General features: G+C 46.0%; 4 protein-coding genes, 1 non-coding gene and 1 pseudogene across 6 annotated transcripts in view; 3 read left to right on the top strand and 3 right to left on the bottom strand.

Moving 5' to 3' along the window:
* The first annotated feature begins 8,732 nt into the window (after positions 1 to 8,732).
* On the top strand, positions 8,733 to 15,535 carry TAL1 (TAL bHLH transcription factor 1, erythroid differentiation factor). The gene is made up of 3 exons (XM_075539733.1): positions 8,733 to 9,175; positions 10,110 to 10,204; positions 15,087 to 15,535. The coding sequence occupies exons 1-3, from the start codon at positions 8,733 to 8,735 to the stop codon at positions 15,533 to 15,535; spliced, it is 987 nt and encodes a 328-aa protein (XP_075395848.1).
* A 23,625-nt stretch (positions 15,536 to 39,160) lies between these two features.
* Positions 39,161 to 44,582, top strand: PDZK1IP1 (PDZK1 interacting protein 1). Its single transcript, XM_075539732.1, has 4 exons — positions 39,161 to 39,355; positions 41,565 to 41,673; positions 43,753 to 43,851; positions 44,401 to 44,582. Exons 1-4 carry the CDS (start codon positions 39,289 to 39,291, stop codon positions 44,471 to 44,473), a joined length of 348 nt encoding a protein of 115 aa, XP_075395847.1. The 5' UTR covers positions 39,161 to 39,288; the 3' UTR covers positions 44,474 to 44,582.
* A 10,642-nt stretch (positions 44,583 to 55,224) lies between these two features.
* Positions 55,225 to 55,896, bottom strand: LOC142435330 (cofilin-1 pseudogene; annotated as a pseudogene).
* A 4,809-nt stretch (positions 55,897 to 60,705) lies between these two features.
* CYP4X1 (cytochrome P450 family 4 subfamily X member 1) lies at positions 60,706 to 117,054 on the bottom strand. Its single transcript, XM_075555781.1, has 12 exons — positions 116,739 to 117,054; positions 95,453 to 95,594; positions 93,631 to 93,663; positions 91,234 to 91,361; positions 83,896 to 84,023; positions 83,656 to 83,810; positions 77,318 to 77,424; positions 76,412 to 76,602; positions 70,578 to 70,711; positions 69,509 to 69,573; positions 62,175 to 62,257; positions 60,706 to 61,656 (listed from the first exon to the last, which is right to left on the bottom strand). Exons 1-12 carry the CDS (start codon positions 116,913 to 116,915, stop codon positions 61,488 to 61,490), a joined length of 1,512 nt encoding a protein of 503 aa, XP_075411896.1. The 5' UTR covers positions 116,916 to 117,054; the 3' UTR covers positions 60,706 to 61,487.
* LOC142438167 (U6 spliceosomal RNA) lies at positions 78,431 to 78,537 on the bottom strand. The gene has a single exon (XR_012782595.1). It is a non-coding gene; the product is annotated as a U6 spliceosomal RNA (small nuclear RNA).
* A 22,012-nt stretch (positions 117,055 to 139,066) lies between the features above and the next one.
* Positions 139,067 to 143,437, top strand: part of LOC142435304 (cytochrome P450 4A6-like) — a 24,378-nt gene continuing 20,007 nt past the window's right edge. For both annotated transcript variants that reach the window (XM_075539730.1, XM_075539729.1), the window contains exon 1: positions 139,067 to 139,261. In XM_075539730.1, the coding sequence (XP_075395845.1) occupies positions 139,067 to 139,261 (195 nt within the window). The remainder of the gene's footprint in view (positions 139,262 to 143,437) is intronic.

Below are 143,437 nucleotides of genomic sequence, written 5' to 3'. Positions count from 1 at the left end.
GAGCTCCTTCCAGGCACCACGTTCTCCTGGACTTACATGTTCCCCACCTGCGCTCTCTGACAGAGGCATGGTTAGCCCATGTTACAGGGATTCAGAGATGAGACATGACTTGCCCAGTGGTTCTACAGACCAAGGGTGACAGACCTGGACTTCAAACTGAGAATCCTGTGACTCTCACTCTGTCTATTAGGTGATGCACTCAAGCCGAGACAATGGGGACCAGGGCAGCGGTACAACCAAGTCAACTGGGGAGATACCTGAGGGCTTCAGGTCCAGAGGCCTGGCGGGAGGCCTGCTGGGTTCTGCTGGGGGAGAAGGGAAGTGTGGTGGGAGGAGCAACACAAGCCTGGCAGAATGGAAGGAGAGTGCAAGTTGGTTTGAAAGCTGTCATGCAGACTGGGCTGGCGAAGGGGCAGGGAGAGAGTGGGAAACGTGCCAAACAGGCCATAAAACCTTGTCCTCAGGGTCCCTGTTGAGTAGTTGGTGTGATTGGGCCAAATGGGGGCTCCTGGCAAGGCCAAGCATTCGGTTCTTTTTCTGAGAACATGGATGGTTCTTCTTTTGTGGAGTTCGGTGATAGTTAGCCATCTCCACGTGGCATCCTGACTTCCCTCAGAGAGAACACAGGCACCAAGGGGACCAACCATAGCTCTGGTTGAGTCCTGGCTAGGACTCAATCTGTGTGAGACTCGGGCTTTTCCTGTTCACAAACTCCCATTGGAGCTTAAAGCTGGAGATGCTGGAAGACCAAAACAGCCTGGCAAGATATGTAGCGTTTGAGGGTGGGATTGAGACACATGGGCCCAGGACCTGGATTTTCCTCTGGGTCATTGTAGGACTTGCCCCGGGAGTGTGATCCCCACATTGGGCTGTGATCCACAAGGTCAGAAGCGACACGGGGCTTTCGACTCCAGAGACAGTTATAGTCTCAAAAACTCGTAGGGTACTGAGTTCTACTCTGTCCTTTTGGGCCACAATGAGTTAGCCTCTACCCAATGACACTGAGTTTTCAGAGTACTGTAGGACTTGGGCCAAACCACTGCTTTCTTTACCTAACTTCTTTCCCATACAAGAATCAATGATGTCACCTTCGTCCTTGGAAGGGACACCATAGATGATCACCTCCCACTACCACCACCCTGCTGGTGTTGTGGTTATGCATTAGGCAGTTCAAGGTCAGCAGTTTGAAACCACCAGCTGCTTCTCGGGAGAAAAAGGGGCCTTTCTATCTCCATAAAGTGTTACAAGCTCGGAAACTCACAGGGGCAATTCCACCCTGTCCTGTAGGGTCAACTCCATGGCAGGGAGGTTTTGTGGACCACCACCTTTGAAGGGTCATTTTATTTAACCTACACAGTGCTGTGGAAATAGGTATTCGCTCCCCATTTGTCATATGGAAAATGTGAAGTTCAGAGCTAAGTGACATAAAATTTAAACCTATGCCCCCCCATATTCCACATGAAAGTGACCCCAGATACACAACTCGGCCTGAGCCCCAGGCACCCACCCTTCACTGAACTCAGATTCTTAGGCCCACAGTTCAGATTTTGGTCTCTGCCATGAATTGAGCCAGATCCTTTACCCAGCTGCACCACTAGAGAGGACCCTGGAGGCAGACTTGCTACCACTGGGTAGCTGTGAAGCATTGGGCACCTTGCTTATACCACTGGCTTCAGTGTTCTCATCTGTAAATAATTGCTTCAATAGCCTCAACCTGTGGATGTGTACAGCAATTATATGAGTTAATATCTGTAGAGCGCTTAAGCAGCTTCAGGAGCAAGATGAAAATGTTTGTTACAAACATTGTGGAAAAGGTTCAGCCTGAAACATCCTCCCCACCAAAAGACATTTTAATTTCCCCCTTAACACATCTTTTGTCCCCAGAGAGTCCCCCTTCGATTTCAGCTCAGTGTAGCAGATGAGGGCCGAGCAGGCTCCACTGCAGGGCTGAATAGGGCCAAGGCTGTGGGCAACTCGGGAGAGGAGGCTGGAAGCTTCTGGGATACGGGGCAGTGCCCGGCGGAATCTGGCTGTCTCTAACACTGGAGAAAGAATGGTTGACTGCTACGGAGAGGTTGAGGCGGGCCTGGTTTAGGGACCTTATATTGGGGCGAGGCCCGCTGAAGGAAACTGTCTAGAAGGCCAAGGGAACGATTCCTTCAGAATCAGACGTGGGGGCTGGACTGGTCCAGTCCTAGACAATGCGCCCCTCTCTCGGTGGCGCATTCCGGAGCCGGCCCCAGCGCCGCGCAACGAGTCCCGGCTCCCTCCGGTGAAATTGCCAAATTAAAATGAATCATTTGGCCCATAATGGCCGAGGCGCTTATCAGGGGCGGGCGGACCCGCGGCAGAGCCTTATCTCCGCGGCGCACGCGGGCCCGGCGCGCCTCCGCCCATGCTAACGAGGCCTCGAACGTGAGCGGGATTAGAGCGCGGCGCTGCAGGAGCCGGGTGCGGTGCGGCGCCGGGCGGGGAGGGAGGGCCAGGGGGCCGGGCCTCGGCGGCTCGGACCGGGCCTCAAAATGGCCACGCGCGTCCCCCCTTGGCGGCAAAACGTGAGCATTCCGGCCTTTTCCTACGGCCAAGGCCACGAGCGGCCCCCCAAGGACCTCCTCATCCGATTTCCCACCCCCACGCCCGCAGAAGAGGTCTTCGGCCCTTCGCCCTCGTTTTGTTTCGATTGAGGCGGGGGGGGGGGGGCATTTTCCACGACGCCCGGGCCCTGGCCGCCGCCGCCCCTCCCGCCTCGAAGACTCTCTTCCTTCCTTCCCCTTTTCCTTACGCAATATACAGAAATGCGCGAGCCGGGGGTTGGTTTTCATTTCTCCTCCGCGGTTGTGTGCATGCGGTGGGGTGGTGCGAGCGAATGCGTGGCGGCGAGCGGTGGCGCCGCGGACGGGAGCTGAGTGCGGGGCTGCGTGGCCATCGGTTGTGTGTCCCACCCAGTGTGATGGCGCCTTAGGCTGGCTGGGTCCCTTGGGCGAGTTCTGTGCTTTTTCTTCGTTGCGTAAAATGACCCCCCTCCCCTGGCCCTTTCTGGCGGCGTCCGGCTCCGTGTGCTCTCCGCCGTGGCTGACTGTGGCCTCGTCCCTTGTGCTTGGACGGTGTGGGTGTTTTGTCGGGCGTGTGCCGTTGGGTTGGGTGGCTGAGCGACTGCGTTGGTCCGCTTTCGTTGTGTCCTCTTGGACAGCGTGTGGGCCTGGCCGGGTTGGCTTGGGGGGCAATGTTGGGTCGTGTTTCCTCGGCTTGCCTTCCTCGGGGGCTGGATGGCGTGCGCTCCTGGCCGCCTTGGCCAGGGTGCCCGTGAGCTCGCCTCGCGTCCTTAAGAAGCGCTTTTGCAAATCTCTGGAGTGCGGGGAGGGAGGGAGAGCGAGCGCGGGATCCAGGAGCTGGTGGGACGGCGGCGTGGGGGCGGGGATCGGGATTTCACATTTTATTCCAATTTATGATGTATTCGGGAGCCAGTGGTGGCGTGGATGGGCGGACGGAGGCTGGTTGGCGGCTGCTCTGTCCAGAGGCCAGTTTGTACCTGGGGGTTGAGGGCCTCGTTGGAGAGGCTCCTCCAGGCTGGAAGCTGAGCAGCGCTGGCCGACGCCGGCGCCTTCCAGCCCGCAGCCTGCGGCTTCGGCTCCCGGCGCGTGCAGGCTTCGTCCGTTTCGGGTCAGTTTCGCGGGAGCGGCCGCGGGGGTCTGGGGAAAAACATGTCTGAAGCAGGACAATAGGTGGCTTCTTCAGGCCTTGCGTCTCGGGTGGGGGTCCTCAGAATCGCCTCGGGATCATTTTTCTGCCCTCTCCCCAGGTGAGCGACCTTCCTGCGCGGGTTCGGGTGCCCAGTGCGTCGGCGACGCGGCACTGCCGTGCGGAGGCCCACGCTGCTCTTGTCGGGAAGAAAGGATTTTGTCTTGCCAGCTATTATAGTGACTAACGTTGTCTTTGTCCATCAGCATCCTCCTTAACATCCCATTTAATTAAAATAATCATCTTGGAGCGAAGTGGCTGGTCCTTTTTCTTTGCGTTTCTTTGGAGGGAGAACGAACAAAGCGGCAAGGGCCCCCGCCCCCACCCCGATTGCCACCTGGATTTAGGGACCAACTAGGCTCAACCATAAATTTAAATTTGACCCCCCATTAACACACCAGGGAGGGACGGACTCCCCTCCCCCACCCCACCCAATTTGGCTTGGAAAGGCAATCTCCCGCAATGGATTGGAATCGGAGGGAAGAATTAGTCCTATATTTCCACCAATCCCAGGCAAAAAGGAAGGGGATCCCGCAAATAATCCGAGACTTGGATCTATAATCAGAAACTGGGCAATGGAGTCAAAATACATTAAACAAAACTCTGATGGTGGGGGGAGGCGAACTAAATCCCATTACACCCTCGGATTCGGTGTTGGGGTTGCCAGATTGCTGCAACGAATGATCGGAATTCTCATACGCTGCCTTTCCACTCACCAAAAAAAAAAAAATCGAAAATCATTTCGTAGGGAAGATGGAGGGGAAGGTGTTCCTCTCCCCGTTTTCGTCTGTCTCCCCCCCTTCTTTGTAGGAAGAAGGGAGCTGAATAGATTATATACCTTGTCCTCGCTCCCTCCCCCCACCCGCCTTTCCGCCTTTGCCTTTCCGACTCCATTCCTGCGGGGAAAGTACCGCCCCTGGAGTTGGGTTCTGGTTTCGCTTTGGGCTGGAAGTGGAAGGTGGGGGTCCTGGTGAGAATGTCGGGTTTTTGAGGTTTTGCCCCACGGTCCAGTGTCTGAACACTCGATTCTCGTTTTCTGACTCAAGTTCGCCCACCCACCTGCTAGGTTCCACTCCCGAGGCCGGGTGCTGGAGCCAGCCTGGTATAGATATGTTCTGCTTAGAAAACAAACTGCTTTCCAGAACGGGACAGATACTGTTGGAGGGTCTGAAATGCTCCAGGAAGCCTCTCGGGAGGGGTGGTTTTTGGTGGGCGAAATGGTTATTTCTGATTGGTTAGGTATAGTGTTCTCTGGGAGGGGGATAGGTACCCACTCCCACTGGGTTGCTCCGAACACCTGCTAGTTGGAGGGAGGAAAACGGGTGGCAATTCCCTGGGCTGGTGGGGTGTGCGGTCATTCCCAGCCATTGACCCCCGTTTTTTTCTCCCCCCATTCTCTCGCGCACGCTCTCTCTCCACCCCCATCTTTCCTGGAAACTCACTTTGGGCGCGGCAGACCGCACTGGACTACACCACGGCCTAACTGCTGGTCTTTCCAGGAGAGAGGGAGAAAACAGAGACCCGGATCCACAGCCTCCACTTGGGCGCCGCCCCCCCTGCGAGGGAGGAGGGGGAGATCCCATTCCAGAGGGCTGGTCTTTCTAAATAATGCCCCAGGTGAGTTTCGGTGCGGAGAGGGTGCTTGGGAGTTGGGTCCAGAGACCCCTTGAGTTCGGGCCTGGCAGTGGGGGTGGCGGGCGGGTAGGGGGCTCAGAAAGGAAAAGTCAGTCTCATATTTGACTGAGGGGAGCACGGGGGTGGCCCCCCCCCCGCGCGTTGGGCTGGGAATGGGGAGACTGCTTGGGGCCTCAGCAGGGTCCTTGCGTTTCTCTGTCCCGGATTTAGTTAGCTGTTGGGCTTGGTACCCCTGGCTGCTCCCTTTGGCCCCAGGTTCTTTGGACGTTTCTCAAAACCCGTAACTTTGAGGCGATTATATCCGGGTGGTGCAGGATGCGCCTGGGGCTTGGCAGGAAGAAGGCCTCAGCCATCCGGCTAGCGAGTAAGGACTCTGGTCTGACCTGGGGCCTGAGGCCTAGGGCAGCGCCGCACTGGGACACCCCCCCCCCCTCTACCCTTTGTCGGCAGGGAAAGTGGTTCTTTTCACCGGAGGGTGATAAGGTTTCGGGTTCGCCCAGGGGATCGCTTGTGTATGGGTGCGGTGCCAGGGACCTGAGCAGGTCTAAGGCACAAATTAACCTCGCTCGGGACATTCGAAAGGGTATTTTTGCCTGCCCCTGTTGCCGACTTTCAAGAGCTCCTGGGGACCGCGGGTCTTGTGTTGGGCTCACGGCCACACGGTGAAGATCCGGAGTTGAGGCTTGCAGTGCTGGATCTCAGCTGCACAAAGACCGAGGAGCCTTACTGGTCAAATAGTCAAATGCTCTAATCTTGTGCAATGCGTTCCGAAACCTCCCCTTCCACCTCCTCAAATAGAAACCAGGTAAAATCTTTCAGACTTTCCTTTCAGTAATTTTAACCAACTCCCTGTCGCGGAGTTAGTCCTGGACAGCTGTAGGCGCTTGTGAGCCCTGCAGAGGCTATCTCCGGGAGCTGGGTGTATGGCCTCCTTAGCAGGGTGGGGTTTACGGGAGGTCAGAGTAGTGTGGGGAGGGGTCGGTCACACACCCTGGGGGCCAGTCGTATGTTTTTCACCGGGTCCCTCAGAGATACAGAGATCTGGGCATCTGGGCTGGACCTTTGGGACCAGGGTGAACTCATCTGATTTACCGCGCCCCTCGCCCCTCAGAGACCATTCCTATAGCTAGAACCATCGCAAATTAATCAGAACCATCGCAAATTAATTAAAATGTGTCGTGAGGCGAGCCGAAGCTCAGACTGTGTCACCCCGTTAGAAGCTGGGGCAGAAAGCACGTGCCACGGGGGTGCACCAGTACTGAGAGGTAGGGAGCCGGCATCTTGGGATTTGTACCTTTCTCTGCCGTGGGAGGCATATTTCGGCTGGATTTCACCGCCGAGAGGGGCCAGAAGGACCCGGGGTCTTGGCGGAGGAACGCTCCTCTTGGACCGTTAGCTTTCTGTGCAAATAGACCTATTGTCTCCGCCATAATCGTAAACTGGATTTGAATGAAGCCTGTCTGACCCCACTGCCTTTGTAGTTTCTGCTCACCAGCACTCGACCATCCGCTTTTGTCGTTTCTGGGCGGGGCCGCGGGGCTGGCAGATCCAGGCTGGGGGCGCGATCTGAATCAGGATCCGGAGTGTCTGGAACCAATTGGGCTGCGCTCCTGAAGAGCCTGCCTAAGGTCCAGTCTCTCTTCTGCAGTGCAGGGCTGATGATTCCTTTCCGACTCTGGCTCAGAGCGGGCAGTGGCAGCATGGAAGCTCGGTGGCTTTCCATTAGTTGGACTCCGTTTAGGATTAAAATGGAGCCCCCTTTAACGGAGCCCCCCTTTTATGGCTTTCAGAGGGGAAAAAAAGTAGCATCTTATGAAGCCTGTCGAGTTGGAGATATATATATATGCAGAGCTTTAAAAAGTTCGTGGGAAAATGGAATGAAAAACGAATGGAAAATTTCCACTGGCGTGTTGACGTCCTCTCGTGTATTATACAAGAGGATATAGCTGAGAGGGTTTTCAAAAGCCTCTCTCTCTACTCCTCCTTCTCTCCCTTAAATTTATGTAGATGTGCAAAATGAAAGACTTGCAAATACCCCCCAAACGTGGCTCCAAAGCCGCCTGCTTTTTCTGCTTGGGTTCTCTCTGAGGTTCAGCTCTGCAGCCCTGGGAGCTGAGTAAGGAAGGAACCGAGGAACCCGAGCGGCCTGGTGGGCAGTGGACCTGCAGCCATTCTGGAATGCGGTTGATCGGGAGAGAGAGTAACCCTGACTCCCAGAGAAAGATGTAGAATGAGCGCGGAGTTCTGTTTTGTCTCTAGCCCCTGTGGGCTCCGTGTGACCTTAAGTGAGGTCCTCTCTCTGGCCAAGTCCTGCCATAAATAATTATTTGATCAGTTTGCACGGCACTTTGAAATACATAAACGAAACATTCTCCACATATCTCAGAGGGGAACACCGAGGTGGTAGCACGGGAAGAGGGCGGGCTGGAAGAGTCCAAGGCCCCTTAGGACACGCCGCCGGCTTGGGAAACGCGGCACAGAGCCCAGGAGCACCCATTGGACCTGCGGGCTCCTCACCACCGCAGCCAGGCTGCCCTTCCCTACTCGCAGGGCTTCCGAGTCCAGCAGAGTGGACCCTGGGGGAGGTGGGGTCCAGATCCTCTCGCTACCATGCTAAGAGTTTTGTCTGGGTGAGAATGCGCACCCAGGACACGTGATTGGCTTCGTAGAGACCCACTCCTGGCCCAGAGGCGAGGGTGTTTGTGGGGGTGGGTGGGAGGGAGCGGGGAAACAGTGGTTCCTCTGGATATTACCCTGTTAGCTCGGTCAAACTAGATCCCAGCCCCTATAAGCCCATTCCCCACTATCCTGCTTTCACCTCCCTCAGGGTTTCAGGGTGACCGCGTGGTCCCAGTAGGGGGGCTTTGTTGGGAAGGGGTGATAGGTTCCAAAGCATTCACCTCCCCAGGACACATTCCCCGCCCGAAACCAAACCGGGGCGGGGCGGGAAGAGCGCGACGCGGGGTTCTGTTCCCTCCTCTTCCCCTGCGGCCTGAGAAGGGGGCCCGGGGCGATCGTTCTTTCTCTTTCTCTGGGCATTTCCTTCCTCCTTTTTTTGTTTTCTTCCACTGCTCCATTTTCCCCCGATCCAATGCCTCCGACTTTCTCCCCCCCTCTAGTCTTGCTCTCGGTCCCCCGGGCACACCACCCGCCCGCCCCCTTCTCCCAGACCCGAGACCCCGGGCCCCTCCCGCCCTGTTAGCCCCCTAGGACGGGCGAGTGGCCGCACGCGCGGTCCGCCGGGTCCCACGCTTCGGTGCGTGAGTTACCCTCTCTGCCCTTCACGCCTTTGTCTGTCCCACGACCCGGGCGCCCTGCGGTTGTAAGAGCGGGGGTCCGCTTGTCTGTCTGCCCGCAGGATGACGGAGCGGCCGCCGAGCGAGGCGGCTCGCAGTGACCCCCCGCTCGAGGGCCGGGACGCGGCCGAAGCCCGCATGGCCCCCCCGCACCTTGTCTTGCTGAACGGCGTCGCCAAGGAGACGAGCCGCGCGGCCCCCGCGGAACCGCCGGTCATAGAGCTGGGCGCGCGCGGCGGCCCGGGGGGCGGCCCCGCCGGTGGGGGCGGCGCCGCGCGAGACTTAAAGGGCCGCGACGCGGCGGCGGCGGCCGAAGCGCGCCATCGGGTGCCCACCACCGAGCTGTGCAGACCCCCGGGGCCCGCACCCGCGCCCGCGCCCGCCCCCGCGGAGCTGCCCGCAGACGGCCACATGGTGCAGCTGAGCCCGCCCGCGCTCGCCGCCCCCGGCGGCCCGGGCCGCGCGCTGCTCTACAGCCTCGGCCAGCCGCTCGCCTCGCTCGGCAGGTGAGGGGCGCGGGCGCCCGGGGCTGCGGGGCAGCGGGGCGGGGGCTGCTTTTAAAGCCCGGGGCTTCGTGGGGCTCAGAAGCGGGAGACCCGTGTGTGTGTGTGTGTGTGTGTGTGTGTGTGTGTGTGTGTATGGAGGGCGTGCGGTGGTGTGTTGGAGGCAGGGCGCGAGGGAGCCGCAGATAAGAGCGTGAGAGAAGGTGGGTCACGGTGAGTAGACATGGGCCTTTGCTGCTGAGGGCGACAGTGTTCTAGAAGCTGCAGCCCTCTGTGGACAGGTAAGCGAGAAGGGCCAGAGGGGTGGGGTGGAAAGTACCGGAGGACGTCCTCCTTTGATCGCCTGGAGACCCCTGTCCTGCAGAGGGAGATGGGGTTGACGGTCGGGTGGGCAGGAGACACCCTGAGAAGGAAGCTCTCGGGAGCGGGGCGTGGGTGATAGCAGAGTGGCTGTGGGGAGTCAGGGTTCCTGCCTGTTGTCTGACTGTGGGACCTGTGGGGCCTGGGTGAAGGGGCGTGGGCAGTGTGCTCTTTGTGGCGTTGGAGTGGCACGCTCAGGATAGGAAGGCACATGTACTTGTGTGTGCCTTTGAGGGTGGAGGTATCTGTGAGGCCTGGAGGAGGGAGCTTTTTTGTCTGGTGTGTGTGTGCTTATTTTTGCATTGACTCAATTTCGGGTTGTGTTTCTGTTTGTAGAGGGTGTGGGCATGTGGCCCTTTTGTCTGCCTCACCATGGGCATCGGGTGGGAAAGCGGAGCATGCACATGCTCTCCAATGTGTGTGTGTGCTCTACTACCCCCCAATTCAAGCATTAAGGGTCTAGGGTGGCCCAGGTTTTCCTGGGGACGGTCATTCACCTGGGGAAGATCATTAAAAAGCCCCTTTCTCTCCTCCACGGTGGCACCTGATCTTGTGACCTGACTGGCCCCACCCACAGCGGGTTCTTTGGGGAGCCTGATGCCTTCCCTATGTTCACCACCAACAACCGCATGAAGAGGAGACCCTCACCCTATGAGATGGAGATTACTGATGGTGAGTCTGCCCCCCTCACCTGGTACCCACGCCCCGTGTGCTGGACAGAACCCCCTGGGGAAGGACTGTTCCCCAGGTGAGGCCCCTGGGGAGGCATGCCTGAAGCCCAAGCTGAAAAGCCTGTCACTTGGCAACTGAGTTGGGTTCAGGGAGTGTCACAGGTACACCTACAGCCCTGGGAAGAGGGGACATGAGGGTACTTAACCTAAACCTCTAGCCTCAGTTGGAGTCTCAGCTCTGGACTCCAGCCCTGCGGTTCCACAAGGATCCAGGAGGCAGCAGGCAGGGCAAAAACACTGGTGTCTCCTGGCTACTCAGTGCCACTCAAGGAATTTCTGTCCCTCAACTTAGGAGTCTGAGGTCTGCTCTCTGCCTGAAACTGTACCTTCAAAGGTCCTTGCCTATATCCCTCCATCAAGGGATCCTCTTGTTCTCTGTCCCACACTCTGGACAGAGACCTAGAGTTCAAGCCCTGGCACCACAGATCCTACCCTTCCCCTAGCTTCCCTGGGGTGTAGAGGTGGGGGGGGCTCAGCTATTGTGAATTGCTTGGATACTCTTTGACCCTGAACTTGTGGTGAGAGGTTGGATAAACAGAGACATATGGAGATGCTCTCCCCTTTTCTGTGCTTGGTGTAGTCGATAGGTCCTACCACTGGGGGGCAGGAGCACAATCTCCTCATAGGTGAGGGACTAGGAACAACAAATCCTTGAAAGGACAGGACAGTATTTCAGCCTGGCTGGGGCTTGGGGTACCGCAGGAAGGGCACCTTGAGCCCTTGCCCCAGACTGGAGGTTGGCAAGGGATATAGTAGGTAGCATAGTGGTGAACCTCGAAGTCAGCAGCTGCTCCGCAGGGGAAAGATCAAGCCTTCTACTCAGTACTTCATCTCAGAAACTCACAGGGGCAGTTCTACCCGGTCCTATAGGGTCGTCTTGAGTCAGAATTGACTAGATAGCAGTTAGCAACTTTGGGACGGAGGGGAGCTCTCTGGTGTCTTGGAGAAGAGGGGGCCAGAGTGCGGACAATGGAACAGATTTCTGAAAAGCCCTGGCCAGCATGGTCAGGGGGTGTAAAGTCAAGAGGGAAGGAGGATGGAAGTATTAATGCTGTTAGGTTAGAGAGAGGTCCGCCGGTCTAGCAGTGATGGAAATGGGCAGGAGCAGCTCTGACGGTCCCCAGGGAAGAGACATTTCCTACAAGGGCAGAGGTGTTGGAAAATCAATCTCTCTCTATCTCTCTCTTTAGGGAAGTAGTGAGGGGGTTGGGAGAATACTGGGGAATCAAATTACCTATAAATGTTATAAGTATTTACTGAGCATCTCCTTAGTGCATTGCAAGGGAGAGAGGGGATGGTCCCTGGATGGGCAGACTTAGGGAGGACCAAGGTGCTGGGAGATGGGCAGTCCCTGGGAGGCAGCCAGAGTGGACTAAGCTTGAGTGTCATGTGGGCAGAGGGAGAGTGTGTGGGAGCAGGATGTGTCCACTGGGTGTTGAAGTGAGAGACTGACTGGGAAAGAATTTGTGGAAGTGGCACTGATGTAAGATGCGCAGTCGGGGTTTGATGTGGACTCATTCCCTCATCTGTAAAATTGGGAGATTAGCAACTTCCTCCCACATTGTTGAGAGGATACAAGGGCGGTAAAGAGTCTTTAGTGCCTGTCTCAGGGAAGGCGCCGAGGGAGTGCTCACCCCTGCCTGTCCCCTTCCCTTGCTTGTCAGGATGCTGTGAAAAGGGGTAGGAGACAGTAAGCCTCTTTCCCCCAGAGACTGGGACCTACCGGACACTAGGATCTTGTTTGTCTTATTCACCCCTCTACTGTCAGCCCCCAGCCCAGAACTGGCAGGTGGGGCAAGGGCAAGGAAGCAGTTGATTACAGTCCTTTCTGCTGATGGACGTTGTGTCCTCGAGTTTTCGTTGGTCCACCACAAGCCCAGGAGGTAAATAATATTATTTCCATTTTACAGATGAGGAGATTGAGGCTCAGAGAGGTTAAGCAGCCTGCTCAAGACCACTCAGCTGAGTCTTGGACCATCTCCATAGCACTGCTCTGAATCCTGACCTGCTGTTCTCGACCCCCTCCCCTGGCCTCCTTATGGAGTTGTCTAGCTTTAACTGTTTAACTGTGACAGCAGCCACGGCACCCCTGACCGCCACCCACCCAGAGGCTCCCTCAAGACCAATGAGCAGTAGCTGGGCCAGGGTATGGGCTGGTCCTCCCTATCTCCTAGCTAAGGGTTCCCCTCCATCTGGCCTGGAAGCCAGAGAACATCAAGTTGTTTCCTGTGAGGCAGGACTGGCCGCCAGGTGTGCCACGTGTGCCCTGCCTGGGTCTGACCTCTGGCCTCTGTCTACTGGGCTGGGACCCGGTGGGATTTGGAAAAGACAGAATTGACAGCACCACGGGTATGGGAAAAGTGACATTCCCTGGGAGAAAGATAGTGTTCAATCCGTGCGACAGAGGAGAACATAGAGAGCAAGCGAGACAAGGGAGACGTGTTAGCCCGGCTCTGTAGGGCCACAGGACTGACCCCTGAGGCAAAGTCAGCCTCTGTCCTGGCCCCAGACTGCACAATAAGCAGGGACCCTTAAGGCCCTCCCTCCCCTTCTCCTCTACCAGTTTCTGCCATCTGAGGCCTGGTGTCGGGTAAATTGGCAGTGCCCTCATGTGTGGAGCTTCCTGAGAACTGTGTGAGCTTGGCTTGGGGCCTCTGTGTTGGGGAGGGAAGCATCCCGTTGGCCAGAAAGCTCCGGAGCACTACAGGGTGCTCCTCCAAGACACCATCCCCGACAGGCCCAGGGTCTCTGCACACTGTCAACATTGAGACCTGTGCTGGCTCTGCCACTGCTCTAAGACCGCAGTCCCTGTCCCACATCCATTGCCGAAAGGACCTTGCTGAGGCAGACCTAGGACGCCTGCCTAGGGCTTCAGACCCCGAATGTGCGTGTCTGTACTTCTCTCCTTGAGGAACGAGTCCATGGGCAGGCCCACTTCACCCTGGTCTCTGTCCTCCCCTCCAGGCCCCACTTGCCGCCGCACGAAGTCCATCTGCACACCCAGACTGCGTTTCGCCCCTGAGCTTTCCATCACTCTTAGAGTAAAATGCCTACATCTTATGGCAGGGCCCCGTGGGATCTGAATCCTGCCTGCTAGATCTTGTGGTGCTGGTCTAGCTAGTGATCTCCCTGGAAAAGTGTGTGTGTGTGTGTGTGTGTGTGTGTGTGTGTGTGTGTGTGTAGGAGAGAGAAAGCCTGGCCTCGTTGCCATCAGTCGCTGTCCAACTTTGAGCCTGCCCTCTGCGTACATGCCCTGCTCTTTCTCTTCCCCTGCACGCCTGGCTCTTCTTCAGTCCTTTTGTTGTCAGGCGCCATCCAGACAGCGCTAACCCCGGCAGCCTCATGTGCACTAGAAGAAAATGGCCTGAGTTGACGCCATCCTCCCCATCCCCGTTACACTGGAGCCTAACTTCATGCCCATCGGCTCATAGAGGATCTCTCTCTGTTTCACTGACCCTTGACATAACCCAGGGGCTGGTATTTCCTGATCACATGTCTGAAGCGTGTGTGGTGAAGTGTTGCCGTCCTTGTTCCAAGGAGCCTCTGGCTGTACTTCTTCCCGGAGATGTTTGCTCTGCTGGCGGTTCTCAGCACTTTGATTGTCCTGCACCAGCGCCATAATTCATAAGCACGGATTCTAACCTGCTTTTGCTTACTCGGCACACGAGGCGCTGGACAAACCCCGTGGTTTGGCCCAGGCCCCCTTTGTTCTCTAGCACTTTCAACAGCAGTGCGCCCCTTTCTTTCCCGACACCCGTTCCCATGCGTGTCGACCGTAGGTCCAAGCGCCACGGCATCCTTGGCGGCAGGCATCAGTCCTCTCTCCGTTGACCACGACGGTTCCTCTGGGTTTCGTGTGAGGACTTGTGCTTTCTTCACATGGCGTTGTCATCTATACGAAGGCTGTGGGCAACCCCAAGTGCTTGTGAGGGCTGCCGCCTCTCCAACCGTCTTAGCTAAATGCAGTGGCTCTGGTCTGTCAACTATCTACCCAATTTGCTCCATTCTGGTTCATCCCATTAGAGAGATTCTGCACCCCTCTCGCATTAGCCCACTAAGCTGCAGCCTCCCTGAGGGGAGGGCCCGTGTCTGTTTGTTCACCGGCATTCTTCTGTAGTGCTCGCCATGCTGGAGTGTTGTTAGTAAACACCTGCTGATGAAGAATGCGAGCTGATAATCGTTGTTGAGAGATGCCACATGGTGACCCTATGCAGAACAGAGCGAAACACTTCCCGGCCCTGTGCCATCCTCACCTTTGTCTCCGTTAATAAGAGTTCCTTAGCGTTTAATCTGAGGCAGGAATCTCCTTAACCACTGTACTTCTTAGTTGCTGGATCCATTTACCAATCTTGCTGCTTGAGTTCCTCATATTATTTTCATTTTACAGGTGCTCAGCCTCAGGTACAGGGGCTTTCAGTAGCTTACCCAAAGTCGCTCGGCTTAGTCGTAGGCATTGAACTCAAGGAGTCCGGCTCCCGGCTTTGTCATCCAGACGAGTGTGCTGTGTGGCCACTGGGTGCAGTAATGAATGATGACATGTCCCCGAGCCAGTGAATGCGTGAATCCCATGCCCCTGTCCTCGAGTGTCCTCCAGTCCAGAGGGAGAAAACACAAAGTCCTAATCCAGAGCGATGGAGCTGCAGGGACTGTAGGGCCGTGGCAGTTGGTTAGCTCTGCGTAGGAAGCGTAGGAACTGGCTTCTGAAGGGCAACGAGGCATTCCTTCCCAAGTTTCCAAAGGCTGGTTTTCCTCGTTTTCCGCAGATTCCCCTGGAGGGCCCCAGCCCGTGCTCCTAACCCTTCTCCTCCCTGTCACCCGCACAGGTCCTCACACCAAAGTAGTGCGACGCATCTTCACCAACAGCCGGGAGCGGTGGCGGCAGCAGAACGTGAACGGGGCCTTTGCCGAGCTCCGCAAGCTGATCCCTACACATCCCCCGGACAAGAAGCTCAGCAAGAACGAGATCCTCCGCCTAGCCATGAAGTACATCAACTTCCTGGCCAAGCTGCTGAATGACCAGGAGGAGGAGGGAACCCAGCGGGGCAAGCCTGGCAAAGACCCGGTTGTTGGGGCAGGTGGGGGTGGGGGAGGGGGCGGCGCACCCCCGGATGACCTCCTGCAGGACGTGCTCTCCCCCAACTCCAGCTGTGGCAGCTCCCTAGATGGGGCAGCCAGCCCAGACAGCTACACTGAGGAGCCCCCACCCAAGCACCCAGCTCGTGGCCTCCACCCTGCCATGTTGCCCGCCGCTGATGGAGCTGGCCCTCGGTGATGAGTCTGGGCCCACCCGGGACCAGCCAGGAGGGGCGTCCATAGGCCACTGAGATGGTGGATTCAGGGCAAGGTGGGGCAAGCCTTGGGCAATGAACTCGATGAGCTTTCCTTGATGTCTGAACTTTGGGAAGCCCCAGCGGATCCTGGGGCTGGCCTTTCTGTTTCCTACCCCAAGAGGAGAACAGAAACATGGAGCAAAGTGGTAGGTACTTTTTCATGAAGACGGCACGGCCTTCCCCTTCCCACCCCCTCCCCACAACCTCTAAGACTTCCCAAGTATGAGGCTCCAGGGCCACTGTTTTGGGGCCTGGAGTTTGGGATCCCTGTCTTTGCTGAGACCAGGGACTGTCAGCTCTCCCCTGAGGCATCCACCAGACTCTGCCTGGCCTTCAGTCCACCCCCCATGCTGGCTGCAGTAGTTTATGTGGCCGCTTCAGTCCAAATACACAGGTACCCAGTAGTTGTCCATTTCTTAAGCCCCATCTTCACCTAGGCCCACGCAGATCCAGCCAGCTCACCAGCTGCTGCAGATTCCCAAGACTTGAGGTGCCTTCTTCAGGGCCTGGTTGATGAAGACGACCAGTGGACAGCCTGCTCCTGGTTAGCTGGGCCAGAGGGGCACAGAGCCCAGTAGCCCTTACTCCTTGCCCTGGGGATCCAAGCTCTGCTCCCGTAACTGGATCCCCGCGACTGTGGGACTAAGTCTGCGTGTTCCCTGTTGGGCTTTGTGCGAAGGCAGAGCAAGGGGTTCTGGGAAAAGGATACGGAGTGAAATGGAGCGACAGCTCTTCTGGGCACGTGGGCTTCACATCCAGCTGCTGTCTCAGAGTGACCCACCTGATCCTCAGTTGCACGTTGCGGTTCATGCTATTGGGCACATGCCAGATGACAATGCTGGCGCTGAGACGCTGCAGCCCCGCCTGGGCCTTCTCCGAGCTGCTTACAGGGCCCTCCCCGCCCGCCCGCCCGCCGCAGGATGCCCGCTTGCTGAGGGGCTGGCTGCTTTGTGTCCTGAATTGAGTGCAGCCTTTGTCCTCAGCATGCCTTGCATTTGGGGCTTTTGTTTCACTTCAGTTATTGCTGAGATCTTTAGGTCTTGATGGGAACTAGGGGATGGGCTTAGGGAGTCCAATCCGATACCAGCCCCTGGCTGAGACCCAAACACAGGCATGGTCACTTGGCAGAATCAGAACCGTCCTTCAATCGTGACTGGCTCAGTCGTCAAGAGTGTATATGGGAGGCCGGCTTCTTGAAATAGGAGTTGTCTACCTGTCTCCCCCCTCCTTCCCACCCAAATGTTGTACATGCAAGTTTTTATAAATCAAATTTTACCCTTCACCTTTTAAAGAAATACAGCAAGTCCTTTTGTAAAATGACACATCCTTTTGTAGAGTGGATCACTGCCCCCTTGTCTCTCTCCCATGGGGATCTGAGGGTAGGAAGTGGCTTTTGTGGGTTCAGCCTGCTGGTAGGCTGTATTCCAAGGCCATGGAACCAACTAAACAGAGTCTTCGAGCCTCTCATTGTACCTTCCGGCCATCCCCGGCCTGCCTGTGAGGTCAGAGGAGGATCATTGTATGGCCCACCCCTGGCTGTCAGGAAAGTCCCTGGCGGACCTTGCGTTTCAGCACAGTGGCTTGTCCGGGCAGCAGTGAGGCCTCCCTCCGAGTGCGGCCACATGCAGTCAGAGAAATGATCCCTGCCCCTCCTCCTGCTTGTAAGCCCCACTCCTGGGGATGGGGGCACTCTGACTCCCCACCCCACTTCAGGCCTCTCACACCATGTTTTGATGAACAGAGGCACTGATTCCTTTCCAGCGTTTGGAAGGGCCTTTGAGAAATCCCATCTACCTAAAGACGGGGTACTGTCTGAGGTCCTGACACTGTGCTTGTTTCCTGATGGGTTGATTCGATTCGGAAGTGAAAAGTTGCCACACTGTGCGTGGGGGAGTGGTTCTACCACATAGATTCCACATTCTATCAGGAGGTCCAGTTTCCTCCTCCCCCGGACTGGCAGTGTGTCCTGAATAAGTTCTCTGAGCACCAGCCTCTCATCTGACCCTGGCCTGGCCTGCCTCTGCTAGACCGTGGATTGAGCAGCATCAAGAAAGTGGAAGGGATCTGAAACAGAAAGAGGGGTGTTGCCCTCAGTATCAGCCCTGCAGGGGGTTTCCCAAGCTGTGGCCAGGCCTTCTTGATGGCACAGCTTTCGGGCAGTGGAGGTTTGACCCGAGTTATCTTGACCTTGTTTCTGCAGATTGTCCCCATTTCTGTCTCATTCCAAGGCAAGGGACAGGTGCATATGGACGAGGTATGGAATGTAAAATGAGCTCCAATGACCCAAAATGCTGCTGAGCTAGAAAGGGGCCAAGCTCAGGCCTGGGTACGGACGCAAGAAGATCCACCATCTTAATGTTCCTTTCTGCTCGCCACCCAGACCCTTCTCTGCCCTCGATGCCCTCCTTACCACGCCCCTGCCTGCTCCCCCCAAATGGCAGCAGTCCAAGAATCCTATCTATATAAAAGAAAATTTGAGGCGAAAAGAACGACGCTCTCTGGAATATTCTGAGAACAAAATTGAATGTAATGATAGGAAAGAATCACACCTTAAGAAAAGAAAAATTAGTATTATTTTATTTGTAGTTGAAAATTACAAGATGGTACAACCTTTACCTGTTTCCAAAAATAAAGCCAAAGGCACAGCATCGATAGTCAGCCGACAACTCTTTGGGCCTTTTGGGGGTGGGTCTAGTCGTACTTGTGATTGCAATGGTACGTGGCCCCCGGCCAAAGGCTTGCCCCTGCCCGTGTACATCGTGCAGCGTGTCTGTGGGCGGGTCGAGCACCCTCCGTCCGTGTTGTACTGTATGTGATGAGTCGGTGGTCTCTGCATTTTTCTGCAGAAGAGGAGTCACCGCTCAAGGTACCTTGACCTTTGTACGGCCCAGAGGCCAATGCTGTGGCCGTGTGACTCTTTGGCAAACCAACCCAAGTGGTGGTGGTGATGATGATGTGTGTATATATATATACATATATATATATATATATGAGGATATATTGGGAAGATTTCTAAATAAACATTTTACAAAGGGTCCTGGACTCTGCTTACCTTTTGCATCCCTAGGCCTGAGATTGGGGAGATTGAAAGACAAGGTGACAATAAGCTGCCTCCCCTCAAGATACAGGGCACAGGGTGATGCTGAACCCTGGCCTTCCCGGACCCGCTCAGTTCCTCCACCTCGTGGCCCAAGTGCACTTGTGTCAGTGGAGTGTGGGCTGCCGTCATGCTGCTGAACACATTTCAATGGCGCTCCGAGACGAAGAAATACAGGAAGGTCTGGCAGTTGACTTCCAAGACAATCTAAGGAACCCCCTACGAATCACAATGGTCTGTTCCACAGCCGCTCACGGTAGGACGGTGTAGGACTAGGTAGTGTTTGGTTCTAGTTTGGCGCACAGAGTCGCCAGGAGATAAAGGCGACTTAATGAGATCTAGCAATAATAGATAGCAGCCCCGGTGGTGTAGTGGGTCACACAGCAGGCTCCTAACTGCAAGGTCAGCAGTTCAAAGCTACAAGCTCCTCCAAAGGAAAAGAATGAGACTTTTTACTCCTATAAAGATGGACAATATCAGAATCCCACAGGGGCACTCCGACTGTGCCTCTCGGGGCACTGAGTCAGAGCAACTTGAAGGCAGTGAGTTGGTTCACAACAATAGGAGCCCCTGAGCTGTGCAAACGATCACTACGCTTTTCTGCTCATTGAAAGGGAAAGACTCGGAAGAAGGACTTGGCAAACTTACTTCCAAAGCCGTTAATATTTCAAACCCCCATCGGAGCCCACGGAGTTACTGCGAGCTGGGCTGGAATGGACTGATGGAGGCACACTCTCCTTGCTGCTTCACCTCGAGCCTGGCGCGGGTTGAGCAGGAGAGGCTGTCTGGCTCACAAATGGGCCTTTCCTCAGCAGCAGCCCCGGTGAACTCTCCTCCTTTGTGTTGGGCTCGGCTCCCGGAGCTGAGACAGCTGCTTTTATCAGAGGTTTGGCCAGACTCAAGTCACACCACAAGAGGACCCCAGGCTTGCCCACCCCTCAGTGGAGGCAGCAGCTCTTATGTCTGCATCTTGATGAGTGAGGGACCCACAGGTTTCTCGTGGGGCTCAATTGGAGATAAGGCTGAATGAAGCCTTTGAAAATAAGGAGTGGAGGCTCTGGGGCATCTTCTAAGATTTCTTCCCTTGAGGCTCAGTGCTTGGGAAGCTACTCAGAGGAGGGCTCAGGGTTCTGGGGAGCTCACTGAGGCTGGACTGTTGGGTAGGTCCGGCAGGCACTTCTGATAGAAGGCCAATTCTTTCTTCTTTTTTTCACTCATTTAACAAATATCAATCAGCTAGGAGGAGCTGGGTAATTAAGTGTGTTCAAATTATGGTGCAAACGATTACTATGCTCTGCTGCGAATCGAAAAATGAGCAGCTTGAGTCCACCCAGCAGTGAATCGGAAGAAAGATTTGCCAACCTGCTTCCCAAACACAACCTCTGAAAGCCCGTGGAGCCCATGGCACCACTGCGAGATGGACTGGACTTGACCGGGGGCAACTGTTTTGCTTCCTAACCTTCAGCCCGAGCCTGGGATGTGTGGGGTCTCAACCTTTAGAAACAAGGACGTTGGGATATTCCCCTCCGACAGTATCGCCAGTTAAGATCCGCAACTAGAAGAGTGGAGGGTAAATGAGAAAGCCAACAAAAATGAGGAAATCCTCAAGGAGATGGATCCACAGAACAGCCACAGTAATGCCCTCAAACAGGAAGCCGGTGCAAGGCTGGACAGCTTTTCTTTGCGCTGTCAGGTCGCTGGGAGTTGGAGCTGGCGTAGGACAGTTAGCAACAGCGTGACGCTAGGTTCCCAGGGATCTAACCGTTCACCAAGCAGGTATGTTCTTGTGGAACTTAAATCTAGCAGGGGATACAGTAAACACACACGCACACACACACTGACATACTCAATAAATAGATTGGTTATATGGTGAGTGATGGTGGACTGGTGTTTTTAGAGGCACCAAGGCACGGGGAAGTGGATAGCCAAATACGTAGGCTGGTTATAGGGTGAGTGAGAATGTGAATGGTATTTACAGAAGGAGCTGTGCTTGCAGGAACTCAAAGGACCCACAGAAAGTTCCTTCACCCTAAAAGGCTCAGAGGGGTAAGGTGATCTGATCCTGGTTGCCCACTGTGGCTAGCGGGACAAAGGCAGGCCAGAGCTTGAGGATTATGCTCCGGCTTGTAAGGAAGCTGCTTGGGGGTTGGAAAATGCTAGAGTATTCTTTCTAGCCCAGGGCAAGGAGGGTCATGGGAAGCAAGGAGGGTGATAGCCAGGTCCGGAGTGAAGAGGGCTGCGACATTGCTGTGGCTTTGAGGTGGTGGCCTCTGGACATCGAGCCTGGGCAGAGAGCCCAGACATAGGGCCCAAGGAGCACACGATGAAGGCACTTGCCATTAAGGGCTTGAGAGAGAAAGAAAAGAAAGGGAGAGACTAAGCCTGGGGAGGTAGGAGACCCTGGGCGCATGGTGTTTTCAGAGGCTTCGGGGCACAAGGAAGTGGATAACCAAGTGCAGTGCAGCTGAGAGTTCAAGCAAGAGTGTTCTGAGGCATTGACTGGCACCAGCAACATGGAAGCCAGGACGACTTTGGTGGATCAGTGTTGGGAGAGAGATGGAGGCAGCAGGCTGGATGTGATGGACCGAGCAGGAGAGGAGTAACCTGCTCCCAGACTTTTCTCAGGAGTGAGGTGGGCATGCCATGTCCAGAGTGGTCAGGAAGAGCCAGCGACCAACTGTCTTCACCAAGGCCAAGACTAAGGCTAAAGAAGGTTCTGACTGGCCAGGACCTTAGCGACTGTCTGGGCTAGTGTGCCCATCTTCATGTGGGGAAGTTGAGGCCCAGAGAGGAAAGGGGATCCCACATCCCACAAACAGGCAGTGACAGGTAGGGTAGGACAAGGCCTCTAGCCTCCCAGTGCAGTGCTACCCCATGGGGCACTGGGTGTATCTGCCAGCTACCATGGGGAAAGGGCTACACCCTGGAGCCTTTTCTGAAATAGCCCCGCTGATCTCTCCAGCCTCACTGCATCACCCACCCTTCATTCCCTTTGCAATTGTATCATCCTTCTTCCTGTTGGCCACCCATCCACCCCACCCCCCTTTAAAAATAACCTTGAAGTGTGTGCCCTAGCTCTTTCTTTTGCGTGAGACTGTCTACCCATCCTCTACCTTCTTTTCACTTGGTGAGTTTGTCTTCACCTCCAGGAAACTTCCTGACTCTCTTGGGGTCAGTGTCACCTCTCTATCACTGCAGGTCCCCTGTGCTTTACTGTGGCCCTTCCACTCTGTGCTGTCTGGTACCGTCTCCTTGTCAGCTTCCCTACCCAAACCATGAGCTCCTGGAGGTCGAGACTATGTCTGGTTTGTCTCTTCACCCCGACACCCCGCCTGCATTAGAGGTGACCTGGCTCTCCTTGAATATTTGTGGAAAGACGAGGTCCCCTGTATAAACTCCCTAAGCTCAGTTTTGAAGTTCAAGATGCAAGGGGAAGATGGAGGAAGGGGGCTGGCTGAGAGGCGGCGCCATGCCTTTAAAGGTGCCAACTCCAGGGTCCCCTTCCTCCTCCCCTGAAAACCAAGGTCTGCAGCTGGCCAGGAGCAGAGGGCTACCTCTGCCTGGTGGACAGGCAAAGGCCTTTGAGCTGCCTTTCTTGGTCCAGGGAGTGGCGAGGAGGTATGAGCTTTCCTGGGGTGGCCTGCACAGCCTGGTGATCACGCTGGGCCGGAGTTGAGGCATCAGGCAGACCAGAGGCTGTTTATCTGGTCTGCTCACAGCACTCTTGCCTCCCCAACTCAGTTTCCTACCCACTCTCCATTTACAGCACAAGCAACTATCCCCCGGCCATCAGAACGCCCCCTCTGTTCAGCCTGCCCATGTGAGACCGCTGACCAGTCTGCTGGGGACACAAGTATGGCACTGGGTCATGTGCAGCAGCGGAGGCTGGGTGCTCATGGCTCAGAGTAAGCAGAGGAGTAGATCGGGGGTCCACCAGGGCCCCGCTTCATTGTCCAGCAGAGGAATTGAGGCCAAGAGAGGGCCAGGGGCCTGGTCACAGTTACCCAGGGTTTGAATTCAGTCTGAGTCTAGAACTAGTGTTCCCTGCCGCCTAGGAAAGGAAGAAGTTGGTAACAGCCACTAGGTAGTTGATGCTTAGAGAAGCTGGGCTTGGACTCTGCTGTGGGCCAGAGAGAAGGTCCGCTCATCCAGCAGTCTGCCCAGGACCATGAGCAGTCTGCCCAGGACCATGAGCAGCAAGGACAGCACGCGCACTGTTGGCTCAGGGAAGGAGAGCCAGAGGGTAGGCAGGCTGGGCCACAGACAGGGTCTGGCCTTTCTGGTCAGACTCACCTGGGCTCGCGGGGCAGCTGGGTGTCTTTGCAGAAACCGCTTCTCTGAGCTCCAGTGTCCACATCTGATAAATGAAGATCGGAATGCTCATCTCACTGTTGTGGGATTTCACAATCATACGTGTCAAGCAGCCATCATTCTTCTTGGAAATAGGGTGGAGCGAGGACAGAAGAGAGACAGAGGGGCAAAGAGGGACGCAGCCACATTAATCATTCAGAGCAGCAGGAATTCCTCTGGGCCTGTCACACGCTGGAGAGCCAGCAAGGGACCACCCGGTCCCTGTGCATTGAGAGCTGCCGGGCGGGGTGAAGGTGGGTATAAGAGAAGATCCGCAGCCATGACGACGCCAGAGCCTTGCGCTGTGAGAGGGAGGGGCCCAGTGTCTGCGGAGGACCAGGCTCTAGAGCTGGAGGCCCTGAGCAGATGCATGCTGAATCAAAGGAACCCAAGGTGGAGCCCTGGTGGCATCATGGTTACAAGGTAGCCTGCTAACCAGAAGGTCAGCAGTTTAAAACCACCAGCTGCACTGTGGGAGAAAGATGGGGCTTTCTACTCTCGTTAACAGTTACTGTTTCAGAAAGCCGCAGGGGCCTTCCTTCCCTGTCCTCAGGGGTCACTATGAGTCAGAATGGACTCCAAGGCAGGGAGTCTTGTTTGCTTTTGGAGATGGGGCCGGGAGCAGGTTTCTTGGAGGAGGTGCAAGAAGCTTCTCTTCCAGGTGGCTGGCAGGGAGGCTCAACAGTACCTGACCTCCAGCACCTTCTCCCAGAGGCAGATGCAAGCACCTCAGCGGGTGCTGGTGTTTCTCGGATGGACCCTAGACTCACACCCAGGCCACCTGGGGTCTGGTTTCAATGGGTTCTACAGCTACCTCCTGCCCTCCCCACCCTCCACACTTGCCTGGGCCGAGCCCTGCCTCCCTCCTCAGGTCCCAGCCCTCTCTGTCCACACAATAACAGGATGTGATCCGTTCGAACAGAGGAAGCGGGGAGGACAGGCAGTGCTGATAGCGCGGTTCTGACTCCCCACGCCGCACTCTTCCCCTCCCCTCTGGGCTGGCCCTGGAGCAGCTGCCTCACCAAAGCCCGGCCTTGGTCTCTCTCTGGGTTCAGGAGGGATGAGTTTGAGTTTGGCCTGTTGAATCCTCTAGAGAGCTACATGTGGGGTTTACAGGGGCGCAAAGGAGACAGCTGGCCCCATAGCGTCAGGGCCTGTCTCTGCAGGGCCTGTCTCCCTGACTCATTTTCTTGACCTGGGGAACACATGGCTGGAAGACAGAGACACAAGGAGGCCTATTGAACAAACTGTTGACTCAGGGCTAATTTCTGGGGTGTCTAGAGCCGAGGATGGGCAGGTGGGTCCCTAGGGTGGCAGACGGATCCCTGAGCTTCCACTTCGGCAGGGCTCCATCGGGCCCCTGCTACCTTAGGTCCTCGGGAGCCCGAGGAAAGCACATCAGGAGAAGTACAGCAGAAAGTCCAAACAACCTATCCACGCTCTTCATCCAGCATGGACTGTCTGATGCAGTGTGCCCAGGAGGGAGGCCGAGACTCAGGGGGCAAAGGGGCCTGTCGAAGCTCAGGGAGTAGGAGACAAGGTGCAGCTGCTAGGATCCAGGCTTCCTGGCTTCCAAACCACTGCTCTCACCATCCCTTCAGGCTTACACGGTTTGATACATCTTCTGGTGATGACGGACGTGTTCTATAGCTGTGCAATCCAATAGGGCCACTACCAGGCAGTGGACTGCTGACAAACAGATCAGTGGTTCAAACCTACCAGCCTCTCTCCAGGAGAAACACGAGGCTGTTGGCTCTGGTTAAGATTTACAGCCTCGGGAGCCCTGTACAGGGTCTCTCTGAGTCAGAATCAACTCCATAGTAATGGGCTTGGTTTTTTATTTTTCATTTAGTCACCGGTGACTACAGAGCTCTTGAAATGTGGCTAGTGCAACCAAGCGAAAGAATTAAAAAATAAGTATTCTGTTTTAATTGAGACTATACACAGGAAAAAAATACACAAATTCAACTTTCTACATGTATACTTCAGTGACATATATGTGTGTGAGTAGCGGCTGTTACATTGGGCAGCGCAACTCTCTTCCATTCGGTCACTTTACACTTACTGTTTATGCGTAAGGTCTTCAGCGGCTCTTTCCCCTGAAGTGGGCAGCCAATTCCTCCTTTGGCTTGTGGGGCTGGAGGAGAGTATTAAGTACCATGGACCGCCCATAGGATAGACGAGTCTGTCTTGGAAGAAGTACAGTCAGAGTGCTCCGCAGAGGCCAGGATGACAGACTTCCTCTTCGATACTTTGGACATACTATCAGAGAAGGACAGCATGCTCAGTAAGTAGAGGGGCAGGGAAAAAGAAGAAGGATGAATTGACACAGCGGCCGCAATGAGAGACTCTAGCCTCTAGCACAGGAGCCGTTGTGAGGATGGTGCAGGACCGGGCAGTGTTCATTCTGTTGTGCACAGGGTTGCTATGGGTCAGAACTGACACAATGGATGATACCTAACAACAACGCACTTAATGTCTCCTTTGCTGGTCTAGGCAGCACAGAGGACCCAGATGGATCAGGCAATTGCAGCCTTGTGCTAAGTGCTACTCTCAAGGTCAACCCGGGGAGGAATCTGACTGAGCCTAGGGGTCATGTCACAAAAGCCTTCCCAGAGGGAGCTGGCTCTAGAAGGACAAGTAGGGCTTTATCAAGAGAGCTAAAGGAGGAATGGCGGTCCAGGGAGCAAGAGTGGCATGGACCGAGGGGTAGTGAAGTTGCAGAATGTGTGTGTGTGTGTGTGTGTGTGTGTGTGTGTGTGTGTGTGTGTAAACAGGTACAGGACCAGTCCCTCGGGGCCTTAAGTGTAGGTAGGCCAATCAGGAGGCACCGAGTGGTGTGAGCCAGGTAGAAGTAAGGTCCGATAAGGGTTTTGGGGAAACATTTGGTAGCTGATGTGGAGGGGCCCAAGGGGAGCAAGGAGAACTGGACAGACTCAGTCTTGCTCCCCCCAGCATTGCACCTGCTTGGAGAGATGTGGAAAAGTTGGTTTCTTGTTTCTGTAGAGTCAGAGGAAGACTTGGCTATCTTTGAGAGGAACAAGACTAGATTCCAAGACTTTAGGACATGAAGGCGGGGGAGCCCAGAATCTCTGAACCCCAAGGCCCAAACTGCTCTCATGTTTTCCCAGCCTCTCCGCCAGTCATTGCACCATCAGTTGGTCTGCCTTTGGCCGAAAGCTTTGGCCCTTTAAAATGCCAGCCCTCGGGAAGAGATGAGACTCTGAGAGTTCATCATAAAGGAATTTTGTCCAGATTTTTTTGGCGAAGAGCAGCTTTCGGTGAATTGAGGCTGAGGGCCCCCAGATCCCAGACCTAAGAAGGCCAGAAAGAGGATGCGAAGGCCACCAGAGCGGAGCCTGTCCTGTGTTCAGTCTGCGGTGTCTTAAAGAAGGGGCTGTGCTTTCTCTCGGCTACTCCTCCAACAAGCCCTGTGCACCAGAGTCGGCTACGCCCATGTTACAGATGCAGAAACGCCGAGATCAGAGAGGTAAATCACCTGCTCAATGCCATGTGGGCAGGAAAGGAGCCGAGCTGTGGTCCTAACCCTGGCTGTTTAGAGAGCCAGTTCCCTCATCCCATAACAGGCAAGTCCTTTGAACACTGCTGTGATCGTTCCAGACAGCACCACGCAGTCCCAGGACCGTAAGATCTGGTCTTTCTAAAGAGATCTCAGGGATGGACTCCCTGGCCTATAAGGTATTTTGTGAGTTCTCTGCTTACCGATGGGGTGGGAGGGTAGGGGGGACCCTGTCACCTTCAGTTATGCAGATGGTGATCTGAAATTTCACCCATACACAAGGTTAACACTAGCTGCCCCTTGGGAGAAAGATGAGACTTTCTACTACCGTAAAGTTACAATTTGGGAAACTCACAGGGGCCAATGCTACCCTGTCCTATAGGGTCACTATAGAGTTGGCATGAACTTGATGGCGGTGATTTGAGGTTTGAGTTTTGGGACGGACATACAGATTTACAGATATGAAAATGTATGGGGCAGTTCGACTGTGTCTACAGGGTCACTGTGATTCGGAATTGACTGTACGGCAGCCGATTGGGGGTGTGTGACTTCAAAGCTATGGGATCAGAGGGGAAACCTCTTTCCCACCCTGTGCATGGCAACAGCTCAGCCAGCTGAGACCCGAGAGCCGGGGTCCTCAGCCCCTCTCAGCCTGGGACCTGTGCCGGTGGTGGATCCCAGGCTCGGAGGGGTCTCCCCCAGGGGGCTGGGCCTTCTGCCCCTTGGTGGTTCCCACACAGGCTGGCCAGGCTCCTTCTCAGCTGGTGAGCCCCTCCCTCTCCTGATCTCCCCAGGGAGCTGCTGTGCTCAATGGGCTATCAGACTTCCCATCACTCTCACGCCCCCCTCTGAATAGGTGGGATCCAGGCTCACACAGGCACTCCCAGCCCCAAGCCCCCAACCAATTTTTCCTCAGGACCACTGGGACCTGAGAGCTACCTGCTAGAGATTCAAAGTCTGTGATTCTGGGAGCCTGCAGTGCTCTGGTTGGGCCATGTCATGTTCTAATATGATTCATTAAGGAGATGGCCGTGCTCAGGTTGCCGGCTCTGAGATGCTCAGATTCTACTCTGAGAGTCTGGTCAGATGTAAAGGTTGAGGCTTCGAGGGGTGCTGGGGGTATCCATTTCAGTGCTTCGATGGTTCTGTGAGTGTCTGAGATTTGCAGGCTGCTTTGATTCGGTGGGACGACTCAAGGAGAGGCCAACGGGGCGCCCCGCTCAGGGTGGTGGCCGCCTGACTTGCTTTGGGGGTGAGTGGAGTTTGGCCATGGTCCCCTCTAGGACCCACAGCTGTTCGGTTGGGGCTGCGCCAAAGCTGGGCTAAGTCCAGTTGCCCAGCGGCCGAGGGGGGAGCCCGCGGCAGTCGCCTGTGTGATGCTAATGAGGGCGGTACTGGCGAGGAGGAGGGGCCGGCGCTGCTTTTGTCCTGCCCTTGTCCTGGCTGGAGGGTCCTGGGAGAGTGACAAGGGGCCCTCCTCAGAATCAAGTGGCTGTGATTAGCCTGCTGTCACATACCGTAAGCTTCCAGGGCGCGGAGGGCCATGGCAGAGATTTCGGCAGGGAAGTGGGGAAGCACGGGGCTACTGCCATCCCTGAGCCTTTTAAGGCATGCTGGTCCAAGAGCTGAGTGAAAAACCAAACCCAACAATCCACGATGCTCTTCTTTCTCCTCCACCCGCCGTCCTCTCCGAAGTGTCCGTGGACACCTACCCCCCCTTTCCAGGGCTTCCACATGCCAACTGTAGTCTACCCCCTGCTAAAGGCCGCTACCAGTTAGAATTGACTCTCTAGCTGTGTTGGAGTTTGTTGTTTGTTTGTTTTAAGCCCGGAGGAACCCACCCATTCACCTCAGAAACACACACACACACACACACACACACACACACACACACACACACACCATGATACAGGACTGGGCAACTTTTCTGTTGTATGTAAAGTCTCCATGACTTGAACTTAGCCGCTGTCTGTCTATTTGTCTGCTTTCCCACCCATCCATCCAACACTTATTAATTTCACTGACGACTTCCCTCATTTTTTTTGACTCTACCAAACATGGTATCCCTTTCTAAAGATCAGTCTTTGCTGACGATGAGTCTAAAGAGAATGTGTTGAACTTGATCTCAGGTGCTGCCTCTGTTGGTTCCTCCTGATCTGAGGTCACTCCGATTGTTGAATTCCTATAGCCCTTTGAACATTTTGGATACAGCTTACTATCTGCCCATATTTCTGTCCCAGCCTTGTCTCCCTGTTTCTATGAGCTGGTCAGTGTTTGTATTCGTTCGGATTGACTAGAGAAACAAATTCATTGACACTCATATATGTGTAAAAGAGAACTTTATATTAAGAAATAATTTTGCTCTTTGATACCTGATAACTGATCCCTTCAACACCTTGTGATCCCACAGGCTGCTGTGCTTCTTCCATGTGGGCTTTATTGCTTCTCAGCTAGATGGCCGCTTGTTTACCTTCAAGCCTTTAAGACCCCAGACGCTCTATCTTTTGAAAGTTGGGCACCATCAGCTCTCTTCACCACATTTGCTTATTTACCCGCTTTGTCTTCAGTGATTGTGTTGGGAATGTGAGCATCATAGAATGCCAATTTAATAGAAGAAAGTATTCTTGCACCAACGGAGTACTTGAGTGGAGGCCCAAAGAACAAAAAATCATATCATTATGTGCTCACCTCCATGATACAATCGCTGAAGACAAATGGGTGCATAGCAAATGTGGCGAAGAAAGCTGATGGTGCCCAGTTATCAAAAGATATAGTGTCTGGGGTCTTAAAGGCTTGAAGGTAAACAAGCTGCTATCTAGCTCAGAAGCAACAAAGCCCACATGGAGGAAGCACACCAGCCTGTACGATCACGGGGTGTCAAAGGGATCAAGTATCAGATATCATCAGAACAAAAAAAAAATCTTACCATAGTAAATGAGGTGGGGAATGCAGAGTGGAGACCCAAAGCCCATTTGTCTGCCACTGGAGAGCCCCTTGTAGGGGGTTTCGGGGAGGAGATGAGCCAGTCAGGGTGCGATGTAGCAACGATGAAAAATACAGCTTTCCTAAATGCTTCCTCAACACCCCCCCCCACTATCATGATCCCAATTCTACCTTGCAAGTCTGGCTAGACCAGAGGATGTACACTGGTACAGATAGGAACTGGAAATACAGGGAATCCAGGGTGGATGATCCCTTCAGGACCAGTGGTTTGAGTGGTGATACTGGGAGGGTAAAAGGAGGGTGGGTTGGAAAGGGGGAACCAATTACAAGGATCTGCATGTGACCTCCTCTCTGGGAAAAGTGGGTGAAGGGAGACGTCGGACAGGGAAAGATATGACAAAATAATAATTTATAAATTATCAAGGGTTCATGAAGCAGGGGGGAGAGGGAAGGGAGGGGAAAAATGAGGAGCTGATGCCAGGGCTTAAGCAGAGAGCAAAGGTTTTGAGAATGATGAGGGCAATGAATGTACAACTGTGCTTTACACAATTGATATATGTATGGATTTTGACAAGAGTTGCATGAACCCCTAATAAAATGATTAAAAAAAAAGAAAGAAAATTTTTTTGCAGCAATAAAACATCCCATCTCAGTCCAGATCAAGTCCATTCCTCTTCAGACTCACACAGCATATTTGATGATGCCGAATACAGGATAATCACAGGCTGGTGCGTGGAAAGTCCTGTGGATCCAATGGCAGTGGACGCATCTCCAGGGCTCTGGGTGCCATCAGCTGGGCTCCATGTGGCTTGTCAACAGGAAGATGAAGCAGAGAGTGTGTCCCTCAAGGGAGTTCCCAGGAGCCTCATGATTAGGCCACACCCATAAGGACACATCTTCAGGCTGTGACCTGACTGACAGGCTAGACTCCACCCTTCATTCTTTTATCAAGTTGATGTGAAGTTGCGCAACTACCACAGTGCTGTGGGAGTCCTATGGATGTAATGGCTATTTGTTTATTGGGCTGCTAACCGCAAAGTCAGCAATTCAAAACCACTAGCCACTCAGAGGGAGAAAGAGTTACAGTTTTGTAAACCCACAGGGGCCAGTTCTACTTTGTCCTATAGAGTCACTCTGAGTAAGTATCTACTTGATGGTAATGAATTTAAAAAAAAAATTTAATTTGGTCAGTACTGGAACAGTGTCGCACCAGGCATTGGTGCCCAGCCATGCCCGGTGTGGGTGAGGGAGAACACAGAGGAGGTGCGTGGTAAATTTGTACTGAATGATTTTATCAGACCCTCAGGGTAGGCAGGTTCAAATTCGTTGTGACTTTCATTTTAGGGATTGGGAAGGATTTGTGACTTGTGTAAGATCACAGAGGACAGTAAGCAGGACATCAGTAACAGGGTCCATGGTCTGAACAAGGTCCATGAAATCTGTGGAGCGATTTCAGGCAGAACATGAGTGAGAAAAATACTACCCCTACACCCTCCCCACCTCTCCACCCCCAATCTTAGACTGAACATTTGTCTCCATTGTTCATGTAGGAAATAAATATATCACAGCATTATTCGTGGTACCTGTGGTTTTGACATCAATAGAAATCACACTCTTTTTCTGGGAGATCTCTTGAAGTATCACTTAAAATTATTACCACTTTGGAATTGTGACAAGTAGCAGAGTAGCTGCTGGATCTTGTTATTTAATCCATCAATAAAGAGGCACATATATTATTGTATCATAGACCTTTTAAAATCTTGGCAATTGTATTTCAATATCATTGGTTTCCCTTTTAATTTTATGTATTTTATCTTATATATTTAAAGGCATTATCCTGAGGAGTCCATGAGTCTCATCAGACTGTCCTAGAGGTCCATGGCATATAAGAAGTTAAGAACCCTTGTTCGAAGGCATTTCCCTGATTGACCCTCAGTAGATGTTATGTCCTAAAGGCTTGCATAATGTACTTACATTTGATACCTGTATGTGGTTAACTGTGGCCTCCCTCCCTTGAGCCCTGCCCAGGGATATTGGAAGAGAGGTAAGCACCTGCTTGTGTGGTTGAAAGGGGTTTTGGGTTGGACTACTTGCTCTAATATCAAACTAGGAAGAAAGGGCAATCAATCTAGTGCTGAAAATTTGCCACAGCACACTTTAATGATCACAAGAGAATTTTGTCTGACTCACTTGGTTTGGACTAATCATTAGGAGGGTGAAGACAGGGAGAGGATGTGAGGGACCAACCTCGCCACAGCTGGATGGGTCCAAGGTGTGGTTGTGTAATCGAGGAGTAAATAAAAGAGACATCAGACAAGTTAAAGTTAAAGCAGATGCAGAATGAGACCGTTCTTTATTGGTGCACCGACATATCATCTCGGGCAAGCAAGCCATGGTAAGCACATAGGATGGGGTTGTACTAGAAGCATGTGTGTGACAGGAGGGGGACAAACTAAGGGTGGACGCATAAAAGGAAGGGGTGGTCCTGGAGGCACACATATAGGAAAGCACATTCGTAACATGATGAGCAGGATTTAGAGTCAAGATGGCAGCCTGATCTTGGTTGTCTCTGAGCTGCCTGACCTTCGGTGTCTTTGAGCTCTTCTCCAGGGGAACAATCTATGGTCCTTATCAGAAGGGAGTGGGCCCTACTTAAGGTGGAACAGACAGTAGGGTCTGATTGCTTTTGATGGCAGCTAACATTTAGGTAGATAGCTTTTATTCAGTTGACCTTCAAAAACATATAGTAGCAACCATGTGCTTGCAAGTAGCACCTTAAAATTGACATTATTATGGGGGACATCGTGGGGAATAACTTTATTTAGGAGAATGTGAGTGGGCCGCATCTCCAACCCACAAATGTGAAGACTTTCTCCATGGGAGCCTTGGCCTGCCGGACTCCTTAACGTATGGATGTTGTCAGTTTGCCTGCATACACTATCCTCCCAGTTCTGTTTCCCACTGGAGGACATCATGTTTAGTGAAATAAAGGGCCAACAGGAGCAAGAGAAACCTTCAGTGAGATGGACGGGCACGATAGCTGTGACAATGGGCCAGCATACTGGCCACGTTTGAGTCTGTTGTCCACAGGGTCTCCGTGAGCCAGAGTCCACTCAGTGGCAGCTGTCTACCTATCTAGCCATCTGTTCAGGTAACATTTATTCATCTTATTGAGAATTTCCCTCATGTGTTGCTGACCTTTCATTTTACCAAACATGATACCCTTTCTGAAACAGACTGGTCTTTCCTGATGACAGTCCTAAGTAAGTAAGCCAACCCCACCATCATTGCCCCTAAGGAGCATTCTGGTTGTATTAAGGATGACAGTCTAAGATTGACTTGTGTCTTTTTCCGCAAGGCTGACAGCTCCAAACCACCAGCTATTCTGTGGGCTATCTACTCTCCTAAAGAGTTGGTTAGCATCTCAGAAATTCACAGGGACAGTTCTACCCTGTCCTATAGCATCAGTTTTTTTGTTGTTTTTCTGAAAATTCTTGGTGCACATACAATATTCTCTCTCTCTCTCTCTGACATTCAGTATTTGTTGCTGACATCACAATTTAAATGCACTAATTCTTTTTGATTAATCCTCTTACCATATTTATTCAATCTGTATGCTGAGCAAATGATTAGAGACTCTGGATTATATAAAGAAGAATGTAGTATCAGGATTGGAGGAACAACCTTCAATATGCAGATGACACAGCCTTGCTTGCTGCAAGTGAGGACTTGAAGCACTTGCTGGTGAAGATCAAGGATTTCTGCCTTTGGTATGGATTACAACTCAAAGTAAAGATGGTCAGAATGTTTACAACCAATAGGTAACATCATGATAAACAAGAGAAGAGGACTTTGCCTTGCTTGGATCCACAGTCAATGCTCAAGGAAGCAGCAGTCAAGAGATCAAAGGACCCTGTGGGAAACTGAGACCTGAAAAGAGAGTGTATGTGGGCAAATTCCCTGTGCTCATAACTTAAGGAGCCTGGGAGGCAGATTCTGGTGAAGGAGGCCTTCGCACTCATGAGTTGGAGATGTTTGCTAGTCACATTCTCCTAAGTAAAAGTTATTCCCACGATGTTCCCCCGTACTAATGCCAACCTTTAAGGTGCTGCCTCCAAGCACCTGGTCGCTACTATCATGCTCGAAGGTCATCTGCTTGAAGGCCATTTGCCTGAAGGTTGTCTGCCATTAACAGTGATCAGACCACCTCACGCTAAGTATAACCCACTATGCCACCGGTGCACCTCTTCCCAAACAGGCAGGACATAGGTGCTGAGCGAGTGGCTGAAAAGCTAGAACACCATTTGGGAAACAGATGAACGTGTCGGTGCTTGACCGAGATATTGGGATGCCTTCTCTTTCCTACAAACTTGCTGTGTGACCTTCCGTGAGTGACTGCCCCTTGATGGGTCAGTTTCCCCAGCTAGAAAACACATAAGAAACACACCCCGGTCATTTGCATGACCTTTTAGGTGAGGAGAGGCTGGAGATTCTAGAAACTAGCACTGCTGGCTTGGTTCTACCGCCAGCCTGAGGTCCGGGTAGGGACCAGGGCTGTGGTGGAACCACTGGACAAAGACTTGGCCTTGGAACCTCTGCTGGCAGACTGGACTCCTGGCCCTTGGCCAGCCCTTAGTTTTCTCGGCGGGGTGAGTGAGCCACAGGAGGGAGGGATTTATCTCCCCCCACTGGGGGTCTGGCCATAAATCACACCAGTCCAGTGAGGTCTCCTAGGACCCAGGAGTCACAGCCAACACATCCTCTGGCTTGGCTGCTGCAGGCTGGTGCCTCCCCACACAGGCACTGGGGCCACCTAGGGGAGGGGTTAGCCATCCAATCTGACCACAGCTCCAGAGTCTGCATGGCGTGGCTCTGACCTCTTGCAGGCTCCCGCTGAGCTAGGACATCTTTAGCCTTCTTACATGTCATGGGACCCTTGGGCAGTCTGGTGAAGCCTATCTTCTTATAAGGATGACTTAAATGCATCAAATGAAATGCACAGCATTGCAAAGAAATTAATTATGTCAAAATACAGTTACCAAAATACTAAGCATATCAGTTGCCCCATCATGACGTGAGTGCATCTTTGTCATGTGTGAAACAGCAAGATCTAGTCCAGTGAGTATGATCACTTCATAAATGATATGTTCAGAAATATTTTAAAATAATATCTTCAGGTATCTGTAATAACATCCAGATACCTCTGATAGGAAAATATCACAGTGGGTTCATTGCCTTCGTTTTTAGTGGGGAAAAAATGGTACATTTAGTGAGACATGGATGCAAAATTTCTCCACCCAAGTTGATGAACCCCTGAGTCTTCTCTATGGGCCAGACTATATGAAGGGAAACCAGGTTAATAAGATCCTCAAGTCCAAAAGGGATGTGGCTCACCCATCATAACAGAACCCCAGCCTCTTGAAAATCATTCTGTTCCTGGGTCATAGAATCACGTGTTCCAGAACTGGAAGGACTCTGGGCTCTTTCACGGACTCTTCTGTTGGGTGAGCTGGTCCTGGCAATCCTGCTTGCACATCTTTAGGGAGAGGGAGCTCACTACTTAATCACATTCTCTCGAATGGATGCAAGAAGGTGCCCAAGAGTTCCCGAGCTTTCAGCAAAGATGCCAACCAGGTGACATGTTATGAGAAGAGAGTGTGTGATCACCAGGGCCGAAGGGATCAGTTATCAGGTGTCAAAGAACAAAAAATCGTATCATTGTGTGCTCACCTTCCTGATACGACCACTAAAGACAAATGGGTGCATAAGCAAATGTGGTAAGAAAAAGAAAGGGAGTGAAAGCCCCCCGTGTGTATTTCTGTGCTATCACTAGCTTGTAGATCTCTCCTGAATGTGTCTCTCTGCCTTTTTCCAGGCTGAGCTTTCTGCCTGGAACACTTTTCCCGAGCTGTGTTCATGCTCAGCCCTACAGGCCAGCTAGCTCTCTGCCTACCGTTATCCGCTCCAGGGAACCTCTCACACTCGAATTGGCCGTGCTCCCTTGCCTCACAGCCTTGGCATGCCAATGTACTGCTTTTATTGACTGTCCACCTCCTCTCCCTCCATATCACCGCTTGGAGGTATGTGTGTATGTGTGTGTGTGTGTTTGCACCCCCAAGGTCCCAATGCCTTTGAGACAATTCTGACTCCTGCAGAGAGGGGGAAATTTTAGATTCTTAGTGGTTGTGCATTGGGCTGAGATCTGCAAGGTCAGCAGTTCGAAACCACCCAGAGGCTCCCTGGAAGAAAGCTGGTGGGCTTTCTACTCCTCTAAAAAAGCTGGTCTCAGGAAATCACAGGAGGAAGTTCTACCCTGTGCAGTAGAGCTGCTACGAGTCAGTATTGGCTCAATGGCAGTGAATTTGAGTTTTATTTTAATTTTCAGTTTCAGCATAAAGTTGGACTCCACCCTCTCCAGTCTGGGAGGAGAGTTGGACACTGCCACCTGCTGGCGGCAAGTGAATGGCAGGCAGAGCAGGGTGGAGGGGAAGGAGACCCCTGGAAGTCCTCCAGGAGGGCTTTGTTGTTCTCTGAGGGGGAAATCACCCAGGGTCAAGTTGGATGGAGAGCCTGGCCAAAGGGGTCTGGTGTGCTGGGTGACAGACAGGGCTGGGGCTGGGAACCGGAGGGAAGGCTGGAGTGCTGATGGGACTGTTGCTCAGAAATGAGGACACAGCGTCCAACCCTGTGAGGCTGCTGAGCCCTGAGTCCAGAGCCTGGGCCCAGGCCAGGCCAGCAGGGGGTCCCGGGGTGTGTCTGTACAGCTGGGAGATGAACCCCCTCAGCTGGGTCAGGGCTTCCAGGGGGACCAGCCTCAAAGCCAAGTGTTCACCCTCATGTTCTTTTCCGGAATAACTTGTTTTGCTCTAAAGCTTGGGACTTTGACCCTGGAGATGTGTTTTCTCCTGTTGGTCACCTGATGTCCTTCCTGCTCACCCCCTCCTCCCTTCCTCCTCCTCCCCAGAAACCTCGCTCCGGGAGCTCTTGCTCTTCGCCAGGTTCTTTGGCTTTAGATCAGCGGATCTCAACCTGTGGGCCAAGACCCCTTTGGGGACCGAACGACCCTTTCACAGGGGTCGCCTGATTCACAACAGTAGCAACATGACAGCTATGAAGTAGCAACGAAAATAATTTTATGGTTGGGGGGTCACCGCCACATGGGGAACTGTATTAAAGGGTCGCGGCATTAGGAAGGTTGAGAACCACGGCTTTAGGGACTATGGGGAGGCTTCAGTGAGGGAGGCCAGGTGGCATGGGGCTGCTAATTGAGAGGTCAGTGATTCTAACCTACAAGCTGCCCCACGAGAGAAAGATGGAGCCGTCTGCTCTTATAAAGATTTACAGCTTCAGAAACCCAAGAGGGGGGGGTCACTCTGAGTCAGCACCCATTCGATGGCTGTGGGGTTAGTGAGGGAGGCAGGGTGTAGGACTGATGAGTGAGGCTGGGATACCTCTGGGGCACTGAATGGCATGTTCAGGGGTGGGGTGGGAGGGGGAGAGTCATGGCAGTGACTTCCTTACCTGCTTCTTCTTGGGTCCCTTCTTCCTGGGCTTCTGGGATGGCCCACTCATCTCTCCAGTTCTTCTTGCTTCCTCTCCCTTGGGAAGGCTTTACCTGTTGGGGTTGAGTCCTGGTCTCTCTGCTCCCCCCTTTGCCCTGCATTCCGCCCACCATGCAATCCTTCTTGGGGAGGCCGGGCACTCTCATGCCCGTCACTGCCCATATGTCATCGAGGACGCCCAGTCCTGGGCTCCACTCTGGTCATCCGCTGAGTTCCAGATGCAGGGATCTGATGGCCTTCTGGATGTCTTTCTCAGGAGGCCCCTCTAAGCCTGCACTCACCCATCCTCCCCAGCCCCAGACTTGCTGCAGTCTCTTCTGAGCCACCATACCCACCCAGGTGATTGAGCAGAAATTGGGGAGTCCCCTTCAGTTCCTCCTTCTTGCTCACCCTCCTTGTCCAGTTACCCACGTCCTGCCCATTCTACCTCCCAAATACAGCCCAAGTTCCTCCCCATGCTTCTCAGGTGCAGGCCATGCTATTGGGGGGAGGGAAGCCCCTCTTCTTTCCCCACCCTCTCCCTCCTCCTCCCTCCTCCATGCCGGGGTGTTTTCTCAAATGGAGACCTGGCCAGGTGACTCCCTTGCTTAAAACCCTTGAAAAAGACATCAGTGGGTGTTCGTGATATTAAATATCACAACCCCGTTTAATACCACTGTGCATTCCAGGCTGAGAGCCCATGGCTGTTCATGAAGGTGCACTGTGCCTACTCTAGCCAGTCTTTGTGCTAGAAGATTCTGGGGACAGCAGGTAGAGATGGGGGCGAGCAGGATCTACTCTGAGCAAAGTTCATCTGGATACACCCTATTTTGGATGGGAATGGGTCCCCTTGCACACCTGTGTGTACAGACACAGGCGGCAAACAGAGGAGGTGTGACATGCGAGTGCTCCCACTGGTAGAGCCATCTGGAATGGATGGCCAGGAAATCATGTGACTAGCAGTTGGTGGCCTCCTGGTGGGAAGCTGTAGAGGAGTGACCTGATCTGTCCTCGGGCTCCTGGGGACCTTCCATCTCAGAGACTTTGTCTCTAGTCTGCTGGCTCTTTTCTTGAAGCCTGTAGAGGTAGACGCTCAGATCTCTGACTTCCGGGACTCCTTAGGTGGGGACCAGTACGACCCTTGGCCCTGGGTCTCCACAGGTACTTGGGGGATCTCTGGCTCTCCTGCGGAGCCTGACTCCAGGGCCTCTCATTTAGGCAGCAGTGGGCCTTCCTCCAGACCACACCCCATGAGGAGGAGGGTTGGCAATGGGAAGACTTGGGGCCACCTGGCCCTGTCCTGCCTATACCTCATGCTGAGGCTCTCCTGTAGCACCCAGTCTCTGCCCTCCGTTCATGGGGTGAGGACTGAGAGCCTGAGGGGGTGCGTGGAGGCCTCTGACCAAGCCCGATCTTGTCTGAGGGAGGCCTTCCTGCCCCCTGTTTGGAGGGAAGCAAAGGCTGTTTCAGGGGACCACACCTGAGGTTCAGAGGAACGAAGAGCGGCACTGGGTAGGGGTTTGGCCCAGACCTCAGTGACAGGCTAGCAGCGGTGTTCTCTGCGGGAGAGGGTGGATTTCTGGAGCTACTGCTTTGGGCCAGGGGGACATAGAGACTTGGGCCTCGGGGTCTGGTTTGACTGAGCAGGGACAGGGGATACGGAGAAGAAATAGAATCCATCCTGGGGGAAGTAGGCAGCTTTGAGACTTCCCCGGCCTCCGAGGGCTTCCCCATGCTCTCAGAGCCAGACAACACATGTCTTCATTCCCAGTCAGACTTCCGAGAGGCCCTGCCCGCTCAGCTCATTTGAAACCAGAGGGACTGATGTGTCACTTTGCTCCCCAGGGCCCAGCCCAACTTCCAGGAACAGGGAACTCAGGCAGAAACTCTGGGGAGGGCTGGGGCTTGGAGATGAGGCTGGGGCTCTACCCACACCTTCCTGGTCTGCAGACCCACCTCCTCAGCCAGGCTCTGAAAGCTGACCTTGAATGCCAGCTCAAATGGGCTGGGCACTGACCAGAGGAGGCCCTGCCTAGTGGCTCATTACCATGGGAGGGAGGGCACTTTTCCTCCCTCCTCCTTTTGCCGCTTCCTCCTCCTCCTTACCTCGCTCAGTTTCTTACTGGCTCCTCTCCTCCGAGGCCAGATCACAGACCTGAACAACTGACAGCCATTCACCGTGGCACCAGGAGCCCAGACACACAGAGGCGAACGGACGGAAGGCCCCGGGAACTGCCTACAGCCATGCTGGCTCTCAGACTGCTCTTTCTGGGCCTGCTTGCGGCAGTGCCACCCGCCAGCTGTCAACAAGGTAGCCCAGGACAGGGCCAGCCCTGGTGGCTGTGGTGAGGAGAGGGTCAGGCCGGGCTGGGCACTGGGGACCCAGGGGTCCATAGTGGACTTTACTCCGGAGCAGAGCCAGGTTTCTGAATGATCCCTAGTGAATAAGAAATGGGAACAGCAGGGGAAGGGCTGGATCTAGGATTTGGGGGAGGAACAGAGTTGGGACCCCAAGCCCAAGAGTAGGAATTGCCCCAGAGGTGCCTGGTCCTGAGGTCAGGAGTCAGGGACCTTTCTGAGGGTGGAAGTGGGGTTTCGAACAGGGTCTCCGCAACCTCAAAAGGTCAGGGCTTGCCCGGGGGTGGGGGGGGGAGGGCAGTGTCGGGGTTGTCTGTGGCTTTGACCTCAGTCTTTCTTGTTGCACCTCCCTGGGCTCAGCCTGGTGTGGCCCCTGCCAAGTACCTGAGCTTTTCATTTGGTTTTACTCGATCTTGCTGTCTGGCCTTGAACCAATCATTGCCCCTCTCTGTCTGAGTCAGTTTTTCCCCCACCCATACAGTGAGGACAATAAACCTCCCCTGTCCACCTCCCAGGGCTGCTGCCCATCAGGGGTGTGGAAGGGTGAGTGCCACACCTTAAAATCTGACACCCACCCGGGGCTGTCATCCGCAGCCAGTCTGGGGACTCTGCTTCTGGGACGTGGGTTGTAAAGGTGCCTCCAGAATACTCCCTCCTTTGCTCAGGTGCCCTGAGCTCTCTGGGATGTCTGCTTCCAGGTCTTAGAGTCCCTCTGGGGTATGGGAGACCAGAGAGGTTGAGTGTGTTTTGCTGGTCACAAAGGGCAGGCAAGAAGGGGCAGGACCCAGGTCACCTTTGTCTTGCCTCAGGCTCTGCCCACCTAGAAGGAGGAGCAGGGGATTGCGGTCTCTGGTGTGTTTGAAGGTTGTCACTGCAGGGTCAGGAGGAAGCACCAGAGACCCTCTTTAAATCCTGATCACCCACTGACCTGGAGAAGCATACGTCTGAAAGGGACTTTCACTCTTCCTCGGGAACTCAGGGCACCCACACTGATTGTGCTAGGTTACACCTGGAGAGAAGTCAGTGTCCTGATTCCTTCCTTGTCCCAACAACTGTGAGACTCAGAGAGGGTTCAGAGAAGGGGTGGAACTGTTGGTGCAGCAGGAGTGCTTCAGGCTAGACTCAAGGAAGGACTTTTGAGTAGGACGGAGGCAGAGTGGGGTTTGGATGCCCAGCTTGTGTCCTTCACAGTGCGGGAGGGCACTAGGGATGCAGGTGGTCTGATCTGGAGGCAGGGCTCCTGAGAGCTTCCTGCAGCTCTGGCACCTCCGTGGGACCCCCGCCTCTTGCAGATCTTCCCTCTCCAGCTGCCTCAGGCTCAAGGGGCCCAATGGTGCCTGGTGGGGTAGACAAGAGCCCTTTTGGGTTGCAAGTGGATGGAAGGAGGAGACTTCTGGGGAGTCTTGAGGATCTAAGGTGGGGGCAAGGGCCAAGGGCCAAGGGGCAAAGATGCCAAACAAGGCCTGTGTTCTGTTCACTGCTCTGAGCCCCCAGCTGAGGAAACCAAAACGGGCTTTGAAGCTGTCTTCTTGTCCCCCTCCTGACCCCCCACCCTGACACAGCCGAGAGCTTGCTCCCACGCTCTCCAAAGGCATCTTTCCCCTGTCCCTTTCTCTGGGAACACCCCAGCTGAGCCTGTCTGAACCACACTCCCACACCCTCCCTGGCACCAGAGGGACCTCTTGTTACAGAACAGGATTTTCCAGATGCCAGCTCAATTGTGCCAGTCCTGGGTGGGGCCCCTCAGCCTGCTGGGAGCAGGGAGGAGGAGGGGTGCCACCTGAACTGGCAGGCTGAGGTTGCTGTTCAGGGCTGTCTTTGGGCCCTGGGGTTTAACTGCTCCTTAGGGCGTCCAGCATGTGACCCAGTCAGTGTGGTGAGGGCAGAGGCTTTGGGCTGCCTGGTTTTCAGACAGTACCCTCAGGCCTGCTCCTGCCTAGAGTCCCTCAATTCCTCTGGGAAGCCCTGTTTTCTCCTAGAGCCTGCAGTTATTAGGTTCAGTGAGGGGGGGGACAGAATGGTGCTCCCTCTTGTCCTGTACCCCTGAATGTCACCTGGCATCCTGCTGATGGTCTCCCCAACCCTTGGGGCATGAGGCGCCCCTTCCTGACCTGTCTCCGCCAGCCTGCTGCAGGTTCCCCTCCTCCCCCTCTTGTCTTTAGGCTTAGGAAACTTGCAGCCCTGGATGCAGGGTCTCATCGCCGTGGCCGTGTTCCTGGTCCTGGTAGCAATTGCCTTCGCTGTCAATCGCTTCTGGTGTCAGGAGGAGCCGTGAGTGTTCCCCGAGAGCCCTGGGCACGGGCTGGCCTTAAGCAGGCAGGGCTTGCCTTGGGATCAACTCTAGTTGCACTGGGCAGGGCCCCATAAAGCCCCTCATCCAGCCCTCTCACTGTGTGCCAGGCAGACAGAGGCCCAAGAGCACAGGGTGAGCTGGTGCTAACTTGCTAGCTCCCTGACCTGGGCCAGAGAGCAGGCTTCGAGGTGCCTATTCCCCCAAGAGCTATGAGAAATGTCTTTTCTTCTTGGATCTCTCAGTGCTCCCACCTGTATGTACCATTGGGGTGACTCAGGAAGTCCCACCTTTCCTGAGGGTCAGCTACGGTGCTGCCAGCAGGGGGCAGAGTGGAGCAGTAGAACGGACACTCCTCTGCCCACAGGCTCTCAGAGCGGAAGGGAAGAGGGGCATGGACCTGCAGGCACAGGGCGCTTAGTGCTGCCCAAGGACAAGTATAGAAGATGAGGGTGGTGGGAGGCTGACCTGGTCGGAGGGACAGAGGAGGCAGCCCTAAGGATGAGGGGAGGCAGTCCCAGGACAGAGCAGGGAGGGGAGGGGGGGGCAGCGTGTTTCAGTCCTAGGAAGGAAGAGCATTCCAGGGTGTTGTGTTAGGGGGCATGGCTCCAGGGCTGCTGGGTGCAGCTGTGCGAAGTGGAGCAGGTAGAGACAGGGCAGAACCCCTGCCTGGGACAAGGTTGCAGCTGTCTGCAGGGGCCTCATTCCCAGTTAGCTTAGAAGAGCCCACTCAGTTCCATGCGGCTGAGGGTGGGCACAAGGAGGGAGGGATTCGCAAGGCGCAAGATGAGGCTGATGATGAAGCAGGGCCCAGGTCAAGCAGGGTCCTGGACGCCAGACACTGGACTTGACCCTAGTGCAATAGGAATCCATTATAGAAGTTTAAAGCTCTGCCCGGATGAGTGGCAGGGACTTGGCAGAGGCATGCTGGGTACTCCATGGTTGGTGGGTGGAAGGGGGCCAGTTTGCAAGTGAGAAGGCCCAGGAGGAAGCTGTTCCACCTGGGGCCAGGAGAGAGACCAGACTCTAGAGGTGGCCTGGCTGCTCTCAGGCCTGTGGAGGACAGACACCCCAGGAGTTGGCGGATGGAGACCGAGAGGGCAGGAGGGAGCAAGGTCATCCAGGTTCTGATTGGGGGCACTCACTGAGGCACAGACACAAGAGAAGGAGGAGGCGTCCTGCTCAAGGGGACCACGGAGCTTAATGAGGAGCCTGGTGGTATTGTGGTTTCAATTGGGCTGCTAATGCAAGGCAAGCAGTTTGAAGTCATCAGCCTGCTCCGTGGGGGAAAGACGGGGGGCTTTCTATCCCGTAAAGCTTGCCCTCTCAGAAACCTGCTGGGGCATTTCTACCCTGTCCTACTGGTCGCTATGAGGCAACATCAACCTGATGGCAGTGAGCCAGGTTTTGGCTGAGCTTAGTAAGGACATATTAACATGGGATGGAATCAGGCGGAGGGACTGTGAAATGGCTAAGGAAGGGAAGGCTACTGGAAGAGCAGAGACCTTTGTGGGAGCAGCCACAGGGCAGTGGGCTTAGACTGGAGTATGAGGTAAGGAGCCTTTTCTTGAAAAATGCTTCCTTTCTCCCCTGGCCCCCCTCGGCCTTCATGGCCAGTGGCCCTGGGCTCCGATTGCCTGCAGACCGGAGGGGCAGGCACTGAGCATCCTTCTTCTGGCCTGGGGGCTGAGCTGAGGTCAGGAAGGAAGGAGCACAGGGAGGTTGGGAGGGGCTGGAAGGGCTGTGGATTCAGGATATGTCTTTTGCAAATCTTGGGTCCCAAATCTGAGATGCCTCCCTGCACGAGCACCACAGGGCAGGAGGAAAGGTGTAAGGCTCAGTGGGAGGGGCGGGAAGCAGGCTGTGGACAGTGTCCTGTGGGAAAGCTGGTTCTATGAAGGGGTCATCTCTGTCCCTTGGGACTGTGAGAAATAGAGTAAGAGAGAGAGCCAGCCAGTTCCTGGAGTAGGCCCAGAGTGTGGGGGAGGGGAGGAAGGCGAAGGTTCAGGAGTCCTACTGATATGCCCTACAACCCCCGCTCCCACCCCCGCACACAACAGGGAACCCATGGACTCGGTCATGATGGTTGGAAAGAAGGATGCAGATGGGATGCTGGTGGGGACAGATGGAAGATACTCCTCCATTGCGGCCGGCTTCAGGTGAGAGCCAGGTACCTGGTAGACAAGTCTCCGTGACCCAGGGGTCTAAGGGGAACCTCATTCCAGGTGCTTCTGAGGGGGAGGGGGCTGAGAGGGTGGAGAAGGGCTCAGTGAAATGAGGCGGGGTGTTCTGTGAGGGAAGGGCTGGTGAGTCGACAGGGCTTGGTGAGGGTCACAGATGGAATACCAGTTTGGGGAGAGGGCTCAGTCAGGGATGGGTGCTTGGTGGAGGAGGGGTTCAGTCAAAGGGGCCCATAGGGGAAGGGGCACAGGAAGGGGGTTTGTTGAGAGGATGGGTGGGGAAGGTCCCTTATGTGAGGACAAGGCTCAGTGGGGAGGATGGTCGGTAGAAGAGGGGCCTCGAAGGAAGATGGGGTTCAGGGAGGTGGTGCTGAGTGGCATGTAGTCTAGGGGCAGACAGGGGAATTCCCTTCTGGGAGTCAAACATTCATTCCAGAAAATATTGGCCTCCCAAGTATAGGATGGGGCTGGGTGAAGGGACCGGGGAGAAGAGTGAGGCCTAGGCAGGCCCCTGCCATCCTCTTTCAGGTTCAATGAGCCTGAGAACGCTTGCAAGAACATCTCTCCAGAAGAGGACAAGGTCCGGAGCACCCCCATGTGATCCCTACCCTGAGGCTCCCGAGCATGAGTGATCAGCCGGCCACCGCCTTCTGTGTGCACAAATCTACCGTCCAGGGCCATCGTCCTCTGACCCCCACGCCGGCCCTGCCCTCCCTGAACTAGAGCAGCCTGCCTTGGGGCGCAGACTGTGTCCAGGTTGGGGCTTGATTGTGGCCCTGCAGTCTCCCAGGGAGACTCCCACGAGATTCAGAAGCGCTCTCTGTAAAGAACAGTCAGAGCTGCCATCCTGCCTCTCATTTCCTCCCCACAACGCTGGAAATGGCCTTCATTTCTGTGAAATAAAGACTTGTATACTTCTGGGACGGAGGGTCCCAGGGCTAAGAAATCACCCCTCTGGCTCCCAGTGAGGCCGGGCTTTACTTCCTGAATCTGAAAATTACCTTCCAAAGTCATGACTTTCCAAGATTACTCTGTGATCACACAGCAGCTGGGGCCAAGAGGGGGCCAGGCTGGGAGACATAAAGGCCTGAGTCCAAGGTGGGTGTAAATGAGTACGTGAGTGTGCAAGTTGCCCATAAGTGGGAGGCTCTCATGGCAAGCAGGGAGGACAGGGACACGTGAGTCCATCCCTGACCACAAGGTGGCCTTTGTCCTCCCTGGTTAAACCCCCTCTTTGGCCAGAGCAGTTCAGTGGTCCAGTCCAGAAGTCAGGAGAGCTTTCTGGCAGAGGGCAGACCCCTATGTGTCCCCAGGTTCTCTTTTAAGATAGGCAAAGAGTATTAGAGGCCTTGAGACCACTCCAGGAGGGCTCATGGGGCCCGGAGCCCACCCCCTTCATGCTCACTCTAGTCAAGTCCTGGCTCCTCTTACAAGTCCACTCATCTCCAAAGGCAGACACAGGGCATTCTGGGAAGCCCCCCACTCCTTCTGCCCCGTGTCTCCATGCTGTCTGCCATTGTGGTGTATACGAGAATCATTTTCCTACTGCTCCAGCTCTCCCACCCAGCTTGTTGGTGAGACTGCCAAATCCTCCATAGAGGGGAAACTGAGGCTCAGAGAGGGCCGTGACTCTCCTAAGGTCATACAGCAAGTCTCACCACAGAGCTGCTGTCCAAGCCAGTCCTGAGCTAGTCTCCTGACTCCCAGTCATGAAAAGGGTGGGGGCCAGGGACTGAAGCAGGATGGAGAACGGAGGAGTCATAATAGTCTGGCTGAAAAGCCTGGAGGGCCCCTGACGCTCTGGGCCTGTGTTCTTAGAGAAGCAGCCCCAGACAGGCTCACCTAGGAGCAAGTCCCGGCTGTGCAGGAGTGGCTCAAGGAGGCAGGATACAGCCCACCGTGCCCCAAAGGTCTCTCTGCCACTTGTCCCAACTCACAGTGCTCACCCTTCTGCCACGATGGCCTTCCGACCCATCACGGCATCTCACCTCACTGGGACTTGGAGTGCAGGCTGCGGTTGAGGGAAGGCCCCAAAGTGGGGGAAGCTGAAGTTACTCTAGGCTTCTGTGTGACAAGGCGCCAGTCACCTTCCCTCTCTGGCCTCATCTTACATTGTGGCCCTTGTGATTCCTACTCACATGGAAGTTTTAGCTCAGTTGGCTTTCTGTGACTGCTCCCTGCTCCCCACCTCTGCCCCTTTACACCCTGCGGTTCCTTCTTTTAGTGTCGCTAGTGCCCTTTCTCTAGGGAAAGAGCCCCTGCTTAGATTAGCAGGTAGAACCAGGTGGCCCACCATGCACCTTCGCACTGGAGGGTCCCAGGCTCCTAGGGGGACAGGTCCCTGCCAAGGTGCACCCTCATTAGTTCCTAACCAGCTTCCTGGATCTGTTTTTCCTCCCACTTCTGTTCCCGTCGCAGGGAGAGGGTGGGGTTTGTGGAGTCTGGTCTACCCCCCACGCCCTCAACCCCCCAGGGTCTGGCCTGATGACAGAGCCACTGACCACTTGAACTGAGGTGAAGTTCAGCGGCCCACACCTGCAGTTAGTCTGGGGTGGGGTGGGTCTACTTCTCTCCTAGCTCACCTGCTCCTTAGCAACCGCAGTCCTTCCGGGTCCTGGGGCCCATCTCACAGCCTGTGTGTGGGGGCGTCTCTAGGAGCCACCTCAGCCCCCTCCCCATGCAGGCTCCTCCATCTGGGGCAAGAACAGGGAGGTGGGAAGCCTGTGGGGGTGGGGTGGAGGGTGGTCCCTGCAGGGACTGGGCAGGCCTACCCCCCTACACTCACCCCAGGAGCTCCTGCCCTGACATGGAGCTGCCAGCCTCAGAGCCCCCCGAGCCCCCCAATCCTTATCGCTTGTTCCCACCTGCCAGCCCGACCGATCCGGGAGGGAAAGGAGGCTGGGCCCCGGCCAGAGCGGCCGCTTAATGACCCTCCCGGGGCCTAATCTCAGCCTGGCAGCCGCTGAGTGGCGCGGGCTCGCTCCTGGAGGAGGCTGATAACACTCCAGCTGGGCCCCCTACCATCTATCGGGGCCTCGCAGTCCGTCCTGAGGGGGCTGTGCTCAGGGGACCTGGGAGGCGAGCCTTTGGGTACCCGGCAGGGCGGGGCGAAGACGGGCTCTGCCCCACCGCGCTGCGGTGGCGGGGCGTGTGTGTGTGTGTGTGTGTGTGTGGCGCCTCTGGGGTCCCCAATGGGCTGGCGGGGAGAGGGACTAGGCTGGAGCGGTGGGCGGGGCGGGGCGGGGCTGAGAGAGAGCTCAGCAGGCTGAGGGGGGGCGGGGGATCAGGCGGGGCGGGGCGGGGCGGGCCGGGACTCGCGGTCCACTCGGAGGTTCTGTGTCATTGCTGTCTGTTTCCCTCCTTCCTTTGTGCTCCCCATTTAAAGCCGCTCCCACCCATCGTGGTGCGCACAGTCTCCTCGATCTCTCCGCGGGTTCTCGGTCTGTCTCTTGACCTTGACACTCGCCTCTGTCTTTTTGTCCCTCTCTGAAAGGGGAGACGTTTTTGGCACGAGCCTGCTGCGTCATCCTTGCTCTTACATCTCGAACTCATTGTCCTCGTGCGCCTCCCTCACCTTCTCTGAGCCCCGCCCCCCAGCCCTGATGCCTCTCGGAGAAAGTCCTTCCACCCCACCTCATTGGGCTCGTCGCTCGGGCTCCCCAAGGCCCAGGTTCCAGGCCCAGGAGGCTGCCTGGCTGCTGACGGTCACCCTTGCTTCCTGCTTTCTGACCGGGAGGACCTGCCCCTTTCTCTCTCCTCCGCTAACGGAAGCGTGTTAATGTCACCGCCGACACACGACATACGCGACACACAAATTCCATCGGGGAAAGCCTCGGCCCGGGGTCCCTCAGTGGAAAGGTAGACTGCAGCAATGCTTAGGTTGGACCTGCAGAGGAACTTCCAGCCTGGAACGGGCTCCCCAATGAGTCTCGCCAAGCTGCAGAGTCTCACCTGGGTTAGGGCCGAGTAGCAAGTGGCCGTAGATAATCCTTGCAGGGACACAAGTTTTGAGCTGAGCTTTAGGGAGTCAGGAGGCCGGGCTCCCTCCTCAGCTTGGGGTGGAGCCGGTGAAGGGTGTGTGTGTGTGTGTGTGTGTGTGTGTGTGTGTGTGTGTGTGTGTGTGTGCGCGCGCGCACGCCCGAATCACACGCGTTGCGTTCTGCTTTGTCGTATGGGACCAAGAGGCTGCAGCTGTCCGAACTTGCTCCGTGACCACGGGGGAGCACCCATGCCCCTCTGCACAGCTGGCTCTTAGCCCAGTCCCTGGCAGTTGGCACAGTGGGCAAGAGCTGGGGATCATGCACACGTTGGTGAGATCCAGTTCTGTACCTCCATGCCTGCTTTTTCATTAGCTTTTCCAACCCTCCATGTCCTTGCTTGTGACCCTGGTTCTGGATACCTTCCCTACAGGGCTGTTGGGGGGGAAAAAACCCCAAAAACCAAAAACCCCATAGTATGTGTCTTATCACAGGATGTTTACCAGCAATCCCTCTATGGTCAACTTGGAAATCTCTTCTTCCAGAAAGCCCCTGTCCCACCCCGTTTATCCCTGGTTTAGGGACTTCCTCTGGACAGCCACAGTCCCTCCCTGGTTGGCGCCCCTCCTCACCATGTTGTCTGTTTCCTGGTCTCTGTCTAGCTCAGCCCCAGGTCTGGGAGCTTCTCAGGGACAGGACTGGGTCACATCCCTGTGGACATCCCTGAGGGCAGACATGGCATCTGGGGAAGGGAAGCCCAGAGAGGGGCCAAAGGTCCCAAAGGACTATGGGGTCCAGTCAGTCTTCTATGCAGCTGCATGTCTTAAACTCTGGTTCAGGGGTCAGCGATGGCCCCCCCCCCTGAGTATCATTGGTCCCAGGGCCTTCCGTTTCGGAGGCTGTTTTCCCGTTGACGGCAGGTAGCCTAGGCTGCCATCTGGCGGTTACACACTCGACCAAGAGCAGAGTCAGCAGGCTTTGAAGGTGGAGGTACCTGATTGCCGGACCCTCAAGGAGCCCTGGCGGGATTGTGGGGTCCGCGTCGGACAGCAGTTTGAAACCTCCAGAAGCTCCGAGGGAAAAAGAGGAAACTCCTGTAAGAAATCACAGTCTTGGAAACCCGCAGGGGCAACAGGGTTACTGTGAGTTGGAACCCACTGCTACCCGCTGCAGCACATCTCAGGGACGCCTTAGGGGTCAGCGCTTTTTTGCGGTCTTTCTCTAGGCTTCCAAGGTAGCTGGGTCTCTAGCGTCCCCTCCTTATGGCCCAGGGGCCAAGTCCGGGGTAACACAAGTCCGGACTTGTGAGGCCTTAGCTTCCTGGACCTGATGCTATTTCTCCTCTTCTCTCAGAATCTGTCTGGGAGTCCAGTGGCTTCAGCCTGGAGACATTAGTCGAGGGGGTGAACGATGGCATTGTTTCGGGGGCCCCCCCCGCTCCTTGGAGAATGCCCTTGGGTGGTGCCAGTGGTTTGCACTTGTTTGATATAAAATTCACATATCATATACTTCCATAGTTAAAGTCACTTTTAAAAAGTGTATATACATCATCACAATCAGTTCTATTGCTCCCTACCCCCTATATTAATTATTTGCTTCTCAGGTCCCCTCACCCCCTCTCATCCCAACAAAACCCTTGCATCAGTGATTATCTCTATGCATCCACTCCTTCTGTGCTTCACAAACTGGAAACCCAACAGAAACAGTGAAATCAAAAACAGAAAGAAGAAAAAATCCAATAATATAAAAATAAGATAATAATATAAAGAGCAAAAAAAGAACACCAATAATTAAAAAAAAAACTAGAGAAGAAATTTTTGTTGTGGAACAATCAAGAATATTTAAGCCCAGAGTAAATTCAGGTTGGGTCAAAAGGGAAGTCAGCTGACCAAATATCATACTATACCATGGTTTGATCCACCATAATCAAGTTTGCAATAATATCTATGTGATAATAAAATTGTTTGACTCCAGGGAATCTGCCAGAGGTTTAATATGACTAGATAGTCTGTAGGTAGATTTTGGATCCCCACTTTCATCCATGGACTTCCACAAATTGGGTGTTCACAATTTAAGCTCTGATACTTTTCCCTTCATCATATTTGGTTTTTGTTATTGTCACCTTTGGATCACACAAGCTGGTGTGCTTCTTCCATGTGGACTGAGCCGACATCTCACCAAGATGACTGCTTGTTTGAATACAAGCCTATAAGACCCCAGACACCATTCCAATTAATAGCCAGGTATCATCTGCTTTCTTCCTACAATGTGTTATAGCACCCATATCTTCAATGATCTCTTCATGAAGGCAAGTATTGAGCAGGAGCATGTTATTAGAACTTGGATTGGGGCTAGAATTAAGTGGGAGCCCAGAATCCATCTGCTTGTCCACAGGTCATGTGTGACTCTGGTTGACTTTAAAGATCATATTATGCCCCAAAGAAAACCCAACAACCACAATCACAACACACACACACACACACACAAACACACACGCACAAGCAACAAATACCCACCCCTCCAAATCAAAACAAAACAAAATAAAAACCCAACAAATAAAAAGGGAAAACATTGTCAATCATCCTCCTGGGGTATAGGCAATTGTATCGATAACATCAGTAATTTAACCAAAAGTATAGAATTTAAGGTACTGTTGATATCAGGAGTTTGAGTGTAATCCAACTTCAAGCTGTAATTCATGAGCTTTGGACAGATTGGTTTCTTAATTGACTGAGTTTTGTGTACATTGAACAGGGAACAGATGCCTTCGGTAACACGTAAGGTGGTCCGGAGTTGGAGTTGACTTGTTGGCTATGGGTTTGATTTGGTTTGGGCTCCCAAGAGACCTGCTCCTGCCCCTCCCCACCCCCCACCCCTCCACCTGGAGAAGCAGAACAGAAGAGAGCTGGAAGAAAGAAAGGGAGCAATCAAGGATGAACCCAGTCTGACTGATGAGCAAGTTGGAAGATGGGGGCGTCAGAGACATTCAGGCTAAGAGGTGCCCTGTGGAGGGACTGCTGTTAGGTACTGTCAAGTTTAAAAATATATATATATATTTTAATAGTTTTACTTTATACTCGAATGTCATGCAGGCCTTTACTTCAATCATATTAAGAAGAGTTGTACAATCATCACTACAATCAATTTTAGGAACATTTTCTTTTTATTGTACATTGTTGTTAGCTTCTTATTCCCCCCAACTGCTCCTGCTGTACCCCCAAGAAACCACTAAGACAGTTATTGTCTCTATATATTTACTTATCCTTTCCTATATAGAAAAACATACCAAAAACCAAACCAAACCAAAACATCTAAACCAAGGAGAAAGCTAACATGAATACAGTAAAATAGAGAAAATTCTCAATAGAAAATAAAAGCAGTAAATATTAAAAACTAGACCAAATTTAAAATGGATCAAAAGGAATATCAGATGCTAAAGTGTTACATTTTACTCTAATTGCATCTATCATAATCACTTTCCACTGCCCTCGGCATGATAGCAAGCCTATCTACTCCCCTGGTCTGTGGTCAGAGAGGATTCACCAGAGGCTTAATCCATGTGTAGTTCCCCTTTACTTAAACAGACAAAATGGAAACAACTTCAAAATGTGTCAAAAGGAAGATCCAATGATAAGACATTACATTTTAACCCAACGACATCTGCCATAGTTGATTTTACACTGCTCACTGCGACCCCATGCAGCACAGTAGACCGGCCATCCTTTGCTTCAATGTGGCGCTACAGTCAGCCTATGGCATTTTGCTTGTATACGGTTTGTGGGTTCTGACTCGCAGTGGCTCTAGGTGACAGAGTGGAACTGCTCCATAGGGTTTCCTGGGCAGTCATCATTATATGGGTGGATCCCCCGGTCTTTTCTCCCGCGGAGCTGCTGGTGGGTTTCAGCGATCATTCTGATGGTTAGCTGCCAAGCGCTCACCCACCACGCTTGCAGGCCTCCTAAGAACAACTAACTCAGCGGTGATTTCCACTACTCCCACCGTGCACTGCATTGGGCGCCAGAGCGCGTGTAATCTGTAAAGTAACCTGACTATTCACTAACGTTACACCGAGGATTCGGTATCAGAGTCCAAGGCAGGGGTCGTACCTGCTCAAGGCCACATAACAAGTTGGGGCCCGAATCAGGTTAGAAGGCTCTTTGTGGTTTATGGTTACAGAACGTCCCGCACTCATGTGATCTCCTTCCAAAGTGCCAGTATGAGGCAACTGACTGCACCAGCTCACTCTGCATTGTCGAGGTCAGGAGACCGTGTGAATGAGTAACTGGACTCTTGGCTGCTTCTAGCTGTGTGGATAGGAGCGAGGGGTGAAGGTAGTAAACACAGAAGTGGAATCTGAGGAAAGGGTCAGGGCGGCTGTGGAGCAGAGACAGAGAAGCAAGGAGAGACTGGCTGAAGGAGAGAAACTTCTGGGCTCTAAGAACTACTGGGCTGAATGAAGAGGCTGGGAAGGACCTTTCCTCAAACCAAGACATGGTGGAGCTATGAGTGGTGTTTTTGACATGGGAATTGAGGCCGTGCTATGGCATGGAGGATTCTTTCTGAAGGGAGCCTTGTAATGATCCTACTCCTTCACTCACTGACTCACTGCCATCAATGCGGACTCAGAGGGACCTTACAGGACAGGGCAGAACTGCCCCCATGAGTTTCCTAGACTGTAACTCTTTAAGAGAGTAGAAAGCCCCGTCTTTCCCCCAAGCAGCTGGTGGTTTTGAACGGTCGACATTAAAAATTTGAACGATAAGCCTTTTTGCCAACTTGAATCTCCCATTCTTATAAATGGCACCAGCATCCATTTACCCAAGCCAGTCATGGACCAAATCCATTGCCTTGAGCCCCATAGTCTCTTCTCTATCACCCTCCACACCCATGATGATTTCTAGACAGAATGATTTCCACTTGGCAGCAAGTCTTTCTCTACCCTTTCTTTTTTGCTCCCCTGGTTCAGGTCTTGCTCTTGCCTGGGGGGTTGCAGCAGCCTCCCCATGCTTTGCTTTCCTTCTTGCTGCATCCTCAAACCCTGCTCCACACTGTAGCTAGGGACACTGTCCCCAATACAAATCTATCCAGGTTAGCGTGCCCCACCTGCAAGACGAATCTAGGCATAGCCTGGGAGCCATGTGCATGGGCTTGAAGCCAAACTTCTCCGGGGAAATATCCCACTCTGATGATGTTCTATTACTATAATGTCAAACAAGTGATTGGCACAGGTACCTCAGCGTCTGTATCTGACATCTCACGGGAAGTGGGAGCGTTCTCTCTGTGACACATGTAGGAATGCTTCTGGTGAACACTCAGTGAGGGGGAAACAGCCGTCTTAATTGTCCTGTCATTGATTTGTCTGTAATTTCTTTCTTTCTCCCCCCCCCCCCCCAATCAGTTTATTGGGAGCTCTTACAGATATCATACTATTCCATAGTTCAGTCACATCAAGCAGTGTTGTACAATTGCTACCACAATCATTTTGAGAACATATTCTCCTGTCTTAAGCCCCTTGATATCAGCTCCCCTGAAATTTATCTCTTAAAAAACAATCAGACCTTTTTATTGTGAATTGGGTGAAGACTTACAGTGTAAGTCAATTTACCACTAAAAAAAATTACATATTTTGTAATTGATTTCCTGCAATTTCTTGAATAGCCACAAGATGGCCACAAGATTTGCTTTGATACCTCTCCAGCCTCTATTTGCCAGTTCCTTGGAACACTTTCTGGTGGTGGCAGTCCAGTGGAAAGCCATAGCATGCGACGTGGCATACTGTGGACTCAGCGCCACCTGCCAACAATCACAGCGTTTACACTCAGTTCACGTCTGCTGCCTGGTCCAGGTGAGAGCATTGAAAACTGGTTTGTTGTTAGTTGTGTTGGCTCTGACTTATGAGCACATTACCCAAGATAAAACAAACCATCTCCCTGTCTTATGTTTGAGTCTGCTGTTTGGGTTACCATGTCAATTGGAGTGAGGTTTCCCTAGTTTTCCTTGAGCCTCTCCTTTTAGAACCGTGATGTTCTCCTCTAGAGACTGGCCTTCCCTGAGTCCAAAGTCGACAAGCTAAAGTCTCACCATTCTTGCTTCTAACAAGCATTCTGGTTGCATTTCTTCTATGACTGATGTGCTTGTTCTTTTGGCAGTGTAATATATATGCCACTATACTTTGAATGCATCTGTTCCTCTTCTGTTTAAAGATAGGTTTGCCTTCTCTCCAAAATTGGTTTGTTTCTTTAACTGGTGGGCTCTGGAATTAGTCTGCCACCTGGCTAACCCAGGTGGACCTAGGCTTGTCTGATGGATAACCTGAAGCCAGTGGGATTCCTATTTACCTGAAAACACAGCTTCTGCCTCTCCCTCCCTGAAGCCCAGTAGGTCTTTCCCCTCCATCATAGTCCTGATGTCACAGTTTGTACCGGGGGGAAGTTTGGTCCCTGGCTGTTCCTCATGGATCTTTGCACTCAGACACTGCCGATAGCTGGGCCACTCTGACAACTGCACCTCTTCCATCAAATCCATGAAGCAATTACCATTCCAGGACTGATCCCCAGGAATGCATTGAGGCCATAGAAGAATATGAGCTTTCTGATGCCCCTTGTAAGGTACTGGGAGTCCTGGTGGCGTAGTGGATTGCACCCTGGGCTGCTAAGCTCAAGGTTAGCTGTTTGAAATCACAGCCACTCCGATGGAGAAAGATGAAGCTTTCTATTTCCATCAAGATTGACAGTCTCAGAACCCCACAGGGGTAGTTCTACCCTGTGTATAGGATTGCTATGGATCAAAATCGACTTGGTGGCAGTGAGTTTTGTAAGATACATGCTCCCTATGTGTTTCTGTAAGGGTTGAATTAAGTTATACTTAATCAATTCCACTACAGTTTAAACAGTTTCTGGGGCTGCAGGTTACTTAGAGGTCAAACATTTCCTAAAAGCTTCATATGTTCCCATGTTCCTATTCTTTATTTTTGTCTTCTCTCTTTTTTTAATGGAAGGTTTCTCGTAGGCCCAAACAAGTGGCTGTCAGTGACTGGAGGGGAGCGGGGTGGGGCGAGCAGCCGGAGCGGGGCGGGTCATCTTAATTTCCCACTCACACACAGTACTAAAGGAACAAGCACAGACTCACTACTGCAGTTAGAAGTTGGCAGCCTGGAAAAGGGGGGATGGGGAGTGGACGTTAATAAAAAAAATACAACCCCCTTCCCCAACTGGGGGGACGGGGAGGGAACTTGGTCTGTTTCAACAAAGGAATCAAAGATCAGAAGTCATTTGGGATGGCCAGAGCCGTCAGGGTGGAGGGAGGTGGGCTGGTCCAGGGGCTGGGGGGGCTGTTTGGCAACTGGGACGAAGGGATTGTCCTCCCCCTGCTGGGGTCCCCCCAGCCTCTCCGGTCTGGCAGGAAGGGGACAGCCTGCAGCCCCCGCAGGCAGGTCTGGGGCTGCTGGGTGCTCCTGGCAGGGGTGGAGGGGGCTCACAAGGGCTTGCCCTCCAGGGAGATGACGGCGCTGCCCCCCAGCTTCTCGGCCAGGGTGCAGCGGTCCTTAACCTCCTCGTAGCAGTTTGCTTGTAATTCGTGTTTGATTCCCGTCAGCTTCTTCTTGATGGCATCCTTGGAGCTGGCGTAGATCCTTTTGCTCTTAAGGGGTGCACACTCGGGGGCCCAGAAGATGAACACCAGGTCCTCCTTCTTGCTCTCCTTGGTCTCGTAGGTGGCGTCGTACAGAGCGTAGCGGCAGTCCTTGTCAGGCAGCATCTTGACAAAGGTGGCGTAGGGGCCGTCCACCGTCTGGCCCACGTGCCCAACCAGGATCTCCTTGCCCTCCTCCAGGATGATGTTCTTCTTGTCCTCGCTCAGGCAGAAGAGCACGGCCTTCTTGCGCTTCTTGACCTCCTCCGGTGTCGAGGACTTCGCACCTTCATGTCATTGAACACCTTAATAACTCCGTCGGAGACAGCCACACCAGAGGCCATGTTTCCGGAAGCGAGAAGAGTATGGCAGAGAGAGGAAGAGAAGATGGGAGCCGCTGCAGCTGCTGCCGGGACCCGACTGAACCGGTCCTATTCTTTTTGTGTATGGCTTGCAATATCTATAATAGCCACCAGATGGCAGAGTGTATGAATTCCTCCATAGATTCTGGTTCTATCAGCAACTCTGCCTTCATCTATGTAGACACTTGCTTGGCCAGGTTGGCGGTCTGAATGGAGTGGAATTAATAAGAATTCTGGAAAAATATGTATTTTGGAGTGACCCTAATGGACAGAGCTGTGCCAGTAAGGCTGACTGGGGCTTTTCCTTCGGGGCTAATTGTCCAAGCAAAACAGTCAGAAAAGGGGAGCCAATAAAATAAATTCAAGAAAGGGATGAATTACACAGCATGGGATAGTCACATTTTCTCATGAAGCTTTAGCCACAGAGGCTAAGTTGTGGCGAGGGCCATGTTGGGAGAGACGGTGCTGTGGCAGAGACGGTGTTGTGTGGGAAGACTTTAGGCTGACTAGACCTGAGCTGAATTCCAGCATGGCCACTTAACTATGAAAATGAAACATTTCTCATTTACAAATCGAGGCAGTTATATCCATCCCAGAGCATTAAACCAGTATTTGCTTTCCAGTCACAGCCCCGAACCTCTCTTTTTAATTCCATCCAGTGGAAGCCAGAGATACCCAAGATGGTATCTGCCTGTAAGTAACCACAGAGCAAAGAAGAATGACTGTCTCACATACATTTTGATTGCCTTGCTGGGGTCGCTTCTTTTTACCACTGTAGCTACACTTGATGTTAGCACTAAATTACTCTGTACATGCTGATGGAAAGAAGGCGTGGTGGCCTCAGGGGTGCACCATGTGATTTGTTCCAGGACCCCAGCCATGTCTTGTTCCACAGTTTCTCAGGGAGCCTCTAACTTCCAGGGACGTCTCACTTGTGAGTCTTAGACTCAGAAGACAAATGTTAAGTCCCATCTCTATGACTAGCTTCTTGTCTGCCCTTGAGGGAATAATTTCTCACCTATGGCTTACCTCTGAAATAAGGAGTAAATAATTGTCCTGCTTTAGAAAATAGCAATCTGGCAAACTTATTGGAAGAGGTCCATATTTGTACCCATTCCAAAGAAAGGTGACCCAACAGAATAGGGGAATTTTAAAGCAAATTCATCACTATCTCGCACAGGTAAAATGTTGCTGAAGATCACTCAACAATGGTTGCAGTGGTACATTGACAGGGAGCTGCCAGGAAGGCAAGCTGGATTTGGTAGAGGACCTGGAGTAAAGGATGCCATTGCTGATGTCAGATAGATCTTGGATAACAGCAGAGAATAGCAGAAGATGTTTACTTGTATTTTATTGAGAATGCAAAGGTGTTTGATTGTGTGGATCAGAACCAACTATGGATAGTCTTGAGAAGAATAGAAATTCCAGAACACTTAATTGTATCTATGTGGAATCTGTGCATGGATCATGAGGCAGCTGTACAAAGGGAACAAGGGTATACGGCATGGTTTACAATGAGTAAAGGTGTGCTTCAGGATTATATCTTCTCACCATACTCGTTCAATCTGTATCCTGAGCAAATACTCAGAGAAGGTGGGCTCTATGAAGAGGAATTCAGTATCAAGATTGGAGGAAAGGCTTATTAAACCTGGGGTATGCAGATGACACAAGCTTCCCTGCTGAAAGTACACAGGACCTGAAGATCAAGGATTGCAGCCTTCAGCATGGATTACAGTTCAATGTCAAGAAAACAATAATCCTCAAATTGGACTAGTAGGTAACATCATGATAAAGAAAAGATCGAAGTGGTCAAGGATTTTCTCTTGCTTGAATCCACAATCAATACCCATGGAAATAGCAGTCAAGAGATAAAACTATGCATTGTATTTATTGGATAAATCTGCTGTGCAAGACCTCTTTAAAGGATTGAAGAGCAAGAATGCCATTTTGAAGACTAAGGTGCACCTGACTCAAACCATGGTATTTTCAGTCACCTCATATGCATGTAAAAGTTGGACATTGAATAAAAAAGACCAGAGAAGAATTGATGAATTTGAATTATGGTGTTGGTGAAGAATATTGAGAGAAATATGAACTTTCAAAGGAACAAACACATGCCTCTTGGAAGAAGTAGAGGCCAGAATCTTCCTTAGAAGGGATGATGGTCACCATGACCAAATGGGAATCATGCCAGGGATGCAGGGATGATTCAACATATGAAAGACCATTAGTATTTTTTGCCACATTGACATGAAAAATTATAAGAACCGACTTGTGGGAAGATAGTGACTGAGTAACACATACCAGAGGGACTCCGCAGAATTGAGCCCAGGAGAGTTACTTAGAGGGAAATTCAACACTGATGGATCACAGGAGGAGCATCATAAAGATATGTAGGCACAGATCCACAGGTTTTGAGGGGTTGGGGGCTTTTGGCGTACCACAGTGGAGGCCGGCTAGGGCTTGATCTTAGCCCCACCACTGTCTCAGCCACAGCTGGGACCATTTGGAGCTGGCATGGGGGCTTAATCTCAGCACAGTCACAGTTTGCTACTGCCTCGGGGCAGGGAATAGACCCTTGCAGCTCCACGGGCAGGGATTGGGGCTCAGCTACATGGTTATTTTTGTTTCCCTCTCTTCTCTCTATCCCCTCACAGTTTCAGCAGACTTACTTAAAAATGTGTTCTTTCTTCTTTGTCTCTTTCTCGTTCTCTCACACTCCATTGTTGATGCCGAGACCATTTCCGTTAGTCTAGGGCTTTATGCCTGCCCCACACACAGCTAGGTGAGCTCCACCCTCTACAGCTAGTCCTAGGCTTGGAAAGCCATGCCAAACCTGAAACAGGGGATACTCTACCCAACTTGTTATGGGGAATTCATGCTTGTGTGGCAGGGGGAGGATTCTTGGGTTTGCATTGTTTTCCTTCATTTTTTGGAATATGTTACTCCACTCTCTCCTCTTCTTCATAGTTTCTGCTGATAGGTCTGAGCATATTCTTATTTGGGAACCTTTATGTGTGCTTGCTTGTTTTTCCCTAGCTGCTCTCATAATTTTCTCCTTTTCCTCAAAGTTTAACTATTACGTGCCTTGGTGACTTCTTCTTGGGATTCAGTTCAGCTGGTGGTCTTTCAGCCTCCTGAATGGTTGCCTGGTTTTCATTCATTAAGCTGGGGAAATTTTCCTCCAAGAATTCTCTTACTATTCTTGCAGATGATTTCCTCCGGTAAGCCAATAATTCTAATGTTGTTCCTCTTCATAGCATCAGATGTAGCTCTTAGGTTTTCTTCAGCTTCCCTGATCTTATTAGATTTTTGTTCACGTTTGTTAAAGTCTGCTTGACTGTCCTCCAAGTCACTGATGAGGTTCTCTGCTTCCTCCAGTTGATTCTCAAGGTCCGTGTGTCTGCTACTGGTTTTTGTTATCTCCTCCCTAAGCTCTTATATTTCCCTTTGGTGTATGGACTTTATCTCCTCTATCATTTCATCCTCTTTCTGTATTGTTTCCCTCATAGCCTGTATGACTCCAAGCAGCATTCTGAAATTTTCTTTCTATGGTAGCTCAATGTCTGCTTCCTCTATGCATGTAGTTATCTTCAGGACATCTGCCATTGCCTTTTGTTTCTCCTGGGTTTTTTGTTGTTGTTGTTGTTGTTGTTGTTGTTGAGGTCGTTAGGGCTGATGGCTGTTTGCGTTTTTTTTTTTTTTTAGAGGAGCCATGTTCCATTTTCCAGGGACTTGAAGAGCACTGGCTATCTCTGGGAGACTTGTAGGAATGCTTCTTTGAACTTCCTACAGCTTATTTCACTATGGAATTCACTGACCACTTTATCCTCCTGTGGCTTCCCTCTCAGGGGAGTTCCCCAGAAGGCTGATGGATTGCCTGCTTTGGTGTTGCAGAGGTTGGGCAGCGGTTCCTTCAGCAGCTTGGAATGTTGATGGGTGTTTGCCGAGCTGCCTTAGGCCTTGTGAGGCACTAAGGTAGGTGGGAGGAAGTTCCCTCAGTCACATGGGACAAGAGAGGAAAAATAGGAGCTCCCCCAGCCTGTAAGGAGAAATTTTCCTTATTTTATTGGTCCTTGCACAAACTTTTTATTTACTTGTTTATTTTTATTTCCCCCAATATTTTTAGTGTGATAAAATTTACCTATCATACATTTCCATAATTCAGTCGTATTTAAAGCAACCAATTCTAATGCATCTTCCTACTTGCACAGAAATAAGAGCGAGTGTCTTCAAATTCTACATACATTATTCCAGAATCTAGAAAGGGAGAGCAGATTTGCAAATTCATTTTATGAAGTAGCATAGTCCTGAGGCCCAAACCAGGCAGAGTTGTAATCTACACTGATGGCTGAGGCTAACTGCTGACCTTCCTTTCCATTAGCAGATTAATGTTTAACTCCTGCACTACCAAGACTCTTTATCTGACATATAGTAGGCACAGAAATATCAAATGGATGATTAATCTGGAAAACACTAAGAAAATCCTTTTCAAGTCCCACAAAAGTTGTTAGCACCAGGAAAATATGTATAATATCTTTATAAAATTACAAATGAAGATTTTCTTATGCAAGACTCAAAATCAAAAGCCATAAATAAAAGTTTGTATATCTTAATTCGTGAAAATTAAAAAAAAAGATTTCTGTGTGGCAAAAGGCACCCTTAATACAGTTTGTTTTTTTAGATAAAGGAATGGGAAAATTAAATCAAGAGATTATTATCTACAGGGCATAAAGATTCTCATCTGAATCAATAAAGGAAGACAACCTTTGCAAAATTAACACAAGTGATATACAGAGAAATTACACAAAAACAAAACAAAGATAAACACAAAAGAGCAATAAGCAAGTTTTAAAAAAAACTTCAAAAAATGCTTAAATAACCATGGGTTTCTGAGACTGTAACCTTTAGGGGAGTTGCTGGTGATTTTGATTGCCACCTTTGTGGTGGCGGCCCGGCGCTTCCCGCACTGTTCCACCAAGGGCTCTTCAGTGGCAGGAGAACATCTAAGTCATTCATATTGCTTTCACATTATAAAAAATTATGAAGCTATGGTAAGGAAAGAGGAGAAATTTTATTAAGTAGAAAAACAAGAACAATTTGGGAATGATCATATGGATATGATTTCACCTATAAGAATACATACATAAATAATTTAAAACTTATAGAAAAAAGTCTGAGAGAATTCATACCAAATTACTGGGTCTTTAGGAAAAACAGTGGGAGGGCAGAGGGTCCAAGCTATAGGAAGTGAGAGTTTTATTTTATATGCTTTTCTAGTGCTAGAATGATTTTACATTGTGCATACATTCACATATGACTTGTGCAATTCTGAAAAAGTGTATTTTAATAAACAATGAAAGCATATAGAAGTCATCGAGCAAGGTTTTTCATATGCAGCACGAATTATAGGCAGACCAGAGAGAAAAATCCTGGACATCTCTCAAAGTCACGTAGAAATAGTTCTAGGTGACTCCTTGTGTCATCAAAACAAGAGTTTGGATTATCTGAAGCTCCACAGAGATCCGCACCTCACACAACCTTGCTCCTCCGGCATACTTGGATTCCTCTTCAAGTGCTTAAACCTTTAGCTATCATTTAACTTAAAAACAACATATATTTAACCATTGCATCATGAGACCTAGCATTAGGGTATTTTCTTCACAAACAAGTGGATGCCATTCTTGGATCTGAGGACAATCTGGGGTGATAAAATGGGAGGTCTGGTGGGGTCTGGAGTCACCTCGAAGCGGAGCAGGATCAAGGCTGTGGACACCTTTAGCTGAATCATGGCAAACTTCTGCCCAATACAGTCCCTGCAGATAACAGAAAAAGAAAATGGTACTTGAAAAGAGGTATCTACATTTAAATGCATCCTAAGTCTTTAAATAGATCTATGTTTGAAGCCCCCATACTGGAAAAAGATGTCTAGGGTCCCTGACAAAGCAACATCTTTACATGAACTATCATCGACACTTTAAGATTTACTTTATTCCCTACAATAATGTGAATTGGGAGACTCTCATGTGGTGCCTTTTTTTGTGAGAAGGTGGCAGTGGGGGGTCTGAATAGATTGCTTTTCCTGCAGGAAGAGTGGACCACAAGGAGCCACAAAGCCACCAACAACTTGCATTATAAGACAGCTAGCTGAGGAATGGCTAGGTAGAATGTGACAATCTTCCCTGAGAAACTAAATGGATTTTTTTAGGAGCTCAAATAGGTACCAAGATCTACAGAGGGGGAGATGAGGCTCTAAAGAAGATTAAACAGAGATGAGAATCTAAAGGGAGCAAACATTTTGGTGTATTTTCATCAATTTCAAATTTCCCCTCACCTTGGTCCAGCTGAGAATGGCAAGAAGGCATAAGGATGTCTCTGATCAGAATTCTCTGGAGAGAACCTCAAGGGATTAAAGACCTGAAATGGAAAGGTAACCCTCATCACCATCCCATAAAGACCACTAACACATTTCTTAAGTGATTATTCAGCACTGTTCATAACTCAAACTCCTATGATGTCCACATTCTAAAAAGTGAAAAGACAGGTGGAACTGATCTCAATAATTTAATTTCCTTAATTTAATATATTCAAAATAGTTTGTAAATTCCTACTAGCTATATTTTAAATTAGTTATAGTCCTATTAACTATATTTTAAGTGCAAGACAAACAAGACAAAATCTTGACAATTTCAATCTTTTCTTCATTAATCATGATGTTACTTATTGATTCAGTTGTGAGGATTTCGACTTTCTTTACATCGAGTTGTCATGCATACTGAAGCCTGCAACCCTTGATCTTCATCAGCATGTGCTTCAAGTCCTCCTTATTTTCAGCAAGCAAGACTGTGCTATCTGCATATTGCAGGTTGTTATTAAGCTTTCCTCCAATCCTGATGCTACATTCTCCTTCATCGAATCCAGCTTCTCTGATTATTTGCTCAGTAGATAGATAGAGTAAGTGTGGTTAGAGGACACAACCCTGATGTACACTTTCCCTGATTTTAAACCATTCCCTGATTCAGTTTGCATAACTGCTTCTTGATCCATGTACAAGGTCAGCAGGAGCACAATGAAGTGTTCTGGAATTCCCATTCTTCTCAAGACTATCTACAGTTTGCTATGATCCACACAGCCAGACGCCTTGGTATAGTCAATAAAACACAAGCACACATCTTTCTAGTATTCTCTGCTTTGAGCCAAGATCCATCATCAATGATTTCATTGACATCAGCAATATCTTTTGTTACATATCCTCTTTTGAATCCAGCCTAAACTTCCGGTTAATGTATTCTACAACCTCCCTGTCAATGTACTGCTGCAATCATTGTTGATGATCTTCAGCAAATTTTACTCGTGGTATTATTTTTATTTCTGGGGTAAGAGAGCACCCATTTCAAAGACAAGCCAATATGACTACAAAATCAATTGTCATTGAGACATGACCCAGTCTTCTCATTACAATATAAACAAACAAATCAACCAACCAAATAAAAACCCAAACTCGCCGCCATCAAGTCAATGCTGTCTCGTAGTGACCCCTGTGGGTTTCTAAGACTGTAACTGTTTATGGGAGTAGAAAGCCCAGTCGTTCTCTGGAGGAACTGATGGTGGTTTCGAGTTGTAACCATGCGGATCACAGCCAAACCAGTACCCACTAAGCCAGCAGGGCTAACAGATCTTAAATCTTAGCCACTTATGTAAAACGAAGGATTGGAGCATGTGGATGTTCAGTGTCAAGGGCATTGCATTGAGGTACTCAGGCATGCTGCACATCTTCCTTTTGCCTCTCCAGATTCTCATTAATCCCACTTCCCCCCTTCATCTGTGTCCCAGCAAGCGGATCCATATGGTTTCCTGTTGGATTTAGCTAATAAAAGGCTATGGCAGAAGATACGGAGGTTTGGAGGAGACAGAGTTCAGGGTACTATATTCTCCAGGCTCTTTTCTACCAGGCAAGCTCATGAAGACTGCATATTCTTTCTAATGCCTAAGCTCCTATTTGAAGACCTTTCCCCCATGGTTCTCTCTTTCCAGGTTCTGTAGGCCTCCTTCCAGAGTTCATTAAAACTGGTAAGACAGTTATTAGTTATTTGCTTCATTTTGTTTTGCCCAAACCGTGATACAATTTTGACAACTTAAAAAAACAACTAACCTTTCTCAAATTCCCACCTTGAATGTCATTTGTTTCCTTTGACAATCTCAATGGACACATGCAGTAAAAGAGAGCTTGAAATTTTGGGATATATTGACTGTCCATGCACATATTCTAGATAAATCCTTGCCTTGCTTTGCTAAGTACCTTCAAGTGGATTCCAACTCATAGCAACCCTATGGAGATCAGAATTGAACACTGTCATCCTCATAATTGTTCTGCTTGAGCCCAGTGTTGTAACCATTGTGTCAGTCCATCTCCTTGAGAGTTTTCTTTTCTTGGTTGACCCTCTAATTTATGGCCAAGCATGATGGCCCTCTCCAGGAACTGGCCTCTCTTGATAATATTGTTGAAATCCCTGAGATGAAATCTCTCCATCTTTACTTCTGCAGAGAGTTCTGACTTTACTTTCCCCAAGACAGATTTGATTGTCTTCTGGCAGTGCCTAGTATTTTCCGTGTTCTTCACCAACACCACAACCCGAAGACGCCAGGTCTTCTCTGGTCTTCCTGATCCATTGTGCAGCTCCACAGGCCTACAAGGTGATTGAAAACACCATGGCTTTATCAAGGGCACTTCAGTTCTCAAAGTGACATCTTTGCTCCTTCAACTTTAAAGAGGTATTTTGCAGATTTGCTAAATGTAATATGAGTATGTCATTTGGTTTCTTGATTGCTGCTTCCATGATTGTTGATTATGGCTCTAAGCAAAATGAAATCTTTGCTGCTTCAATCTTTTCTCCAATCTGCTGGTCTGGTTGTGAAGATTCTAATTTTCTTGACATTAAGTTGTTATCCACATTGAAGGCTGTGTCCTTTGCTATTCATCACTCAGTACTTCAGGTCCTGTTGGCTTCAACAAGCAAGGTTGTGCGTAGCACAGGTTGTTCATGAGTTTTTGTCCACGTTTGAGGTTATGCTGTTCTTGATATAACCCAGTTGTTCAGTTTATTTGTTCATCAGGCAGATTGAACAAGGAATGTGGAAAAATACAACCTTGACACACCTTCCCTGATTTCAACCAGGCAGTATCCATTATTTTGTTCAGCTGACTGTCCCTGGTCTATGCACAAATCCCACATGAGCACAATTAAAGTGTTCTGGAATTCTCATTCTTCGAAATATTATATAGTCAATAAAACACAAGAAACTTCTTTCTGTCATTCTCTACTTTCAATGAAGATCCATCTAACATCAGTAATGCTGTTATTCCACATCTTTTTCTCAATTCAGGTGGAATTGCTAGCAGCTTTCTGTCCATGTCCTGCTGCAACAATTTTTAATTATCTTTAGCAAAACTTTTATTTGCATGTGATATAAATAATATGGTTGGTTGGATCATTTCGGCATTTTGTTGGGCCACTTTTCTTTGGAATGAGCACAAATATAGATCTCTCCAGTTGTTTGGCCAGGTAGCAATTTTCCATTTTCTTGGCATAGTTTAGTGAGTGCTTCTAGCACTGCATCCATTTTCACAAAATATTTCAATTGGTATTCCATCAATTCCTGGGTGCTTATTTTTTCACTAATGCCTTCAGCAATTTGGACATCTTCCTTCCCTATTATTGCTTCTGGATCACATCCAGAATAGTTAAATGATGACTAGTTACCTTTGGTATCGTGACTGTGCATTACTTCCATCTTCTTTGGATGCTTCCTGCACATTCAACTGTTTGCCATAGAATCCTTCAAGATCGCCACTCAAGGGTTGGTCCCTCCCACCCTCCACCCCCACTTCCAGCCTAAGATTATTAAAATGCTTATCCTTTTAGTTTTCTAATTTCTGGACTTCACATATTCCATTACAATACTTGGTCTTCTTGAGCTGTCTTTTGAAATGTTCTGTTCATCTATTTTCCTTATTATTTATTCCATTCACCGTATCAATTCTATGTTCAAGAGCAAGTTTTAGAGACTTTTCTAACAAATACTTTGGTTTTTCTTTCCTGACTTTTTAGTGACCTATTGCTTTCTTCATGTATGATGTTACTGATACCATCCCACAGTTTGCCCAGTCTTCTGTCATTAGTGTTCAGCATGTCAAATTTATTCTTGAGATATTTTGGAAATTCATATGGGATAGACTCAAGGTTGCACGATGGCCCTTGGACTTGTTTTCATTCTCATCAACTTCATTCTGAACTTGCATATAAGCAGCTGAAGCCATCTTGTTTTGGCTGATGATATGGAGCATCTCCATTTTCTCTTCCCACAGATATAATCAATTTGACCTTTGTGTCTGCTATCTTGTGGGGTTCACCTGTTTAGTCACTTAAAAAAAATTCATAATAAATAAATTTAATCACAAATCCCAACTAAATATTTTAATGTAAACTACTAAGTACAAATATTTGGAGTGGCTTAATTATTTGTTTTTTTAAAAAAACTTTTTATTGGGGCTCATAAGGCTCTTATCACAATCTGTACATACATCAATTGAGCAAAGCACCCTTATACATTCGTTGCACTCGTCATTCTCATAATTCACCTTCCACTTGGGTTCCTGGAATCAGCTCGGTCTCCCTTTTTTTCCCCCATCTCCCTCCCTCCCCTATCCCACCCCTGGTCCCTTGATAATTTATAAATAATTATTATATCTTATTATATAGTCACTTTTATGTGGTTGAACAAAAGGCATTTGCAGTGAAGGACTTGGTCTTGCCCAAGCCTGTCATGTGATCACCAGCTTTGTTTCTATCACTAAGGCCCTATTTTAAACTACTGGCCCTTCTTCTTTGCTTCAAATTTTCACATTTCAATCACCAGTAATTATTATTGCATCTTGATTACAAGCTTGATGAATTTCAGAATGAAGAAGTTGGTAGAATTATCCAATTTCTTGATTTTTGCTGCAAGTGCATTCAAAGTTGGTATATAACTTTGAATAATAGTTGCATTAACTGTTCTTCCTTGTAGATGTATAGATATTATTCTATCTCACACAGCATTGTATTTCAAGATCTTCCGCCCCACCAAATTATTTTATTAGGGTATAATCCAGACATCATATAATTCCATAGTTCACTCATACCAAGCAGGATTGTACAACCACCACCACAATCATTTTCAAGACATTTTATTCTTTCTTGTACAAGGATTTAACCACTCAAGTCAGATTTATCATTTTAATCTACTATACACATCTCTCTAAGATTCTCTGTCTGATAATTAGGTTATTCCCTTCCCTCAATTATGGTCAGAGGGGAATTACCAGAGGCTTATTCCATGTGTAAATCTCACGAATGTACTTGGGCTCCCACTGCCATCCGTAGCCTTCTTCAAGCAGAATTTCATAATTTAAGCTCTGATGCCATTCCCTCTTTCAGCTCTGGATTATATCTCTTCCAAGCCTTGGATAACAGATTTTGGTGTGCTTCTTCCATATGTGTTTAGTTGATATCTCACTTAGATAGCTGCTCCTTTGGAAGCACACCTTTAAGACCTCAGGCAAAATTGTTTCTGATAACCTAGGCACCATCCAATTTCTTCACCACACTTTACTACAGCACCCCTCTCTTCCAGGTTTCCTTCATGTGGGTGCATATCAAGATAGGTTTTTAAAATATGATACGAATCCCCTTGAATTTGTCATTCTTGGCATAGAAAACCATATGATTGTCTGATTCAAAATTATTGATACCAATCTAGCCCACTAATGCCTTGGATATCAATCATTATACATTTCATTTTTTCTATTTCCAATTTTAAAATTTTAAATCATTTTATTGGGGGCTCATACAACTCATCGCAATCCATCCATCCATCCATGTGTCATGCACATTTGTACATTTGTTGCCATCATCATTCTCAAAACATTTGCTTTTCACTTGAGCCGTTGGAATCAGCTCCTCAATATCCTTATATTTATACTTCACGCATTCCAAATTCTTATTATTAATGGGTTTTTGCAGCAGTTTCTCTTCATTTTGAGTCCATGCCCCATTAACAGGTGAGGATCCTGAAAGCTTTGCTGAATCCACATCATCAAGGCTGACTTTGGGTTGAAGAGACAGTTCTTTCCCAGTTGTCTTTTCAGGACCTCCCAACCGAGGGGCACATCTTCTGGCACTGTATGAGACAATGTTTCACTGCTACTCCAAAGTTCTCAGAGGCAAATTCTTCAGAAGTGGACCACCTATTTCTTCTTCCCAGGCTGTTCTTAGTTTGGACACTCCATTGAAACCTGTTCAGCATGGAAACCGGTTCAGATACCAGCTGGTATTTGAATCCCAGGGGAATAGTTTTCAACATTATAGTAACATGAAAGTATGAAAAACTAACAGATGAGTGGTGTAAAATAAATCTTGTTAAATGCACGAGTGAAATACTGACTGAGAATTTAGGATGAATCGTGTTATCTGGTACCAATTTGTTTATTCAGCACAATATTACTAAGAGATCAATCACTTAAAAAAACATTTTATTGGAGGCTTGTACAACTCTTATCACAATCCATGCATACATCCATTGTGTACATTTGTTGCCCTCATCATTCTCAAGACATTTGCTTTCAGTTTGAGCCCCTGGTATCAGCTCTTCATTTTTTCGCTCCCTCCCTGCTACCCCTCCCTCATATATCTTGGATAATTTAGAAATTATTATTATTTTGTCATATCTTACACTGTCCCATGTCTCCTTACCACTTTCTGTTGTTCATCCCCCAGGGAGGAGGTTATATGTATAGCCTTGTAATCGATTCCCCCTTTCCACCTCCCCCCTTCCTCCACCCTCCCAGTATCACCGCTCTCAGCACTGGTCTTGAAGGGATCATCCATCCTGGATTCCCTGTGTTTCCAGTTCCTATCTGTACCAGTGTACATCCTCTGGTCTAGCCAGATTTGTAAGGTAGAATTGGGATCATGATAGTGGGCGTGGGGAGTGGGGGGAGAAGCATTTAGGAACTAGAGGAAAGTTATATGTTTCACCATTGCCACACTGAACCCTGACTGGCTCATCTCCTGCCCACAACCCTTCTTTATGGGGATGTCCAGTTGCCTACAGATGGGTCTTGGGTCCCCAATCTGCACTACCCCTCATTCACAATGGTTTTATATTTTGTTCCTTGGTGCCTGATACCTGATACCTTCGACACCTTGTGATCACACAGGCTGGTGTGCTTCTTCCATGTGGGCTTTGCTGCTTCTGAGCTAGATAGCAGCTTGTTTATCTTCAAGCCTTTAAGACCTCAGATGCTGTATCTTTTGATAGCCGGACACCATCAGCTTTCTTCATCACTTTTGCTTATGCACCCATTTGTCTTCAGTGATTGTATTGCGAAGATGAGTAAGTACACAATGGTATGATTTTTAGTTCTTTGATGTCTGTTACCTGATCCCTTCAACACCTCATAGAGATTACTTTTCTTATAATCGAAAAGTTTCACATTTTTGTTTTTATGTCCATTTTCATTAGCTTTGTGCTATTTCCTAACTGCATTGACACTTTCATGCATAGCAACCCAAAAGTACATTTCACAGCATTAGTTCTTTAAAGTATTTCTGGAAAAGATGGTCATACCTTTGGGTTTTCCCAGATAGCAGGGTTGTGGTGAAGACCCCAAATACTGAGAATCACATCCATTCCTAAAGAAGAAAATTAAAAGAAAGTGCAGGAAAAACAGCAAGTTGTAGGCCATAATCCTCTTCACCAAGCCTTTTCCCTTAAAAAGGGAAGTGGATGCCATCGGGGGTGGTGGTGGTGGTACATGGGCTTGAGTTGGTACTTTAGTTTTCAAAGCACTGTTTTACTTAATTTAGAATTATCTATTAAGCAGCTATTGGTATCATGTCAGAATGGTAAGTTATGTTTATGTTGTTGCTACTGAAATTAATTAAATCATGTGTTATTGGACTATGAAGCACCCATTGGAGACAGTTTGGGTAAATAAGAATAGAACTGAAGCCATACAGATTAAGAGACAAAATTTCACTATTCTCACATGGAAGATGGAAAATTTAAGTAGATATCCATGTAATGTGGAGGGAAATAAAAAACAGAAGAGAGAGAAGTTGAGAATTATTTGGTTAACAGAAATAGTAATTCTGGTACATGAATGCCAGATCTGTTAACAAAGTCATAATAGGGGTTAGGCTCTACTGGCTACAAGAAATCTTGCTTTTTTTCCAACAAGAAAAAATGTACTAGAACACTGAGCAGTCAAAGGAAAAGGCAACTCACATGGCCATTCTGGCTCCCACATGCCCTACCCAGTGACCTTGGCATGCTGACAAGAGCATCAAGATCTCTGATCTAATTCCAGCTCTGTTTCAGTTAACCTCATCTGTGTACCAGAGTTTTTCAGTAGACTTTTGACTCCACTGGTGGTGCTTTCTGAACTGTGAAGCACTGGATTTTAAAAATGAGATAATGCTCATGAAGGCACTACTTAAAACATTAATGGCTACACACATCTAGAACTCAAAAACTCAAATTCACTATCATCAAGTTGATCAACTCATCCAGAACCTATAGGGTACGGTAGAACTGCCCCTGTGGGTTTCTAAGATACCCATGGTTTTTTTTGTGGGTTTTTTTGGGGTCAGTTTGATCCCCAGAATCAAGAAACTACTTAAAAATATACAAAGACCTGCAGGTAAAACACATCCATCTGGGAAAGTAATGGGCTTGTTGAGTTCTCTGGAAATAGATGGAACTGGAGGGATCAGTCGGAGAGCCTCCTGGATGCACATTGTGGTGTATGGCATCTCATCTAGATGGTCCCTGTGAGGAGGAGGGAGAGAGGGAACTCAGAATCCATATCCTGTTGGTAAATTTGGTAAAGTTTCTATTTTAAATTTGTTCCTGGGAAATATCCCCACCCAGTTAAATCCAGTTTGTGCATTTATTATATATTAAAACATGGCCTTGGTGAAAGAAGCAAGGCTAAAGATCCCATGATAGAATTGCACAAGACTAATGACTTCATTGCAAATACCTTTTTGAACAACACAAATGGTAATTATACAGGTGGACTTTGCCAGATGAAATACACAGGAATTAACTTGACTGACTCTGTGGGAAGAGATGATGGAGGCGCTCAATATCATTAGCCAAAATGAGGCCAGGGGGCTGAGTGTGGAACAGACCATCAATTGCTAACACGTAAGTGAAGCTGAAGTTGAAAAAAATTAAAACAAGTTCATGAGAGTCAAAATCTGACCTTTTGAATATCTCACCTGAATTTCAAGGACATATCAAGACTAGATTTGACTCTAAACAGTAATGACAGAATCTTTGATGAGCTGTGGGATGACATCAAGAATATCATACATGAAGAAAGCAAAATGTCAATTAAAAGACAGGAAAGAAAGAAAAGATCAAAGTGACTGTCAGAAGAGTCTCTGAAACTTGTTCTTAAGTGTAGAGTGGTGAAAGCAAATGGCAGAAACCATAAAGTAAGAGAAGTGAACAGAAAATTTCCAAGGGCAGCTCAGCAAAGCAAGGTAAAGTAATTACATGTATAATAATACATTTTATAATAATAATATTTCTAACCTGGTGATAGAAAACCAGAAAATAACATGGTCAGATCTCAAGCTCAAAGAATTGAAGGAAAAATTAATTGAAGGCCCAAGTTGCAATGTTGAATATTCTTTGGACAAAATATTGAACAATGCAGGAAGCATCCACAGAACAATACACAGAGCCACCACACCCAAAAGAACTGTTGCCATTCAACCATTTTAAGAAGGGGGCATATGAGCTGGTTTTCAGGAATTCTCTTAGCCAGCCCTTCATTGGTAGTTTGTTGTGATTTTATTAGGTGCCACCAGAGAGGAGAAGACCCTTGCACTTGATGTCTTGCCTGAGAGCCCCCAGAGGAAGATTGATGAGAAGATGCCTGGAGGTGGCCAAAGAACTTTGGGTCGATGGTGTTGACAGAAGATAAGGACTTTCCTCTAGAGCTGACAGAGAAAGAATGCCTTCCACACAGCCAGTATTCTGCATTGGGATAGAAGTCCAGCCTTTTAAACTGTGAGAAAAAGAAACTTGTTTGTTAAAACCATTCACTTGTGGCATTACTCGTACAGTTGCACTAAATGACTGTCATGGCTCGTCGTTCATTATACAAAATAAGAATGTAGAAGGAATGCCTGAGGCTTAAAAGGGAGATAGGGACTGTTCATCTTCCATGGGAGAGAGCCAGGTTTGATTCCTGGCCAGGGCACGTCATGCACAGCTACTAGCCATCTATAAATGAAGGCTGACTATGATGCTGAATGGGTTTCATCAAGCTTCAAGACAAAGAAGCCAGGCTTCGAGAACTATATCCAAATATTAGCCTAAGGACACCCTATGGATCACAATATTTTGATCATCAGCCATGGAAGACTCAGAAATGGACAACTGGGCAGTATTTTATTCTGTTGTGGAAGGGGTCACTATGACCACAAATCAAAGTTGAGCCGATGACAGTAAACAACAACAACAATAAGAAACGAAGAGAAGAGGCTTAAGATTTTTGAGTGAGGAAAAAATTACCTTTAAAGAGAATTATTGGGTTCCTGGAGTACCTTGGGGGGAATAGAAGTGGTGCTTCCATATCTGAAATACGATCCAATGGCTTCAAGAGATGTGTTCAGATGATCAGAAAAATGTTCCCTCGAGTTGGGGAGGTGCAGAACAAGAAGAGATGAGGCTGCAGTGGGCACGAGCATCCTCTTGGGACCATTTCAGGAAAGGTCAGAAACAGTAGTTGCTGAGTTAAAGGAAGAGTTGGTCAATAGGAAGTTCACCACACCCCCTTTGTCTGCTACTGTTCCCAGGCAAGAGTAGCAAGGATGGATAGGGGAGCTTCAAATGGATAGAAAATTAGAAGTGCCTCTATTCAAGCACTTACTCAATGCAAGAACACGTTGTTCAATTAAATTGGCATTCCAGGATGCACACCTTCCCGACACGATTGCTGAAGAAAAATGTGTGGACAAGAAAATGTGGTGAAGAAAGTTGATGGTGCCTGGCTATCAAAAGATATAGCATCTGGGGTCTTAAAGGCTTGAAGATAAACAAGCTGCCATCTAGCTGAGAAGCATCAAAGCCCACATGGAAGAAGCACACCAGCCTGTCTGACCAGGAGGTGTAGAAGGAACCAGTTATCAGACATCAAAGACCTAAAATCATATCACATCAAAGAACTAAAATCAAATTCCCGATATGATCAATGAAGACAAATGTGTGCATAAGCAAATGTGGTGAAGAAAGCTGATGGTGTCAGGCTATCTGAGGACTTAAAGGCTCAAAGATAAACAAGTGGCCATCTAGTTCAGAAGCAACGAAGCCCACATGGAAGAAACACACTAGCTTGTGTGATCACAAGCTGTCGAAGGGATCAGGTATCAAGCATCAAGGAACAAAAAAAATCATATCATTGTAAATGTGGGTGAGTGCAGAGTAGAGACTCAAAGACCATTCGTAGCCAACCAGACACCCCCTTACTGAAGGGCTGTGGGGGAGATGAGCCAGTCAGGGTGCAGGGTAGCAACAATGAAACATATAACTTTCCTCTAGTTCTTAAATGCTTCCTCTCCCCCTCACTATCATGATCCCAATGCTACCTTACAAATCTGGCTAGACCAGAGGATGTACATTGGTACAGATAGCAACCGGAAGCACAGGGAATCCAGGACAGATGACTCCTTCAGGACCAGTGTGAGAGTGGCGATGCCTGGAGGGTGGAGGGAATGTGGGGTAGAAAGGGGGAACTGATTACAAGAATCTACGTATAGCCTCCTCCCTGAGGGATGGACAACAGAGAAGAGGGTGAGGGGAGACGTCGGACAGTGCAACATGACAAAATGGTAATGACTGATGAATGATGAAGGGTTCATGAAGTATGGGGGAGTGGGGAGGGAGGGAGAAAATGAGCAGCCGATATTAAGGGCTCAAGTAGAGGGCAAATATTTTGAGAACGATGATGGCAACAAATGTACATATGTGCTTGACACAATGGATGTAATGTATGGATTGTGATAAGAATTGTACGAGCCCCCAATAAAATGATTTAAAAAAATTAGAAGTTTTTTTTCCCACTATTATAGTGGACCATCCATTTTAATTACTGAGAATGACTATCCTTGTGATTTAGTGGTGGGAACTCTGTGGACTCAATGTTTGATCCCAAAGATGAAAAACAAGCAAACAAACAAAAACACAGCGTTAGTTGGAAGTAAATACTAGTGTGACCTTTAGAAGAAGAAAGTTGCTCCCTAGTTAGGTTGGCTTAATAAAGTGAGTACATTCATTACTGTCTCTGTTTGCTTTGTTCTATTTGGATTTTTCTGGTTCAAACCAAACCCGCTGCCACAGAGTAAATTCTGACTCATGCCACAGTGGGTTATGCATTGGGTTGCTAACCACATGTCAACAGTTCGACTCCTACTCGGTGAGGCTTTCTGCTCCTGGTAAGGTTTCTGCTTCTGTTAAGGCTCAGGAACCCATCCGGGCAGTTTTACTCTGCTCTATAGAGTTGCTACGAGTATGAATCTTTCTAGTTACTCATTTAAAATTTGATTAGGCTGTTTGCTAATGTGAAGCTTTAATTTTGAAGTCTTTCTCCTTCAGGCCCAGAATAAACCTAAGAGCCAGTCCTGACTCATGGTGGCAGAGTAGACTGTACTCAGTGTTTTCTTCAAGGTTGTGTTCTGTGGAAGCTGATCTCTGGGCCTTGCTTCCGTGGCACCTGTGGTGTGTATTCCAACAGTGGTAAGTAGTACAGCACTTAATGATTTTTGTCTCCAGGGGCTCCTACCCCCAGAATAAAGCTGCAGTTTTGCTTGGCACGACATTTTGCATAATTAAAGAAAAACAATTCTGTTCATCTCAATCCTGGTGCAAAAATTTAAAACAAAGTAGAAAAGAGTTGATACGGAGCCAACTGGAGAAGCTGAATGACTTCCTCGCGTTTCCAGAAAGCGCTCCTTGCAGTGTGGTTCTTACGTCTAGAAAAATTATAAATTCTTAGTGTCATGTAACATTTTTTCAAATATGATATTAGAAAGTAATAAAATCTTTTTCTTCAGTATTACTTTAATCAAACCCTATGATATTTGTCTTTTTAGTTGGCAAAGATTTCATCCTTGTTTTCACATTTAGGCCTAAAAAGAATGAGAAGGGTCAATATTTGAGCTCTATAGATCCACCCTAAAGCAAGGCAGAAATTTAATGTTTGGAGGTGGCAATACTACATAGTGTTTCCAAATTCAGTAAATGAATAAAAATATAATTCATTATAATAGGAAATAAATATTTTCTTATAAAAAGTGATACTTCTATAATTTTATAATTCAAATTTTCCTTTAAAAATGTTCGAATTGTATCGAGCCTAGTATATAAAACACGGTGCTTCCCTCCCCACCCCAGTCACTGGCCTGAGTCTCCTTTGGTATTTCTTTCTGATCCTTTTGACAGTAAGAGAGTCATTTGTGAAAGAAATAGTTCATCGCCACACCACTGACTAGAGAAACAATGAAACAGGTAATGCACAGGTGAGTGAACATTTTTAAGAAAAACGCAAAGGGATATTAGGCCCTCTTGAAAAAGAGCAGATTTCTGCTTCCACATATACATGTCTTGAATCACTGTGATTACCAAGTGTCCTAGGCCCATTTGTGATTCACAGAGCCTGCTGCCTCAATGTCCATTAATCCTCTTCATTGCTGTGTCACCTAGTTTCTGACATGGCCCTTCCTGCCCTGTCATTGTTTCTCAGCAGTTTCAGTGTCTAATGATAACCAGTGATAACCCATGGTAGAAACCTCGATGCTCTCTCGCACCTCATTCTCTCAATGGCCATAAGTTATTGCTTGTCTCTCTTGGTCATGCCCCATATGGATGCCTGTCATAAGCCTTTCTACCATTTCTGCACTAAGGCATTAAAATTGTTAAACTCACCAATAAGACCAACATACACTAACCCTGAGAGACTTCATTCTGCACACTATACATAAAACTGATAACCAAACTCACTTCCATCAAGTCAATTCCAACTCCTGAGGACCTTAGAGGACATGGAGGAACTGCTCTGGGGATTCCCCAGGCTGCAAATCTAGACTGGAGCAGCAAGCCTCATCTTGCTCTAGAGGAGCAACTGATGGTATCAAACTCCTGACCGCGAGGTTACCAGCCCAACTCGTAACTCTCTGAGACACCAAGTTTCCTCTCTTACAATCCCAACTTGTGGTCTTGCTGCTGAGTGCAACCGTCGGTGGCCGTGCACTGAGGCATACTACAGTTTCCACTCTGGACCTGTGAGTATTACATTAAAACATTTCTTTTTCTGTACTTCCTGTGTGCGTTTTACTTTCTGATGCTGAATCTAACATTACACCTACAGTCTCCCTTCGGATCAAACTGAAGCCTGAACACCAGAAGAATAAAAGCAGTCTTAGGAGAAGACTTGGCTGAACATTTAGGTGTGATTACCAGATTGTGGAAGGCTTGTCCCCCAGGATACCCCTGATTTCTTCTCGGCATCGCTGCTGGTGCTCAGGGTTCAGAGCCAGGCAGTAGAGGAGCCAGGAGATGCCTGCTGCTGTGGTGTCATGCCCTGCTAATATGAATGTGTTCACTTCAGATGATAGGTCAGTATCTGAGAAGATGTCTTCATTTTCAGCCTAGAAAGTACAGTAGAGATATTTTTATGCAAAGTTGATTTACAGATGTTTAAAGTCTCAACCAAAATAATAGAGTTAGAGAAAAAAAAGCGGAGATTCAAGCAGGAGTTTCCATTTTAATTAATTGCAACAAACACATTTTATGAGCCACAACTACATCCAAGGGCATAAAGGAGACAAAGCCTGTATTAGAAAAGTTCTCTCAAATAAGCGAGCTTAAAAAAATTATTTTCTTTAGTTTCCCAGATTTATCCAGACTTTCTGTGCCTCATACTCCTTTTACCAACTGTGTGGTTCATCAGTTTCCTGTATTTCTCTTGTGGAGCCCGAGGACACAAGGATTACACATTGGGCTTCAACTGCACGGTCAGCAGCTTGAAAACACCAGCTGCTCCTGTCAAGGGTTAGCCTAGGCATCCCACGGGAGCACGTCTACTCTGTCCTAGAGGGTCACAATGAGTCCTAATTGACTCGATGGCAGTGAGTTTGGTTTTGGTTTTTACCAAGACATTCCCAAATCCTACCAAATTATTAAAATGTAGCCTTTTTTGACCCCTTCTAGTGCCAGAGTTGTAGAATTCTCTTTGCTCCAGACTACATGGAGACAACACATCAATTCAAATTACTGTTATTCAAATTACCACACCTCTATTCATCTACCCACCCACATAATTACTTAGCTATTTGAATAAGCTCAGAAATTTGAAAGATTTACCTGGGCAGAAAGGACAACATCCAGAAAATCCTGGTACTTCTTCTCCTGAGTATTATCCTGCTTCCTTTCCTCCTGTAGGGATTTCTTTCTGTCCTGGATTATCTTCTCTGGAGTATATTTATATTTCCCCATTAATCAAAATGACAAAAGCATCAATCAAGTCAAATAAATGGCAAACCTTGGCCCACAAATAGTTTTGGATATTACCTAATTTCCTGAGATCAGAGTGAGTACATTATATTTTAAAAGTTCAGGGTTTTCAAAAACATATTTGTCATTATATTACTAAACTTTTTCTTCTTTCACTTTTTAAAATTTAATCATTTTATTGGGGGCTCTTACAACTCTTGTCACAATCCACATATAAATCCATTATGTCAAGCACATTTGTTGCCATCATCATTCTCAAAACATTTGCTTTCTGCATGAGAAAAGTTCAGTTTTTCCAAGTATTTATTTTGCTATCAAATGGGTACCATCTGATCAAAGTTCCAAAGATGAACACGGTAGATCGGAAACATTTTATATCATGAGTTGTTTCCAACTCATAGAACTCTCCCACAGAATTTCCAAGGCAATAATCTTTATAGAAGCAGACTGTACCATCTTTTCCCCATGGAGTGCTTGAAGGGGTCTCATCAACAAACTTTCAATTATCAACCAACTATGGAAGCACTTCCACAAGAATTCTTTTATAGATCACTACATAGGCAATATAATATATATATATATATATTTTTTCAGATGTAGATGCAAGTGACCAGTTACTGTTTTATTCATCAATCTAAATACATTACTTTCATAGCAATGGTATACAAAGAATTGGGGTAAATGGAAAGAAAACCCAATATATGTACAATTGAAGGACCTGAAATAAAACACAGAATAAAATATTAGAGTATTTAAAATCATAATATAAGGAAAGTTTCTGGAAATAAAAAAACAATATTTAAATGTATATTGAAAGAACCCACTCTATACCTGGAAAAAATTGAAACAGAATGACCAACACACTATATATCCTAGTGAAAGTCCTAGAATTTAAAGATAGAGAGAAAATAATTCTTCAGAGATGCCAAGCAACAGACCAAGTAATTTTCTTTCTTTTTTTTTTTTAATATGGAACGCTTCACGAATTTGCGTGTCATCCTTGTGCAGGGGCCATGCTAATCTTCTCTGTATCGTTCCAATTTTAGTATATGTGCCACCGAAGCAAGCACCCAAGTAATTTTCATGGATAAGAAAATTAGGTTGGCATCATAATTCTCAAGCACAATAAAGAAATCTAGGTAATAGAAGAACATTTTTTCAAGAAACCCAGCAAAGAATAAGTGCTATAATTTTATAGCCAGTCAAATTAGCCTTCAATATCAAGACGAGAACATTGTTCTGATATTTGCAAGATCTGTGCTCATGAGCTCTTCCTGGGGAATCTGCAGAGAATGAACTTCCTGTAGCCAAGAGACTTCCTACAAAAACTCCATTGAAAGCACTGAGTACCAAACCCAGGTGGCTTGAAAGGAAGAGTCTACCAAGCCTTTGGGACCAAATTACCCCAATGCCTCATGACTTATTTCATAGCACAGGAAGTAAAGCATACCAATTCTTGTTATTCATACACAGCCATTGATACTCAATCTGATAAAGAGAAAAATGACAAATAATAAAATCACAGACCAGTATCACTTGGAAATGTCAATTCCAAATCATAAAAAAAGATTAATGAATAGTCTCTAAATTCACACTAAGAAAACACACCAAGACCAAGTGGAATATAAAGCAAGCTTAGAATGCAGAACTTTGTTAAAAGAATTCACCATATTAACAAGTCTGTGGAGGAAAATCATGATTCTCTTCAATGTTGTTTAAGAAGACTTTGGCAAAATCTAACATTCACTTCTAGTGAAAACACTAAAGAAAATAGAGATGAATGGTAAATGGCTCCTTATAATAATGCTTCCAATGAATCACGACTTTCTGCACCTCAGTGCCTTTGCAGTGTGATGGTTTCATTCCTCAAGCCTTAAAGGTTTAGACCAATAGAATGCAGTTTACGTGAGATTCTGAGACTTCTGGACCTAGCCCTTAAGAAACCTTGCAGTTTCCTTTATCCTGGAATCTTGAACCATCTCCTAAAAAAGTCCAGGTTATCTTGCTGGGGTGGAGGGGGAGGACCACATGGAGGGAGACCCTGGAATACAAAAGACCATAAGAAGAAAGAGAAAGATCAGAGCACTCCAGTCAATCTAGTTTAGTAACCAAATTAAGGCTACCTTGAATCCTTCAGCCCAATTGTCGCCCAGTACAGAAACCCAGGTATCATCAGCATTGACTCCATGGCAGTGAGTTCAATTTTTATGGGAACATCATACAAAACAGAAATTAGCTATGCCAGCTAATCCTTGCCCAGCTGACTCACAGAATGGTGAGCAAATGGAGTGCTTGTTTTAAGGAACTAGGGTTTGAGGGTGGTTTATTTCATTTTTTTTTAAGCAACAGCTAACTTATTTAGTGGATATTTCCTTAGCATGGTATTATATAAAGGTGATGTAAATGTTTCTATTTATATCTTAAATGGAGGCATGCCTAGGGGTTTTCAGTAAGCTCATTAATAAAGCAAGCATGTCCACTATCTTCACTATTACAGTACCTAACATTATATTGAAAGTAATAGCTAATGATGCAATCTGGAAACTGGGTGGCCTACGGGTTTGCACACTGGGCTGCTAACTGCAAAGTCAGCAGTTCAAAACCACCAGCTGTTCCGTGGGAGAGAGATGAAGCTGTCTACTCCCACAAAGATTGATAGTCTCAGAAACCCACAGGGGTGGTTCTACTGGGTCCTGTCGGAGTTGGAATCAGCTTCTTGGAAGAGTGAGCAGCAGTGAGAGCCAATGCAATGAGACAAGAGGAAACAATTAGAAGGATATGAATTAGAAACACACTGAAATATCTCTTTTTGCAGGTGACACAAAAGTATAATAAGAAAACCCTAGACAACCGATAACAGAACTACCTCAAACAATACTCTGTTTCCTTGCTGAAAGATTCCTAGTGGCACAGTAGTTAAAGTCCTCAGCTACTATCCTAAAAGTCTGTGGTTCAAAACCACCAGCCTCTCCACAGAAGAAAGATGGACTTTGGGGCCAGGGCGTGGTTCCCCAACAGCCTGGACTGGAAAACACTCCTAAAGGCCAACAAATAATCCTTGAACTAACTACAAGCTTTTCCTTCTTGTGTTTTGTTTTGTCATTGGTTTGTTGATGTTTTCTTGTATATTGTTGCTTGGTTTTGCTCTGTCTTGTTTTTGTGCATGTTATTATCTCCGTAGGTCTGTCTAAATAAGATAGGCTGAATGAAAAATCTGGAGGAGAAAACAACGGGACCAACAGTTCCAGGGGGACATGGGAGATGGGGCAGTGGAAGGAAAGGTAGTGGTGTTAACAAACCCAGGGACAAGGGAACAACAAGTGATACAAATTGGTGGTGAGGAGGGTGTAGGAGGCCTGGTAGGGCATGATCAAGGGTAATGTAACCAAGAGGAATTGCTGAAACCCTGGTGGGGACTTGGCATGATAGTGGGACAGGAGGAAAGTCAAGGAAAATAGAGGAAAGAGCTGGGAGGCAAAGGACATTTATAGAGGTCTAGATAAAGACATGCACATGTGCAAATATATTTATATATGACGATGGGGAAATAGATATATGTGCATATATTTATAGGTTTAGTGTTAAGGTAGCAGAAGGACATTGGGTCTCCACTCAAGTACTCCCTCAATGCAAGATTACTTTCTTCTATTATATTGGCATTCTATGATGCTCACCTTCCCGACAAAACCATTGAAGACAAAGCGAGTGAATAAGCAAATATGGTGAAGAAAGCTGATGGTGCCCGGCTATCAAAAGATATAACATCTGGGGTCTTAAAGACTTGAAGGTAAACAAGCGGCCATCTAGCTCAGAAGCAACAAAGTCCACATGGAAGAAGCACACCAGTCTGTGTGATCACGAGGTGTCGAAGGGATCAGGTATCAGGCATCATCAGTACAAAAAATCGTATCATAGTGAATGAGGTGGGGAGCGTGGAGTGGAGACCCAAAGCCCATTTGGAGGCCCTGGACATCCCCCTACAGAAGGGTCTCAGGGAGGAGGCAAGCCAGTCAGGGTGCGATGGAGCAACGATGAAAAGTACAACTTTACTCTAGTGCCTAAATGCTTCCCCAACCCCCCACTATCATGATCCCAATTCTACCTTGCAAGTCTGGCTAGACCAGAGGATGTACACTGGTATAGATAGGAACTGGAAACACAGGGAATCCAGGGCAGATGATCTCTTCAGGACCAGTGGTGTGAGTGGAGATACTGGGAGGGTAGAGGGAGGCTGGGTTGGAAAGGGGGAACCAATTATAAGGATCTACATGTGACCTCCTTCCTGGGGGACAGACAACAGAAAAGTGGGTGAAGGGAGACGTTGGACAGGGAAAATATGACAAAATAATAATTTATAAATTATCAAGGGTTCACGAGGAAGCGGGGTGTGGGGAGGGAGGGAAAAAATGAGGAGCTGATGCCAGGGGCTTAAGTGGAGAGCAAATGTTTTGAGAATGATGAGGGCAATGAATGTACAACTGTGCTTTACACAATTGATGTATGTATGGATTATGACAAGAGTTGTATGAGCCCCTAATGAAACGATTAAATTAAAAAAAGGAATTTAAGAAAAAGAGTAGAAAGATGGAGTAGCCTGTTTCTATATAGATTTACAGTCTTGTCGAGCAGCTAATAATCAAAATCAACTGAATGGCAATGGGCTTGGTTCTGGTTTGGGATCTTGCTGAACTCTTTTGACCATGTAAATTTTTTTCTTTGAAGATTGCTTTGAGGTCTCTTACAGATCGTATAACAATCTATACATCAACTGTATCAAGCATATTTGTACATATGTTGCCATCATCATTTTCTAAACATTTGCTTTCTATTTGAGCCTGGGTATCAGTTCCTCTTTTCCCCCTCCTTCCTTCACCCTCATGAACCCTTGATAAAATATAAATGATTATTTTTCATATCCTACACTGACCACTGTAAATTCTAATAGCATTCATGTATATAAGTAGACAGTTTAAAAGACTAATGGGAGAGAAAATTCAAACAAAAAAGATAAAGTGTATAGGAATGAACTTAATAACTAATGTGAAATATTTACATGCAAAAATTACATATGGATCATAAGGGAGGAAGAGCATGGGAGGGTCGGGAAAAACGAGAAGCTGATACCAAGGGCTCAAGTGGAAAGAAAATGTTTTGAAAATGATGGCAACAAATTTACAAACGTGCTTGACACATAGATAGATGTATGAATTGTGATAAGAGTTGTACAAGTCCCTATAAAAATGATTTAGAAAAAAATTACATATGGATAAAAAAACTTATGAAAGACTACAACATAAACTTGGAAAGACATGGGAAGATAACCTTTATTCTTGAATATGATGTTGCCATATCATCAAGATATTAGTTCTCTGAGACTAATTCACAAATTTAACATAATCCCAGGAAAAATACTAGAAACTTTTCTTCTGGAGCTAGACAAATTGATATTAAAGCCCATATAGAAAAATAAGCATATAGTAGTTAAGAAAAGAATGAAAAGGAAGAGATTTGCAGTATATGACAAGATGCTATGAATTTCTATAATTAAAGCAGTGAGACTAGCACATAAATAGACAGATCAATGGAATAAAATAGAAAGTCTAGAAACAGATTCAACTACACATGTCAATTTAGAATATTTATCATATTTATCATTAGAATAGTTCTCAAATCCCTTGATAATATGAACTTTTAAGTAAGTTATGATAATTTGGGGTACAATATATCATTCATGAAAAGTAATGTTGACTTGCTTTAAAAGCTTAATCTATTTCAATTTTTATGTTTTACAAATCTCTTTCTTCTTGAATCAAGCTTGTTTTGAAATTTATGTTGCTGACTCTGTCCCCTTATTCATTCCCATTCTATCATTATCATTGCAATTATATCACTAAAACCATATGACATATGCTTTGAGATTTTAAATGCCCACTTATATTATTTTTGCTGGTAATAATTACACATAATAAAACTGCATAATACATTGAAAAGTCCTGATAAAGTTAGGTACTATGGACATAGTAACCTCTTCCAAAGGGCTCAAGTTATCCTTCATTTGATCAGTGTTTACATAAAGCTAAGTTATAACAAAAATCATGGTTTCTCTTTTCATACTGGGGCCTAACCTATATAAACACACTGTGATGATGACAGTGTATGGACTTGGCCAGCCTAGATCTAAGACATACCTGTATAATGATGTAACACTTGGCTTAATTCCTGGAAGCATTGGCCCTCTGAGCTTAAATTGAAAATTATATCATGGTGGCTCAAGAAACTTTGTGTGCGATGAAAGATGATTTTGTTGAATTCAAACAGTGCTTTTACATAAGGGTCACTGGAGCTAGAAGAGAAAGTTGAGACAATGTGTTAAAAAGTGATTTAAATAATGGTTTGCAAATATCTTATTACTTTTTCCCATTACTGACCCGTTTATCTGGCAGTTGGTATCCTTTGTGAAAGCACATTTTAACAGAATGTCCAGGGTCATCATGTTGATGTGCTCAAAGACTTCCACAGTTGCGTGCTGAGTGGTTAACATCGTCTCCCACTTATCCTGGCACAGGAAGTCAAGATCAGTATCAGCGTCATCATCAAACTGACTGTTTCTCCATGTACCCTGCCCACAAGCTCTACGGAAGGCAACCTTGACCCAACAGAAACTAGAGGTCATATAGTAAGTTAACTTTTAAAATTATTATTAAAATATCATTTTCTTGGGGGCTCTTACAACAACCCAGACATCAATTGTATCAAGAATATTGGTACATAAGCTGCCATTGTTATTTTCTAGATGTTTACCTTTTTGATTCCCGTTCGTAGTGTCGCTACGAATGTGCAAGATTTCCTTTTCTTTTTAAGATCATTTTCTTGGGGGCCCGTAGAATTCTCATCACAATCCATCCATCCATCCATCCATCCATCCATCCACCCATCCATCCATCCATCCATCCATCCATCCATCCATCCATCCACCCATCCATCCATCCATCCATCCATCCATCCATCCATCCATCCATCCATCCACCCATCCATCCATCCATCCATCCATCCATCCATCCATCCATCCATCCATCCATCCATCCATCCATCCATCCACCCATCCATCCATCCATCCATCCATCCATCCACCCATCCATCCATCCATCCACCCATCCATCCATCCATCCATCCATCCACCCATCCATCCATCCATCCATCCATCCATCCATCCATCCATCCATCCATCCATCCATCCACCCATCCATCCATCCATCCATCCATCCACCCATCCATCCATCCATCCATCCATCCATCCATCCATCCATCCATCCATCCATCCATCCATCCACCCATCCATCCACCCATCCATCCATCCATCCATCCATCCATCCATCCATCCATCCATCCATCCATCCATCCATCCATCCATTGTGTCAAGCACATTTGTACATCTGTTGCATCATCATTCTCAAAACATTTGCTTTCTACTTGAGCCCTTGGTATCAGCTCCTCATTTTCCCCCCCTCCCTCCTCGCTACCTCCTAATAAGTTAACTTTTACTTTGGGCACAAGAAAGAGGAAAATATACCCAGCTGGGTAAGAAAGAGCACGGAGAAAACTGCCTCTATACTCAGTAGCTGAGTGAATAATATGAGGTCTTTGAATTATTACTGCAACTCCAAACCAGTCCTTTGAAACAGACAATCTGCTTCAAGACCCATAACTATACGGAGTTTCCCCAAGGCATCTTCCAGCTTGACTCCCCAAAGTGTTAGAAACCCCGTTACTGCTTGTAACTACCAAATTCACAATAAAAATATAAAAATAAATTTGGATCTTTTCTTTCTTTAATTAAAAAATTTATTTTTAAATTTGCATATTTTCAAAGACATTTTGGTGTCTAGAAATGGAGATCAGAGAGAAACTGTGAATAGGATCAATTTGGGGTGGGTGTAGGGGAGTGGTTCCTTCTTAAGCTACAACCTGTACCCATTCCAAACCAAAAAATAACAAACAAACAAAAAATAGTTGCCATCAGTGCAAATCTGACTTGGGTGCCCCCATATGTATCAGAGCAGAATTGTGCTCCACAGGGTTTTCAATGGCTCATTTTTCTACAGAGATCATGAGGCCTTTCTTCCAAGGAGCTTGTGGATGGATTTAAACCACCAACATTTCAGTTAGTAGTCAAGCACTTAACCCTCTGCATCACTAAGACTATGGTGCCCATTCTATCTGTTGTTATCATGAGGTACCATTGCAATGATTCCGACTCATAGTGACTCTGCATAACAGAACAAAACACAGCCTGGTTCTGCAGCATCCTCACAATGACGATTATGTTTGAGCCTATTGTTGTAACCACTGTGTCAAGGAGTGGTCTCTCCGACTGATATGCCCAGAGTACAGGAGACAAAGTATCCTTGCTCTAAGAAACATTCTGGCAGAACTCTTCTAAGACATTCTTCTGGTCCCCAGCAATCAAATACTTCTCTTTTTATGGTGAATTAGGTGAAGGTGTACAAAGTCAACCAGTTTTCCATCCAACATTTCATAAACATTTTGTTTCATCTCATTGATTTCAATCACCACAATGAAACATCTCATCCCATTTCCTTCTGATCAGCCCTGTTTTTTCATTCCTCTTTCTTCCCTAACCCCTTTAAACTAGGTCTTTGGGGAAAATTCTGCCCTTTCCATCTCAAATGGTTGATTATTCCAACATGTGCATCCATCCATAGTGTTATTATACCATCTACACGCCTGTCTACTGTTTGGGTGAAAATTGAGCATTGGGCTGAGTTCATTTCCAGACTGGAAGGGTAACTAAGGACCATCCTCATAGGGGTTCCACTCTATCGAAGGCCTTCTATACTGTTCCCTTTCAGAGCAGTTGGTAGCGGTAGCCAGGCACCATCTAGTTCTTCTGGCCTCAAGGTAGTGGAGATCAATGTTTACATGGAACATTAGTTCAATGCACTAGTTGCTTCTATGTACACTCAATTTTCATCTCTCTTCTTTCCTCCAAAGAGGGAAAGACCAATAGTTTCACCTGAGCCTTCAAGCTTTGAAGACTCATCCAGGATGAGTATTACCATTGCCAATTCATCTTGGTGTCCCTGAGACAGTCTCCTGAGCCCTCAGGCCCAGCAACTTATTCCTTCAAGGTGATGGCTAAGAACACTCTTAACTTTACCTTCTGTATGTTCCACCATATTCATGGGTATATTTGCAGCAGAGGTAAATATATATATGTGCAAATCCTTTGTCAAACCTACATATATTTGTAGGAGTACTCCACTTTCTCTCCCACACTCATTCAGTTTGTGCATCTAAAATGTATTTACTCATAGACCTCCAATACCATAATGAAGATGCATCAATTCTTCTCATGCATATGAGGTTATTGAAAATACAAGTGCTTGGATCAGGTGCATCTTTGTCCTTAAAATGATATCTTTGCTTATTTTTCCCCTTGTTTGTAATGATTTTTACATAATTTTTTCCTCTATATAGTTTAAATTTTTTTCAATAAATAATTTTATTGGGGGCTTAAACAACTCTTATCACAATCCATCCATCCATCCATCCATCCATCCATCCATCCATCCATCCATCCATCCATCCATCCATCTATCCATCCATCTATGTGTCAAGCACATTTGTACATTTGTTGCCATCATCATTTTCAAAACATGTTCTTTCTACTTGAATCCTTGGTATCAGCTCCTCATTTTACCCCTCCCTCTTTTCCATTCCCTTCCTCATGAACCCTCGATAATTTATAAGTTATTATTATTTTATCATGTCTTACACTGGCCAGTGTTTCCCTGTACCCACTTTTCTGTTATCCATCCCCCTGGTAGGGGACTGTTAGATCACTGTGATCAGTTTTAACACTTTAAATAGGTCTTTTGAAGCATTGTAATATATCATTTGATTCCTTGACTGCTGCTTCCATGAGTGTTGATTGTGGAGTAAAGTAAAATAAAATCTTTGATAAATTTTATCTATATTTATCATGTTGTAGTTTATTTGTCCAGTTGTGAGGATTTTTGTTTATTTACATTGATATATAATTCATACTGAAAGTTGTAGTCTTTGATCTTCAACAGTAAGTACAGTAAGACCTGCTCGTGTTTTGTAGCAAGATTGTGTCATCTGCACAACACAAGTTTTTAATGAGCCGTCTTCCAATCCTGGTGCTACAATTCTTTTCTCTGTAATCCATTTTCTCAAATCATTTGTTCAGGATCCAGTATGGATAAATATGGTGAAAAGATACAATTCTGATACACATCTTTCTTGGTTTCAAACCATGCCCAGTATTTCCTTGTTTTGTTGAAATGACTCTCTCTTGATCTCTGTATAGGCTCCACATCAGCACAAGAGTTCTGGAATTCCCATGCTTTCTAAAGCTCTCCAGAATTTATTACAAGCCAAGAAGTCAAATGCCCTTACATATTTGTGTTAGTCCGGTTTGATTAGAGAAACAAATTTATAGACACTCATGTGTATAAGAAAGAACTATATATAAAAGAGCAATTGTATATCGAGAAAACATCCCAACCCAGTCTGGATCGAGCCCTAGTCCAATATTAGCCCATATCTCCAATACTAGTCCAAAAATTCCACTTTAGACTCATGCAGCACATGCATTGATGCCGAGGAAGATCGCAGGCCAATGGGTAGAAGGTCTTGTGGATCCAGTGGCAGTGGAAGCATCTCAGCGTTGGCGTGGGTCTTCACGTGTCTCCTCCAGCTCTCTGAGTGTCTCAACAGCAGAAAAGGGAAGGTAGAGAGAGTGAGCCTGGTCTCCAGTGAGCTACATATGTCCATCATGCCTCTAGATGAGTCATCAAGCTGTGACTCAATTGACAGGCTAGACTCCACCCCTTCATTCAAGTTGACAGGAATTATGTAACCACCACACTAGTCAACAAAATGCAGAGGAACATCTTTATAGTATTTGCTTCCAGTCAAGGTTCATCTGATTTCAGCAATGACACTCTTGTTGCATGTCCTCTTCTGACACCTGTTAAAATCTGGCAGTTCTTTATGTACTGTTGAAACCATTTTACTTGTATGTAATATTAATGATACTGTTTCATGTGTTCAGAATTTCATTGGATTACCTTTCTTTAGAATGTGCATGAATTCTAGCCAGTTGGCCAAGTAGCTGTCTTCCAAATTCTTGGCACAAATAAATGAGTACTTTCAGTATTGCATCTATTTGTTGAAACATCTCAATTGGTATTCCATCAGCTCCTGAAGCCTGGTTTACTACCAATCCTTTCGGTACAGCTTGGAATTTACCCCCGCAGTGTCATTAGTTCTTAATCATATTTCTCCTGAAATTGTTGAATGTCAACCAGTTCTTTTAGATACAGAGACTATGTATTCTCCCATTTTTTAATGCTTCTGTGGCATTCAATATTTTACCCATAGAATTTTTCAATATTCCATACACTCAACACTTGGATATTTTCTCCTATTCTTTCAACCTGAGAAATGTCAACGTGATCTTCTCTTTTGGCTTTTTAACCACAGGTTTTACACATTTAATTATAGTACTTTTACTGTCTTCTTGAATTGTCCTCTAAAATATATGCAATTCAGGTTGAAGCTGAAGAAAATAAAAACAAGTTCATAAGAGCCAAAATGCAACCTTGATTATATCCCACCTGAATTTAGGGACCATTTCAAGAAGAGATTTGATGCATTAAACACAAATGACAAAATACCTGACAAGTTGGGGAACGACATCTAGGATATTATACATAACAAAAGCAAAAGGGTTTGAAAAGGTAGGAAAGGAAGAAAGGAGCAAAACAGAACCTGAAACTCACTTTTGAACATAAAATAGCTTAAACAAATGGAAAAATGGTTAAATAAAGGAGCTGAAAAGATAATTTCAAAAGATAACTTGAGAAGACTAAAGTATTATAATGAAATGTGTAATTATGATCTTAACTACCCACAAATAATACTGTCTCCATTGTCTGAAATATTTAGTTTGATGTTAAACTGCCAAAAGCCCCTACTTGAAAAATTATTTTTAATAACAAGTATTCTTTGCATACGAGTACAAGTACATCGAAATGTTTATGTTGCTGTTGTTAGGTGTCATTCAGTTGGTTCCCACCCATAGCAGCCCTATGGACAATAGACGAGACACCCTGCCCAGCCTTCACCACCCTCAGAATAGTTCCTATGCCTGAGAACATTGTTGTAGCCACCGTGTCAGTCCATCTCATTGAGGGCCTTTCTCTTTTCGCGGTTTGCACAAGTACACATCATTCTGGGATCCTCTCCTTTCAGCCAAGATCCAGCTGAGATCAGCAATGATATCCCTTGTTCCACCTCCTCTTCTGAATCCACCCTGAACCTCTGGATGCTCCCTGTCAATGTACTACTGCAACTGTTGTTGGAGGATCTCCAGCCACATTTTACTTGCACGTGATATCAATTATATTTATAGTTTGAGCATAGTAAATGTAGTGAAGAAAGCTGATGTTGTCCGCTCTCAAAAGATACAGTGTCTGGGATCTTAAAGGCTTGAAGATAAACAAGCGGCCACATAGCTGAGAGGTAACAAAGTCTGTATAGAAGAAGCACAACAGCCTGTGTGATCATGAGGTGTCAATGGGATCAGGTATCAGACATCAAAGACCCAGAACAAAAAATCATATCAATGTGAATGAGGGGGAGTGCAGAGTGGAGACCCAAAGCCCCTCTGTAGACAATTGAACATCCCCTTATAGAAGGGTCACAAGGAAGAGACGAGCCAGTCAGGGTGCAGTATAGCACCGATTAAACATACAACTTTTCTTTAGTTCTTTTATGCTTCCTCCTCCCCACTATCATGATCCTAATTCCACCTTACAGCTCCAGCTAGACTGGAGCATGTACATGAATACAGATAAGAGCTGGAAACAGAGGGAATCCAGGGCACATAAACCCCTCAGGACCAAAAAGATAGTTGTGATACCAGGTGGGTAAGGGGAAGGTGGGGGAGAAAGTGAGAACTGATCACAATGATCTACATATAACCTTCTCCTTAGGGGATGGACAACAGAAAAGTGGGTGAAGGGAGACATTGGTCAGTGTAAGACATGAAAAAATAATAATAATTTATAAATTATTAAGGGATCATGAGGGAGAGAGTGTGAAGGAGGGAGGGAAAAATGAGGAGGTGATACCAAGGGTTCAAGTAGAAAGATGTTTCGAAAACGATGATGGCAACAAATGTGCTTGATGCAATAGATGAATGTATGGATTGTGATAAGAGCTGTATGAGCCCCTGATAAAATGATTAAAAAAAGATAAAGAATTCACAAGGGCAGTATCACCAGAATTCCATTAGACTTTAGGTTAAATCTGCTTCTCTGAATTTGACTGAACACCCAATCAAAAAGTTGGTTACAGGGGGATTCTCTTTCAGAAAAAATGTTATTGCAGATGAGGGAGGGTGGAGACTTTGTGTGGTGTTTGCAATGTTTACGATGACAATGTGTGGAGGAATTATCTAATTTTAAAATAAATATAATTTAAAAATACAACTAAGGTGTGAGTGTAAATTTGGAATAGAGATCATTTATAAATCAGAGACTGTCCATAGAGATGTTCCTCTGCAGCATACTTTTGTCCATTTGGAGGGTGCAGGTCAGTGCCTCATGATCCTCCCCTACTTACAGGAGGCAGCTTGTCCCCGAGACTTAAGTTTCGACCCATTCAAAACATTCTTCTTGTTAAGAATCCACACAGCAAACACTCTCACTTACCAGCAGTGTATTCACAGAATGAACCACCACCTCAGCATGTGGTTTCAGGATGTTTAAGTGGAATCCTGGAGTCAGCAGGTGGCGGTGCTGGAACCACTTGGGCCCATGTAGATCCAGTAGCCCTTGACCTTGAGAAATAAAAGGCACAAACCCCATGCTGTTTTATTAGATGAGATGAAAGAGAGATGAGAAACACAGAGATCATTGACAGATCAGGGACACAGCAGTTTGTGATATAGTGAAATATCTGTGTAGTGCTGATACATTAGGATTGGGTGAGCTTTATGTTTAGACATGGGCATGGGTGTATTTAAGGGAAATATGGCCATGGTGATCAAGCTTTAAATATTCAACATGACATTTTGAAGTCTGATAAATATGGTACCAATCCTAAAATCAACAACTACCACTATCAAAGAGAAAAACATAGTAGATATTTTACTTTGATATGTGTGTGTGTGTGTGTGTGGGGGGGTGTTCTATTAACGAAACCAAATATTTACTTTAAAGGAATCCCTGACCAAAATTACCCCACTAGCAGCTTTTCTTCTTCTCAAAGTTGCAAATCCTTTCTTTTTTGTTTGAAGCCAAGTTTACAAAGTTTGAATTTCAAAAGATATGACTGACTGGAGGACCAGTGACCATCTTGTGAACGTTTATCCCTTGATCTCAGTAAAAGGAGAAAGAAAGTAGGTTCAGCCAATCATATTAAGAGTACCCAATGGGTGAATTTCTAAATTTCTCCTTCCTCTTCTCTTTATTTGCCTCAGTGTACCTAACTTCTTTGAGCTTTCTTTACCCTTGAGTCAGAATGTTTTCCCTATGTTCAAATTTCATTGTTTTTAATATTTTTTGTTATTTTTCATGTTGTATTCATAATTTTGGCAGCAAAATTGTGTTTATTTATTACAGATTTTGACTATGAATGCACTTTACTACTTCAAGGAAGAACCCCAAGCCAAAGACCAATACTAAAAGCATGTTGCTGGCTATTTTCTTAAGGATATATAAAAAGAATCAAATGCTACTGTGTAGGAAGACATCCATTCCTTGTCAGATACCACAAATTCTTCCAGATAAAGAATATGACCCATCTGCCATATTGAATTGCTATTTATTTCAGGACATGCCATTTCAAAATAAACCATGCCTGCAACAATAAGATTGCATTATAAAAGCACTTCACAACTCCATAAGCACCTAAGTTACTGGTATGTGGGCTAATGAGCACTTAAAAGCAATTCACTATTCAGATAAAAAAATCCAATTCCTCTCTGAATATTACAAAGTGACAATCAACAGATCGCGGAGGAAGGGTATGGGAATAAGGTTCCCAGTTAAAGGGTTTTGTTGCAAGGAGGAGATGAGAAAACAGGAAGATATTTGTGTTGTTTTCACCCATGTACTGTGTTAAATAATGCTTACAAAATAAATTTAGCAGGCTCAGAAAATTTCCCCCTGAAAACCACATATTTACAAATGTATTTATTAGCTTACATGCAACCTCATATAGTAAAGGTTAAAGGTAAAAGGGTGCACTCCAAGCATATATGTTTGCAGTGTTTTAAGGGAAATGCTGCCATGGTGACCAAGCTCTAAGGAGTCAACATGACATCCATCATGGGAATGGGACTTTAAAGAGAGAACAGAATGAAGAAAGTTTCCAGGAAGTTGTGTTCTGTTGACCTTTATCAAAGAAAAAGAAAAATTAATACAGACATCTTACTTTGATTTTAAGGTTTTCTTACAAAGCAAAACATTAAACATAAAAAAATCCCCAACCCAAAATTCAATCTGCCATCTGATTTCCTCACTCGACTTTTCTAATACTCCCTCGCCCTCCCTTCTTCAGTCTTCCCATTTGAAGCCAGGTGCACCTAATTTAAATACCCAAAGATATCAGAGTAGCTGGTGACTGGAGACTTAGGGACTACCTTGTCAGTTGATTTCAGTCAAAGGGAAGCATAAAGTTCAATTAATAAATTAATATTAATCATGTTAAAGTTAGCCAATGGTTGGCCTTCTGTTCTTCTCCCTCTTCTTCCCTTTATAAGTCTCATTGCAATTAGCGTATACCGCGTCTTTTTTTGTTTGTTTGGTGGGGGATTGAGGAGTCAGAATGGTTTCCTTATAAGCATCCAGAATAATTACCCAGAAGACATCTTATCTTTGATTCCTTTGAGTTCTGGTTAGTTTTAACACTTTAGAGTGCCATTTTGCATTTGTTCTGGGTAACTTTCAGTCTAGACCTATTTTACTCTTACTATTTTTTAATTCAAATTTGAATTTCTTCAGAATGCTTTACTGTGGGAATGAGGAACATCTCCAGGCAAAAGCTGAAATACAGTTTATTCAGGCTGTACCTCTTATTCATGGAGAGAGAATACCAGTACATACCAATCCATGGACTCAAGAACTGGGACTTGGGATCTGCAGAAAACAAACAATATTAGAAGGAAATTACTGCTGAGGGTTTGCATTGGCCTGTAGTCAGGGGTCCTGGTGGTGCTGGTGGGTAAGCATTTGAGCGCAAACCACAATGCTGGCCATTCAAACCTACCAGCTGCTCCAAGGGACAAAGCTATCTGCTCCCCAAAGTCTCCTGTAGGTTTGTTATGTGTCTGAATCAACTCAGTGGCAGTGGGTCTGGTTCCTGTGTGACTACAAACAGTGGGTTACTAGTTGGGTTGCTAGCTGCAAGGTTAGAAGTTCAAAACCACCAGCCACTATACAAGAGAAAGATTCACCACCTCAGAAACTTAAAAGAGCATTTTGAAACTCCTGTAGAGTCACTATAAATAAAAATCCACTCAATGGCAATGAACTTGTCTTTGGAAATATTAATAGTAAGCAAAAGACAGTCCAGTGTTCACTCCCAGCAGCTCCTGACAAGCCTGGGCAACCATACACTGTGGTCTAGGGAACAGAGAACAGCAAGCCCCTTAAAGCAGACAGGCAAACAAACCCAGATTCCTCCTGCGTTTACATCCCCCAACAGAAATAGAGGTCTCCCGATGGTTGGAACTGTTCACTTTCGTTGTTAGTTGCCATTGAGTTGATTACGAATCACGGCGATCCTGCATGTTACTGAGCAGAATGGCTCCATAGGCATTTTTGCTGTCATCTTCATGGAAGTTGATCACCAGACCTTTGCTTTGGTGGGAGTAATGGGTGGGTTTGAACCGCAACCTTTAGGTTAGCAGTGAGATGCAAACCATTGGACAACCCAGTGACCTTTGGGGCAGAAAATATATACTATCCTTTTTGGAAAGCAGATTAACTACTCAAGTAGGCCAACTGGCACTAGAGAGTAAGGTACAAATGCTTCTTGGAGGTCTTAAGAAATCAAACCTGTACCTTTTACAACTCTTGTTCTTCAGAGGTAGACAGGAAACCAATGAGAGCCAGAGGACTGGGAGAATAGAGATGTTCAGGGAAAGGCCATATTAAAATTGTTGTGGTTTATTAAGGGCAATAGAAACACTATGTCATGAAATAAATATTAAACCAAAGTTTTTAAGCCACTGTATGACATAATATACCATGGAAAAGGATTGGTTGAGGGAGTTAGAGGTTTAATACCCCAAAAGGGAATATAACAGAGAAATATGCAAAAAAGAAAAACAAAATGTGGACTATAATCAAGATGTTAGATTAACAAATTAACAATCTAGCATTCAGTTTTACATACTAAACCAGCAGCGAGCTACTCTTTTTTCTTAAACAGTTTAATAGAACTATAATTAACTGAAATAATCAATATTTCAGTCATATTAAGAAAGGCTGCACAATCATCACCATGATCAACTTTAGAACATTTTCTTCCTGTTGTACCCATTGTGGTTGATTCCCTTTCCCTGCCAGTCTATCTCTTCACTGCCTCAGGAGATTATTAACAGGAGAGCTACCGTTGATGTTCCCTGAAGATAAACGCTCAAGAAAGGAGATAAGAATGGGGGCTTGTTGCTGTTGCCAAATTCACAAAACCAAGAAATCTGGTGATGGCTATCTGGACTTTAAGGGGGTGTGCTGAACAAGACCAGTAATTGAGGAAGATGTGGGCATCATCTTTAGGTTGTTTTTTTTGGGAAATCTCACCATGCTTTCATCAATGGTTTTTAAAGAGCTGATATTAATATTGGCTTTGGGAACATTTGATTCCTTCCTGTGTGTTTCATGTATACAGCTCTTAGGAGGATTCGATCGATCCTTTTCTTACCTGTTCTGCTGAGAAGGATCTTTGCATAGTCTGGGTCATAGATATAGAGAAATGCCTGAAATGGCCCAACCCAGCGAGGGAAGGCACAAGGATATTTTTCTATAATTTCTGAAAGCTTCTCTATTTCATCATCCTGAAGTAACTGCAGTGGGAAGAAAAGAAAGTTAGAGAAGTTCATCATTCCAGAAAAACATGCCCTCTTACAAACACATGCGGAGTTTGGAACCTGGATATGGTTACCTATGGAGAGAGACTTGAATCCTTTTCTGGAAGTGGATACACATGCTTTCTCTGGGATTCCAAAGTTTAGGATATAATTTCCTAATAAGGCTGGTGTATTTATCTTTTATTATGAGCATAACTGTACTCTAGATCTAAGGCAACATTGAATGACACACACCGTGCACTGTTTTCCCATCAGAGAGGGTGAAGTGGACTGAGTCATTACTTTCCCTTTTTTTTGAAAATCAAGTTATTGGGGGCTCATACAATTCTTATCACAATCCATACATACATCCACTGTGTCAAGAACATATATACATTTGTTGCCCTCATCATTCTAAAAACATTTGCCTTCTACTTGAGCCCTTAATATCTGCTGCTCATTTTCCCTCTCCCTCCCCACAGCCACCTACCTTACCTACCTTCATCATTCATAAATTATGATTATTTTGTCATATGTTACACTCTCCGACATCTCCCCCAGCCTTCTTCTCTGCTGTCCCTCCCCCAGGGAGGAGGCTATACGTAGATTCTTGTAATCAGTTCCCCCTTTCTATCCCACATTCTCTCCACACTCCAGGCATCGCCACTCTGGTCCTGAAGGAGTCATCTGTCCTGGATTCCCTGTGTTTTCAGTTGCTATCTGTACCTATGTACATCCTCTGGTCTAGCCAGATTTGTAAGGTAGAATTGGGATCATGATAGTGGGGAGGAGGAAGCATTTAAGAACTAGAGGAAAGTTATATGTTTCATCGTTGCTACCCTGCACCCTGACTGGCTCATCTCTTCCCTACAACCCTTCAGTAAGGGGGTGTTCGGTTGGCTACTGATGGGTTTTGAGACTCCATTCTGCAGTCACCCACATTTACAATGATATGATTTTTTTGTTCCTTGATGCTTAATACATGATCCCTTCGACAGCTCGTGGTCACACAGGCTGGTGTGTTTCTTCCATGTGGGCTTTGTTGCTTCTGAACTAGATGGCCACTTGTTTATCTTCGAGCTTTTAAGAACCCAGACGCTATATCTTTTGATAGCCAGGCACCATCAGCTTTCTTTACCACATTTGCTTATGCACATGTATGTCTTCATTGATCGTATCAGGGAGGTGGACACCCATTGATATGATTTTAGTTCTTTGATATTTGATAACTGGTCCCTTCTACACCTCGTGGTCAGACAGGCTGGTGTGCTTCTTCCATGTGGGCTTTGATGCTTCTCAGCTAGATGGCTGCTTGTTTATCTTCAAGTCTTTCATACCCCAGATGCTATATCTTTTGATTGCCGGGCACTGTCAGCTTTCTTCACCACATTTGCTTATGTACAAATTTTTCTTCAGCAGTTGTGTTGGGAAGGTGTGCATCCTGGCATGCCAGTTTAGTAGAATGTGTTCTTTCATTGGGTAAGTACTTGAGTGGAGGCCAATATCCATCTGCTGCCTTAATACTAAACCTATAAATATATGCACATAGATCTGTTTCCCACACTCTTATATAAATATGTTTACATATGTACATTTCAACCTTTAGACCACTATAAATACCCCTTGTCACCTATTTCTTTCCTCTATTTCCTTTTACTTTCCTCTTGTCCCACTATCATGCTCAGCTTTCATTTGGGTTTCTGTAATTTCTCTTGGTTACCTTCCCCTTGCTGAATCCCTACCATGCCTCTCATACCCTCCTTGCTACTGATTTTGTATCACATATTGCTCCCCTCTCCCTGGGTTGGTCAGACCACCTCCTTACCCCCTCCTCCCCCTCTCCCATGTCCCCCCGGAACCATTGGTCCCATTGTCTATTCATCCAGTCTATCTTATCTAGATAGATCTGTAGAGATAATAATATGCACCAAAAATCAAGTCATAGAAAAATAGATGATGACTGAGAACACAGGGATGACAACTAAAAAGGAAACCAATTACCCATATAAGAATAAATTAATTAAAAGAAAAAATTTTTCAAAAGAAAGAAAAACCTGTAAATAGATCAAGGTCTGATTTTTGATCTCTATGTGTGTCCTTCAGTCAGGTCCCATGAGGGACCATACTTTGGCCCCAGAGTCTGTTCTTTGTACTCCCTCGAGGGCTCCCTGCTCTGCTCCCATGGTTGCTCTGCCACACACTTTTAGTGGTTTGCCTCAGTGTCACAGGGTCAGTCTGGGCCAGTCCTGGCCCTGAGTCTCCAGTGTTGACCCCCTTAGGGCCCTGGGCCAACAAGGGATGGAGTTTCTTGTAGTGGGGTCAGCCATATTGTCCACTCTGTCCATTGGCTGTTCAGAGCGGGGATATCATCCTCCAGGTCTGATGGGCCAGGATGTGCTCTGCTCTCTCTTCCTCCCCCTCATTTGCTCCCATTTGCTCTGATCAGACATGCCCCAATCCCCTAGCTGCAGCTTCAGTTCCGTCCTCTCAAGTAAATTCTTCTGGGGTGAGGGACAGTTGTCCATGTAGCTGGTATGTGGGCCGAGCCCTCAGGCCCCTCCACTGGCTCCCCACTCCTTGTCGGCACACTGCATTCGTCTGGCACTGGATCTGGTCCTGCTTTCCCTGTGGAGACACAGACAATACCTTCCCCCTGGGTGGGTCAGTGCCCTATTCCCTCATCACACATCTTTTTTGTCTTTCCCCTTTCGTCTCTCTACCATTTTAGTTGGCTACCATATGTACCCCTGGATTTGGTCTGGCCCCTGTCATACTACCTGGACCTAACCCCTGGATTGTTTGTATACAGTAGTTTTTTCCCTGTGCCCCTTTTGCACTTATCATACGTGTGTGTGTGTGTGTGTGTGTGTGTGTCTGTGTATAAACTTACCTCAGCGGACTCATGTTATACTTGTCCTTTTGTGCTTGGCTTCACTTAGCATGATTTTCTCCAGTTCTTCCCATGCGGCGATATGCTTTATGTATTTATCATTGCTTTTTGGCGATGCATAGTACTCCATTGTATGTATGTACCACAGTTTTTTAATCCATTCGTCTGTGATGGAAATTTGGGTTGTTTCCAACTCCTTGTGATTGTGAACTGTGCCGCAATGAACATTGGAGCACAGATGTCTGGCTGTGGTTTGTTTCTTGCCTCTTCTGGGTATATGCCCAGTAGGGGGAATTGCTGGGTCGTATGGTAACTCAATTTCTATCTGTTTGAGAAATTGCCAAATCGATTTCCATAGTGGCTGCACATACCTACAGGTCCACCAGCAGTGGATGATAATTCCTATCTCACCACAGCCCCTCCAACACTTGTTGCTTTCTGATTTTTTGAATTGGGCTATCTTTGAGGGTGTCAGGTGGTATCTCATAGTTCTTTGGATTTGCATTTTTCTTATGACTAATGATCAGGAACATTTTCTCATATGTCTATTGGCCATTCGGATTTCAAATTCTGTGAAACTTCTGTCTGGTCCTTTGCCCACCTCCTCAGTGGACAATTAGTTTTTCTCTTATTTTAAGCTTGCAAAGTATTGTGAATTTTAGTAATAAGGCCTTTGCCTGATGTGTCATTGCTAAAGATGTTTTCCCAGACTGTGGACTCTCTTATTACTCTCTTGGTGAATTCTTTTGATGTACACAGGTGTCTTATCTTCTGTATATCCCACTTGTTTATTAGTGACTCCTCTGTATTTGTATCCTTCCCTATTTCTGATAGCCTATGTATTCCTTGTGCTAAGGTTCTCAGGTTTGTTCCAATTCCCTCACTGATGTCCCTAATTGTTTGAGGTTTTATCTCAAGGCATGTAAACCACCTCGAGTTTATTCTTGTGCATGGAGTCAGGTAAGGGTCTTGCTTCATTTTTCTGCAGGTATATATCCATTTTTTTCCAGCATTATTTATTTATTTTTGAGACAGTGAGTGAGGAGAGAGTGAGTGAGTGAGTAAGCAGAGAGTGAGTGAGTGAGTAGAGAGTGAGTAGAGATTGAGTGAGTGAGTGAGGAGAGAGTGTGAGTGAGTGAGGAGTGAGTGAGTCTCCAGCATAATTTATTGAAGATGGCATCTGCTTCCCATTTAATATTTTTGAGCCCTTATCAAAGATCAGTTGCCTGTATACTGATGTTTTAAATTTCTGTGTCTTCAGCTCTTTCCCATTGGTCTGAATGTCTGTCACTATGCCAGTACCATACTGTTTTGACTACTGTGACTGTATAGTAGTATGTCCTAAGATCAGGTAGAGCAAGTTCTCCCACTTTGTCCTTCTTCTTGAGGAGTTCTGTGCTAATTCTGGGGTTCTTCCCTCTCCATATGAAGTTGGTAATTTGTTTTTCCAGTTCTTTGTAGAAGGATGGCGATATTCTTATTGGAATAGCATTGAACTTATATAGTGCCTTGGGCAGAACTGACATCTTTACTATAATCAGTCTGCCAATCCATGAGCATGGAATATTCTTCCATTTGTTAAGTTTACTCTTGATTTATTGAAGTAGTGTTTTATAATTTTCCTCATACAAATCTTTTTTTTTTAAGTCAGGTATATACCTAGGTATTTCTATTTGTGCTTGGCAATTGTAAAAGGTACATGTTTTTTAATTGTCTCTTCTGTGGTCTTGTCTGATGTGTAGAGCAGCCCAATAGACTTCTGTTTGTTGATTTTGTATCCTGCCACGTTGCCATATTCCTCTATTGCTTCCAACACTCCACTTGTGAAGTTTAAGCGATATTCAACATATGGAATCATATCATCTGTGAATAATGATAATTTCGCCTCTTCCTTCCCCAGCTGAATACCTTTAATATCTTTCCTTTGACTTATGTTATTAGCTAGGACCTCCAGTATGATGTTAAATAGGAGTGGGGACAAGGGGCATCCTTGTCTGGTCCCCCTTTCCAGTGGAATTGTTTTTGTCTTTTCTCCATTAACTACCACATTAACTGTTGATTTTTCATATATGGCTTGTATAATATTGAATAATTTCCCTTCTATTCCTATCTTTCCCAAGTGTCTTAAATAGAAATGTGTGTTGGATGTTGTAGAATGCTTTTTCCGTATCTATCGATAGTATCATGTGGTTTTTAAAATCATTTTTCCTGCCAATGTGGTGAATAATGCTGATGGTCTTTCATATGTTGTACCATCCCTGCATCCCTGGTATGAAGCCCACTTGGTCGTGGTGAATTAATTTTTTAATATGCTGTTTAATTCTATTGGCCAGGATTTTGTTAAGGATTTTTGCATCGATGTTCGTTAGGGATATTGGTCTATAGTTCTCGATTCTTGTGGCATCTTTGTCCACTTTAGGTATCAAAGTTATATTAGCTTCATAGAAAGAGTCTGGGAGTTTTGTGTCTTTTTCTATGTTCTGGAAGAGTTTGTATAGGATTGGTGTCAGTTCTTCCCTGAATGCTTGGTAGAATTCTCCTGTGGAACCATCCTTGTCTATTTCTTCCTTTGCTATGGGTCTGTTGAGGTTGTTGACATCCATCTGGGATAGTCTGGGGAGGGATTGTGTTTCCAAATATTTGTCCATGTCTTCCAAATTGTTGAATTCATTAGAATATAGACCTTCATAGTACTGTGTAATTATTCTTTTGATTTCATTATGATCCGTTGTAATGTCCCCTGTTTCATCCCTCTTCCTTGCAAATGTCGTTTGTTCCTTCTTTTCTTTGGTTAGGTTTGCCAGAGGTCTTATCAATTCTGTTAATTCTTTCCAAGAACAAACCTTTAGCGGCATTAATTTTTTTACATAGTTTTCTCTCTCCCGTATCTCGGTTCAGATTTTTATTATATCTATCATCTTGCTATTAGTAGGGTTGTTCTGTTGACTCTGCTCTAATTGGTGTAAGTTTTGTGTCAGCATATCATCCACGAGTCTCTCTTCTTTTTAAAATGTGTGCATTTATTGCTATCAGCTTTCCTCTGATAAATGCCTTTGCTGTATCCCACAGGTTTTGGTACATTGTATTTTCGTTCTCATTGATTTCTAGAAACTTCTTGATTTCATCTCTGATCTGGGTCAATACCCACTCCTTTTGCAATAGGAAATTGTTCATCCTCCAATTGTTTGCCCTTGTTTTCTTCACCATCTTTCCAGCTTTATGGTGCAATGATTGGAGACCGATGTCTGTATAACCTCTATGTGCTTGAATTTACTCAAGTTTGACTTGTGTCCCAGCATGTGCTCTATTTTCAAATATGTGCCACATGGGCTTGAAAAGAATGTGTATTTTTTTTTGCATGTGGGTGGAAAGTTCTGAAAATATCTATTAAGTCAAGTCGTCCAATGTGCTATTTAGATCTGTAGCCTCCTTATTGAGTTTATTTCCCAATGATCTGTCGTTTTCAGAGAGTGGTGTATTAAACTCACCAACTATAATTGTTGAGCCTGTGATCTCTTTTTTCATCTTTTAGAGTATTTGGTTTACGAATTTCGCAGGTCTCTTTTCTCATTAGGTGCCTGTATGTTTATTATGCTCACTGGTTTTTTGTCTATTGTTCCCTTGAGCATTATATTGTGCCCCTCCTTGTCTCTTGTTATGGCCTGTATCTTGAGGTCAATTTGGTCAGATATTAAGATCGCTACCCCTGCTTTTTTTTCATCACTATTTGTTTGGTATATTTTCCCCCAGCCTTTAATTCTCAACCTGGTTTTGTCTGTAAGCTTGAGATGAGTCTCCTGGAAGCAGCAGATCAATGGGTTATGTTTCCTGAGCTAGTCGGTTAGCCTCTTCCCTTCAATGCCTGCGTTTAGGCCATTGACATTCAGTGTTATTATATCCATCTGTGAACTCTTTGATGTCATCTTGCAACTTTAGTGATGGGTATATTCTTATCTACCTATCTTATCGGCTTATTTTGTGTGTGTGGTTTATGTTTGCCTTCTTTCCACTATTGATCTGATGCTATCTTGGGGGGTTCTTTCCTCTTTGTCACACTATGGGTGGAGTTGTTCTATGTGATGGTCTCTTATTTGCCCTCGGTGAGCGTTGATCTTCTGCCCATACTGGATCGGCAAAGATCTTTTGTAGAACTGGGTTTCTTTTTATGTATTATTTGAGGTTGTCCCTGTCTGGGAAGACTCTTACTTCTCCATCTATCTTAATAGATAATTTTCTGGGTAAAGTATTCTTGGGGTTGCGTTGTTTTCCTTCAATTATTGGAATATGTTACTCCCTTCCCTCCTCTTCTTCATCGTTTCTTCTGATAGATCTGAAATACTCTTATTGGGGTACCTTTATACGTGACTGTTTACTTTTCCTTAGCTGCTTTTATGATCTCCCTTTTCTCATAGTTGTATAATTTGACAATTATGTGTCTTGGTGACTTCTTCTTGGGATTCAGTCTGGCTGTTGTTCTCAAAACCTCTTGAATAGTTGCCTGAATTTCATTTATTAAGCTGCGGAAGTTTTCCGCTAAGAATTCCCTCGCTTTTTTCGCTGTTGACTTCTTTGTTGTGTCTTGTTCTGGTAGTGCAATTATTCTAATATTGATTCTTTTCATAGCATCAGACATGGCTCTCAAGTTTTCTTCAGCTTCTTTGGTTGTCTTATTTGACTGCTTTTCCCGTTTGCTGAGGTCTGCTTGGTTGTCTTCTAGGTCACCGGTGTGATTCTCTGTCTCCTCAAGCCTATTCTCAAGGTCTGTCAATCTGTCACTGGATTTTGTTATTTCGTCCCTTAACTATTGTATTTCCCTTTGGTGCATTGCCTTTAGCTCTTCTATCATTTCATCCTTTTTCTGCATTGCTTCCCTCATATCCTTCATGACTTCAAGCAGCATTTAGAAATTTTCTTTTTGTGGCAGGTCAATATCTGCTTCTTCTATGCCCATCATTAGGTTCATGACTTCTTCTGGCATTGCCTTCTGTTTCTCTTGCTATCTCATTGAAGCTGGTAGAATTGGTGGCTGTTTATGAGTTGTTTTAGAGGAGCCTGGAGCCATCTTCCCGAGTCAAAGAGCCCTGGGCTCTCATTTGGGGGATTTGTATGAGTACTTCTATGAACTACCTGCCAATAGCTGTTCTGAGGAGTTAGGCTATCGCTATCTCTTCCTGTGGCTTCACTCTTATCCTTGCCATCCATAATTCCGTTAATTGGAATGTGTGTTGGATATTTCTCTCACGTGACACTGGCCAGGTTGTTGTGCACCCATGAGGGCGTCGCTTCCCTGGCCTATTTCTAAGTAGACGTCACATATCTTGGAGCACCTCGGCTGCCCTGTGGTATTTTTATCTGCAACTGTAGTGCTGAGGAGGGCATGCAGGTATACCCTCCTTGGTGTAGAGCTCTGTAGTTGACAGAGGAATTACCCTAGACAGAGAGATCACATTGGAGGTTGGGTGGATGTTTCCGCAGTATTGTGGAGCCCCATAAATGGTGGCCAGTTGTTTACCCCAGTCACTTGTAGGGCCTCAGGGTTTAGGCTAGGGATGCCCCCACTTTTTGTAGGGAAGAACCCCCTGATGCTTGGTTTGTGGAAGAGGACTGACGTGAATTCCCCAGCTTCTTGCCAAGCCAATAAATGCGGGTGGGAGCTCCCCCAGTTGGGCCATCAGAGTTATCCTAGGCAGAGGGGACTTTCCTGGAGGCCGCTAGTGTCTTGTTCCAGGAAAGAGAGTGAAAGGAGAGGACAAAGAGAGAAAGAGGAAGACACAGAAAGGGGCAATAATGCCAAACAAATTGACATCCACTCACCCATGCACAACTAAAATGCACCCAGTAAACAAAGGTGAAAACAGTAAAAAAAGAGAAAGAAATAAAGAAAGAAAAGAAAACAACTAAAAAGAAGAACTAAATCTGCTGAGGCTGTGGTAGGAAATTGAGAAGAGCTAGAAGGAGAGGAAAAAAGAAGAAAATGTGAAAGAGGAACACAGTGAAAGAAAAAAAGAGAAGAGAAAAGGAAGGAGAGAGAATTCTAAAAATAGTTAAAGAAATAGGTGACCCCATGCTGTGCTGTGTGTAGCACTGATTTGTCCTGTGTGCAGCACTGTCTTAGGAGTCAGGCTGCCCACTGGGTGGAGAGGGTTGCCCTAGGCTGAGTGGAGGGGTCTGGAAAACAGCAGTGGCATGTGAAAGGAATGAGAGGGACCAGAGAGAATCATACAAGCAGAGAGGGAAGCAAAGAGAACAAAGACAGAACGAGGAAAGAAAGAAAAAGAGAATAAAGAGAAAGAAGGGGGGAAAACCCCAACCGAGTTAACTAAGATTGGCTCTGCTGGTAAAGAGTGAGGAGAGAGAGAAGGAGGAAATAAAAAATAAAGAGATAGCTGATCCCTGATTGCTTGAATGTGGGATCCAGAGGGGTTAGATAGTGCCCCCAAAATGGCAGGTTGGTGTGCTCTCTTAATGCCGGGACCCAGTGATGCTGGGCAGAATTGCCCTAATTGACGAGATCGCTTTAGAGGTCTGATGGAGGTTTCCTCAGCAGCACAGCATGGTGTAGATGTTTGTCCCAGCTGCCTTGTGTGGTGCCCAGCACTCCCACGGAAGGCAGGCTGGAGTTCCTCCTGCTATTTGGGTTGATTTGCCCTAAGTGGAGGGTAGTGACCTGGAATCCAGTAGTGGCATATGATAGGAGAGAGTGGGAGAGAAGAGGAGAAACAGGGAAAAGAGGAAAAAAAGGAAAAAAGAAGGAGATAAAATTAAACCCCAACACAAACCTGAGCTAGTTGAGACTGACTGCGGTGGAAAAGATAGAAGGACTAGTGAATAAAGGGGAAGAAATATAGTAGTAGGTAAGGAGATAATGGAGACTTGATCACCTGTCTGTGAAGCTGGAGGAGTTCCAACTCTTCCTCAAGGTAGCGGGGTGGTGTACCTGTTTTTTGTAGGGTTCCACAGATACTGTGTGGGATTACTTCAAAAGCAAGATTGCACCCGTGGCCAGGCGTCACTTGGGTGCTGGAGTTCGCTTGAGTCATCACTTTCTTATGTATCATCTACCAACATCATATATTTAGATTAGGAGTGGGGTCTAGAGGTTGAAAAATGTATTTCCCATGTGGGAATCTAGTAGATCAAACATGACAATACTAACATTCAACTTACTATTTTGTCTCTCTTGCTCATGCTGTTAGGTGTCATTGAGTCAGTTCTGACCCATAGCGATCCTGTGCACAGCAGAATGAAACACTTTAAGGTCCTATGGTATCCTACAATTGTCATTCCTGTCACTTTATCAATACATCTCACCGAGGGCCTTCTTCTTTTTCATTGCCCCTCCATTTTATCAAGCATGATATTCTTCTCCAGGGATTGGTCCCTCCTGATAACATGTCCAAAGTGCCTAACACAAAAACTGCCATCCTTGACCCCAAGAAGCACTCTTCCAAGAGAGATTTGTTTGTCCTATTGGCAATACTTTCAATATTCTTTTCCAGCACCACAATTCAAATACATCAACTTCTCTTTGGTTTTCCATATTCAAAGTACAACTTTCACATACATATGAGGCAACAGAAAATATCATGGCTTGGGACAGGCACACCTTAGTTCTCAACATAACATCCAAGTTTTACAATATTCTAAAGAGATCGAGTGCAGCAGATTTACCCAATGCAATGTCATTTGATCTCTTCAGTACTGCTTCCATGAGCATTGATTGTGGATCCCAGCAACACAAAATCCTTGACAACTTTAATCTTTTCTCCATTGATCATGATGTTACCTATTGTTCCAGTTGTGAGGATTTGTTTCCTTACATTGAGTCATAATCCATCCTGAAGGCTGAAATCTTTGATTGTCATCAGCAAGTGTGTGATAGTTATATAATCTTGTGTCAATTTGAGACTATTAAGAGTGAAGTGGGGCTTCTGGGAAGATGGCGACAGAGTAACACATACCATAGGGACTCCACAGAATTCAGCCCAGGAGAGTTGCTTAGAGGGAAAGTCAACACTGCTCTAACCCAGGAGGAGCATCATAAAGATAAGTAGGCACAGACTCACGGCGTTTTGAGGGGCAGGGGGCTTTTGGCTTACCTTAGTGGAGGCTAGATGGGGCTTCACCTAGGCCCCACCACTGTCTCTGCCGGAGGCAGGACCATTTGGAGCCGGTAGAGGGGCTTGGTGTCAACACAGCCACAGTTTGCCATCACAGGCTTTGGGGCAGGGACTGGACCCTTGCAGCTCCACAGGCAGGTATCGGGTTCAGCTACATTGTTGCTTTAGTTTCTAACTCTTCTCTCAATCCCCCCAGTGTTGGAGGGCTGCTCAGGAGCTTTTTTTCAACACAGCAGCAGCTTGCCGCTGCCACATGGGGGCAGGGACTAAACCCTTGCAGAGATTGGGACTCTGCTACATTGTTGCATTTGTTTCCATATCTTCACAATATCCCCGCATAGGCTCAACAGGCTTACTTTTTAATTTTTTCCTCCTCTTTTTCTCTTTCTTGTTCTCTCACACTCCACTGCTAACCTCCAGACCACTCCCCTTAGCCTAGGGCATTTATGCCTGTTCCATACCCAGCTAGGTGAGCTCCACCCTGTGTAGCTAGCCCAAGGCTGGTAAAAGCACTGCTGACCTCCACTAGGGGATACTCTGCTCAACTTCTTACTGGGGAATTCCTGCCTGTGTACCTGGGTTCCTAAGGTAGCTTGGCCAACACTGGTGAACGCTCCGAGCTGCTGCAGGAATCGCTACCCAACCTCTGTAACACCAAAGCAGGCAACCTACCAGCCATCGGGGGCACTCCCCTGAGAGAGAAGTCACAGGAGGATAAAGTGCTAGGTTAATTCCATAGAGAAATTAGCTGTAGGCAGTTTGAAGTAGCATTCCTACAAGTCTCCCCGAGAGAGCCAGTGCTCTTTGACTCCCTGGAAAGCAGCTCCTGGCTCCTCTAAAACAACACAACACAAACAGCCATTAGCCCAATGACCTCAACAAAAAAAATGGGAGAAACAAAAGGCAATGGCCGAAGAGGTCCTGAACATAATGACATACATAGAAGAAGCTGACATTTAGCTGCCATAGAAAGAAATTTTCAGAATGCTGCTTGGATTCATACAGGGTATGAGGGAAACAATACAGAAAAAGGATGAAATGATAGAGGAGATAAAGGTCTATGCATCAAAGGGAAGTACAGGAGCTTAGGGAGGAGATAAAAAAACCAGTAGCAGAAACACAGACCTAAAGAATCAACTGGAGGAAGCAGAGAACCGCATCAGTGCCTTGGAGGACAGCCAAGCAGACTTTAACAAACACGAACAAAAATCTAATAAGATCATCAGAGAAGCTGAAGAAAACTTAAGGGCTATGTCTGATGCTATGAAGAGGAATAACATTAGAATTATTGGATTACCGGAGGGAGACACAACAAAGAATCATCTGCAACAATAGTGAGAGAATTCTTGGAGGAAATCTTCCCCAGCTTAATGAGTGAAAACCAGGCAACCATTCAGGAGGATGAAAGAACACCAGATAAACTGAATCCCAAGAAGAAGTCACCAAGGCACATAATAGTTAAACTATCCAACTTTGAGGAAAAGGAGAAAGTCATGAGAGAAGCTAGGGGGCAAAAAAAGCAGTCACATATAAAGGTTCCCAAATAAGAATATGCTCAGACCTATCCGCAGAAACTATGAAGAAGAGGAGAGAGTATAGTAACATACTCCAAAAATTGAAGGAAAACAATGCAAACCCAAGGATACTCTATGCAGACAAATGATTGATCAAGATAGATGGAGATATCGACACCTTCAGGACCTGGGGTGTGAGGGGCGATGCTGGGAGAGTGGAGGGTGAGTGGGTTGGAAAGGGGGAACTGATTACAAGGATCCACATGTGACTTCCTCCCTGGGAGATGGACGGCAGAGAAGGGGGGGAAGGGAGACTCTGGATAGGGAAAGATATGACAAAATAACAATCTATAAATTATCAAGGGCTCATGAGGGACGGGGGACTGGGGAGGGAGGGAATTAAAAAAAAAAGAGGACCTGATGCAAAGGACTTAAGTGGAGAGCAAATGCGTTGAAAATAATTAGGGCAAAGAATGTACGGATGTGCTTTATACAATTGATGTATGTATATGTATGGATTGTGATAAGAGTCGTATGAGCCCCTAATAAAATGTTTAAAAAAAAGATAGATGGAGAAGTAAGGGTCTCCCGAGACAAGGACAAACTCAAAGAATATGTTAGAAGAAACCTAGCCCTACAAAAGATCCTTGCATACCCAGTAAGGTCAGAAGAACAATACTCACCAAGCATAAATAAGAGACTACCACATAGAGAACCCTCACCCAGAGGGCAACAAAGAGAAAACAGATCCCAAAATATCTTTGGCTTAAGGATAGAAAGATGTCAAAGTCTGCTGTGGTAAGCTTTAATAAAAAAAACAAAAGGGACATAGGGAAAAACTACTGAATACAAACATTCCTGGGGTGAGGATCAGGTAATATGGCAGGGACTAGACCAAATACAGGGATACACATGGTAGACCACTAAAAAGGAGGTGGAGTAAGGAAAAAAACAATAAAGAAATGGGTAGCGGGGGCACAGGGCACTAACCCACCCAAGGGGAATGTATTGTTTATATCTCCACAGGGAAATAGAGACCAGACTTCAACACAGTGCTCCAAGATGTGAATGCAACATGCTGGTGTGGAGTAGGGAGCCAGTGGAGAGGACTGGGGGGAGGGGGCGGCGGCCCCAACCCCAACTACTATGTGGAAACCTGTCCCTCCCCCCAGAAGAATTTATTTCAAAGGACAGCATTGAATCTGCAGCTCTGGGAGAGGGGTATGTCTGATCCGAGCAGACCAAGGGGAAGGAGGAGAGAGTGTAGCACATCCTGGCCCACCAGGCCATGAGGTCGATGTTTCCAGTTGGAGTGGCCAGTCATGGTGGGCCCCACTGTGAGACATGATGCACCTTACTGAATCTTGGCCCTATAGGGGATAGCACCGGAGACACAATGTGGGAATTACACCTGGTTTGATCCTGTCACACAGAGGCAAAACATTAAAGGGGTGCAACATAACAGCAAGGGAATGGAGTGGCAAGGTCCCCAGGGAATGCTGAAGGTAGACTTTGGGATCAGGGCATGGTGTGCCCAACAGACTGGACTAGAAAACACTCCTAAAGGCCAACAAACAGTCCTTGAGCTAACTACAAGCATTTCTTTCTTGTGTTTTGTTTTGTTTTCTGCCATTGGTTTGTTGTTGTTGTTTTGTTGTATATTGTTGCTTGGTTTTGCTCTGTCTTGTTTTTGTGCATGTTATTATCTCTGCAGGTCTGTCTAAATAAGATAGGCTGGATGAAATATCTGGAGGAGAAAACAAAGGGACTGACAGTTCTGGGGGGACATGGGAGAGGGGAATGTGGGAGGAAAGGTAGTGGTGTTAACAAACCCAGGGACAAGGGAACAACAAGTGATCCAAATTGGTGGTGAGGAGGGTGTGAGAGGCCTGGTAGGGCATGATCAAGGATAATGTAACCAAGAGGAATTGCTGAAACTCTGGTGGGGACTGGGCATGATAGTGGGACAGTAGGAAAGTCTAAGGAAAAAAGGAAAGAGCTGGGAGGCAAAGGGAATTTTTAGAGGTCTAGATAAAGTCATGTACATTAGTAAACCAGCATAGTAAGTGGAAAATAGGTTCAACAAAAACAAGAAGGTATTAACAATGATACCTTAAGAGTACTATTCCCTGAGCTCAATCAGCAACCAAGCTAAAATGTAAAGAGTTAAAATCCTTCAAAACTGAATTCCTCATCATCATCCGTATCCCAGTGCAGAGCTGCAGCTGATGTGAGGTTATCATAGACGCTGTCCTCACTGAGATCACCGTCATCACCATCACTGCTGTCATTTTCATGCAAAGCGCAGTCTTCACTGCCATCCATAGCATTACTAATACTACATTTCTGGAAGGCACGTTGCACCATGTCTTCTGGAATGTCTTCCCATGCATCTCGAACCCACTTTGCTATTAACTCTATGTCAGGCTTCATGAGATTTCCTCCTTTTGTTAGTCGGGCTTGACCAGATGACATCCATTCATGCCACAACCTTCGCACAAGGCCTGTGAAAGGCTTATTCAAAGATACACGTCATAGGACGGTTCTGATTGGTTAGATGTGAGTAAGGAAACATTCAAAGCCCTGCAGTGTCAGCGGGGCTTTGAATGAACAGTGGAAAAACGGCAATCACCCGCAAGAAAACGGGCGCTCACACCGTTACCTGAGGCACCCTCTTGTATAAGCCGAACCCCAGTTTTTCAGCACATTTTTTGTGTGCCTGTGGGTTTCCAAGACTGTAACTCCTTATGGGAGTAGAAAGTGCTACCTTTCTCCCTAGGAATCACTGGTGATTTTGAGCTGCTGACCTGTGGTTAGCAGCCCAATACCAAACCACTACACCACCAGGGCTCTAGTAGCTTAGGTTAGGTACACTTTGATTCTCAAATTGACATCCTTGCTCTTCATTACGTTAAAGAGGTCATTGCAGCAGATATGCCCAATGCAGTAGGTTAACTGATTTCTTGACTGCTGCTTCCATGAGCATTGTGTGTTGACCCAAGCAAGATGAAATTTTTGACAACTTCAGTCTTTCCTCTGCATATCATGATGTTGTCTATTGGTTTAGTTGTGGGGATTTTTAAATTTCATTACATTGAGTTACATCCCAAACTGAAGGCTATAATCCTTGATCTTGTCAAAGGCCTTCCTATTTTTCCCTACCTCTCCACTTTACCAAGCATAATATCCTTCTGAGGCAAACTAGCTACAGTAACTCTATTTTCTAACTGCTAGGTGACCTGCTCCCCTTGCCCCTCCATTCTCCCAAAGGCCCGCATAACAATCCCGTGATACTACCTAATACCTGTTACTAGAGCCATGCTTAAAAAAATCGAGAACAAATGTTGGAGAGGGTGTGATGAGATAGGAATTCGTATCCACTGCTGGTGGACTTGTAAATACATACTGCCATTGCTGTGGAAGGCAATATGGCAGTGTCTAAAACAGATGGAAATTGAACTACCATATGATTCAGCAATACCATTGCTGGGCATATACTCAAAAGAAATAATAAATAATGAACAGATGGTTGCTCCCCCATGTTCATCGCAGCACAATTCACAATAGCAAGAAGTTGAAACAACCTAAATTCCCATAAATATAACAGTAGATTAAAAACTGGTACATACACACAAAGGAATACTATGCATCCCTAAAAAATAGTGGTGAAATTATGAAACACCTCAACTCGTGGGGGGATCTGGAAGATATTATGCTGAGTGAAGTTAGTCAGGCACAAAAGGACAAATACTGTCTGAGTCCACTGTAGTATGAACAAGCAACAGAATGGACAGAAGCTCAAGCTTGCAGGCCCTCTAGTCTTCTGGCTGGGGACCAGGCAGCCTGGTCAGGAGCTGGACCAGTGCCAGTGAACCATACATCATCTGCTTCAGGTAAGCATAGTGTAGGTCACTTGGCCGAAGGGCACCTCATGAAGGCTGGGATCAACTGGTTTGGGGAATGTGTGGGGGGGAATGCTGTCTGCTGAGTGGTAGTCATGTGGATCTAGGGTGAGGTCCTCCAGAGAGGGAGGCATCCCTGACAGAGGGATGAAGCTTTTTGATGAGAGGGGCAACACAGGAGAGGGAAGAGAGAAAGGTCAATTTGGGGAAACACAGATGCATGTATATTGGGACAGGGAGGAAAGCTGACCACCAGGTGAGGGGAGGAGAGACCAAGGATGCTCTTGGGATCATTAGGTAGGAAGCGTCTTTAGTGGTGTGCAGCTGGTGGGCAGAACTGACCTATTACATCCGGGGGTATCCCGTGAATCCAGGCTGAGTGTGGTCGAACACTGTGACCCTGCATCATCGGGGTCTACAGCATGCCCCAGAAGCTGCATTGGTGAGACCCCACATGGGAACCCCAGTGGGTGAACTGGACTCTGCATCTGACACGTGTGTAACCTGAAGGTTTAAACTGGAAAGCATGTGGTGTCTGAGGAAGCAGAAGACAGCTGTACCAAGAGTGGTGGACTGTTGGTTGGCCGACAAACAAGATCTCGCTACAACACTCTGTATGTCACATTAAGACACGTACTGTCTGGCAAGCCTGTGAAAGCTGTTCTGTTATATTTTGTTTATGCTTGTATATAATAGGGTGTCTCTCAGAGGTATGCCACCATTGGTGGTCACCCTCTTGAAACTGTGTTTTTTCTGTGTTTTTCAAAAAATGAAACCCAGGGACATCGAGCCTATAGGGAAAGAAAACATAACAAAGGTTTGGGGGGAGGGGCGATATAGAAGGGTGAGGACGAAAAGAAGGAAATGATGTCAAGAACCCCAGGAAGAAAAAGTATGTCTGGAGACTGATATGGAAGAAATTGTACAATTATGTTTGACATGATTGAACTATGGAATGATATGATATATGTATTAATTTCCAAGTTACAGCAAATTAAAAAGAAAGAAAGAAAAGCATAGATTCAGGAATGAGTTCTGGGCTTGTACTAAATCCTAGTTCCAACTTAAGAACACTTAGTTCTTACATCATGGCCCTGCTCATGACTCAACTTCATGAAAAGATCACTGAAGATAAGGGTGCTACAGAAAAGTGTGGTGAAGAAAGCAGATGGTGCCCTGCTATCAATCAAAATAGTGCCTGGTGTCTGAAAGGCTTGTATTCCAACAAGCAGCCATCTAAGTTAGGAGCCAACTAAATCCACACAGAAGAAGCAAACTGAGATAGTTAACATTTATTGTGCCAACATGGTCAATGAACACGTGGGAATAGTTGAAGGTGGGAGAGATAAATGGCTCTGTGAGCCTTGCCTCTCTTGTCTCTTGCTCTTTGATTATTGGACCAGTGTGTGGCTGCCTTGCTTGTTCTGTGCCTCAATTTGCAAGCTACACTACCAGTGGGACACCTAACCTGTGGATTGTGTGGCTATAATTTGAGGTTCCTTCAAGACCTGCTTCTCCACACTACTGGAATTTACATCTCTTGAGCTGGGGACTGTCGGACCCTGACATCTGGCTGACTGTTGGTGACCTGCTTGCTGTTTCTGCCTGTGCCTGGATAGCCTGAATTGCTCTACAGAGGACTACCAGCGGCCCTCAAGACTTGAAGGACTGCCAGTGTCTCATAACTGTGTGAGTTGCACTGAGCCATTTGTACGGCTTTATAATTTAATTAACTGTTTGTTATCTCTCTCTATATATGTTTATATAACTGTTTATTTCTTATGTTCTATCTCTATATATGTATATGTATGTATATATATATATAATTGTTAGCATTCTGGTTTTGTTTTTCTAGAGAACCCTGTCTAACATACATACCAACTTGTATGATCCCAAAATGACAATTAGAACATTCGAATATGTTGCAGAGAAAAGTATCAGAGCTAAAATTATGAACACCCAATTTGGAGAAGACCATGGAGGACAGTGGGAGCGCAAAATCCATCTACAGATGATCTAGTCAGACCAAACTGCTGGCAGATTTGCCCTAGCCAAAGGCAAAAGTCCCAAACAGCCTTACTATCAGGCAGAGACCATTGCAATCTTGATTATGCTGGATTGAATTAGGCACCAGACCAGTTGTCTTCCCCATAGACATGACCTGAATTTGTACTAGGTGCAAGTATCTCTTAGTTGTCCCATGGCAGAAATTTCTTCCCTGTATTTTTGGATGTCGATGGGGCTCTTTTCCATCCTATGCATCATTTATATTTTTTACTTTATATTAACATGATCTTATCCTTACCACCTTAGTGCGATTTGTCTTTCATTTTTTTCTGTTCGGTTTCCCAGCTGTAAGCACAGGTGGAATGGATGTATAATGACAATAACTGATACCATGTGTTATAGGGAATGGGGGTGGGGGATGATCAATAGGGAGGCAAAGGGGATTTGGGGAGTACACCATGATGGTGGGAGCAGGGAAGCACTAGAACTGATCATAATCACACCACTCAGTTTCAAGGAGATATAGCCATGTGGGGGAAAAGGCTCTAAGACAGACGTGTGGTGATTGCACAACTTCCCTTGATGTGATTGAACTGTTCAATTGTATAATATGTGAATTATGTGCCAATAAAACTGTTGAAAAAAAGAACCAAAGGTTCACATCTATTCACATCACAATTAAATAATTAAATACAAGAACTCGAGGCAAAGTGAAGACTTTAAAGTTTCCAGAGATAGAGAAAGAGAGAAATAAAGGTTATTTAATAAATATTAAGAATCAGAATGGCATCAGACATTTAGCAGTCACTCCAAAAGCTAAAAGCATACAGTATAATGCTTTCAAATTTTTGAGAGAAAACGATTTTCAAAATAGATAATAATTTAAATTTGAAAACAGAATAAAGACATTTAGAGTCATTCAAAACTTAAAAATTTGCATTACATTTCACCCTCAGTTATCAGGAAGCTACCCATATAAATTATTAGATGAATCTGGAGAAGAAAGACCAGTAAATAGTGAAAACTAGATGAGAAATAGAGGCGGTAAATAACATTCTGTTGGAGCTCACTCTAGGAGAATAAGAACAAAATCAAAGGGATCCACTTGTAGCAGTAGCAAACACAGAGCTGAAATAATGTAAATACTACTTTTTATTAAAAAAAACATATGATGAACACAGTGTGACATCAAAAGGTGGGATTTTAGTGATTCACTGTCACAAAGAAGTGACCCCAAACCCACAACTGTGGAGGAGATTGTAACTCATGGGGACCCTGATTAGACCAAGCAGAACTACTTCTTAGGGTTTCAGACAAGACGCCTAAAAGTATTAAATTAAGAGATACAATATAATAGTATGAGGGGGCTTTAAAGGGGTTGTGGGAAAATTCCATTATCTTTTAATTTCATTCTCCAGAAACTTTTGAAGTCTCATTGTATAATTTTACAAATGGAGATTTAAGTACCAGAAGAATCGCATAAAAGAGTTGAAATATACTGCTTTGAAGAAGGACAGTGGAGAGGTATGGGGAATATTGGGAGAGAGTCAAAGGACTGCAGTTTTTCAGTACTACTGTTTGAAAAAAGTAAAAATCTCTAGAAAATATATGAACTAGAAGACTTTAAATTTTGCATGTGAATTTTTTCTAATGCTGATGAGACCCACAAGATTAGGGTTAAATCACAGGTTTAACATGGGGGAGAAGATGCTTTGACCTTTCTTGTTGGAAATAATTCTTAAGCAGATCCCCACTATCTACTGTAGGTTCTACCGAAGCTTTTAGTTCTTTGGACCGAACATGTAATTTCTGTGGTCAAGCTTGCCTTTGGCTATAAGTTTGGCTGGGAACAGCTTCCCACACCAGCTTTAAGTTTCTGTTCAGCCCTTCGTGACTTTCTTCTTAGGGGGCGATTTGTATCTTCCTCTAATATCCCTGATCCCTATGCCTCTTTCAAAACACTCATTACACGGAATTTTCATTTTCTCTTTGAAATCTGCACCTGACTTAGCCACCTCCATTCGGACCCACCTTCCCTTTGTAGTCCTAGGACCTAGCACATGACTGCCATGCCAAGTTGGCAGAATGAATGAACAAATGAATGGGGCGGAGCATTTAAAGGGCAGGAGTAGGACAAAAGGGTGAGGGCTCCTTCCATTTTACAATAATCAACACATTGAAAATATTTCTGAAGTGGTTGGCTGGGGCTGTTCTCCACCTCACAAGAACCTAAGAAGAAAGTACATTTTCACTGGCTGGAATGAATGAAGGGTGGCAATAATCACGTCCAGATTTCGAATATTTTATGTAATGAATACATATTATATAGGATAACATACTATTTTAGAAACAACATAGAAAGGTGGTTTTTTTTTAAATAGACACATCATCACAAATGCACGATATTAGCGAGGTGATTAGAGACAGACTTGAGTTACATATTTCTTTCATCTTCAATTTCTGGCCCTTTAAATAGCCCCCTCCCAGCCACAAAAGCTTCCTCCTGAGTAGTCACAGCAGGAAGTTTCCCTTTCCCTACAGGACTTAGGTGTGGGGAGAAACTGGGACAGATTAAAAGAGATGCCTAGAACCACTGGCAGGGCCAGGAGGGCTGTGATGGGGAGGACCGGAAAGAAGCCAGCGCCTCTCTCTCCCAGCCTGGCCTGTTTTCTCTGCAGCCTCCTCCCCTGACCCTCCCTTCCATTTACCTTCTGGTGCCCATAGAGCCAGTGGGTGGGGGGCGCCGGGAAGCAGCGCAGGTCCCGCAGCAGCCGCTGCCTCCGCAGGTAGAGCTTGATGGCCTGCAGCAGGACCAGCGCCAGACAAAACACGAACGCTAGGTAGAACGGCCGCGCCCAGCGCGTCTCCAGCCAAGGGGACTCCATCCTTTTCCGCGGCGCAGAACCCGGCGATCCCCGGGAAGAGGGTTAACTTCCTCCAGCTGTTGGGGCGGATCCGCTAGCCCACAGCGACCCTGAGTGGTCCATGAGCGCGCCCCACTGCCCGTGGGAGGGGAAGAGCGGTGGGAGGGGCCGCTCAGGCCTGGGCAGGGGAGGCAGGCCTGCCTTTTAACCAGTTATCAATTTAGCCAGGACTTCTAAGACCAAGGAATGCCGCTGGAGTGTCATATTTCCCGAATTCAAAAACACGCGGACGCTGAATCTAGATTTTGACACAATACCGAGGCTGAGGTAATCGTTTTCTTCTTTGGCAAAAATAAATAGCAAATAGCTATGTGAGTCTGGAATTGTATGAAAAATTGCAGGGGCCTGGAGATTGGTGGAAAGGAGGCCTGGTGGCGCTGTGGCTTAAACGTTGGACTGCTCACCAAAAAGCTGGTGGTTCAAACCCAATAGCCACTTAGTGGGAGAAAAATGAGACTGTGTGATCCCGTGAACTTACAGTCTTGGAAACCCTGCAATTGGCCATGGTGAGTCTAATCAACTTGATGTCATGGGCAGGTAGGGTGAGGTGTAGGTGCTAATTCCTGGCATTTAGTTTTCCATATTCCTCTCGGTCCCTATTCCTTCCCCAGATAGGATGGGTGCCCAGCTAAACTCAGCTTTGTAATTTCTAGTTCGGTCTGCCCGTGGGTATTGTGCACTGAGGGTGGTTGGTGAACTTATGATTCATTCTCTTCACAGGGTCAGGGCACGGGAGGAAAGGCTCCACCTGAGACCCAACCCCACCCAGGCGTTAGAAAGCTGTATGGCTCCTTCTGAGGCCAGGGCAGTACACCCTGTAACCCCTTTGCCCCGAGGCTATGTTGTCCCAATCCAACATCAGCAACTGCATCCTCTATCTTCTTGAGGATGTTTCACACTAGTTCCTACAGCCTAAGAGCAGCCCAGGCCTTCCCGGGCCCTACTGCCATTTTCACTTTGGTGTCTTCTAAAAAGGAAGCACAACAAAATCCCATCTGCTCTCAACTTTCTCCTCAAACCATCCAAACTCCTCTCTAAAGGTTTACTATGAGTCCCAATTAACTGATGGCGGTGAGGGGTTTTTGTTTGCTTGCTTATTGAGGATGAAATGCTCCCGTGGGTTTCTGGGAGTACATCTTTTGGGGACTAGAAAGCCTCAGCTTTCCAAATCCTGATTTGGTGCTAGCAGCCCAACTCGTGACCCCTACAATACCAGAGCTCCTTGAGGAGGAGAACCTGACGCACACAGCTAACTTGGGGCTCCTGACCACTCCCACTTGCCTTTGTCCTCCAGGCAGGCTGGAGGAGTGCGCTGGTCACCCAACCCCCTTCTTCTGTGGCAAGACTGTCCTTAAGTGAGCAAAGGTATATCATATATGCCAAAAGGACATGCCAATGAGAGAGGAATTTAGAACAAAAATCTTTTTCTGGGCAAAGATTGAGTTTCAATAGTTACTGAGACTAGAAAGTTTTATTTGAGGTATCAAAGGTAGAACAGGGACCCTTTCCTTCTTTTGGCCTTTCTGTACAAAGATCTGCTGCACTGAGTTCCCTTTGCTGCCAGCACGGGCCAGAGAACATTGCAAACGGCCCAGTAGCATGACAGTGGGGAAAAACACAAAAAAATAAGACACCAAAAAGAAATCCTGCAAGTTATCCAGTGCTCACCTGATGACCTCTTCTATCTCACACAAGAGATGAGAAAAGAAGATGATTGATCAACTGCACAGAACCCAACAGAAATTTGTATACAAATGAGGCAATAAAATCAAGGCACTGTGATTTCAGTTTTGACTGAAATCATAGCTCAGCATGGCAACATTAGTTATCTCAAGATTATCAAAAGGAAATACATATATATTTGATTCATTAAAATGTGGAGATAAGTGATTACTTAATAAAAATGCAATTTTACAATATTTCAGACCATGGATCTATAGGGTTTAAAGTAGAAAGATCAGCTGGAGCCCAAGACAGCCTTGCATTGCACCAAATATGAGGTTCCAGAGATCCACTGCTCTGCTTTGCTTGTTCACTCACATAGTAGATAGGCATTGAACTTCCACTCTGTCCAAACCCTGTGCTAGGTACATGCTAAGAACTCACCATGTGGTGGGAGAGACAAGAAAACAAGCAAGTACTATTGAGTCAATCAGCATAGAAAACAAAATTGATATCCAAACCAAGCAGAGAAGGGAATAATGAACCCTATCGGATTTGGGGGAGGCAAGTAAAGGCAGAGATGCAGAAAGGGTTCTATAACTGAAGTGATGTTTTCATCGACTTATTCATCGATTCAATGGGTATTTTCCTGAGTACTGACCACAGACCAGGCACTGTGCTGTGTATGGCCCCTATATTTTTTTGGCCTAGCATCAAGTGGAGATGTTTCCTAAAAGACCAGAAAGTACCTTAGAGTGGGGCCAAAGTGGGAAAGGGCAGCTCACAGAGAAGAAAAAATAAATGAACAAAGATAATGAAATGTTCTGGAGCCAACTAAACACTGGCTGCTGATTAGCATAGCTGGATTTCAAGTCTCTCAGAACAATGTGGGAGCTAGGACCGCATGCAGGCCAACAGTCAGGCCCTGAGGGAGTTGGCAGACACAGTTAAGGATTTTGGACTCTACAATTAGCCATGAGAATCCACTGAAGGGATTTAAAATGGGAAATGACATGAGGATAATAATAATAAAATTTATGATGTATTTATTAAGTGACAAATACTATTCTAAATTAATTTGGATGCAATAACTCATTTAGTCCTCATTAAAAAACCCTTTGATGTAGGCATTGTTATTATTCCTATTTTATAATCTATGGAAACTGAAACAGAGAGATTAGGAAACGTGTCCAAGAATATCAGAAAGTAAGAAATGGAGTCAGAATTTGAATCTAGGCAATTTAACTTTAGATCCCAAGATTTTAACATTCATGAGAATACATTGGAGGTAGTGGCAGCTGGAGGGGTAGGGAGTAAGACTGGAATTAGTGTGCAAGCTGGTGCAAAGCGGTAGATTGCAGCCTTCACTTCCTTGTGACACAGCGTTAACCTGTGTGTCTGTGTCGGCCCAGGCTTCCAGCATGTGTGGGAAACTTGATATGACTCAGCCTCCTTTGCATTTGTCCCATATAATTGTGTGGCGGTCCCATCAGGTCCATCCTGACTTCAGAATGCACACATTGCCCTGGCAGTGTGAAAGGGTGAGTGCAATCATCCTCTTAGTGGACAAGATTGAGTCTTGGGGAGTTCCCTTTTCACCTAGTAGGTGTGGGGAGTAAGGGTTGACCCAACTCCCTCATGCTCAGGTGCTTCAGGAATTGTTTTGCAGCATGGGAGTGGCCGCCGGGCTCATGTTTGGGGAGCTGAGACTTCACTGCTGTCCTTGATCTACTTGTGTGGGTTCCACCCTCAACATTCATGTTTTAGCATTTAGCTCACTGATTTTTCATTCCTCAGAAACTGAGGCCTTCTTCTGCGTTTTTTTTTTTACACCTTTGTTGAAGAGGATCTTTCATTGTGTCTGTCTAAGGCACCCTCTTTTACTGAAAGCTCAAACCAAGTAGGTTTTGTGGCAGTTGTATAATCTGTCAACTTGCAAAGGGGTGGAGTGCAGCCTGCCAATCAGTTCACAGCTTGATGACCTCATTTGGAGGCGCCACAGAGATAAATAGCTAACTGGAGGCCAGACACACTCACACTCTGTTTCATCTTCGTGCTGACAAGACACATGGAGCTATACTGGAGCTGAAGGAGCCTCTGTCAGCACTGAGATGTTTCCATTACCACTGAATCCACTTTATTTTCCACCCACTGGGCTGTGATTTTCCTGAATTTGGTGTCATTGCATTTTTTTTGGTGAGTCTGAAGAGGAATTTATAGATTGGTATCGGATATATGGGGTAATATCAGACTTAGGGACTTAATCTGGCCTGGGCTGAGACGTTTTCTCAATATAAAATTGCTTTTTAACATAAAGCTCTTTCTTATACTCATATGAGTGTCTACGAATTTATTTCTCAAGTCAACCCAGAATAACACAGATTTCAAGAAAGAACAGACTATTTTAAATTTGGGGAGAACATAATAAATAACAAGGTAACCTCAGAAAGTGAGAAAACCTCATCAAAATATAAAAAAGAGAGAGAGGAAACTCACAAAGTCCTAGTAAACAGTAAGGGAAAACAAAAGAGAAAATGGCAAGAAATACCACAAACTAAGTGAAGTCATCACAGAAAATTACAAGGGACAAAGAAATCAACACCATCGCAAAAAAGCACAGCAAAATGACAGCAGTGCATTCATACCTGTCAACAATGATTTCGAATGAAATGACTTAAGTGCACCAGTCAAAGATGGAGCATGGTGAACATACATACAGGGGAATATTATGCATCCCTAAAATAGAATGATGAGTCAAACGCCTCATGACATGGACAAAATTGGAGGACATTACGCTCAGCCACATTAGTCAATCTTATAAAGACAAATATTTTATGACACCATTGTAAAGAAAAAGAGAAAAATCATTTTCACAGCAAAGAAAGATGTTGAAGATTAAGATGAGTCCAGGGTAGGACAGAGCATAACAACCTCATAGAGTTTCCATGGCTGTGATTCTTCATGGAAGCAGAACTTCTTCCGTCAGTATCAATGGTTCTTTCTCACATGCTACGTCCTGAAAGAGTGGACTGCCGACTAGTTCTTTTTTCGTACAGTGACTCTGTATAATCTTTCCATCTTCTTTTGAGGCTTCCTGCATCACTCAATAGTTTGCCCATAGAATCTTTCGAGAATGCAACTAAAAGCTTGAATTTTTTCTTGAGTTCTTTCAGTTTCAGATTTGCTGAGTATGTTCTTTCTCTTGGTATTCTAACTCCAGATCATTGAACATTTCAGCCTAGTATTTGACTTTGTCTTTTGGAGCTTCCCTTTGAAATTTTCTTTTCAGCTCCTTGACTTACTCATTTCTTTCATTTCCCTAGCTACTCCATGATTAGGAGCGAGTTTCAGAGTCTCTTCTGACATCCACTTGGATCTTGTCTTTCTTTGTTGCCTTTTTGCTTCCTTCATGAATGATGTTCTTAATGTCCTCCCACAGCGCATCAGGTCTTCTGTCACCAGTGTTCAATGCAGAAAAACTGTTCTTGAGATGTTCTTGAAATTCAGATGTGATAGATGCAAGGTTTTATTTTACCTCTCATGAACTTGTTTCAATTTTCTTCAGCTTCAGCCTAAACTTACATATGAGCAATTGATGGTCTGTTCCACAGTCAGCCCTTGGTCTGGGTTTACCTGCTGAAATTGAATTTACCATCATTTCTTCTCACAGATGTGATTCTTCTCACACTTTGATTTTTGTGTATTTTATCTGGAGAAGTCCATGTATATAGTTAACATTTGTGTTATTGAAAAACAGTATTTTTGTTTGAAAAACAGTAAAGTGAGTATTTATTTGGGAATTTACTAGCAACAATTACTTATACTTCAGAACAGACTATTGATCAGTTATGAATTAGTAGCTAGATTTAGAAAGAAGAGGTAAAAATACTGATGACAATGTGTCAGAGTCTTTGGTACCAGGTTGCAGCACACCTAAACTGACAAGAAAAGGAAAATAGGCCAAATTATTTTGCAATATGGATTTACTTCTAATAATGACAATGGTGTAGCAAAACCTCTTTACTTTCTTTGTAAGGCAATTTGAGCTTGGGAGAGCATGAAACCAGCCAAACTAAAACCACATCTTAATGTCAAGCATGCAATAAACCCAAGGAATTAAAAAAATACATTTTATTGGGGGCTCTTACAGACATTATAACAATCCATAAATCAAGTATATCAAACAAACTTTCACATATGATGCCATCCTCATTTTCAAAACATTATCTTTCTACTTGAGCCCTTTGATATCAGCCCCTCTTTTTTCCCTCCCTCCCCCATTCTTCCACCCCCATGAACCCTTAATAAAGTATATATTATTGTTGTTTTTTCATATCTTACACCATCCACTGTGTCCCTTCACCCACATTTCTGTTACATGTTCCCTTTGGGGCACGCGTGTGTGTGTATTATACATCCATCATTGCTATCAGTTCCCCCTTCCTCCTCTTTCCCATGCACCCTCTCCATACCCTCATGGTAACACTATTCCCATTACTATTTCTGAGGGGTTTATTTGTCCTGGGTTACATGTATTGAAAGCTCTTATCTGTACATTAGTACATATTCCAGTCTAGCCCAATTTGTGAGGTAGAACTTGGGTCATGATAGCGAGGGAAGGAAGCATCAAATAGCAAGATGAGTGTTGTGTGTATTGTTGAACTTTACTGCACCCTGTGTGAATCATTCCTTCCATGCGACCCTTCTGTGAGGGATTGTCCAATTGTCTACAGATGGGCTTTGGGTCTCCACTCCGACCCACCCCTCTCCTTCACATCGATATAATTGTTTGTTTTTGATCTTCCATTTCAAAGAAGGATAATCACATGAAATGCAGAAATTATTGAACAATATCATTGTGAACAATTATCAGATGCTAACAAAATTACACCAAAGATAATTAAAAATGACTTCAATTGTACATTGATAGAGAAGGATATATAGAAAATTACATTGGATTCAGAGGGGATATGGAATGACCTCATTACTGATGTCACATGCATCTTGGCACACAGCAAAAAAAATTCTAGGAAGAGGTTTACCTGTATTTTATCAACTACATTAGGCATTCTTCTGTGTGGGTCATATAAAATTATAGATATACTTATGAAGTATAGGCAATCCCAAACCCTTAATTGTGAGATATGTACATGGATCAAGTAGAAGTCATTCACACAGCCCAAGTAGATACTGTTGCTTTAAAACTAGAAGGGTGTATGGCAGAGTTGTATGTATTCAAGTTTTATGCTGGATAAATAATCCAAGAGATTATATAAAGAAGAAGGGAGTACCAGGATCACAGGAAAACTCGCTAACAAACTTTAATATACAGGTGACACAATGTGGCTTACCAAAAGTGGTATGACTTGAAACATTGAGTATTGATCATGCCTTAACAAGAAGAAAACAAAATCATCATAACTGGACCAGTAAACAACATCTTGATACATGGATAAAAAAACAAACTTGTTTGTTATTCTATTCTACTTAGATAAAAAACCAATGTCACTGGAAACAACAGTTAAGAATCTAAATGGTGTATCTCACTGGGTAGATCTGCAAGAGACCTCTTTAAAGTTTCAAAAACTAAGATACCCCTTGAGAACTAAAGTCAGCCTGATCCAAACCATAGTCTTCTCAGTTACCTCACATGCATGTGAAAACTAGAGCACGTGAGACCAAAAATGGATGCATCCAAGTTGTGGTTTTGGCACCAGAATACGAATTATACTGTGAACCTTCCAGAAGAGGAAGAAAATCAATCATGGAAGAAAAACAAACAGAATGCTTCTGAGAAATGACATGCCTTGGCTTGCTTACTTTGAACACGTCATCACAGCAACCGCTAGAATAGGACGCTCCTTTGGTAGAGCAGAAGGTCAGCAATGACAAGGGAAACCCTCCACACGATGTTCGATGGAATAGTCACATCAATGACTCAGACATACCAGCTGTCATGAAGATGGGACGTGACCAGACAGCCTTTTCTTTTATTATACATAAGCGTATCAGGCATAGGATCCAGTTCAACATCAACCAACAGCAAATCTCCAGATTGTATGTAAGTGAAAAAAATGAAGACACCAAAAGGTTGCCTCATAGGCAAGTAGAGCGGTTAGAGTTCAAAATCAGGCAAGCGTACTCCGGAGATTTTGTTGTTAATCATTAAGATAAAGGACGTGAGGATGTGGTTGAGTGTCCAGTACATTCTTGGAAGCCTCAATACTTTCCATGGAGCATTTCATGTTTGTTATACTTTAGCCAGCACTCTCAAGTGTTTTGTAGCAAGATATTTCAGAGGATCAACCTCACTTATTGGTGTAAGGGCCAGGCTCACTATCCAGGGCAGATTTTAGTAGAAAATTTAGGACAAATATAGGCCTAAGTATAGTGAAGTCACTGAAAAGAATGTCTACAGAGAATTTTTAAGGATATGAGAAATGCCTATAACAAACTTACAAAAGCAGAATTTAGAGCTTTTTTACTGTGTGAGCTCAACTTTTAGGAAAAATGTGCATGTCATCAAGTTTTATTAACAAGTAAATCTCTCCCATCCATCTGGTATCCAGATACTTCAATCAAAGGCTTTTTGAGGGCACTAATGAGGCCTTCTCTGTTTTCATGCTCCCATAGCATTGAACAGAAACGATGCCCACGCATGATTCCCAATAAATACTCACGGATTTGATGAATGAATTGGTGACAAACCGAAACCAATTCACTGCCATCTAGTCAATTTTGACTCACAGTTACTCTAGGACAGAGTAGAACTGTCCCTGTGGGTTTCTGAGGTTAGAAATATGTACACGAGGAGAAAGCTTTATCTTTTCTGCAGAGCAACTGGTGGGTTCAAACTGCCAACCCTGTGGTTAAGCAGTCCAACATCCACTAAGCCACTAGTGTTCCTTGAATTATTGATAGAAGAAGTGAAATTTGGGCTGCTTGGAGGGCCATCTTAAAAAGATTAGTTCCAGTTTAGGGTCCCCATTTGAAAAAAGAAATTAATATTCTATTCTGGAAACTTCTTACATTAGTTTAACAGCAAAAGAAAATCAGATGAGAACCAAGTAATGTCAAGTAAAGGGCAGCAGCTCGAAGTGCCTACTTCTGTGGGTAGGCCAATTAGGCACATTTTATTTTCTGGGTCTTCATAAAGGTAAGTTTGATGATGATGTAACTGAAACTGCGTTATTTACTTTTCCTCCTCTACCCAAACTGCATCTCTCAGACCTTTCAACCCAAATATTTGCTTGATTTCCTCACCTGATAGAAAGTGCAGGACTATGAAATTTCTCTTTGGCAGTGTATTTCATAACTTGCTTCCTAGAACGAAAGACAGAGGTAGTGATATTGTGAAAGTTTATTGTCCCAACCTGGCTGATAAACACATGTGGGGTTAATTGAAGGGCAGAGAGATAAATGGCTTGGTGAGCCTCGCCTTTCGAGTTTTCAGGTCTCTTGCTTTGTGATGGCCAGACCAGAGTGCAGCTACCTTAGTCAGTTCCCTGTTTCAGCTGGCAAGGCTCGCTTCCTGCAAGATATCCCCGAGGAGAAGCCATGGACCTAGCCTGATGCAGCCCTGGGTGCTGGAACAGCTGTATGGAGACCCCTGCCAGCGCTGAGATGCTTACACGTTCACTGATTCAGCTTTCCTCTAGCAGTCGGCGTCTTGGTGTGTTTTTGGAGAGATGGAGGAGGACTTTGTGAATTGGTGTTGGAAATATGGGTTAATACTGGACTTGTGGGCTTGGGCAGCACTGGTTTGGGATATTTTCTTGATGTGCACGTACCCTTTCTATAAAACTCTCTCTTATACATGAGTTTCTGTGGATTTGTTTCTCTAAAGTACCCAGACTCACACAGGAGCAAATGAGGAGCAAAAGAGAAAATGAGGGTTCTTTACCTCAATAGCCAACACAATGCCAGCACATAGTAGAGCCTCAAAAATGGGGACATTTCTGTCAGTCTGGTGTCACCAGTGGCTGTCAGAGTTCCTGGAAACCAGGCCTTGATGGAGAGAAAACAGACAAACCAAGCTCACCGTCACCAAGTCACTTCCAACTCATAGTAACTCTGTAGGACAGGTTAAAAGTGCCCCTCTGGGTTTCCAAGAGTGGAGACCTTTATGGAATCGAAAGCCCCATTTTTCTCCCGAGTAGTGGCTGATAGGGAGAAGCAGCTGGGAATGAAGGGATGGTGGTATTTCATGTCAGAGGAATCAAAGAGGTGGGGCTTGAGCTTTATCTCTAAGAGGGTGGGCATTTAGATAGGGTAAGGAAATAGAACAGTCTAGGCAGAATAATAATGTTAGCCAAGTTGGGAGTTAATTTAGCTATTTTTCAGTCCTTTCTATCCAATTGAAATAACTGAAAGGACATATATTCAATAATGTAGTAAACAAAGAAAGTCATAGAAACTAGGTCAAAAGTACCCAATTAGGAACATTGTTGTTGTTAGGTGCCCTAGAGTCGGCCCATAGCGACTGCATACACAAAAGACTGAAACACTGCATGGTCCTGAGCCGTCTTTGACATTGTTCCTAATCCTGAGCCCATTGCTACAGCCATATTGTCAATCAATCTTATTGAAGACCTTCCTCTTTTTTGCTGTCCCTGCACTGACCCAGCATGACGTTCTTCAAGGACTGATCTCTCCTGACAATATGTCCAAAGTATATAAAATGAAGCCCTGCCATTCTTGCCTCTACGGAGCACTCTGGTCACACTTATTCCAAGATAGATTGATTTTTTTTCCCTTGAGCAGTCCACAGTACTTTCAATATTCTTCCCCAATACCACAATTCAGATGAACCTACTCTTCTTTAGTATTCCATATCCATTGTCCAACTTTCACATGAATATGAGTCGATGGAAAATATCATGGCTTGGGTCAGGTGCACCTTAGTCCTCAAACGAACATCTTTGCTTTTCAATATTCTAGTTTTTATGGTTCACACAGTTGAATGTGTTTGCATAGTCAATAAAACACAAGTAAACTTAGTATCAGGTATATTCTCCCCTCAGCTTCTCCCTTTGGGAGTTTGCTCCTCCCCATTTTCCTACCTGAAGAAATGTAATCATCACTGAGATATGCATGCCTCTTCCCCCTCTGGCCCCATCTCGACTTCTTTTCCAGTAAGGTTTTCTTATCACTGGTGGGACTGTCTGTTGTATTGGGGTGACCTTGGCACAATTCTGTATGGCAGCAACTGAATAATCATCTCTCTCTCCCCAGATCTTGAAAAACTCACCCCAGCATAGGTGAAGTTTGTCCAAGCAGTTTTTAGGATATACATTTAGAGGGGGTGGAGTATGTTTCATGGACACTAGGCAGGCCCCTACCTCATTGCTTAGTGGTCTGAATTAGAAGAGTACATGTCCTGGGAGCAGTGGCCTGCCTTCCTCTTGGTGTCTATGTTATAGTAGTAGATTCATACATTATTTGCCCTTTTGTGATTGACTAACTTCACTCAGCATAATGGTTTCCAGTATTCATGTAGCAAGTCCTTGTGTTAACTGGGACTTTAGACTGTTCTTTCAAGGCACCCACAACATCCTTCATAGGCTACACCAGAAGGATTTAAGGTGGAAACCCTCCTAAGTGAACTGGACATTACCTCAAACACACCTGTAACCATTGCATTTAAGGTTGAAATGCCCGGTGTGAGAAGAGGCAGATGATTATTAGCCCAAGGGCATCGAACTAGAAACATTGAGTTTTGGTTAGAATGTCTTCAGGTACCTTGAGGGTACCCAATGAATGGTGACCCAGAACACCATATTCTTGCTATTTTAATGCCCTCTTTAATTCATTGTGACATGTATTAATCTGGTAGGTGTGACTCTATTCCTGTGAATGAAATTCCTGTTGTTTGTGTAAATAGTGTGCAGCCACTTAAGGGTTTAATCTGTACAATTCAGCAATTCATCGATTGCTATTCAAAGCTGGCCTATACTCATATGATTTCCTTTTCTCAGCAGTGTTTTAAATTCTATATCATTGGCTAAACTAATGACACTATCAATGCATATTAGTTACACATTGGGCTCCTAATGGCAAAATCAGTAGTTCTAAACCACCAGCCAGCTCTGCAGGAGAAGGAGAAGGCTTTCTTTCTTCCCTTAAAAAACACTTTTATTGTGGGCTCTTACATCTGTTATCACAATTCATCCATTCATCCAGTGTGTCAAGCACGTTTGCACATATGCTGCCATCATCATTTTCAAAGCATTCTCTTCCCACTTGAGCCCCTGATATCAGCTCCCCATTTCTTCCCCCTCCTTCCCCTGCCTGCCCTCCCTCATGAACCCTTGATAAGTTATAGATTATTATTTTCATATCTTACATCATCCTTTTCCATTCCTGGGAGGGGGGGTATAGGTTGATCCTTGTGATCGATTCTCCCACCCCACCCTCCACCCTCCACCCTCCCCTAATCCTCCTGGTATCTCTACCCTCACTGGTGTTGAGGGATTTATCTATCCTGGATTCCCTCTTTCAAGCTTTTATCCATAGAAGTGTGCATAGTCTTGTCTAATCCGATTTGTAAGGTAGAATTGAGGTCATGGTAGGGGGAAGGAGGCATCAAAGAACTAGAGAAAAGTTGTGTGTTTTATCGGTGCTATGTTGCACCCTGACTGGCTCATTTCTTCCCTGTGACCCCTCTGTGAGAAGATATCCAATTGTCTACAGATGGGCATTGGGTCTCCACTCCATGCCCCCCTGCCCTCATTCACATTGGGCATGATTTTGTTCTGGGTCTTATATGCCCGACACCTGATCCCACCAACACCTCATGATCACACAGGCTGGTGTGCTTCTTCCATATGGGCTTTGTTGTTTCTCAGTTAGGTGGCCACTTGTTTATCTTCAAGCCTTTAAGCCTTGTTTATTTTCAAGCCCCAGACGCTATATCTTTTGATAAACAGGCACCATCAGCTTTCTTCATCACATTTGCTTATGCGCCCATTTTATCTTCAGCGGTCGTGTCATGAAGGTGAGCATCACAGAATACTGGATTATTAGAACAAAGTATTCTTGTGTTGATGGAGTACTTGAGTTGAGTCCCAATGTCCATCTGAAACCTTAATTCTTAACATATAGATATCAGTACATAATTCTATCCCCCTCTCTTTATATACATTTACATATGCACATGCCTGTATTTAGACCTCTATAAATGTACTTTGCCCCCTGGTTCTTTCCTCTATTTCTTTTTACTTTCCTCTTGTCCCACCATCATGTTCAGCCTTCATTCAGGTTTAGCAATTCCTTGCTGCTACATTGCTCTTGATTAAGCCTCATTAGGCATCCTACACCCTTCTTTCCATTGATTTTACTTCACTTGTTGTTCTCTTGTCCCTGGGCTGGTTCCCCCTCCCCACTTCCTTTCTCCCACCTCCCCTTCTCCTGTATCCCCCCCAGAACCATTGGTCCCATTGTTTTCATCTTTGAAGTATCTATCCTACCTATCTTATCTAGATAGATATGCAGATACATTAATAAGTGCAAAACCAGGAAAAGCCTAATAAAACAACAAAGGAAGTCAAGACCAACAAAACAAGAAAACAACAACAAAAAAACCACCCACCACCACCAACAACAAAAAAGAAAGCCACTGACAAGAAAAAAGCCTATAAAAGTCAAGGTCTGTTTGTTGGCTTTTGCGAGTGTTTTCTAGTTGAGTCTGATGGGGTGCCACACTCTGTCTCCAAAGACTATTTTTGGTATTCCTCAGGTATTTCATCACTTTGCTCCCCTTGCTTCTTGTTGCATGACCTCAGTGTTTCGCCCCAGCATGATGGGGTCAGAGTGTGCACAATTCCCGCCCTGTGTCTCCAGTGTTGTCCCCCTGCAGTGCTATGGTTTAGTGAGGGATGTCATGTCTCATGGTGGGGTCGGCCCTATGGTCCTCTCTGTGTGTTGTCTGCTCAGAGCAGGAATATCATCCTCAAGGCTTGGTGGGTCAGAATGTCCTCCCCTCCCTCTCCATCCCTTTTTGTTTCTCCCGTGTGCTCTAATCAGATGCTTCCCTCTTCCCAAGCTGTAGCTTCAGTGCTGTCCTCTGAAGTACATTCTTCTGAACGGGGGGTTGTCCATAGAGTTATGATTGGGGCTGGCCCTACAGACCCCTCTATTGGTTCCCTGGTACATGCCAGTGGGTTGTATTCATGTCTTGGCACATCGGGTCAAAGCCTGGTTTCTCTCTCTCCCTCTCCTGTGGAGTTATAAATAATACCCTCCCCTTGGGTGGATAAGTACCCTGCTCCCCCCTACCCATGTCCTTTCCCCCCCTCTTTCTTTCCCCCTCTTATTTAGTTGGCTGCCATGTGTATCCCTGAATTGGGTTTGGTCCCTGCCATAGTTGCTGGACCTCACCCCAGGGACGTATGTATATAATAGCTTTCCCCCTATACCCTGTTGTTTTTTTTGTGTGTGTATGTGTTTGTTTTTTGTTTTAAGCTTACCTCAGTGGACTCATGTTGTACTTGTCCTTTTGTGATTGGCTTACTTCACTTAGCATGATTTCCTCCAGTTCTTCCCATGTGACAATGTACTTCATCGCCACTTTTTAGGGATGTGTAGCACTCCATTATATGTATGTACCAGTTTTTTTTTTAATCCATTTGTCTGTTGACGGAAATTTGAGTTGTTTCTAACTCCTTGCAATTGTGAACTGTGCCACGATAAACATTGGAGCAGAGATGTCTGGCCATGGTTTCTTTCCTTGTTTCTTCTGGGTATATGCCCAGTACAGGGATTGCTGGGCTGTATGGTAGCTCAAGTCTCAATTTCCATCTGATTTAGATATTGCCAAATCGATTTCCATAATAGCTGCACATACTTATGTTCCACCAGCAGTAGACGAGAGTTCCTATCTCACCACAGCCTCTCTAACACTTGTTACTGTCTGATTTTTTTTAAATTGGGCTACCTTTGAGGGTGCTAGGTGGTATCTCATAATCGTTTTAATTAGCATATCTTTTATGGCTAATGATCGGGAACATTTTCTTATATGTTTATTGGCCATTCAGATTTCTGTCCCTGTGAAACTTCTGTTCAGGTTCTTTGCCCAACTCCTTAGTGGGCAATTAGGTTTTTTTTTTCTTATTGTAAATTTGAAAAGTATTGTAGATTTTAGTAATAAGGCCTTTGTCTGGTGTGTCATTGCTAAAGATGTTTTCCCAGTCCATGGACTCTCTTAGTACTCTTTTGGTGAATTCTTTCAATGTACAGAGGTGTTTTATCTTCATTATAAACCACTGGTCAATTTGTGACTCCTGTATTTGTATCCTTCCCTTTTTCTGATAGCCTGTGCATTCCCTGTGCCAAGGTTCTCAGGTTTGTCCCAATTCCCTCATTAATGACCCTAATTGTTTGGGGTTTTATCTCAAGGGCTGTGATCCACCTTGAGTTTATTCTTTTGTAGAGAGTGAAGTAAGGGTCTTGCTTCATTTTTCTCCAGGGAGATATTAATTGTTTCCAGCACCACTTATTGAAGAGGGCATCCGCTTCCCATTTGATATTTTTTGAGCCTTTATCAAAAATCAGTTGTCTTTATGCTGATGTTTTTAATTCTGGGTTTTAAGCTCTTTTTCATTGGTCTGGATATCGTCATTATATTAGTACCACACTGCTTTGACCACTGTGGCTGTATAATACGTGCTGAAGTCATGTAGAGCAAGCCCTCCCACTTTGTCTTTCTTCTTGAGGAGCTATCTGCTAATTCTGGGTTTCTTCCCTCTCCATATGATGTTGGTAATCAGTTTTTCCAATTCTTTGAAGAAAGATGATGGTATTCGTATCAGGACAGATTAGACTTATATAGTCCTATGGACAGAACTGTCATCTTTACTATATTGAGTCTTTAAATCCGCAAGCATGGGGTATTCTTCCATTCATTGAGGTCACTCTTGGTTTCTTGTAATAATGTTCTGTAGTTTTCCTCATACAAATCTTTAAAAAAAATTTTTTTAAGTCAGGTATATTCCTAGGTATTTCAATTTGTGCTTGGCTTTTTAATAGCATTTTCTGTAATCTTGTCTGATGTGTACAGCAGTGTGATAGACTTCTGTTTGTTGATCTTCAGTAAATGATGTTCTTTTAATCTTAAGTGGTTGATTATTCTAACATAGAGTTGAGTTCATTTCTCTACCTGAAAGGTAAGGACTATAGTAGTAGGGGTCTCTATCTGACCAGAAAGCCTGCTTTCTTTTATGGTTTTATTCTTTCTGAGATAATTTATTGTGGTAGCCTGGCCGATAAACACAAGTGGGATTAATTGAAGGGCGGAGAGATAAATGGCTAGGTGAGCCTCACCTTTCTTGTCTCTCACTCTTTGATCATCGGACCAGTGTGCATCTGCCTTGCTTATTCTGTGCCTCAATTTACAGGCTACACTACCTGTGGGACTCCTCGCCGGTGGACTATGTCGCTCTATGTTGAGGTCCCTGAAAGATCACACGATTGGAATGCTGGGGACTGACGGTTGGTGACCTGGTTGACAGTTGGTGACCTGTCTTGCTGTTTGCTGCCTGGATGATCTAGCCTAGCTCTCTCTCTACAGAGGACTAACTTGCGGCCTCAAGACTTAAGGACTTCCAGTGTCTCACAACTCTCTCATGGGAGTTAGTTGCACTGAGCCATTTGTACTGCTTTATAATTTAACTGTTCATTTCTTGTGTTATCTATCTAGCTTTATATAAGCCCCGTGGCTTTCCCCTGTGGCTCTCCCACAGGAATGGGAGGAGGAAAGTAGAGCCAGAAACTCTGAGTTACAGTGACCATTGTGAACTCTCTGGTCTGAGCACCTGAAGCTATTGTACCTTTGTGCCCCTAAGCTATTGTACCTCTGTGCCTCTAAGCTATTTTACCTTTGTGCCCCTAAACTACTGTACCTTTGTGCCCCTAAGCTATTGTACCTTTGTGTTAGTGATGTGAGGAGCTTGTGGCTGGGGACTCAAATGAAGTGGGTTTTTAATCAGATTTCACAAATGTGTATGTTACATTCTGTACTTGGCACTGACTTACAGGAACTGAGTACTCTGATGAGTTATGTGGCTGTGAATTCTCAGGTCACTGGTCGTGTTCAGTCAGGGGTTGGTAAAGCATGGGAAGAACCCTGAAAAACATTGTCTGTTTAATACTGACAGCAACCCCAGTGCCACATGATCTCCATGTGACTGCTGCCCCAACAACAAGGCTTACTTGTACTGTACATTTGTGTCCTCCATAGGAACAATAACTATGTGGCATAACCCTGGTGAGGGGGAGGGCTTGATATTCTCTTCCCCAAGGGAAGCAATAGAGAAAAAGAATGAAATGATAGAGGAGATAGTCAACACAACAAAGGGAAATACAAGACCCAAGGAATGAAATAACAAAATGCAGTAGCAAATTAACAGACTTTTCCAACAGACTTGAGGAGACAGAGAATCACACCAGTGACCTAAAGGAAAACCAGGCAGGCTTCAACAAATGGGAAAAGCAGTCATATAAGACAAACAGAGAAACTGAAGAAGAAAATAAGACAATCAGAGAAACCGAAGAAAACCTGAAAGCCATGTCTGATGCTGTGAATATGATTAGTATTAGAATAATTGGACTACCGGAACAAAACACAACAAAGAAGTCAAGAGCAAAAAAAGCGAGGGAATTCTTAGAGGAAAACTTCCCCTGCTCAATAAATGAAAATCGAGCAACCACTCAGGAGGCCAAAAGAACAGTCAGACAAAATCCCAAGAAGAAGTCACTAAGACCCATAATAATTAAATTACCCAACTATGAGGAAAAGGAGAAAATCATAAGAGCAGCTAGGGAAAAACAGAGTTACTTATAAAGGTACCCAAATAAGAATATGTTCAGACCTATCAGCAGACACGACAAAGAAGAGGAGGGAGTGGAGTTAAATATTCCAAAAATTGAAGGAAAATAACACAAACCCAAGAATACTATATCCGGCCAAATTATCTATTAAGATAGATGGAGAAGTAAGGATCTTCCCAGGAAAGGAAAAGCAGTGATGACCACATGAAGCACACTGCCACATGGGAAGAACTAGAGAAAATTATGCTAAACGAAGTAAGCCAAGCAAAAAAAGGCAAGTACAACATGAGTCCATTGAGGCAAACTTAAAAATGCAAAAGGGGTATAAGGGAAGAGCTACTACATACAAACATTCCTGGGGTGAAGTCCAGGTAGTATAGCAGGGGCCAGACCCAATACAGGTATACATATAGTAGCCAACTAAGAAGAAGAAAAGGGGAAAAAAAGACATGGGTGGTAGGGGAATAGGGCACTAACCCACCCAAGAGGAGGGTATGTTATATCTCCACAGGAGAGGGTGAGAGGGACCAGACTTCAACTCATCGTGCCAAGATGTGAATGCAACAAACTGGCACGAAGCAGGGAACCAATAGAGAGGTCTGCAGGGCCAGCCTCAATCCCAACTACGTGGACACCCTGCCCCCTCCCCCCAGAATAATTCACTTCAGAGGACAACACTGAAGCTATAGCTTAGGGAGAGGGGCACATCTTATCAGAGCACACAGAAGCAAATGCAGAGGGAAGGAGAGAAAATGGAACACACCCTGGCCCACCAGGCCTGGAGGATGATATTCCTGATCAGAGGAACCAATGCACAGAGAGAACCATAGGGCCGGCCCCACTATGAGACATGGCGTCCCTCACTGATCCATAGCACTATGAGGGACAACACTGGAGGCACAGTGCAGGGATTGTGCTCGATCTGATTCCACCACTTCTGGGTGAAACGCTAAGGTGTGCAACAGAGCAGTAAGGGGAGCAAAGCAATGAAACCCCCGAGGAATAAAAAAAAAATAGACTTTGGGGCCAGAGTGTGGCATCCCATCAGGCTCAACTAGAAAATGCCCCTAAAGGTCGACAAATAGACTTTGAACTATTTATAGGCCCTTTTTTTCCTCTTTAGGAAAAAAAGGTTTTGGTAGTTGTTGTTTGTTTTCCATTGTTTTTTGTTTTTTTTTTCCTGCCCTGTCTTGTTTTTGTGCTTATTATTGTTTCTGCATGTCTATCTAGATAAGATAGGTGGGATTAACCATCTGGAGGAGAAAACAACAGGACAGACAGTTCCAGTGGGACACAGGAGCGGGGGAGGCAGGGAAAGGAAATGGGTATTAACAAAACCAGGGACAATGGAACAACAAGTGATCTGAAGTTGATGGCAAGGGGGGTGTAGGATGCCTGGTAGGTCTTAATCAAGGGCAATATAACCTATAGGAATTACTGAAACACAAATGAGGACCAAACATGATAGTTGGACAAGAGGAAAGTAAAAGGAAATAGAGGAAAGAACTAGGAGGCAAAGGGCATTTACAGAGCTCTACATGCAGGCATGCACATATGTACATATATTTATATATAGCGATAGAGAAATATATCTATGTACTATATTTATAGGTTTAGTATTAAGGTAGCAGACATGCCTGCAGCAGAGAAGCTGCTGAGTGTGGGGCTGGTGGTTCAGGATGCTGTTGGAAGTCTAGAGAATGATGGCTCCCTCTTGAGTCTCTTCCCTGGTTGGGGGAACAGTGGGTGGAACTTCTGGCTGTGGATGAGATGCTTAAAAGGCTTGGACATTGGAAAGAGAACGAAAGACTATTGGAAGCTGAAGGTGGAAGTAATTCAGCTGACCTCCCAAGAGGATAGAGGCTCGGGTGAACTTGGGTTGTTTCCTCAATTCCCATTTGTCCCCATCAACAAATAAAGTTCCAGGTCTATAGGTTTTACCCCACTCACATCACCACGGTTGACTCCACTATGAGAGATCTGTTCCTCATCAGTCACAATTTGAGTGCCCTTGGACCTGAGGGGCCCATCCTTACTATCTCTGACAATGTCCTGCTTCCATATTTTATGACTTTAATATCTGACAATGCTTCGAAGCTATGTCTAAAGTTTTCAGTGACTCTTTTATTTGGTATGGGGAACCAAGCCCTTCTTTATTGTCTTTGTTTTAAATCTGGAAGCTAAGCTGAAACCCTATTCACTTTTGGTGAGCCTGTTGGCATTTGAAATACCAGTGACATAGCTTCCAGAATTAGAACAACACACAAGCCACCAGAGACCCTCCTGGAGTCACTACTCTCAATATTGGTTCTGAGGAGTTGATCTGTCCTGGATTCCCTGAGTTTCCAGGTCTTATCTGTACCCGTGTACATGCTCAGTCTAGCCGGATTTGTAAAGTAGAATTTGGGTCATGATAGTGAGGGGGAGGAAGCATTAAATAACTAGAGGAAAATTGTATGTTTAATCATTGCTGCACTGCACCCTGACTGACTCATCTCTTCCTTGTGACCCTTCTGTAATGGGATGTCCAATTGTCTACAGACGGGATTTGGGTCTCCAGCTCCACACTCCCCCTCATTCACAATGATGTGCTTTTTTGTTTTGGGTCTTAGATGCCTCATAGCTGATGCCATCAACACCTCATGATCACACAAGCTGGTGTGCTTCATCCATGTGGGCTTTGTTGCTTCTCAGCTAGATGGCCACTTGTTTATCTTCAAGCCTTTCAGACCCCAGATGCTATATTTTTTTATCGCTGGGCACCATCAACTTTCTTTGCCACATTTGCGTATGTATCCATTTTGTCTTCAGTGATCATGTCCGGAAGGTGAGCATCATGAAATGCTGGGGAAGGGACAGCCCCAAAAAAGGGAGAGTAAGAATGAGCGGCTGTAAAACTCAAAGACTATTATCAGTGTCACTAAATGGAACATGTAGAAATCTGTTGAATTTGATTCTGCTTTTTTGTATATATTATCAAGAAAAAATTTTTTTCTTCTAGGGACTAGGGGAAAAGAGAAGCTGAGTGTAACCACAGAAATGTGAGAAGGTTGGAGATCAGAGCAGGGACAGATCACTGGAGGTATGGTGTTATCCAGTTACATGCTTAACTGCCTGTGGTTTTGGGCAGAGTCCCAAGAATTATGGAACAAAACCCAACTTTGATCCCATGTGTTGTGCAATGACTTACCTAACGCCAGGGAGAACAAGGATGAGGGCATTAGTTATAAATGTACATGTGATAAGTAGGTAAGGTGAAAATTTGTCCCCTGGGAGAGCTGACTTCCAATTTATTCTCCTTGGAATATTTTTTCATGTTTTAATTTTTGGACTCTGGTACTTGGACTGATATGGGGGGATAATTATTAAAAAGGGAGTACAAAACATTTTAAATTAATGTGTCTTCCTTACTTGGTCTTTTATATATTAGCATCATGACCTCACTGAGTCCAGTCCTTCTTTCTTGTACTTTCTATTCAGTGAACTTCTGCTTATCCTTCAAACCCTATTTTCTTTATACTTTCCAGTAGTTTTTAAAAAATAATGTTCACACATCAGACACTTCCATAGTGAAATCACTTTAAAATAGAATAGTATATACATTATCACGATCAGTTTTAATGCTCCCTCCCTGCTCCTGCATTCAATGATTGCTCCCCAACCCCCTTCGCCCTTCCCACTTCCCCAACCCCTTTTCAGATAAGGCGTTTTATCAGTTATTGTCCCTATCTATGTATCCACTACTTCTGGGAAACCTAACAGATACAATAAAACAACAGCAACAAAGTGAAACAGAAGAAAACAATAATACAATACAGCCTTTATCCTATTTTATTGCACTAATTTATTTTCTGCATCTATCCTCTAGAATTGGAACTGAAGGAATATTTATAGACTAAGTAAATCGATGAGCAGTCCCATGTAAAAGTTTCCCTCTACAAAAGAAGAAAGCAACGTGAAGAGATGTTAAGCAGTGTAAGAGTTTAAGCTTTGTAAGCAGAGAGGCTGAACATGGATCTTGGGACTTCTAAGTGCAGAATTCTGTTCACTCACCACAGTGACCTCAGGTTAAGTTTGATTAGTGCTGTGGGACACATCGAGGAGCATTTCAGAGTCAACTGGTGTGTGCTACTTTGGGGCAGAACAGACATGACTCTCTTCCCATTCACATTTTCATTAGCTGTTTTACTCCAGTGGTATCACTAGATATTTCAGGCTCTCGATTTCTCACCTTGAAAACAGCATAATAACAACCTAGCTCATCCACTGAAACTTAGATAAACTACACTTGAAGCCCTTGAAGTCAGGGATCATGACTCTTTTGCTTGCAGCCTTGTCCTGGCACCTAGCATGCTGGCTGACACTCAGTAGGTGCTCATTATATATTTGTTGAGCAAACTGAGGTGGGGGAAAGTATGTCAGAGCATCTGATTAGGTGCTTATTACAGACTGTTCTCCAGTTGTTTTCTAAGATAGACCTTTCACTACTAGTCAATCATCCAAAGTCAAACAGAGTTGCTCTAATTAATTTGCCCTCCCCAAAGGTGGGAGGGACAATCCTCCCTAGACTTGAGCAGGGGTTGTCAAAGGTAGGGAGACAAGTCAGTCTGTGATCCAGCTGCACCATGAATATCTCCACGTCGAGCCCCACGGGACTCTTAGGAGTTATCTCTGGACTCTTCCAAGTGGCCTTCCTGCTCAGCCTGGTTTTGCTGCTGACCAAGGTGGCCCAGTTCTACCTGCGCAGGCAGTGGCTGCTCAAAGCTCTGCAGCAGTTCCCGTCACCCCCCTCACACTGGCTCTTCGGACACAAGTATGAGGTAGGAACTCGGGGTTCTGGCAGTGGGTCAGCAGGGAGTGTTTGAGTTGAGAATGAGTAAGTCATGGCATGAAGCCTTGTTAGGTGAATCTGTACCTGACTTCAGTCATCCCACAGGCATCTGCTCTCGACTCCCAGCAATGGGGGCTCACTTCCTCACAAGAAGGCAATTTTATTCTTATTCATATTGTTTGAATAACCCTGTGTAGATCTGAATCTATCCAGATCACTTTGCAGAGCTGAAAGCCGATGGTCTTTCCTTCTGTGTCCTCTCATCTCCAGTTTCAGCAGTTTGAGTTGGAAAGAGCAAGGCTTCTAGTTGCTTCCTGGAGCCAGTCGCTCAATCCAGTGGCTCAGTTACTGGTGCTGCTAGAACAAAATAATAACCACCAATGGGTGGCTTTACAGAGTAGGAATTGTTGAATCACAGCTATACAGCCTGTTCTCTTGATTGTTAAATGCCATCATAGCTTACCCTGTGTACAGCACAATAAAACATTGCCCAGTCCTGAGTCATCCCAGAATTCTTTATGTTTCAGCCCATTGCTTTATCAGACCATATCATCCAGGGGCTTCCTCTTTTTCACTGTTCCTTTACTTTACCAAGAAATTTGTCCTTTTCCAGAGACTGGTCCCTCCTAGCAACAAGTCCAAATATGTAGGACAAAGTCTTGCCATCCTAGCTCTGTCATTTGTAAGGTTCTCAGTGGCTACTTCCTCAGAAGTAGACAGCTTATTCCTTCTTTGTAGTCTGAATTTTCGGCTGAAGCCTGTTCACTCTGAGTGATGCTGCTGGTATTTGAAATGCCAGTGACATAGAAACCAGCAATGTATTAATGCACAAGCCACCACAGCACCGTTGGACAAACTGACAGACAAGTGGTTGTTTGAAGCCAAAGAATCTAAATTAAGAGTGTCGATAGATGTAATCTCTCTCTGTCTGTCTCTTCACCCTGTGCCCTCCCACCATACACACACACACACGAGCTCTAGAGGAAGATCCTTGTCCCTCTCAGCTTCTGTACATCTTACATTTCCTAGTCTTCCAGACTACATGGATGTCCCACCACTCTACTTCTATTGCACCACTAACAACACACTATTTCATGTTTGCCTCTATTTTGCATTTGTGTAAGGTACTCAGTAGAACTTTTCCCTTCCCTCACAGTGAGCACTTTGGTGTACCTCCGTTTAACCCAGTGCCCACCACACAGCAAGGCACATAGTACATGATCAGCCCAAGTGTGTTAACTGACAGAAGAAGAGGGGCTGGGACAGCTGCCCCAAATGGGAAACAAAACTTGCAACCTGAGCTCTGAAGACCAAGGGGGGAGGGTTACGTAGAGGCGTGCTCATGAAGAGATTGTGGATAGAAGAAGCATTCGGAAGAGGTGAAGGCTGGAGGGGGTCAATTCCTCTCCTTTCTCCAAGCAGCCAACAGGATGATCAACAGAGTGGAGCTGTCCAATCTAACAGCAGGGGAAGACCCAAAGCTCCATTTGTTCACACAGATTGGGGAAATAATGCCTTCCAGAACATTTGATAAGATTTGGAAATTATTTTTTTTAAATGCAGTTGTCACCAGCTGCAATAGACTTGTCATGGGCCATTCTTGTAACCCTGTCCTGCTAGTCTTCATGTTCTTGTCTGGTTAGATCAGACCAGGTTGCCCATTTATTTTTTTTTAAAAAGAATTTTATTGGAGGCTCCTACAACTCTTATCACAATCCATATGTCCCTCCATGTGTCAAGCACATTTGTACATTTGTTACCATCATCATTCTCAAAACATTTTCTTTCTACTTGAGACCTTGGTATCAGCTCCTCATTTTTCCCCGTCGCTCCCCAACACCACCCCCCCTCATTAGACCTTGATAATTTATAAAGTATGATTATTTTGTCATGTCTTACATTGTCTAATGTCACCCTTCACCCATTTTTCTGTTGTCCATCCCCAGGGAGGAGTTATATGTAGACCCTTGTGATTGGTTCCTCCTTTATACCCCACCTTCCCCTTTCTCTTCTGGTATCGCTACATTCATTATTGGTCCTGAGTGGTTTGTCTGGGACTCCCTGTGTTTCCAGTTCTTATCTGTACCAGTGTACATTCTCTGGTCTACCCGGATTTGTAAGGTAGAATTGGGATCATGACAGTGGGGGAGTGGAAGCATTAAAGAACTAGAGAACCGTTGTATGTTTCATCGTTGCTATGCTGCACCCTGACTGGCTCATCTCCTCTCTGCAATCCTTCTGTAAGGGAATGTCCAGTTGCCTACAGATGGGCTTAGGGTTTCCACTCGGCACTCCCCCTCATTCACAATGATATGATTTCTTGTTCTTTGATTCCTGATACCTGATTCCATTGACACCTCGTGATCACACAGGCTGGTGCCATTTCTGAGTTGTGATTTGACATAAAGAACCACTAAAAAGGCTTCCAATGATTGCCATTACACCGATGGCCATTAGAAGGTTTATATACTCATCATTGAAGTATTTTCTATTAACAGAAATAATATGCATGTTGTTGGATCAGCTTTCAGTTTCAGCTGGTTAATAGCCATTACAGTAAAAAAGACTACTGCTTATAATATTTTCTCATGTTTTTCCCTCAAAACAATTTTATTGGGTTCTCATATAGATATCATATCATCCCACAGTTCAATCACATCAAGCAGCATTATACAATTGCTACCACAATTAATTTCAAAGCATTTTTGGTAATTAATCATTTTATTGGGAGCTCTTAAAGATGTTGCAACCATTCATAATTCAATTAGATTAAACATAATTGTACAGTTGCTGTCAACAGCAGTTTCAAAATGTTTTCCTTCAGCGGGATAAAGGGAGAACCTATTTCAATGATTAATGTATAACAAACCCTCACCCCCAGGAGGAAAAAAAAACCACAGGAACATGGGTGAAGGGTGACAGGGGACAGTGTAAGATATGAAAATAATAATAATTTATAATTTATGAAGGGTTCACTAGGGTGGAAGGGTGGGACAGGGAGGGAAAAAGGAGGAGCTGATACCAAGGGCTCAAGTAGAAAGAAAATGTTTTTAAAATGATAATGGGCAACATATATACAAATGTGCTTGATGCAATTGATGTATGGATTGTTATAAGAGCTGTAAGACCCCCAATAAAATGATTTCTTTTTAAGTTTTCTTTCTTCTTGAACTCCTTGATATTAACTCCCCTTTATGCCCTCCCTCACCAACACCACCCCCAGGAACCCTTGTTGTTATGTTATGTTATTATTGTTGTCATTATCTTACACAATTTCATATATCCTTTCACTTACAATTCTGTTGTTCATTTCCTCAAGTATGGTTATATACTTTGCCTTGTTGCTATTAGTTGTGCTCGAGCCAGTTCTGATGCACAGCAACCCTTGTCCAACAGAATGAAATATTGGCCAGTCTTGCACCATCCTCATCTCGTTCTGATGTTCGGCCAATTGTTAGAAGTCATTGTGTCCATCGATCTTTTCAGGAGACTTCCACTTTTCCCCTGCCCATCTGCTTTACCTGATTAGGACATCATGTCCCAAATCTCACTATCCTTAGGTCTCTATGGAGCATTCAGGCTGTATTTCTTTCATTCAAGGCAGAATTAATTGTTCTTTTGACGGTTCATGGTACTTTCACTATTTTTCATTGGATCACCATTCAAATGCTGGGCTCTAATAAAAAAAAAGTGATAACCAGTATCCAAACTGAGTTTGCAAACAAGTGACCAGCAACTAAAATGGCCACACTGGAATGAATATGATGTACTACACTCATACCAAAGGGCTGAGGGAATCCAGGGAAAGGACATGTTGGGGTGAATAGGATTGAGTTTAAACTCATATCATCTGGGCATATTATTAAGCTTTGTTTCCTCCTTCCTCTGTAAAATAGGATAAAGTAATAATCCTTACCTGAACACAGATTGAGCAACACATAATGCTCAATAATGTGAAAAGGATTTGCATATTATGGAGTCTCTTCCTGAATATTTATTACTTGCCTTTCAAATGTAAGTTTCTGGAAGCAGTTCAGAGTGAGGTTTGAAAGCTCAGCCAAAAAGGGCACAGATCAAGCATTAGGGCAAGTCTTAGATCCACAACAAAAGTCTAGGTCAAAGACCAGACCATCAGAAACAGCTCCACCCCCCTAATCTCTGTAGA

The sequence above is a fragment of the Tenrec ecaudatus genome, chromosome 1 (assembly GCF_050624435.1).
Source record: "Tenrec ecaudatus isolate mTenEca1 chromosome 1, mTenEca1.hap1, whole genome shotgun sequence".
In the NCBI taxonomy this organism is placed as follows: Eukaryota; Metazoa; Chordata; class Mammalia; order Afrosoricida; family Tenrecidae; genus Tenrec; species Tenrec ecaudatus.
The sequence above is the reverse complement of the archived record's forward strand: the minus strand, read 5'-3'. Positions and strand labels throughout refer to the sequence as shown.

What these genes read in the sequence shown, in the direction of transcription:
- CYP4X1 (XM_075555781.1), bottom strand. Translation starts at nt 116,915, where the DNA reads ATGGAGTCCCCTTGGCTGGAGACGCGCTGGGCGCGGCCGTTCTACCTA. An exon ending in GGCTCTATGGGCACCAGAAG is followed by an intron (nt 95,595 to 116,738) that starts GTAAATGGAAGG and finishes TTCCCACTGCAG; the next exon opens with TTACTTCAGGATGATGAAAT. An exon ending in GACAAGCCTTCCACAATCTG is followed by an intron (nt 70,712 to 76,411) that starts GTAATCACACCT and finishes TCCTCCTCACAG; the next exon opens with GGACCATCTAGATGAGATGC.
- TAL1 (XM_075539733.1), top strand. Translation starts at nt 8,733, where the DNA reads ATGACGGAGCGGCCGCCGAGCGAGGCGGCTCGCAGTGACCCCCCGCTC. An exon ending in CCGCTCGCCTCGCTCGGCAG is followed by an intron (nt 9,176 to 10,109) that starts GTGAGGGGCGCG and finishes CCCCACCCACAG; the next exon opens with CGGGTTCTTTGGGGAGCCTG. An exon ending in TGAGATGGAGATTACTGATG is followed by an intron (nt 10,205 to 15,086) that starts GTGAGTCTGCCC and finishes TCACCCGCACAG; the next exon opens with GTCCTCACACCAAAGTAGTG.
- PDZK1IP1 (XM_075539732.1), top strand. Translation starts at nt 39,289, where the DNA reads ATGCTGGCTCTCAGACTGCTCTTTCTGGGCCTGCTTGCGGCAGTGCCA. An exon ending in ACCCGCCAGCTGTCAACAAG is followed by an intron (nt 39,356 to 41,564) that starts GTAGCCCAGGAC and finishes TCTTGTCTTTAG; the next exon opens with GCTTAGGAAACTTGCAGCCC. An exon ending in TCCATTGCGGCCGGCTTCAG is followed by an intron (nt 43,852 to 44,400) that starts GTGAGAGCCAGG and finishes ATCCTCTTTCAG; the next exon opens with GTTCAATGAGCCTGAGAACG.